The following is a 144,179-nucleotide window of genomic DNA, read 5'->3' on the forward strand; positions in this document are numbered from 1 at the left end:
TGTCCCGTTACATATAATTTAGTGTAACATGCCAGTTATACAATTTGTGTTTTTGAATATTTTGTATGATAACATTGAGATTGAGATTATTATATCTTGTATTGGTTTTATCTAGATATTCTCAATATCTACTTCGATCCTTCCCAGTCTATCAAAGTACTTTGGAATATTTTCTTTGAAACAATTATATCTTGATTATTTTATTATTATTGTTTATGATTGTTTATTGCTTCTTATTTAATCTGATTGCTATTCTCTGCATAACGCTGACGATATGTTTCATATACCATTAGAGCTAACTCTAATTAAAAATTTAATGACTATAATAAAACGATTACTTATTATATATTGTCAATATATGAGTGGAAAATGAGTTCCATTTGTACAGTTAACATAGTATATATTCACGCATATGCAAATGCATATAATACTTAAATATAGTAATATTGATACAATAGTCAAATAAAAGTAGACAATTTCGAAGATTTATTAAACGGAAATTGTTGAGTCTTGCTATTATGCACATTAGGGAATCTGAAATAAAAATTAAAACGCAGTTGTGTTTTCTGTACAGTCGCAAAATTTGATTAGATGTAAGAAAAATTGTTAGATATACTCGCCAGGAGATTCTCTAATTTGTGATTTTACAATCTGTATTAACTTCATTCGTAATTGACGGCATATTAAAACTCTTCTTTATGATGCTATGTAAAAAATAAAATTGCTGAGTGTTCAAAACGTGAGTGTGATATATGAAATTATAACATTTAGCTGTCAAAACCATCAGAAAGACATATCTGAAAAAGTCACTGTAATCGATAACAAAGGCGTTTATTTGCATTTTAGTTGAAATAGTTTGCAAAAGTTGCAAAACTCGTGTCAAAAATTACCGTTTTTTGGTATTTACGTGAATATCTCATAAAAATTACACGATAATAAGATAAACTATTTTACTAGGAAAGTGTATAGAGGAAAACCGTGGCTTTTAGTTTTGTAGTTATACACGTAAACCAGTATCATACATTATCATCTGTATTAGATTTTTGTAGAGACTTCTTATCATTGTTGGGTGTTGTCTTTTGTTAACATTACAGATACATAATATATATTGTGTGTGTATACACACTATGGTCCATATTCAGAACACGCTTACAGCAACAAAAGTGCCTCTAAAGATCACTGATTGATGTGGCTGAGAAGCCACATTGAAGGCGCTTTTATCGTTGCAAGCGCGTTCTGAACATGGGCCTACAAATTTTAAAAGTGATTTATTGATAGATCTCGATAGTTTAATGAATATGAAAATGTGTACGAGATTTTGATGCTGACAATGGCAGTTAATATATTTCCTTGGCAGAAATGTATCCTCCTTGGTTAAGAAATAAAGAGACGCAAGTTATCCATCTCAGCACATTCTACTATGCAATACACTTATCGTATTATACATTTAAGATGTTTATAAAATGTAATTACAATCACGTAGAATTTTGAACAAACTTAGATATTTTTAATGCATGTTCTGAAAGCATTTGCTATTTTCAAGCTGTTAATATAAATCAGATGCTAATGGTTATATCTTTTTTATTCTTCATTGATAAATATTTCAAATTATGTAGATGTGGTTAGGAAAATTATGTTTATTGCAGTATACGAATGATAGTTATTTCATATGAAGTTATTATTTTTGATTATTTGCAAACATATACACATCAGAAATATGTCGCGTTTACAGTTTATTTCATAATGATTAAGAGGAGAGAGGGAGACTGTTCCCCTTTAACGTATGACATAATGCAACAGTATATTAAAACTTATCGCTTATAATTTATAAAGATACATTAAAAATGCTTCACGATACTTGACTACTCAATGCCTTTGAAGAAAACAAATATACATCACATCAACAAGTCTTTCTTCTGCATCGCTGGATGGTTTTTATCTGTTTAATAGCGTAATCTCTTCGTAAAAGTACGTTTAAATTTTTCATAACAGCAATTTGTGCTCTACCCTGTAAATTTCCATCCGATAGTAATATATAGCATTGTACGAGAAATCACTAAATTTTATAACAAACGAATAATATACGTATATATGTATATGTATCCTAAAGTATTAATGGAATCAGAAGATAAAAAACTCCTTTAAATTTTCTGATTTGCTGTGCAATCGATTGCAAGGATTGTCTAATTAAAACTAGTATCCTTCGTAGCAAGTGTTCTTTTGAGTGTTCTGTTTTACTCTTTCTCTTCTTTCAAGAATGATCACAGGAAAATATCGTTATTTTATAAAAGTATTTATTCTGAATATGCATATAAAATTTTTGCAAGTATAATAGGGTATACCAACATATAAGAAAGTAGCCATTATTTGGATATATCGTGATACAGTTTGTAGCTGTTTTTATCAGTGTTACATATGTATTTTAAAGTTTGTATATCTATAAAATTGTGCGGATATGATCAGTTCTGACCAAATATAAAAATGGGGGAAAATTTATTATTTAATATATTCTCTACCTAGAATAAATTATAAATAAATAGCTTGTGTCTACCTAAATTCAATATAAAATTTCGAGATTCCTGTTCACATGAATTTCAAGAGATGTTTAATTTCGCGAGTATTATATATGTTAAAACTGTGTACTTGAAAATTCTGAATCTATGTGTTGTGGAATTAAATTAGATATTCTGTTTACTAATTTCACTAGTTCGTTACAAGGTATAGTAATAGGAAACTAGCGTCATTGTCTGTCGCTCATGCTAATGTATGTTGGCTGTAGTTATATAAAAAGTAGGACAATTCTAGCCGAGATTGACATTGATATGAAAATTATGTGTGTCAACGCGTTGAAGTATCTTTTGTTAATCTTGCGTGTTTCTCAAATAGACGTAGCAAGCACTCCGCTTGAATCAAACCGACGACACCCGATGTCCGTGTGCGAAATATCGTATAATATTGTGCGTACATTATAGAAATCGGTTCGCATTCCACTCGAAGGTGTCCTCGTAAAACATAAGTACGCGAAGATTCCTCGGACGAATCGTACTCAAACCGCACGATCCCGCGAGGCCCCATCAGGAAGTCACCGACAGGATTGTAGCGATCAAGCCAAGAGTGACCCCCGTCATTAGTAGATTCCTCCAAACTGCACTGCTAATTTCTTCGACCACGGGATACTCCACGCACAAGTATTCCTGGAAAAAGACAACACGAGGTATGTATTATTGTGCACTCTACTTTCTGTATCTCAGTCTTTCAAGTGATGACGCGCGTACTCACCCATCCACCGTAGCCTTTGACAAAGTGTGTTATGTTTTCACCGACGTATCTGGAAACGTACAACGGCAATTTGTTCTTAAGGTTGTGCATTCTTCTGTCCCTGGCCCACAAGGCCAACCTGCCCATGAAAGCATACAAGCAAATGATCCTAGCCCATGTGATAACGTCGTGCAAGAACAGCTCGTTGGCGACTCCCATGAATGTTTCGTACGCGGTGTCCGGAACGACATTTAAACGGTTCACCATACTCGTAAACAGAATGCTGTGCTTGTTGAGCATTTGATACACATTGTGCCTCATGGTACGGGACACCGGATCTTGGGATACAAGGTAGATATCCTCTTTTAACAAGTACCGCATTACGTCATAGGCCAGGCTCTCCGCGGTCGATTCGATGGAATCGTCTTGGATGTTGTAACGCGGTGGCGGGCCCAATTGCGGAAAGAGATGCTGGAGTCGAATCTAAAAGACAAGACACCTCGTGACACCAAAACCGACGATCGGACGATTCAGAGAAAGCAGTCGCAAAGCTACTCTGTAAATGCCGCTATTAAATCGCAGGCGGTTAATGCCCGGACGAACACATCGATGTAAAAATAGGACTGTAACGGAAATCGAACGAGCAACCGACGAGTGTGATCGTCGACGTATGTAATACCTGGCACATCTCGAAGAAAGACATAGCACGGTTAGCAGCGCCGACCGCATATCGGCAGACACCGTCCTCGTCGTCGTCGGCGGCGGTAGCGGTGTTGGTGGTGGTGGTGGTGGTGGTGATGGTGGTGGTGGCGGCAGCGGCGGCTCGCTCGTTCGACGAATTCCTGTTACCGGGGGGATCGCATTCCAGAATGCCGCCCACTCTGGAATGTAGTTCCCCTCGCGCTGACGTATCCTGCCCCTCCTCTCCCACCCCCGCGTCGAGAATCTCATTGTTCGTCGTTGTTCCGTCGTCGCCGGCCATCCCTCTCTCTTGCGGAGCGGACCGTGCGAGGAAGATTCCGCTCCGCCCGAATCTGTTCCGTGTCTCTCTTACGTTTCGGATCGTCCCGATCCCGCTCTCATCTCGCGCCGATCTCCCCGAGTCGTCTCGCGCGCGCGCGCCGCCGCCCGCCCGCTCGGCCGATACTCCGGATGAACGAACGCGCGCGAGCTCGAAGAGCTTCGACCACCGAACCGCTCCAAGCCGGCGGACCGAGCGCCTGCTGCCGCGACGGAACGCGTTCTCCGCTCCCTACTTTTCCGCGGCCATTTCCGAAGCCGAAACCGCGCCGCGCCGTTTCGTTTCCTCCGCTCTCGCTCCGCGTCGCGCCCAACTCACCAGAGAACACCGCTCCCTCGGCCTGCCGATGCCGCCAACCAGCCGACTCACAAATGTCTCACATCACTACCACTACCGCTTATCTTCTCGGCTCTACCCCACCGCGCGGCGTAGTGCCGCGTACCGCGTGACGTGGTTCAGTGTTTTTCAGCCTCGGTGGTCCTGACCGAGCTGACCCGTCTCGTCGAGCGAAGGACGCTTTACTCCGTTTAACACGCTCGTTACCTTCGGCGGATGAAAAAGTGTCGCTCGCGGTAACGCGACAGCCTTAGCGCACATACGCGTCGCGCGGGACGCGTTACACCGATCCGCCGTTATTGCACATCAAGTGCGGACGATTGAGAGTCCCTGACGTAAGCGCGGAGCAGCGCCGAGCGGTCGCCGCCGACGGCACTCTCACCAGCGCGGGCCGCGTCACACCTTCGCACACCACCGCACAGACTCTCTATGGATCATTCACGTTTCCGCCCCACCACCGCGCCGCCCCGACACGTGCACCGTGTGCACGTACACGCGGCCCGCGCAGCGTCGCGCGGCCGCTCGCCTCCTTCGCGAGGCGCCGCCGATAACCTCAACCCTTTCTAGCTCGGGCGCTCTCGCGCACGTGCGCGCGTGAGCACGCGCGGGAGCGGGGTTGCTTCATACAGGTACATGGTATACCTGTACGAGAACGCCGGGGAGCAGCGGAATTTTCGATGGAACGCAGAGTTCCTTCGCGGAGAGAGCAGGCACGTCGCTTCTCGATGCGTGCGTCCGCGCCCGTTCCGCTCTGCCGCGCGTTTCGACCAGGCTTCCCGAAAAGATCTCCACGAAATTCCCCGAGTTCGAACTCGAACTCGAGGCAATCCTCTGTCGCAGAGATCGCGCTTGCGGTGTCGAAACATAAGCTGGCGCGACGCGTTAGCGGTTATTATTTACTGCTAATGCAAAATTAAGCCTCGAGCGATCATATTCTCCTCGGACACTCCTCTTACCGTCGCTGCCTTGCCACTGCCGGGAGATTTGCATTCATTCAGCTTTTCCAGCGCTTGGCATGCCGAGAGAATTGCACCGCGCGCGTGGATACTCGCGAGAGATGCATTATCGCCGTGGCAACGCGAGAAACGGTGAAAGTCTCGAACGTAACTACTAACCCGCAAGTGATCGAAGACAAAATCGCTTACGAGGCTGATATTCGTGGCTCGAGACATTTCGATCCAGCTCCAACAAAAGACTAGACGGTATCGGAATGTTTAAACTAGGGCTCGCTATTATACGTTTAAACGGAAACACGTTTACGCGTATAATTAGCATATCCGTTCATCGGGAACGTTTTCCCGAATATACGCGTTTTAAGGTATTATACGTATAAACGGAAAACGTTTATCTGTTTATAATCGCGCCTTGCGTATAAACATTTTTCTACAAGTAAACATTTTTCTCCACCTCTTACTTTTAATTTCATTGGCTCGTCATTGGCTTGTTATTGACGTTACACCAAGTCGACGACAACGTTACACCACGAGGATAACACAAGCTGAAATTGGTTGCATGTAGTCGATTCCCGCATAATTTCAAGTTATTGACCTTCGAAGCTACTTCACATCTTCGAAGCTTCGATCCTTAATTCGTATAATAAACGTATAATAATCGTATAATAAACGTTTAAACGTTTAAACGTTTTTCTGGAAATAAGTGTAAACGGATAAACGTTTAACGTTTACACGTATATTCGATAAACAAAATAAAATCAGAGCCCTAGTTTAAACGTTCATGATAAAGCATTGACGATAAAAAGCGGTCTTTCCGTTGAGTGTAACGAATGCGACGGGAACATCTGCACTCTCTTCTTCACTCTTATAATGTACGTGTAGATAAATATATCCGCATGTACGCGAATGCAATTTTACTTCGGAATTTACAAGATATCTATGGGTTGAGATAAATTGGTGGACAATGGGACAACATGGGGCACATTCGGTGAATACTGACGGCGGGTCAGCGGGGTGTTATTTCCACGAAAGGATTATGCTGAAACTGGTCCGCATGTTAGCCGGTCGGGCCGAACGTCGGCTCCGTGCCGATAGTGACGTAACCACTGAACGTGCACCCGTGCCGCTTGATATCAATGATCGCAACGACACATACCCAGATAGCCAAGTCTGCCGAAAGCAGATGATGCCAACTATCTGCTATCAACTATTGCCAGCCAAAAGACAACAAATTTGATACAGAAGTTGTTATTAACGATTAATTCGACAAATTGGTGCCAGAAATGTAACAGAGCTTGCTCGCAAAATCTAAGAACAGATTGGCGGCAGAAACCGAGCGGAATCTGCAAACATGGCTTGAAGTCGGATTGTCGACGGAAACCGAGCAAGATTTGCGCACGCGGAATCTAACGGCAGATTGGCAGCAGAAACCGAGCAGGATCTGCGCGCGCGGAATCTAACAGCAGATTGGCAGCAGAAACCGAACAGGATCTGCAGCTTTTGACAGTATTCAAATTTACACGGCTATGAATATGTGTTTTCGCTCCGCACCGCTATGCGCTGCACACGTCGAGTTCTTACTCGATGTTAAGATTTAGCCTAACAGTTATATAAGTTAATATACGCGCCTTGGCATGATAATATTAATTTTTCTGAAAATTTTTGCACTTGCGGCACGGAGGCTCCCATGGACAACGTCCATGTAGTTCACGCACGCCACGAGCAATCTGAAGTTCGAAAGCAAAATTCGGGCTTCAGATTAGAATAAATTAACAATAAGAGAGAGATTATGCAACGAACTGTCAGAAAGACACATCAAGCCAAATGTACTTTAATTTAACAAACAAACAAATGCGTTCTTTTAACAATTTATAGTGTGTTAAAAGTAAACACATGCTTTAATATATCGTAAATATGAATGGCCAAAAGCTGCAGATTCTGTTCGGTTTCTGCCGTCAATCTGCCGTCAGATGTTAACAGATCCTGCTCGGTTTCTACCGCCAATCTGCTGTCAGAGTCCGTTAGCAGGCTCTGCTGGCAGATCACTATCCTAATGCGGACATAACGGATGCCAATTTGCTATCAACTTCTGCAGTAATCTGTTGCCAATCTGCTGGCAGATTGCACACATTTTGCTTACTGGGTATATACATATATATATATTTACACATAGCCCGGGCGTTCATTCTCGAGTTGAAGCATCAGTCCTTTTACATTATCCTTCTCTCTCTTGTTGCAACTTTCGACGTAGCTGTGATGTAAAACAAGATAGTACCGGTCACGATTTTCTCTTGCAGACGAACGCTTTGGTTTACGCGTGCGTCGTCAGTAACACCTTTTTCGCGGAGCTCGGGCAAAATTGCCCGTCTAGTTACATCCCTGCTCGCGTCTCCGCGTCCCGCACCACGCGCGCGACCGTGTCCACCGCGGCTTTCTGCCGGCGGTGCAACCTTCAAAGGCCACTGAATGCGTCCATGAATGAAGTAGGAAAGTTGCTGGAGTACAGATCGACCGGATGTGTGCATACTAGGTGGGTAAGAAAACGAGAGCCGCCGACTACGTCAGAGCTGCGTGCTGTCGATCACGAAACCAGTTCTAGATCGCTGCCAGTGATACAGCCTAATGTACCGTGATCGTTTCACGCCCGTTTACGCGTACAGTTTAACTTTGAAACAGGAATAACGCATGTCTGCGTTCTATTTTATTTTTATGCTCGAGACTCGACTCCGGAACCAGCTCGGAAAAGGAAAGAGAGACAGATTGTCAAATGACGTTCGCGTCGCTTATCGCGCCAGCGATCTACAGATTTTGCAGGGTCCAAAAATTCTGCGCAGCCACTTCGACTTGAATATCCGATTGAAAGGAAGTTGCAGCTCGCCTATACCGCGCTTCATCGGCGATGCCAGACGCTGGATGTTAACGCGGTGCGAAGAGCATCTCGCGAAGCCATACCTTTCACATCGAGGTGGGGTAACGGTGCGACGAAGACGTTGAAAGCATCGCCACCGGACACGAATAAATTGACAATATGAGTCACGTGTAAATGAGATTTGATGGGGCGAAATTATTTCCGTGTCGCTTCTTAGAGCGACGAAAACCAGGGCGGGAAGGGAAGGCCGAGGGCTGGCGCATTACGGACGAGGATCTCCTAATCGCGTAACGAGAAGGAGAGCACGTGATGCTCTTGCGTCACGTGAAGATAATGGCTTTCGCGGATTGATGATGCATCGCCATTTCGTGCGTGCGCGGTTTTCGCTGCACGAAACGGACCGTGGGAACACGACGTGGCGCGCGGGTGAACGGCGCGCAATATTTCAGGGGAACTCGTGGCAGCCGCCCGCCTCTCCGTGGCGTTTTCTTACCGTCATTCATGATACTACAGTACGCGGCAATAGGATGATTGCTTGACGGTCCGGTGACTAAAGTGGATAAAGCCTTCTACAGTAATCTAACCGGAGCCAGGGCACAGGAGTGCAGAGCTTGGGCCCATTCTCGAGCTCCTTTTTTCCTATCGCGTGGCAAATCGTCACTCTCTGCGTTAATCGCCGCTCTAATCGGCCACGATGCCAGGCCGAAACGACGTCCGCGGGATCACCCGCGATCCCGGTGTCCGCTTCGATCCGAACGACGTTCTTGGGCTGACCCCGCACGTATCGATACGAAATACATTTATTCCGCGACGAGCTCTTCTTGCGGGAGATGCCTTTTAATTCGCGGGTACTACTTGTGGGCGCCAAGGGACGTTGAAAAATTTCAAGTCACGTCCGATGTCGGATTACGTGGTTCAGCTCGCCTGATTTCGACGTCCCTGGGACGACAGTAGTACTAACCCTGCTAACAGATTGACAGACTCACCGCGAACCGACCCCTCCGTAGTGATTTAGTTACGTCTCTATGGACGCGTCGCCAAGTCGCGCGTGTTTGATATCATCGTAGAAAGCTGAGGTGACACCGGCGGTAGAAGAAGTGCGGGCCCACTTACGCCGTTCTGCGCTCGTCCTCCTCGCTGAATGAGCTTCCGCTGGTCCGACTCGTCTCGAGATATTATGATTAGGTGAGTCTGCTATCGCACGTTCGTTTTCTGACGTACATTTCGCAGCGAGGGGGCATTCAGGTTGTCCCGGAACTATCGACGAGCACTTGGGAGATAGGTTCTTAGCTGGAGCATCGATACGCAGAGAATCGCTTTTTACTTCGAAAGAATAGGGCTGATATCGATAGTTCGACTTCCCCGGGGTATCCAACGAAGCCAGAATTAATTTCTTTAATCTTTACACACAATTTTCTAGACTGCGTATTCCTGGCAAACACCTCTAGCTATATCAGCTGCGCTTCTACACGAGCTGAACAGATACCGACGTTTACGTTGATTTTCATTACCGGCTATCTTAATAGGTATATTCCCGACCGCCTCGTCTTATTCTTTTAATCTTTAGCTCGCGTTTCAGTCTTGCGACAGAAGACGGACGTTTTCTTTTTCTAACAAGACAGAGAGAGCTAGTGAACAACTGGATTTTATTAACTGGGTAGAGTTCGAGGGTAAAAGACGACTCGTTCTACACGCGAGCATGCGAACGCGGTTTCTTCCGAGTCCCTTAAAATTTGCGAGACGACCGCAGCGGACAACGCCAGCGTCTACGTGACGTACGGTCGAGCGCTTCGCGGCGCTCGTTCAATCCGCAACACGTTTTTGCATTGCTTGCCGGTTGATTGCCCCTCGAGCACGCTGATGATGACGTCAGCATTCTGGATGAGTCACTGGGCTTAATTCGCGTAGCACGAGCGAACATACGTACGATCGTATGCGCGCATAATTCGGGCCGCGTTCTCGCGCGCGTAATGCATACGCACGCGGCGTCGTCGGAGGGAGAGCCGCGGAAACGGACGATAGGTACTTGGAGGATTTACGCGAGACCCGGCTCTCGTTTCTCTAGCGTCAGCTGGATTCGTCGGAGATATCCCGTCCTGTCGCCGGAGACGAACTTCGGCAGAAATACGACCGCTTTATCGGGCACGTGATTTTATCTACAGCATCGCGCGAAGAAAAAGAAACGACTCTCTTTGCGCCAAGATAGGCAGCCAGTCACATCAAACGACTACCTGCCAAGTTAAGAGGCACGTCATCTCCTCATCAACCACGATCAGTGATTACCCTTCGTAAGGACGAGCTATCGCGACGAACGTTTCACGACAGTGAGACCGTTCTGTTCACAAGCGCAGCAGATATCGCATCCGTTTATGCGTTCTCGCGAAATAAGAAGGCGGTATCAGCCCGTACGCATCGCTCTCGTGCGCCACACTCGCAAGCGTGTGCAACAACAAGGACGGACGCTGATTGCACGCGTGCATAATACGCTACCTATTATATAACGCGATTGTAAATAGCTTTACGTTGCAAATTTAAGCCTCCCCGAATGTTACGTCGATGTAAAATTTCTGAGATTTTTTAGAGCGGTCAAAATTCGCAGAAATCTAAAATTAAAAAAAAGATATACGAAAGATGCGTTTAAGAAGATAAATCTGATGGATCATTCGATGCATACGTTTATGATATCCTGTTGGTAAGGAGCCGCGCGATTACACGTGTACAATCGATTACGCGACCGCCATATATCAATCGACACGTGACGTCAATGGTAAACAGTGCTCGAGGTGATGATTTCAGCAGCACTTCGTATACACGCTTTACTTTTCGATAAATCACAGGTGCTTCATTTAATTTCGGTCTGAAGGCGTTCGATAAGAGTTCAACGTCTTTTTTATATCAAGCGAGCTTATCAAGCAGACGTAAATTTAGAATTGGTTGGTTAAAAGGTAATTTTAGCCGTACTATCATATGGCTCGAATCATTGAACGTGTAAGAAAATAATTGATTAATTTTGACAATTTAAAGTACAAAGTCGAGTTTCTGATTCCAATTACGAAACAACGATTCGCATTAATATAAAAAGTATTAACCGCTGACCATGGCCTCTCCACTTTGGCGCCTGTTAAACCTCTGTGGTAAAATTCATGACAAACATTCGCGCAATTATCACGTTTCCGTCGGTACAAATCTCTCGCATCAACATACATCTTTCTAAAGTCAGTAAACGTGGATGATTAATACTCCTACTGCGCAATTAACGACTATGTGTTCTCCTACCAGTTTTAACTTGCTCCCGTAATCTTTCTTCAATTAATTCTATAAATCAATCGTGAGTTTTGAACGCTTTATATAATTCCGAAAGACCAACGAGTAGGAATCTTTAAAGAAACAAGACCGAGAGAAGCAGAGAGAGAATATTAATATCATAGAAGAGGTTTGGAAAACGTCATGTCAAATTGTAATTGATTAATTCGCGTTTTACAAATTCATAATACGATATTGATTAATCGATTTAGTTATTATCACTTATTATTCTGATGTTTTCTTCAAGTTAATTGTCAGTAGTTTATTCAGCAATCGAAAGAAACGAAAGTACAACGTAGTATTATGATATATTCGTAATGTGTATTTAATGATAATGAATATAATCTTCGGCGTACTCGACACAGCCAAAGCATTACATCAGATGACTCCGTCAGAGATTGTGCATAAAATTTTTGTACGATATATTTTTCGTATATTCATTATCTACTACCAAATCCTACGAAAATTTTAACATTGATATATATTATATTTTGAACAATATCGAGAATATTTTATCAATTAATCCATTAAGAATTTTATCAGAAATATTTTAATTTAATTTAGAAGAAACGAGCGATTATTTATCACTTTAACTTTAGTCTACTGTAACGAAGAACGCAAGAATGAACAGGAAAGTAAACAACTGACTTAGCAGAAACTTGCAAAAACGCTAGTAGAAATTAATATATGAAAATTATTCATTCATACAATTATTCATACATGTATAATATATGCTGTAAGTTTTTCTCTTGGCACGGTAGGAGCGATTGTTTATGGTAGATAAAAAAATTTGGCGAGACAAATTAATTAATTAATTAATTTCTCATAATACATTAATTTCTCAAATTATTTAATCACTGCAGCGCGTTTATTATAATTAGGTACGCATACATTATGACGATATCATTGACACCTGCGTTACGCTGCGTGTGGCAAGATGTCGAACGGAGGCGCATGAACACGGGATGTCTTCGTGAGATATTGCGCAACAGGGCGAAACGAGTGGAAACGCGAAATTAGGGATTAATGCGGATCGTCACGCACGTACGTCTATGCACGTTTTGTTAATCGAAACGAAACTCATGGAATTCAAACGGAACATTGTTGTGCAAAACGGCCAAAAATTTACACTTTTTATTTAATAAAGTTGTTCGATAAATCTGATATTTATTTCTTCTTAACGAAAATTAACAACACTTTTCTACACTATCGTTATAATTAGCAAATGTCCTTTTTCTTAGAATCGGAACACTTGACTCGAGTTCACGTTCTCCCTCATTTCGGATACGATATGACACGCCGTGATAGAACACCACTTTGTTGTGTATTCTTCCACAGTGGGGATCAGAGTGGGGATTTCAATGACTTAGTAATACTGTATATAAGCTTTGTGATTTGTCGCTTCGCTTTGGTAGTTCCCCAATTCGGGTGAACGCTTCACAGAGCTTGGCAACCCGCAACACTGTAAGTTGTACTTCTTATTTCTTAAAAGAAATCGTTATTATGAATTTTGAAGAATATATAAGAATTTTACGTATTTTACATATGAAAAGATCGCTTCATTAAATGACACAATTATCCATTTTAGGATCTAGCATTTTTGAATAATAAAATCTTGAGTTTTTTCTTTTATATGTATTTGATATTTATTTTGCAATTTTAACATATATACATTGAAAATGAGATCTTCATTTAAAAATTATCATCAGGTCTGATTGTATTTCATTTCTTATCAATATATAAACTCCCATCATTGATTCTTATAATTATTTTTGCTCAAGAATAGAAAAGTTTGTCGAATTTTAAAAACCTTAAAAAGAATGTGCAGTTTACACTAGACTTCGAAGAATAAAGTGAGTCAAGACACAGTAGCCAATAATACACGCGACGAATATACTTTTCCATTGAAGTGGTTCTTTGCTGGCAAAGTCAACAAGTGCGATAAGGCGGAGCTTGTTGAATGTACCAAAAAATATTGACAATCTTATTTCATCTACCTGTAACTCCACTGGCTATTGTCGGCTGCGTTTGCATCGATTATTTTTTGTGCAATAAATCTAAAAACCTATTTAAAAATTGCTTGTTTAGCGTGAAAATCTAAAAACGTCCAGCAAACAAGACGGCAGCGCCGAAGAACGCGTCATGTGACTACCCCGCGGCAACGATGCAGACACTTTATTTCTTACAATTAGATTGTAACCGGTTGAAACCGCAGAGTCTCAATATATTCTTCAGCATTTATATAACTGCTTTCGAAGATGATATCGTCTCTTGTGCGCCACCGAAAATCGAATTGTCCGACTAGTCACGTGCAACGCACAACGACGTTACTTGTTCTTATACTTCTGACATTACTTATTTTTACATTTTCTCTCGTACCTTGGTAACATAAACACCGTGTGTCGCAGCATCCAGTATTTCAGTACTGACCTTCGATCTTACCGAGGAGTAATCCTTGCTCCAGTCTCGGCAAGGTCGGTACACGCTTACGGTCTTACGGCGGTCTCAAGCGGCGAGATTCGACTTACGAGCAACGTCTCTCGTGCATAATCTCCGGTCATGTATCCTTCATTTTTTAGGCACAGTTCATTGCTGATAATTGATTCCGTGAATAAACCCATAAATAATATTTGCTTGGAAAATTTCCAGGCTCCGGGAGCTTCTTCCCGAGATGTTAGTCTACCTAAGGATACGTTCGTCTTCGCACGTAAGCTACCCCACCTCGCCCATCCAATGCAACTCTGCACTCAAACGTACATGGAAACATACGTGGACGATAGCCACTACCGTCGACGAGTATATTGGTCCATATTAGTGGGAGGTGGCAGGTAGCTCTCCTTTAGCGTTTCAATGCTCCGACACTCATTTCGTCCGCAAGCATCACGGGTCAAGCGTCATTAAATACCGACTTCGTGCTTGACAGAGCTGAGCCAGGAACGTCGAGCGTTTAAAATTCAGAGAACGCGATCTCGATCTTGTGGTGATCCTCGCGAGTGATTCGCGAGTACAAGTGCGTTCACGTGTTCAGCATCGCCGCGAACACCATCGCGAATGATCACTCATCTTGATCGTTGTCCATGTTGTCCACGTCCGTGCGACGATCAACACGAATCGGAGTTGGCGTCTCGTATTTGCCGCCAAATCACGGCGCATGATAATTCTTGCAAAAACAACTCGCCGAAGGCAGACGTGCACTGCGAAGCGTTGCTGAAGACACCGAGATGTTTCGCGATCGACCGTGATACAATTCGAAAAATAATCGTCAAGAGAAACAAAGTCGATCAACCTTTATCACGGAACGGCGGATATTCGCAAGAATTGTATTTGATCGAATTATCTCTCAAGGAATAGTACAGGGAACGTACAGATATCACACGCAGTACTTAGAATCTCTCGAGGTAGGAAGCTCTTCTTCTTCACACTGAAGAACACCGGATGCATTCACAGGGAAGATACAAGTACAAGATTTGAGATTAGGAAAACGCCATTGCAAAGTGAGTGTCAGATGCATCTTGAGGAACAAATGTATACGTCTCGCATCTCTTCGTGACTTCTACCTCGTTGAAGTACGAATTCACTGACGTAATATCGATTTTAATCTCTGCTTTGCGTTATTGTTGAACGAACATGACGATATCGCGTTCCAGACGTTTTTCTTTATCTGCTATTGCAAATATGAAATTGAAACTGTGATTGCGACTAAAATGAAATAGATACAGGTTGCTTGATCTTTTACAACACTTTTTAACGAGCGTACCAATTCGAGCTCTCTATGGAACGGCACGACCTCGTTTCTTCTTCGCGCGTATCATTAGCATCATCTCGATCTTCAACATGATGCGACCTTCCAAATGAGTCGTCTTATCACTAGGCGGACGCCCAGAGCTTTTCTATTGGTGTTTTTATCAAAGCGAATATTTGCACGGTTGCCGAGTCTCATAGAAGTTATCTCCATCAACACTTTATTATAAAATTAGCGCATTTCTCACGTATCCGCCTAATCGCTCGTGAGCACGACGCGTTTCGAAACTGATGGCGTCTCCCGATATTTCATGTTCGCAATCTATAATTACAATCTATATGTACACTTTTGTAGTCCATTGTAAATTATCTCGGCGGTGCCGTCGCGCGGCTTCGTCATTCTCGGTAATAATTGTGTTTACGTTAATCTTTTCGACTCTTTACACTATATTATGGAGAACATTTCCTGGAATTTTTTATGTATTTTGCTAGATATTTTATTACTTCTAACGACGAACAGAATTGAACGAATTTATTGCAAAAGGAAACTTGACTGTTAGTGTCAATTATCGGTCAATTTTAACTGCAGAGTACACAACTCTACGTCGTGGCGAAATCGCATAAAGGGATGCGCGTGATGTTCGTTCATTAGTGAGTACTCGGTACAGGATGTCGTGCCGTTTTCTAGAGTAGCGTTAAACCGCGAGAAACGCCCTCCCCGCAATTATATCGTTGAGCTTCTGTCTCTTAGGATCGACGATTTGAACAACTGGTCAGGCTCTTGAAATATAATAAATTTTCAGATCGTTGTAAATGTAGTGCATATACACGAACATCTAGATGCAATCTTCTTTTTCATTTATTCGCTTTTTTATTTTTTTACAGTTTATTCACAAGATAAATTATATGAAAATAATAAATAAATAATAAATAACAATATTTCTCTATGCACAAGAGATTAAATTATGTTTTACATTCTACATGTTATTGAAAATTTATGTTTCGGTATATTACTTGAATTAATATTGAAGTATTTGTTAGCTTTAACCTCTGATTTACAATGATTCCAAAATTTAACTATGATCTTTTGTTAAATCTTCGAACAAAATTGATAGTACCAAAGAATAATACATTGGCTCCTATGTAAAGAATTACCTCTTGCGACAAACCACCCTTGTAGTAGACCGTGTGGCCTAACGGATAAGGCGTCGGACTTCGGATCCGAAGATTGCAGGTTCGAGTCCTGTCACGGTCGAGCACCTCTTTTTTTTTTAAATTTTTCTTTATATTTCATTATACCAAATGTCGTTTAGTACTTTAAAAATAATTTTTCTCTTAAAATATATTTAATTGCTTTTATAATTATTTTTTATTGATATAACGATTTTAATCTCATTGCCCCGAATTGTGCTTCGAGATTAGTTTTTTTTGGCCTCTACAACGATAATTTAACGGTTTTACAGCATTTAATCATAAATCCATTGCAATTATTTCGTCAATAGGTAATGACTAATAACGACGACTGATGCAAGAGATGTTACGTATAGCGTCTTGTAACGTAGCATGAATAATAGTTCATAATAGAATTGTGGGAACTAGTATTAATTAAAATGCTCGCAAAACCGTACATAACGAGATTACAATTCGTTCAATGTTTTTTCCGAGCGTTAGGTATCAAGGATATTCGAAACACAACTTCGAAGATAAATAATCGCGAATAATACTGCGAATAAGAACACGTATCGATAGACAACAAGTTTACATTATGCAAACTAATGCAACTTACGTATGGTCTTTTTTACTTCGATGTATATGTAAATGTAACATACAGCAAGAGAAATGCTATATACGCGGCTTATAAAATATATAAAATGATACATTCTACAATATCGTTACCAAAAACGAAGGGGAGAGAACAGAAACAAAAATGCAATCAATGGTCCCGGGACGTCAAAGATCTATGCTGGGCAGATTCGAATCGCAAGGCCCTATATTTCGTTATCAATTTAACCGCACGTTAATCTTGCTCGAATCCATTAAGCCCGTGACAACACGCGACGATATTTCGTCGTGAAATTACAGATTTAGACGCAGGAACGTCAACCCACTCTGCCGAATTAACAACCAGTGCTTTAGAGATATTGCATCACACACTCGACGTTGTTAGATAAATTCGTATAATTTCTCATCCGCGCTTCTCTCCAGGCTCCCTATTACGGACGAGTCGTCGAGTAACGCAGCAACATGAATTGTAAAATTTGGTGGATATTATTGTATACTAAAGAAAATAAAAGCCTGAATACTTCCTTAGCTCTTTCTTTGAGTGGACAATCTGAAATGTTTTAATCGCCGTTCGATGTTTTAGTTTACGGGCGAGCGCAGAGTCCAGCCCCGCCGACGAACAGCAGCAGATCAGCGCAGATCCAACAGGAAAATTTCGCCCGGACCCATCAAGCAATCAGAACGCCGGCCTGACACTCGACAAAATTTCCTATCGAACGCGAAGACTCGACATCTGACTCTTTTGACCAAGATAGCTTCACTCACACGCGTCGACATCGTAGAATGGTAGAGAGTGAACCCGACACAAAGCGCAATATCAGTGCGTACGACTCTGAATACCGTAGAAGCCTTCCGCTTCATTATATGTTAGCTTCAAACTCTAATTCTTCATTGCAGAGTGTGATGTAAAAGACGAGCGGCTAAACGGTTGCGGTTCCAAGGAACTCGAACTTGCCCGTAGGTATCAATTCCGAAGTCAGTGCACGTAACATTCATAAATTGTACATTACGATTGATCACCGATATTATGCATAGAGGAAAGTCCCCGATTATGAGATACCATATCGATTTTGCCGAATGTAAGGAAATCTATAGGCAGAATTTAAAAATGCAATACGTTCTCTTGAAGAGAATTTAATAAGCTTTAGGTTGGTCAAATGAAAAATCTAATTTAAATATTATTTTTTCTGAAAATTAAACAAATTTGAAAAAAGAGCTTTACGCAAGATCGCGAAAGTGTGCTCCTAATATAAGATACCTTGAGAAATCGGTGTTAAAAGTGCAAAATACATCAGTATTGCAAGTAAAAAACTTTATTAGATATTTTTATAAAAATACTGCTGCCACAGCCTTCGCCAAATCTTCACGATTCCACTGTCGACGCTTCCTCGTTTCTCTAACCTCCATAGTCAGATTCTATAAAAATTAAATACACAAAAATTCGTAATATAAATTCGTATTAACTTTTCTTTACCCTTAACGTAGTATTTTCTTTCTTTTTATTACACTATATACTCTTCACATTCGAGCAATAATTATCTCATGTTAAGAGTACCCTAATTATCTCATTATACGAGCCACACGCCCAGCGGTTCCGCGATCATGAAATCTCACCTCTACAATTAAGCAATTCAACAAATCGCGTATTGTCCTGTTACTACGATTCTACTCTGTCATTGCATACTGAATTTATTGCCAACCATTTCTTTATTATGTAATAAACAAGGTTTAAAGACTTACCTCAAGTTTCTTTGACATGTTCACAATTTCACAAACCTTTTCTTGCAAAAGCTAAACGCAATGACGAACAATGAATTTTTCACTAAATACATTTTACACCAAGAGTAATAAGTTTATGGTGGAATTAACAGATAGTGCTCACTAGTTTAGCAGAAACTCCATTATCTCATATTAGGAGCGTATCTCATAATAGGGGATTCCCCTCTCTATATATATATTTGCAATCAGGTATCGGATTAAAGGGCAAAACTCTCGATCCAGAGAAGGGATCCTATGTTCAAGCTGACTTCGAGAAGGCCATTGAATTAAGCCGTGAGTAGCCAAAACTCTACTATGTGAAGCTAGATACAATCATTGTCATCTGATTACCTTACAGAATATGGCAAGTTTCATTACTTCCTGCTGGCGGTGTGCGGCTTCGTCAGCACCAGCGAGGAGATGGACGTGATTTCCATGTCCTTCATCCTGCCGAGTGCGCAATGTGACCTGAAGCTCGACACCCAGGCGAAGGGATGGCTCAACTCGATCATCTTCATCGGGATGATGGCCGGGGCGTACGCCTGGGGCTCCGTGGCGGACGCTCTCGGTCGTCGGAAGGTCCTGATTGCCATCTCGTTCATGAACGCCTTGTGCATCGTTGCCTCCAGCTTCAGCCAAACGTATGAGCTCTTCATGCTCTTCCGTTTTCTCAACGGCGCGGCGTAAGTATCGAAATCCGCGATTAGCGCAACGATTACGATATTTCCGTGCTTTCTCAGCAACGACAGGATTTAATGATTCAGCAACGTTCCAGGCTAGGAGGCAGCGGACCGGTCATCTGGTCTTACTTCGCCGAATTTCAACCAAAGTCCAAGCGCGGCTCCATGCTGTCCTTCATGGCGGCGTTCTGGACATTGGGAAATCTGTTTGTAGCCGGTGAGTCTTGAATAGCAGAACATCGTAGAGTGAATACCTGAATAGCAGAACATTGTCTGGACTCGTCGACGTAACGTTTCGTACTCACAGGCCTGGCATGGTTGATCATCCCTCAAGAGATGGGTTTTACGAGCTCGTCGTTCACTTACAACTCGTGGCGAATCTTCCTGTTGATCTGCGCTGTTCCGTCGTTCGTCGTGACGGGGCTGCTCCTGGTCCTGCCTGAATCTCCCAAATATCTTCTCTCCTCTGGAAAGTATGAGGAGGCACTCGAGATCTTTCGCAAAATATATAACATTAACACCGGCAAACCGCGCGAAACTTACACGGTAATTGCACTTTAAGTGATCTAATATAATTATCGAGGCGATAAATCGCCTTTGAACGCGGGTCTAAAATATTTGTAATATAATTCGCCGTGCACAGGTAAAGGAACTGATTCTCGATGACTTTCAAGAATCGAATCCGATGAAAACTGATGTTGAAGAGAAGGGCAAATGCAAAACTATGCTGAGCGATATCGTGGAGAACAGTAGACAGCTATTCATAACGCCCATCCTTCGCTTCACGATAATATCGATCGTAATCAATTTTACCTTCCATATCGGCTACTACGGCTTGATGATGTGGTTTCCGGAACTGTTCAACCGTTTCGATGAATTCCATCGCGATCATCCTGGCATGGTGACCTCGATATGCCAGGTTACTGATTACGTCGTTAATAAGGGCTCGCACAGCGTCGAGAACGTTTGCTCTGATAAAATTGGAGCTTCCGTCTTTATGGAGTCGCTCATCACGGTGGCGTCCGCCATACCCGCCAACATCATCGCTGTCTTGGGGATGGACAGACTTGGACGCAAATTTTTTCTAGGTACTTATGTCAATAGCAATAAGATGATTGCGGTGAAATGCAACATTCTGTACGCAATATCTCCTTTTATTTATCTTTCCTCATATTATGTACTTTTTGCAGTGTTCAGCACGTTTTCATCAGGACTATGCTCGGTCGGTTTGTACTTCGTGTACAACAAGTATCAGAATTTGATCGTGTCGGCTATTTTCAGCGGCGCGATAAGTTGCGGTAACGCAGCGTTGGACTGTCTCATCACTGAAGTCTTTCCAACGCAATTACGTGCAACTGGAATCGCCATATCGATGGTTGCCGCCCGGCTCGGTGGGATAATTGGTAACATCGTCATAGCCCAGCTCCTGGATGTGTATTGCCCGGCGCCGACCTTCATAGTGGCCGCTCTCTTGATTGGTAAGCGTAATTTACACTTCATTAATATGTCTTTTGATTTTCATTCTCAATTTTCTTATCATGTGCGTTTATTTCGCAGGAGGGGGCTTGCTGTGCCTATTTTTACCTAACACGACGCGCGAACCACTTTCTTGACATCTGCAAAAATGTATCCCGAAGCGGAACAACAATCTGCAATCATTTATATATTTTTATTCGAGTACAAGTGCTGTTGAATCTTCTAGGAGTCTGAGCCATTAAGGTCAAAGTAGGAAACTAGAATCTCTGCTGTTTATAATAACCTTAGAAGAAAAAAAAAGAAAATGCATTTTATATAATAAAATAAAACGTAGCGCAGCTTTAGCGAAGCGAGTGACAAAATGAGACTACGAACGTAACGTAATATCTAGTTTGATAAGGGATGCAACAGTTACAGATACTTTAAGATATACTGAATTAGATATTGTATTTTGTATCTACATTGAGATTAAACGCAGAATTAATGAGAACGGTTCGCTAAATTGAACAATTCGGCGATATATGCCGAACAAATATATCTTTCCTCGAATTCTCGATCGCGAGTTCCGAATCGCATAAACTTATTATTACTTTATGTTACGACTGACATCGTCATATATATATATATATATATATCTATCTTGATGTATGTAAATATAAAAAAAGAATTGAAAGATAGTATGAAAATATGAAGTATCTTATATCTTTATATGCTACAACTCAACCTATGGTAGGTACGGTATAAAGTACAATCAAACACATGATCATGTTGGTTCTCAGGATAAGAAACAAATAAAATAAAGAGACATGAAACTAGAGTAATTTCTTTATTTTTCATGAAATACTTAACCAATATAAAGTACGAAATTACTCTCGCATCATTTTCTCCTTTTGCCTAGCAAGCTTTTTCTTGCTGAGCTTCTTTTTCGATGGCTCCTCCTCGGTAGCTTTCGCAACAACATCTTCCTTCTCCGTTAATATCACCTCAATATGACAAGGCGAGCTCATGTAAGCTGTAAGAATGGTAAATATAACAATCCGCTGTGCCTGCGCAAAAGAAATTCCCAAAGAATTGAACGTGACGTGATGCACTTACGATTTATACGACCGTGAGCTCTGTACGTTCTTCTGCGAAGGCAAGGCGCATGATTCACTTGAATATGTTCAATTACCAGACGATCTACATCAAGCCCCTTATAATCCGCGTTACTCTCCGCATTCTTCAAAAGTTGTAACAGAAATTCTGCTGACTTTTTCGGCCAGCGACCTATGACAACAATTACGTTGTTATTTAAGTGCAGAACTTAAGGGTTCACTAAATTGAAAATTAGGTGATATATATCTTTCTTACAATTCAAACAATATATCTTTGAAAAAACAAATATATCTTTCTTAGAATTCTCAGGATTCTGAATCACATAAACTTATTATCACTTTATGTTGCGACTAAACATTAAATTTTTTCATAATCTAATTAGTTGATTGTTAACACTCGCACACGTCAAATAATTATTTCGCGTATTAGCATACCTTGCGTAGTGCCAAACTGTTTAGCTTGAGCACACCTGCCGACACCACCGTTGAACCTACGGAAGGGGACACACTCCTTGTGGTCCGTAACATTCTTCAGGTACTTCTGTGCCCTGCGCAGGGTCATTTTCTTGATAGCACGTGCCGTTTCATGAGTGTTCTGTACATAGAAAGAAATTATCAATCGCATCTAGATATCGTCACTTGTAAACATCAATTCTGGAGACCAATTTTGAGGTTAGCTCTAGAAGCGACTATTTACCTTAAAATGCACGCGAAGATTGGAACCGCGTGCTTTGCACGACTTGGTCTGATTGACCGGTTCGTGGGAATAACGACCCATTGCGTCCTGAAAGCACAGACAGATTGATTGAGTTTTTTTTTAAATCAGCATCTCGCAATCATCAGCACGACGGTCAACAGCGGACTGACCTGTCCGCATACATTAGTTGAGATTTTGCATCGGTTATTACGTACAGATGCGACATTTTCCAAGTCTACGTTATAATTTTAGGTTTTTTGTTCAAAAAATTATCATTCGTAGGACAAATATTTTAATGCTGAACTAGATGCAGATAGATTCGGAAAACGTGGCAAGCAATTCATACATACCTCTCGGCACCACGATTTTATAAAGAAGCAGCTACTCCCCTACTAACGTTGATTTCCTGTATATGCAGAGCTACCAACTACAACTTTGACGAAATAATATCCCTATTTGGGCAAATAATAATCCCTAGTCAAATTTTCTAAAGGAAGTATTGCATCTGTGAATAAAAATAAATCATTTCTTATTCGCTCTAAAAATCTGATCGAGCTCTTATGAGTTCTACAAAATAATGCGACGTCAGCTAGTTTTCAGTTAAAACAGTGGCTGGAGGCTCGTTACGGATGTTTCCGGAACTAAAACGGAAAGTTCATAAGCCGGGCTGAAAAATACGAGCGCCTATGGAAGTAGTACGACTCGATGATAAGCCTGACGTCTCATTATTCTCTAATAATACGACTCAATAACATCTGAGTCAATATTTCAGTTTTAAATATCATGAATTAAGACTGGATAAAAAATTTGTAGTTTCAAATAGTATTATCCAACAGCAGATTAAAGGAATTTTATTTTTAGAAGAGTTTCATTTCCGAAGAAGTAAAGTTTTGTATACGTATCCTTAATTTTAAAAATTATATAATTTTTATTTTGATGAAGATCCACATTTGAATTAGCTAAGTCTAAACTTCAGAATAACATTCTCGGTGAGAACGGAACACTGAGAAACATAGAAGCAATTCTTTGTTCTTCGTTAGAAGCTACTGCGATTTTCCCGGAGAAGCCCAGCTGGCCCAGCTTCTCCGACATCGCCATGCTCCGAGATGCTTCTGGTTCCTCGAATCAGTGAATTCGGAGACGAAGTATTTGAGGTCCACGGACGATGTTGCTGACCTATCTGCGGACATCGAGTGATTCTTCAAAGCGGATTAAATCGACGTCATTAAACAACTGCAAGACGAGTACGAGATCGATTCTCCGAGCGTCACCAACGGACATTTGGAGGTTATAAAGCACCTAGTATCGGTAGTATCCAAACACTATGAGGAGTTTCTTCGATGAAGCACGGGTGAGCGCCGCGCTTGAATGTCAACGTATGCAGCCGTTCCGCTTCGACAACTCGATCACCAGTGAGACCGTAGCTCGCTCACGCACCACTCCGATTGTCTCGCGGGCTCGACTGACGTATCGCTTGACAGATAATTATCGAGAGATGGAGAACATACGGAGGTTTTAACAATTGTATTATACGTAGCGGGATACATGATACACGCACGCATCGTTCTCCTCGCTGTTCCGACTTTTAACTCAGCGTTGTTCACCTGCTGATATTGTATGCTCAGCTCTCCGAAATCAGGGTGTGTACGTATGGATTCTATGTTTTACCGTCGAACAGGGTACAAAGTGTGGAAATTGACGGTAGAATGATCTAAGTTGGTCACGAAGAATTTCCTAGGAAAGATTTATATGATTGATGTACATATATTACGTAATTGACACGATGTATATATAATGGTAAGTTATTTTGCGTACAAAAGTTTCATCACGTGTTTACGCTTGTAATAGCATGAATAATTTATATTTCAGATCATTAGGACCTTTACGCTCATTGTAACATGACGTAATTGTTAGTCAATTGCTATAATGCAGGTGTCACAAAAATCATGTTGTGTGACAATGACAAATGACACGAGCGCTAATACATATGCTGGTGAGATTAGTAGGATAAGTAAAAAAGGTAGAAAAATGTCGGTTCCCTCTTGCTCGACGAGTAACGAGGCGAATGGTGCAAACACTAAGGAGGAAGCGACACATGCAAAATGGGAACGTTTCAGTAATTGGGTACATTGTATATGTATTGTCACTTTTGATCTTGAATTGGGCCAAGCTATAGAGGTATGGAGCACAGGAAATCGTATCATATTTCCTGAAATATCATCTTTAGTTTGAATTGTTTGATCCGAGTAAACAAAGCATCTCTTTTTCTCTGTAATCTTTATAAATATTACAAATATCCCTTTACGTAACAGGCGATTTATCCAAATCATGTTAAATTATCGGAGCAAGAACGGTCCAATGTATGTTACTTGGCCTTTCCTGATTCCAATTCCGGGTGTATGGGAGACACTCAGTATCACGTAAGGATAAGGCAAAATAGTAAAATAGTGCAAGAGACTAATGCTCTGAAGGAGTATGACAGGAAGACACCTTCTTTTCTACAAACTGATAGAGATTATTACTGGGGATACGTATATTTTCGGCAAGTGAAGGATAAGTCGTTGCCGAGAGGATATTTCCAGAAGGTGTGTATTGCCAAAAAATCGCAAATTAGGATTACTGTTCGTCTAATTTATAATCATACTTTTAGAGTGTCGTTATTATCACAAAACTGCCATTTGTCAATCTGTTCGGTGAACTGTGTGCTTTGATCGCACCAGAATTCTTCGAGGCGGGAACAGCGCTGATGGAAGCTGTAGTGCGTGAGATAGATCAGTGGCCCGCTCCGGTTCCGGGCCAGATAGTTCATTTACCGCTCATCGGTGTCTTATTTCAGGTAAAACCCAAATTGTAATAGAAGGGAAATATTTTCGCTTCTATGCTAAATGTTTGAAATGCATTTCAGACGTATATCCCAAACCAGAATTACAAGGCTACTATTCCATCGATCGCTGCCATGGAACATGCATCGAACGTACACTCAATGCGAAGACTGATGTTGACGTCAGCCTACGAGGGCGACATGTTTCGAAGCTTAGCCAGCGTTGTTAGCTACGTGCATTTGTTATGGGAATTGGTGCTTCTTAGTGAACCAATCGTCGTTATGGCAGGCTCGCCCACTACGTGTTCCGAGATGGTCCAAGCACTCATAGCGTAAATATCAAGATATTTGAGAAGCATTACATACGTAACGGTCATAAGATCGGGCAAAATCGAAATAATCGTCTTCTAGGATGATCGCGCCGTTGAAGTATTGCGCCGATCATCGTCCGTACTTCACCATTCATGATTCCGAGTTCAAGGAGTACACTACGGATTCTCCGGCACCGCCTGCGGTGATACTGGGTGTAACCAATCCGTTCTTCGCCAAGACTCTGCAACATTGGCCGCATATCATCAGAATAAGCAACGGCAGCAACAGCGGTAAGTTCCGTGATACCTTTCCGCTAATGGTGTGTTGAGGATTCGGCCTGTTTCAGAAGATCAGAGATACAAGATCAAGAAATCTGAGAATCTGAAGGTGCTGGACTCCAAGCCTGGCGTTTACACTCAGTACAAGCCTTTTCTGCAGAAGGACAAGACTATTCTGAAGAAACTGTTCAGAGGCATTCAGACAAAACGGCCGGGCGAGGTGCAGACCGCGCTCTTGAAACGTCATCTGATCGAGTTAACGGAGAGCTTCATGATTCCGCTCGAAAGGTACATCGCGACTCTCATGCCACTGCAAAAGAACATATCACCTTTTAAGGTAACTCGCAATCTACAATTATCTAATTGGAATTTGCAAGTAATAGCGCAAAACCGACTAATATTAATGTATAACGTTATCCTTTCAGGCAACTCCTACACCACAAATGTTCAATCCAGATGACTTCCTAGCTAGTTTAAGTAGCTCCGGTCCCCAACTAACCACAGGCATAAAGGGAGATTGGGTAGGATTATACAAACGATTCTTTCGATCGCCCAATTTTTCTGGATGGTTCCATGCCAGATACATGGAGCTGAGCCAACAACTGCAAGTTAAACAGTTGGAAAAATTATCGCAGGCAGTATGCGTTTGATTCCTCGTTACAATTCAAACGTTTAAACGCTTCAATTAACGATGTCCTAATCAAGATGTATCGATCTTTGCGACAGGACTTGAAAACATGGGTGCAGGGAAAGCAGGAGGTGGAGGTAGTTGATATGATTCTTCGAATTCGACAGAAATTGGAGAAAAGCTGCATCGATGACGTGCCGATCGATAATTCGGTAAGAGAGAAGCTCCGAGAGAGAATAAACGACATCACGCACGTATTGCCGGACGATCTAAAAGTTATTTTAAGGCACGAATCTTGACAGTACGACTATATTATTAATATAAAAACTCGTTAACATTATATTTAGTTTTTACGTAGGCTGGGATTGTATTCAAGTCAATTCAGTGACGTAATATTTAGAATAATTAAAATCCTCCCACTCTCTCCTTTCCCACTTATCGTGACGTAAATGAACGGGGGAAACGTAACTGACATAGTTTGAGAACTGACACGATCAATTTACGACGAGTGTGCTAAGAAAGAGTTCATATACGTGCTGATCCGTAACTTAAATACTCGCCGCAGAGGGACTGACAAGATAAATCCATTGTATACGTAACAGATATTACGTAAAATATTCTAGATGCTTGAGCGTACTGCTTGGGTATTTTAACGCTTTTATATTTGGAGAAACGTTTAATGTTTCGTAAATCTTACATATCTCGTCTTGGACTGATCATGCGCTATTCGATTTCCTTTACAATGCCAACTCCATCGATAGTAGCTTCCCTCCTGTATCCGATCATTCCGGTTAATGATTTTATACTGTAATTTCTTTATTATTACGTGATACGTATTGACAAATACTCTAATGGGGGCAGTGAGCAATAACAATAACAGTAATCTCATGAATTTCGACTCAATAAAATGTGAGCGATTGGAATGTTAAGTGATGTACATACATTTTTGAGATCTGTAAATATTGGTATAAATGAGATGTCTAATAAACATTTATTTTAATAATAAAACTGGATTAATATATTTACCTACATACCTGATAAACAGAATATCAAGTAGAATATACGAGAAAATTAATACCTTTGAATTTAATGTTGAATGTTGTCTACCAGAGCGATGTTATACTCCACTCGATGTTTGTATATTTTAATTAAAAAGGGAGGTAAAGGAGAAAAAATGTTACTGTATAAGAGGTAATATTTTATTTTATTTTATTTCTTACGTTTTTTTTTATTGTTACATTTTCCCAATTACATTAATAATTTCTTCAATAGTTTTGTCTTAATGCGCTTGTCATTATATTCTCATTATAATATCCATAATATATTATCATACTTTCAATGAAGTCAACAACATATATATATATATTTATCCATATGTATACGTGTATACATATATATGTATATATAGATATCGGGTGTATGTTCATTTTCTCTTTTTTTTTACGAGTGAATGCACAGTACCGTAGGATAGCTTTATTACACAATTAATTCACAGAGTTCACTTTGTATTCTGCCGAAGTACACCTCGTTTTCTGGCCATCGCGTTTATCTTCTGCCATTTTCGCGGAAAGTAGGATGACGTTTTCGCGCGCGGAAATTTATCGTGTTCTTTTTTTTCTTATCTTCAGCCAAAGAGAGAAAGAGAGAGAGAGGCGGAGAAAGAGCGAGGGAGAAATTTGTCTCGCGATTGAATTTGTACAGTCGAAGGTTTCGGGGAATGACGTGAGGTCTCGGCCCGAGGCCGCGCGCGTATAATGATTGGGTGCGGATAAATGCGATTATCGCCTTTGCATTACTTCGACAGACTTAGGCCTGGGTGAATTGCGCCTTCTTAAGTAAATCTTACAAGACTTTGCCTATCGACTAACGCGAATGGAAACTTTACAACGAGCTTGATTTTTTGGGAAAAGATGAACGCGGATGAAGCAGCGTTTCTCGAGGCTCGCGCGCGCTCGCGGTGTATGAGAGGAGTATCATCAGTGATATCGTATGATCGCTCTGGTTTTTGAGGAAACGATTTCGCCACCGCGCAGCTGCAGTGCTCATCTTTTATTTCTGGAGTTGCTACTCGAAAAAAGGGATAGAAAAAGACGGGGTGTATAAATTGACCGAAAAACCGGACTCAGCATAGCGGCGCACGCAAAACGAACGTCTCGACGAGAAACGCAGCGGTTTACTGTTTTGCTCGACAGCTTTGTTACCCGAACAGGATTTATGGTGGGACGTCGGAGCACCGCTTCATTGCGAGATGCGCAAAAAGATAATTAGATAATTAGATTTTAGTGTAATAGAACCATATAAGAATATACTAATTAAACGCGTCATCCAACGTACCCCGCATTCCCAGGCCCCATCATAAATCCAGTCCCCCTTGTTCCGATCGCTCGCTTCGGATGTCTCGGGCGGGATATCGACTTCCCGCGCTTAATAATCGGACCCGTTCGCTTCGATCCGACGTTTGTTCACCTTTCCGCTTGTCTCGCGTTCTTCGTCCTATCACATTCGTGTCACTGGCATCTCGATAATGATCGCGAATTCAGTGTACCCTAGAAGAGCTTCATCATTCTTGCGTTATTCGATCGATGCTGAATCGTTATCCGCACGCACGAAAGATTCTTTCCACGATTAAAGATTTGATCCGTTTGTCTGCACGGAAAAGATATCCCGGTAAGCGCCGTATCTGTCATATTCCAGTGATCATCATTGACATGAAAAAAAATTATATAAACAATTGTAAGCTCACGTAGCGCGGCGTTTCACTGTCGCGAGAGATTCTCGCCATCTGCAGATCATCGGCTGTTTCTTCCGGTTTCTCCCATGGCAGAGGACGATTGGACGGTATATGTCACACGGAGAATAAATCGCAACCGAGAAAATGTTGCGCCGCGCGATTCTGGGATGCGAGTGATCGATCGGAGGATTTTTATTCCAGACTACTCAGTTCACGGTAATATAATAATGTATGTATACAGCACAATATGCACGCGACTGAAATTTTTGTCAACAGCAATGATTTATTACGATATTTCATCCGTACAGACAACGCGAACATGTCATCCTTACAGCGTAAATTCACTCTGACACAATACAAACGCATAACGGAACACTCCCACGATCGACAAACTTAAAAACGACACATTCTCCTCTCAACAGTATCATAATCATCGCCTCTTCACGTCTTATCTACAGGTTTCATCGTACACGCTAAACATATCATTAAACCTAGGTCCTTCTCGCTTTTCCGCACAGAGTCACGACGAGTGCGTCGAATCGAAAGTATTATCCGTCGAGCCGAACCGGTCCTCGCGTTATTTTTGGCATGCCCCCCGTAGATCGCACGTGCCACTTCGCGATCAACGATAATTGCTGATAATCAATAACGAAAAGCGTCGTTGCGGTAAAGCGCCGACCGCAGCGTGAAAATAGCACGACGATCAGCGGCACATTTACGTTCTCGGCGCATTCACACGTTCCATTCGCGAAGCTGGATCTCCCTGTTTTGAACGTGTTTAAAAATTATATGCCTTATAATTATTTCGAAATTATCATTAATTTTGTAGCGGACTAGACTCACAGGAAATGCGCCATTGACCGTCACAATCATCGATCCGCGCTCGAAACGGTGTCCTTCGGCACACGGCAGTGTAATTTGTCTTGACGAACCGTCGTTGATCCTTCGATCACGATGAAGAGCGGTCGATCATACCTAGCATTCTCACAATATCTCTAATCGACAGCGTTCGACACCCAAATTAATTAATTTAATATCACGCAATTTTGGAGAGATTTATCGTGTTCTCGGACAGGACCGTCTAATAATTGACATAAGTGTACATGGTGTTAATAAATTCACGTGTTTATTAGCGTCCAGCTACAAGAACAACCAACGTCATTCTATGATCCAAAAATCACGAGCAATCTCGCAATCGTGCTTTTGTGAATACACGTTTCTTCTCTTGCCATTTCAAGCTACGAAACGGTAATCTCCGGCATGTTCATCGTGCTCGAGGATCGTAAAGAACGTGCTGTTTCGAAAAAATACGGAGAAACAAGAGAAACAACGGAGAAGACCGTTCACCATCTCTCTCACTCCCTTGTACAAGCTTTGCCTTTATGCAATCGCGATCCCCACTCTTGCTACAAACGCGATGAGAATATCTTGTGCGGTATTCCGGTCTGTATCCATACGTCTCTTTCGTTTGCGTTCCAATACGTTTCCCGAGGACGAGCCGATCCTCAAAGAGTTCTCGTGTCGCCTTCATTCATGTTTCCTTCCCTGCCTAGGAGATCGACGATGGATCAAAATAGGAAGAGGAATCTCTTCGAACCAGTTCCCTACAACTGTAATCTGCCAACGACGGAAGGGCGGGACCTTGTATTCAATTTTATCAAAGCTCGTGGGGATGTTCGCAAATACAAGCGAAGATAACGAAGCCTAACTTTACAGCTACTTGATGTAAGGGAGAAACTGGTTCGGATGTGGGAGGATTCCCGTCGATCTCCGACAAGGGATTTTGTACATATTCGTGTCGATATAGCAGCGATCAAGACTATCGTCTTTGAATAACATGGACTCTCTACGGTACAACAAGTAGAAAAATGGTAGCAAAGTAGAAATCGAGCAACGGAAAGAATTTACAATTCTTGCCAGACCTGTGCGAGCTTAGATCGATCCATCGTTTCCGTGTCTGGCGCGTTAAATCACGAACTTGCCACTAACTTAAATAATCGACTGTAAAAAAGACAAATGTACGCTAAAATAAACTCTCCTGAAAAAAAACAACATTATGATATTTTCAGATTAATTCGCACGTTGCCGAATTAATTTTCTGTAGAAAAGGTAACTGGTTGACATTTCGACTCTTATCGAGCATCGCTTCATCCTTCGCTTATCTCGTTGTGCACAATCGACGAGATCGACGAGAAAGCAACAACATATACAACATATATAAAATAACTCTGCGTTCTTCCCTCAGCCGATAAAAGAAAGAGAAAGGGAGAGAGAGAGAGAGAGAGAGAGAGAGTTTCTATACGAAAAACCGAGGCTCGTCGATCTCGCCCGTTCGCGCGGAATCTCAACGTGAAGCGACGAGATCCCTTTATCCAGTCACGAAGAGGATCTCCTCGGCTCACTTGAGGTCCTCGTCATCCTCGTTGGCGAGCAGCTCGTCGATCTGCTTCTCCCAATCGTTATCGCTGGCCGTGACGTCTTTCGTGGTCGCGTTCGACGCAATGCTCCTCTCCTGACTGGCGCCGTTGCCGCCACCCGTTACAACCTCGTAATCCTTTAGCTCGGCCTCCAATTCACGTTCCCAATCTTCTTCTGCGGAGAGGCACAAGCAGCGTTGTAGCTATTTTGCAGAGAGGGCCACGCTCTGATCTTGTTTGTCTGTCTGTTCGTCTGTTCGTGTCGCGAATTGTGTTTGTGTTTCCACCCTGGATATGAATTTCCTCGTGCAACTGGCACGTGTGTACGCGTGTCAAAGTGCGCGAGATCGTGTGAGTGTAAGAGTGTTTCCAGGATTGTGGGGACGAAACTCAAATTGCGGGAATGGACAAATCAAAGAGAGAAAGGGAGGGAGAGAGAGAGAGAGAGATAAAAGAGAGGCAGGGAGAAATAGAGAACACAAAACGGAAGCGGGAGGAAAAAGCTTCGACGTCTTCCTTTCGCCACGGTAGCTTTTAGCCTTCGGTTCGTTAAACGCATTCCAGGATATGTTAGTGGTCTGAGAGAAAGAGAGAAAGATATCATGCGATTATCGAGAACGATGATAATCGCAATCATGCGCTTTTCCCTATCCTTTTCATGCTTGTTTCTCATAAACGACAATGACGTCAACTATCATATGATCGTTGACTGTATAGCTTTCTAGAAATTACAGCGGATTGCCGGAAGAGAAACCAGTAATTACTTTTCACTTAACGTACTCGTTAAAAAATGTGACTGATTCACAATTACAAAAGTAATTAATCGGGACATCGCAATTTTAACGCTCCGAAATGTAATTATTAGACCGGCGCTGCCATGAGAATAATCTTTGTCGTGCTAAATCAGTGGTGTCCAAAGTATGATCTACTGATAAGTAAGTTATACACGATAAGAAAAATTAACATCTCGTACATGTACAACAGCCATCAAAAATCATTCTAATATTCTGAAATATATATTCCTACAAAAAGATATATCTATAAAATATAAATTTAATCTGTTATGAGACACGGCTGGCTTCGACAAAACATCACGTAACACTTTAGTGATACATAAAATTTATTGCAGCTGTGTCCCGCAAGTTCAGACAGCTTTGGACAGCACTGTGCCAAATGATTAATCGTTAAAGCACGGAATTGCCTAACGTTATCGTGCAAACGTTTAAACATGTGAGACTAAGATAGATAACGATAGACGTTAATAAACGCGGTATCTACGAGCGCTAAATCCTTAAATAATATTCTATTGTGGTACGTTCCTAGTTGGACCCTCCCGTCCCGATTATGGCTTCAACAACTAAAACGAGCTTGCGGATTATCCTAAGCATAGCTTAAACGTATTCAGGCGCAATCGTTTCTAAGAAAAGAGCGACGGTCGTCTCGTGAGACATCGCCTCACTTTATGGAATGACACGAGGGGCAAAATGCCGAAAATATTTCGCGAAATAGGGTTACACACGCTCTCCGTCCATCGATTCGTTCTTACGTGTGCCCTCCGTCGAATCGAGAGAGCGATATTCGATATCCCCGACGCGGAGAACCGAAGTCCGTCCACCGAGAAAAATTGTGCACCGGGAACCGAAAGCTATAATTCCAGTTGTCACCGTTTTATCGGACTGCACAGAACGAAAAGCCAGATGATCCGGTATTTTCATGCATACCCAATGAAACTGTTACGTTAAATTAAAAGCAGAAGGAATAAATTATGACTGCCATAAGGTGAGGAAAACAATTTCTCGCGCATTATTCATCTCACGGTAATCTATGCCGCATTTCTACGAATCTTTTATTTTTATTTTCTATTCAATTTCAATATAAATATAAAGATGAAAAAGTCGTGGAGAGGCGGCATAGAAAATCGTGAATTAAATAATATGTATAATCACGATCATAACATGCGATAGTAACGTAAATTTAACATAGTCATTTCTCTTATCCTAAACGTAAAAGATCAATTTATTTTATAAATAAATGCTATGATACAAATGTAACAAAACTGCTACTAGATAAAATTCAAATACAAAATATCGTCAAGTTAGTGATCTACATGAACAATCCAATCAATATTAAATACGTCGATCTTCTCTTGATACTTCCCCCAACGAAACGCTGTTTCGATAATTTACTGAACCCGCGCGTTTTCGCATCATCGCGAGTTGCAGTTTTTCCAGTCATCCATTTCGTTTTTTTCTTCTTCCCCAATGGGCTATAAATGCATCCCTCGCGTGTAAATCCCCCGAATCAATGCATACAAATCGCGCGCCCGTTTACGTTCCTCAACCGTCCGGTCGTCCGTGTAGAAAAAAGTAACTGTAATTAATTTATCCGCCTTTCTCAGCGGACGAACGGAATAAAACAGGTCGCACGCTGGCCAGTCGTTCCGTATCAGGACAGAAAAATCGCTATAACTACTCCGTTCCGCCGAGAGAACCGGGCACGAGCGGAATTACAGCTCGTTCCCCAGTGAAACACGTATTGTCATTCAACGAATTTATAGTGACGTACAGAAATCCGGCTGTCTTTTCTCCGAAATCATCCTGTACAAGATCAGATTTTCCATTGGAATTTTCTTGATATTCTTCGCGGAAACTTCCTCACAACGAAATAACTTCGCGAGAAAATTCACCGGAGAAAGATACCGGATTAGTGGCGCGTCACCGTACTTACATTTTATTTAGTATAATAGTGTGTATATATTTATACATATATTTCTCTTTTTTTTCTTAGGTCTCCATTTAATTAATTCCTTACACCTATGATTAAGTTTGAGGTTCGCGCAATGTAATTCCTCGCGTTTCATCAATACCTTTGTGTTATCTTCCGACTCGTTTCTTCAATAAAGAATGTGTTTGGTTGCTCCTGCGTTAATTACACGTTTATAGAGAGACACGGAGAGAATCGAGAACAGGCTAGATTAATTGGAATTAATACATAGAAAGAGAGAGAGAAAGAGAGAGGGAGACAACAGCAAAATGGTCAGACATACAGATATGTAGTCGAATATCTTTTTGCTCCGCTCCGGTGGTTTATGTGTGTAGGCTCGTTATTTCCTCTTTCTCCTTCCTCGTTCTCTCGTACAACCTCCTTTTTATCATTATTGCATCTACTTTACATTTTATATTCGCGTGCGCGCGTATAACGTTTCGACGTAATGACTTCTCGTTTTTCCAGCGTTTTCCCTTTTTCCTGTCGAGTTTTCGATTTTCGTGACTCGACAAGCTCGACGCATGTCTAACGAGGATCAGACGAAATTTCAAACGCATCGGCTCGTGACGTGATATCCAAAATAAAAAATACGCTACTTCGTTCTTAATATCCGAAAGTAAATTTTTAGTGTACTTTTTTGTACCTGAAGTATTTTTTTCCCTACCTTAGCGGTGTTCTCCGTTTAACCTACCATGTCGATTCTAAATTCCTCGTTATAACTAGAGTTGTGTCGTGCACCGATTTATCGCTGATTCAGGTAACGGCGATTAACGCCGATCAAGTGCTATCGATGACATCGATGACGGTAATAATGATGTCGCGTATTCGCGACACAATCACGTCATTCCTCGCTTGTATGGACACCTTCCCGGCTTGTTAACTCTGCTGTTCAGACGCCACATCGGCACGCGTTCAGCGACCGTACGCTGATTGCAGGCTTGTCTTGCCGCACATCGAACTGCTATAACCATCCTCGATACGACATCGATGCGATCGTGACACGTGAATATAAACTGATAGGATCGTAACGGAAATGTCACATGCTCTTTTCGATGAGTCAATAATAACGTTGTCACGTACATGCTCGTCAGAAAATATGCTCTTTATTGGAATGCAGAGATGCCTTCCAAGATGCCTCTCCTACATAAAAATGAAATTCGAGGCCTTTCTATAAAAAAAATAAAAGAAACATTGCCTCGCGTAAAAAAATGTATTGCGTATTACAATCTGCGTTATACTAATTAAATGCATTCGTTTAATGTCGGTTCTATCGTCTAATCGTCAATCATTCTTGATTATGTGCGCGTTCATTCAATGTTCCGGAGCGCGAAGAGCCGTTTCACGTTTCAGCATGCTGACTTCCTCGTCGATTCGGGCCTGATGTTGCGCTTAATCATGCTGATCCTTGCGACTGACACGGAATCGCCTCGGCTGCCGACGATCGGAAACGGAACAAACATCCGCGAAGGGGGGTCACCCTGTTCGTCTCGTGGGAACGTTCGTGCCGGGGGTGGTTTCGCGATCGAACGTGAAAAGAAACGGAGAAGAAAAGAAAAAAAAGAAAAAACCGGGAGGAGGAGGAGAGAGAAAGAGAGAGAGAGAGAGGAGACGAGAGAAGGTTTCGGTATCGCAAAAACTGAAATTGTTAGTTTTTGAGAGCGGGAAGCATGTATATCTCTGAGAGGGTGTGCTTTGGATAATGGCATTTGAGGGGCACTCTCCTCTTCTTTTAGGCTGTTGACAAAATAGAATGAAAAGCGGTCGTTTAGTCAGAGAGCCCATATAAAAGAGAAAAAAAAAAGAGACGCAACACGCTCAACATCGACAACGACATGACAGACATCAGGATAGAGGGTAACGTCGTTGTGCACACTAAAAATTCGAGAACGAGCAAATCCCTAAAGAAAGCGGACACAGGAGGAATGTGAGGATGCACAGAGAGAAAGAAAGACAGAAAGAAAAGAGAGAGCTACAGAACGGCACTAGCGTGACCAGGGTGTAACACTGCGAGATTAAGGTCAGGCTTTTCACGATGGTATTAATTTCATACTCACGAGGAGAGTACTCTTGGACCGTGTCGTGGCACAGATCGAGCTTTCGCATCGATCAGCTTGGTGACCCGTTTCCGTTTTACTGGCGAGATCAATGAATAGTACACGTTCTCCAGACAAGAAAGTTTTCAAGAACTGCCATTTCTCAGCCGATAACAAATTTCGCTATTAAACGTGTAACGAGTCGTAATGGCTCGAAATGACTCTGCATTACTTCGGAACTACATTTGTATGTAAGTTATGTTTCACATTGTTTCAGATATCGTCCAGTTTCTACTTAATTAAATTTCTTTAAAATCCTACAAATTAATATCAAATTCATTGAAAATTTAGTAGCAAAAGAAATGTACAACGTTTTTATCATAGACAACCGTATTATTGTAGCTTCTAGAATTTTGCATTTTGTACGGTGACTAAAATCGTTTGATGCTATTCGTTAATCGCCAGCAAATAAGAAACGACGTCCTCATTACGTATAATCAAGCAAAATCTCATTGGTGGTCGTAACTAGCGAACTCAGGAATAGGATCTTTATAACGTCGTTCTCGCGTTATCATAATAGCATATACGCGATCTGATGAGCGTCATATGATTTCAGAGCTTTTCATTTAGAAGGAAAATTTCGTGAGCGTCATAAACCGCTTCGGCGAAATCCTCCTAGAATTGCCCTCGCTCTACGTAATTGCCGCGATATCTTCCCCTCGTCAGCGAAGATTATCGTGCTAGAACTACGAGAATTGGCAATCGGACAGCAATTTTGGCGAATTTTGTCTGAGATCTCGCGAACGTGCGAGGGACAGTTAACGACGACCAACGATTAACGACTGACCTTTCGGTGGTTGCATTCCCAGCTTTTTCATCCCCTCTCGGACTTCCTCGAGGTCTGTGTCCGAAACCCTCATGGTATCGGACACGAACTCGTGGCCTGGCGAATCGGCCAGCGCACTGTTACTGCTCGTCGTCGTGGCGCCGGTGCTGGTGGCCTGGCCAGTGGTCATTTGAACTGTTTGCAAGACAACACTGACGGCTAAACTAGATGGGTAGGGGTGTGTGTAAGTGTATATGGAGCGGTGTGTATGTCATGTGTATTAGCGTGTTTATCTATTTAATGGTAGCGCTAAGTCTACCGAAGCCCGATTTCGCACGCAAACGATCAATAATCGTTAATAGGGTGCTTCCTTCATCAAAGCCGACCGCGCCAGTTCCAAGAATGCGAGGACAGAAATTACTTTAATTAATTTAAACACACGGAAGCGGAAGAATGTGTAATTAATTCAGGCGCGAAGTATTTTATTGTCTTCGATTTGTAATCAAATTACGTATCAACAAGGCAAATATATTTATATATGATATTGATTTAAAAACATACTATCTTCCACATCTAAATATGGAAAAAAAGATTCCAGGATATTTTAACATATCCAAGAGTATCACGTATGTGTCATGAGGGACGTCAAGATATAGCTTCCTATCAGCAGCGAATATTCAGGATATTCGTATTCTTCGGTCTGGTATTATCGAGTTTCCCAGCATTTTCCTCCCGATAGATTCAATTTCTCGCGATACACTGGAACTGGAGCGAAATCGGATCTCTCTCTCGACCAAAGGAGAGACGACGGAAATCGTCGGTTCAACGATCGGAGACAGTGCTGTGAGATAAGGAATGCGAGAGACATACATATAGAGTCAGAGAGTCAGAATCAGAGAGAGAGAGAGAGACAGACAGAGAGAAAGGGAGGGCGAGAACAAGTAGCATCACCTCTGAAGATTCCTATTCACAGAATAATCTCCGGGTTCAACGATATTTCGACGCGTTCGCACCCGTTTCTCCGTGATTCTACCCCGTGATCGATTTCTCGACCATGGAGTATTTCCCTTTATCCGTTAATTCATCCGCGCCAATCGCAATTTCATTGTTTGCACGGTCGAGGGGCTGCGAGGCGAATAACTCCTTTCTCTCTTTCTATCTATTTATCTATTTTTCTCTCTCTCGTTCACTCTCCCCGATACCGTAATTCTGCGAACGTGACTCCACGTCTCCACGTGCAAAAGCCCACGTACATGATGAAACGTATTGGTATATCTGCCCTCTCTCTTTCTTCTTGATGAGCTCGTATTTTCAACCCATAAACTAAACCGTCTCGCCAGGAAATTTAACTCGAATCGGAGTCTTCTCCGCATCACTTCGCTTACGAATACACTTGTTGCAAAAATTAATTACATTTCGTGATGTATAACATTTAACGAGAAACAAAGCACTATTTATTACTAGCGATATTATATAATTATACAATAAACATAATGTTACGTAATACAACAAAAAATAAATGTAAATTAATGTACAAATAGTGATCGTAATATCATGATGTATATCGCCTAGTATCACTTTCATAATTTATATGTCAAAATATCAATGTACATCAATGTAATATCATGTAATATTATTTGCATGATATTATATCTTTTATTTCGATTTTATCATGTGTGAGATACGCGCGACTTTACACAATACTGCAATCGCTCACTTTTAATTCGTTAAACTTTACGAAACACTACGAATATTGAGCAACCCTTTCAACCTGAGCTTTAAATTAAGATCTCGGGCTCTTTCGACCAATACGTTTCCAGCATCCGGCATGACATTTGCACAGAAAGAACGCACGCCACTACAGACACGCCATCTCAAAACTCCCATGCAAAAAGTCTGCCGTCAGATAGCTTGCTAATCGGAATTGCAAATCAGGTGTAAACGCAGTGCGACGCCGCCGATTTCTACCCCCGCTGCTGAGGCTGCATCTTGCAATATGCATCACCCAGTGGAGGTTTATCTCGGCGAGACGTCGCACCACGACGTCAAAGGAGAAAGCCTCGACCGCGCACAGACGATCGGAATTTTCCGACCTTCCGATATTCCGGAATCAGAACATCTGATTGATGTAACGTTATAATTCATCAAAAAAAAAGGAAGAAAGACGTAATAGCTACAAAAAAACGTAGAATGTTATCACAATTAAGCATCTATAAAACATTCTCGATGTTTTGATATTAAAACCGATAATTTTTCTCTTAATTCTGTGTTTAGTGACAAACAAAAGGCACGCAAATTCAATACACATCACGTTCAATCAAGTATGACAGATTGGCCAGGCCTTGGCTCGTTATCATGGTTCCATTCTGGCAGCACACGGGACGTCCCCTTCAGTTCTATAGGAAACTACGTGCGTCGAAATCACAGTACTAACAGAACAGGAAACGCGCGACAGTGCTTTCGAGCAAAACATTGGAGAACCTAATCGTGTCGCAATGCCAACGTGGGCCAAAATGACGCACTACGAAAGCTGCTCTACGTAACAGAATGAAAAGAAGAAGAAATGGTAATGACGATTTACGTACCTTGAGTGTGATCGATACTATCGGTGGTGCTGGCGAGGGTTTGATTGGGGTTGCTTTCTTCCTGTTGGCTCGCCATCGCGTTTAGCTCATAACCCTGGCGCAGCAGGGACACCCGGTAGAAGTAGTTACGCCAGAAGTTTTCTTCAGATATGCTGTTGCAAGTAAATCGGGTGAATTTCCAAAGCCGACAACAATGACGATGATGAAGGGATTATGTTCGAAAATTTGAAGGCGCGCCGAATGAGCATTAATTAATGTCGCGCTTTGCGGTGACATTTAATTAATATCGTGAACAAATTAATCGCGGACGCGGACTTGCACAATGTATTGATATCTCTACAATTTCGCGAACAATTTCGTTCTCATGCTCTTTAACATTTAATATAATATAATTTAACATTTAATATATATAAATCACATTTCCATAACTTGAAATTTCATTGTAGTTCCAACAATTTAGCAACTGACGTAAGTATTGTTAGTCTTTCATTACATGTAATATATTGGATTGTAACTTAAAGTCCGTAGTATTATTTAATTTTTTTAATGAAAAAAAGATGACAAGGAAAGATCATGAAACTATCACAAAGATAGTAAATGTTAGTAGAACAAGACGACGCATATGTAGTTGAATAAATATCTATACATAACGCTACGAACTTCTGTTATATAACCCAACATATGTTCTGTGCATGTAGTATATCGCGTGAATGCAATTTTATGAGATTGATTGATTGTTGAATGACTGTTGTAATATGCAATTCAAAATTATTAATTTATACTGCATATACTACAATAACTCGCTTTGCTGTTATTACTTTTTTTTATATATCATTTAATAAATAATAAAATTAAATTTCCATGGCATAAAATTTAATTTGTAAAATACGAACGATTAATTAAGAGCATATGCATAAATTCATAATATTATATTTACGGAATTTTCATAATGTTGCGTAAATGGAAGGAAAATGCGATGATCATTGTATGTGACAGCGTAGGTTTTAATCTACTTACACTTTCGGGACGAGCTCGAACCTCATGGATTCAAGATTTGGATCCAGGGCAAGAGTGGCCTGTGCCATTGGCTGAATGGCCTCAAAATCCCAAGCGAATTCTACGCCTGGTGGTGGTGCTCTCACGAAATTACGTCGATCCTGAAATCCATGAGAGGGTAAGATCCCTGCTTAATCTGACCGGCTCATCTAAAGCCATACACCAAATTCATGACACTAATCTTTTGCAATAATGCATAAATAAACAGCTAAATGCCACTTACACCATGAGCAAAATCTTTCTCATACTGGAAGATTTTTTCTCTGAGTAATTGAATACTTTTAAAAAAGATTACTAATTAAAGTTATTAAGGAAACAATTTTCCCCATTAAAAGAAGAGATATATACACTTTTAACATTTATCTTTTAAAGAACTTGAGACACTTTTATAAGACTACGCAGAAAATTTGTTGAAAGCCTCTAGCTTCCTCTCAGGCCTCTGACATATAGGAGTGGAAAAGGATAACAAAAATTACTTACGGTTGACAAGGACAGGCATTCCTCGCGTAGCGCATCCTCGTTCGGCGCGCCGACCCATGGTGCAACAGCCTCGACCTTTTCGCCCGCCTGCTTGCTGGCAATGAAAGCCTCCTGCTCTTTGTTAAGCTCGGCGATCAGCCTCTGAAATAGAGAAATTAATTCCGTCTCAGCAGCAGTTGCGTATCGCGGTGTGAAATCGGCTTGGACAAAAGCGTGCACGCGAGTGCGAATAAAGCGCGTTTCGAAACCGGTGGTCGTTATTAATGTGAGCGATGCACCGCTAACGCACTGGCGGCGTCGGAAATAGCGTATACGCGATAGATTTCACTTCGCGTTTTACAGGAGCTTATTACTGCACGGATGACATCCCACGATTTGCCGGCGCCGTGTCAATTCGTTCTCATTTGCAAGGTATTAACGCTGGAAGTGCACTTTATACATACTATAATGAGCTGCAAGAGGATTATGAGCTTTATGGCTGACGCCGTAACATATAATTCATTTTCCCGATTTTAAATAGAAAAATGTTATCTTCTACCTTCAGATATGAGTGATTGTTTTCAGAAGAGGATTTTATTTCTGTAATCAACCGATGATACCTCGCAAAGTAATTATCCGAGATAAATGAATATGAGCTCATTAGTCTCAGCTTTCGAATAAATTTTGTTTTACCTCGCTTACAATATGCACGACCTTTCTATAGAAAAATATTAAGGATTATATCGATCCGTGATCACGATCTAACTTGCAGCCAACTAATGGCAGGGTTACGATCGACGTCTGACCAATGCAGTTGCAAGCACATGCTTACGAGCACGTGTGCAAGATGACTCCACTCTTTCCTCTAATCAGCTGATCAGCTGAGCGTCGCGTAATTATTACGTAATATTGTAGATTACATGTGCGCGTCACGTGCTCATCGTGCTCATTAAAAACGACCCGCGCGTTGGATATTCGAAACATTATAACTTGATGAAAAATTGATGTAACGATATGCGGTAAATGTAGATCATTTGTTATCTATATTCTACATATACTTATGCTTATTACGTATCATATGCTCTTATCATGACAAGTATATGTATTTATTAAGAATTATGTATTAAGTACTAAGTATTAAGAACTATGACATCATTGAAATAAATTATAAAAGAGCTGTTAACAAAACTCAAAATTTTGAAACTCATACAGGGTGTCCCATGGGAAGTTGCTGAAAGTAAACGATTGGTTCTCTCCTCCATGACTTCAGAAAGTGTCTTACGGTTAACGGTCGTTCATCTGAGTGTCTGCAGTTTTATTCTGGTTGTGGTAGATGCAAGTCCGTGCGCGTCAAAATGAGTAATCTGACGACGGAAGAAAAGATTTATCTTGTCGAGTGCTTCTTTTCCAGAGGAACAGTTTATAGCAATGCTTACAGGGGGTTTCGTACTAAATACGGAACACATAAAGTTAAGAGCGAAAACACGCTGAAAAGGTTAGAATTTATTATTTCTTTAAACGTATGCGTTACGTCACTCCATTTTTTGGCAATAAATCTGCATTAAAATAATGTTTTGTGTTATTTTTATCAGAATTATCGATAATTTTATGCAGTATGGAACTATTCAAGACCGTAGACATGATCTGCCAGGTCCTTCTGTGTCTGTAGCTGCAGAAGAAAACATTGAAGATATTAAGAAGTATTTTGAAGAGAATCCAAATTCTTCCATTCGGAAAGCTGCCCAAGCTCTTGAAATATCCAAAACAACGTTACACAGGATTTTAAAACATTTCCTGAAAATGCATCCCTATAAAATAACATCGCCTCAATTGCTAACCAAACGCGCTATGACGAAACGTGTGGAATTCTGCAAGACAATAAATGAAATGTTTGAAGATGGAGAACTTGATGCAAAATTGATAATTTACACGGACGAAGCACATTTCTGGCTAAATGGTTATGTTAATGAACAAAATTATAGATTTTGGGGGTCGGAAAATCCCAACGTTTCCCTGGCTAAACCTTTACATCGACAAAAAATAACAGCATGGGCTGCGATCTCGGTAAAAGGAATTTATCTGCAATTCTTCAAATCAACAGTCACTGGTGAAAGTTACAAGCAGCTTCTTGAAACACAATTCTTCCCTCATGCAAAAAAAAGAGGCCTGGTCAGAGGATTTCATTTCATGCAGGATGGAGCGACACCACATCGAACCCAGGAGGTCTTCGAAACAATCCATAAAGTTTATGGCAATCGAGTCATCGGTCTGGGATACCCATTTGCCCAGGGGGGGCTAGAATGGCCACCGTACTCGCCGGATTTAAATCCATGTGACTTCTTTCTTTGGGGATACATTAAGGACCATTGTTATGTCGGAAATCCAGAAATAGTGTCAGATTTAGTAGTGGCTATTAAAAAGGTCGTCAGCAACATTAAAGACGACATGGTAGAAAAAGTTTTCACAAGTTTTCGTAAAAGAATTGATTTTTGTACAAATTCAGATGGTGCACACTTGAAAATATTTATCATTAGCTTACTTGATTATTAGTATATTTTTCATTAATAAAATAAACTGATATACAAACATTTTGCTAAATTTTATTTATACCCATTAAAAACTGCAGACTTCCTGTTTCCAACGCAATTTTTGTTTTTTCAATAACTGCATACGTTTAAAAATGACAGCTGATTAGTTTCAGTAACTTCCCATGGGATACCCTGTATAAAATAAACTATAATTTTATCAAAAAGATGATAATTGATAAATAATAAATTTATAATATCGCTACTCATGGCGTAGCTGTACAGTTCTAGTTTCTCAAAGAAATAACCATGACGTAATCTCGCTGGACAAAACTTAAATATTGACTTCATTATCGATAAATCGACTTGTGCAATCGTGTGACAGCGAGGAAAAATCAGCGCAATCTTGGAGTCAGGACAAGAAACGCTGTTATGAGCAAGGATATGAATAAAACGAAGGGAAAACGTCATATTTTCAGGATATGAAGTATCTCCATCATATGTTTCGTAGCCGCAGACTCTAGTTTCAATGTGATATCGATATATTGATAAGAACACACGTGTCTTACACAGAACAAATGTCTCACAATCTTCGCAAATATAATTTGTGTTGCATTAACAACTCAATTAAAGAGAGTAAATTTTTTATAATAGATTGAATTTATTTACATAAATGAAGCACATGAAGTTAACCAGGAAAAGGTGGAAGAATATAACATGCCGAATCGATTTCTTCACCGTTACAGACGAGATCGACGATTAATGGCTTCCTAGCTGATTTTATCTCGAATCGATTGTACCATCTAGTGCCGCATTTTCACGCTTTAATATAACAGCGAATTTGAGTTATAGAGCTGTATTCCGACATGTTCGGGAAAGCGTTGACAGTTTTTCAGTCTTTTTATTGAGTTGATACCGAGAAAAGAGGTATTCGTCCTTGGTCAATCGGATTCTATAAGTCGATTTCAGAAGAAGCCTGTGAGAAAAATGTACAATATGCACGAATTCAATACACTGTTTTCTATTGAAACGGCGTCGGAAGCAAATAGAGATGAATGTTAAAATTTCGTTTCTTGAGAATGGAACTTTTTTCTCCTTCAGAATTATGCAACTTTCAAAGTAACTTTTAAAAAATAATTAGCACGCGATATCGCCATATGGATGACAAGGTCATGAAATATAAAGTTATTAAATGCCATTTATCGAAAAATTTGCAATTTTATTACGGAAATGTTCTTTTCATTGTGATGTAACTATATGAGATATAATTTTAGCTTTTTTAATAACTCGTTTCCTCTGCGCTTCCGATCGCGAAAAAGCTGAAGGCGTAATTAAAATCTAGTCTCTTTCTGCTCCTTCTCTCTTGCCTGGCGTCTCTTGCGCTTTTAAAATATTCCGGTTATTTTCGCTTTCTTAGGAAAGAAGAAACGTCTATACACATAATAAAACTTTATTTCAATAAAATAATAATTTCACGATTTCTTATGTATAATAATTACTCTATAAAGTAGCGTATTTCATTTTGATCTCAAATATTTTCGTTCGAGATAAATTCTTACTCAATTTTTATTTGAAAGTAGAATTAATTCATCACTTTCTGCTCTACGCTGAAAAATGTGTATTTGTGATACTCGAATTTTATCTTCAACGATCTGAAAATCATGAAAATCCATTACCGGATCTGCTAAGTGAAGCTGATGCTAAAATAATTTTAATCGCGATATGTCCCCAACGAGCGATCCGGAAAAAGTACAAAAGAGAAGATTCATATTGCAGTCACGTATTACGAACGCGGATCGAATATGATCGTAGGTACTGACGAATACGTGTGCCAAGAATTCTGTAGAGAAAAACCTGTGTTGAAAAATTAAGCTCTTGAGGATGCCAAAAAACAAGAACAGTAAGCTCCAATATAGAATACAACATACAAGCCATAAGATACACGTATATCCAATATATTATTCAATTTTGATCAATGTCTCGTTGCATCACATGCATCACAATACATCTAGTTTTAAATTGCTTAATCTTATATGTATATTGTATATGTATATATAAACATTTACAACATTACAATTTTCAATTAACATTTTACTTCTATTTGAAAATTTACAACTTAGGACAACAATAAAGAACATAAATGTTATTTTTAAAATATAACTATTGTATCAAGAGAGACAAGCATTGTCCGGAATTGCATCAAAAATACATCAGTAATTGATTATGCATGAATTGAGTCTTATTTGTCAAATGAGAAAGATGAAAAAGAGAGAACATATTTCAATCACCAAGAATTTTCGCCATAATTCTTTTCCCGTTGATCGCGTATTCACCGTCGATTAGGTCGTCGCAATATCGACGGAACGGTGCACTCGATTTAGCATGTGACATGTGCAACGGGATGTCTTGAAGAAGTCTTTCTATTGCTTCTTAGGATCATCGACGCCTTTCAAGCTTGGATGTCTCAGCGTACTCAACGAGATACGTCTCCAAGTATTGATCGAGATGTCGAGTCCGATGGCTGATAAACGCACACGATTACTGGAGATATCACGGAAAAGCTGCTCGTGAAGGATACGATTCGATTCGGCCGAAGAATTTCTTTTAGGGAGACAGCTGAAATGCGTGATTGTTTTCTCTGTTTCAAAGATCAAGAACAGATCCAGAACGAAAGCGATACGGCCGTGTAAAATTTTAGTACTCGTAAAAGAAAATCAAAGTGGAATGGAACCGGAGAGTGTTTACCGACTCTCCTTTGGCTTTACGGATAGACAATATATCCGCATCGGGGAAGAATGTAAACTGCAACATGACTCAGCACCGGCCAGTTGATGAGGTCGACAAAGAAAATTGAGGCGATGTCCGTAGTTAATCCTAGTGTAAAATATAGCGTAAAGATTGAATGTGGAAATTGGATTTCGTTAATTTATTACAAACTTACAAGAACTACAGTAGCAATGCGGTGTTATAGAGCTTAATATTGCTCTAATATTATTTGCACTGCAGAAAATACATGTCTTTGTGATCCAAACGTAATTAAAATCGAAAGGTTTTTTGATATAATAAATCAGTAGTAATTTTTTTCAAAATTGACGAGTTCTTCTGAAATCCATGAAAATCTGGGTTAAGATCGCACGTTATAAAATGCTGTCATTTATCTCCGTTGCTTATTTTCTATTTTAGTTCTGCGAATCCTGGTCGATGCTCGAGGGAAGAAGTTATTGGCACGATGCAAGTTGTTGAAAGCACTTAGGGAAATCGAGATTCAATAGCCCGAGGCAAGATACCATGGCAACTCTCGCATCATAAACTGTTCGTCATGATGGGGATTATTAGAAGCCCCAGGTATAGAGTCAGAAAGAGCTGGATAAAGATCGTTATCTATTATAATCGCTATCAATCTATATGGAATAGCATGAAAGTATCATTTACGTATTTTTATAAAAAATTACGGAATTTCAATTTTCCTTCTTCTAGACAACTCTTTGTTAAAGTTTTTGAAGGGGCGCTTGTCAAGAGCCGCATAAGCTATAAAAGATATAGCAGTTTGCCAATTTACAGCCTATTGTGAAAAATCTTTTTAAATCATCGACATCGATTTTCCCTGAAAGGAACATTTTCACCCGAAGAAGAAATCGTGTCCGCTAAGAATATTTCTCGGATATGAAAGAGGAGTAAAGCGTTGCAAAGTCCATCCCAGAGAGAAACCAACCAGGAAGCAGGTCTACCGACCTGTGAATCCTTGTTGCTTCAAGAGACATTTATCGAAGGCCACCCACTGCCATGAGGATTTGACTTTGTAATGTCGATAGTTTTCAGCTCTTGACTTCAAGCTTCATGAATATGACTCACTGATATAATCGGGCTTGCCGGCAAGAAAGCCAGGCAACTTTTCTCAGCGAATCCGTTTCTGCAGTTTACTTCAAAATCAAAATGGAAACTTTAACAAATGACGGAACGCTGTTATAAAACCCGCTATTCAGCACGCGCGAAAATGTTGAACGCAATGCACAGCCGAATGAAGAAGAATGATGAGGGTGACTTTTTTTACTTACTTCTTCGGTTGAGAAAATAAAATCGACTTGATTATATTGATTTACGCTATTTATATCAAAGTTCCAGATAGTTTATTATTTATTAATATTTTCGATACTAGATTACTCCAGTTCTGACGCAAATCCAATTCGATTTACGGTCTAGAGAACGGAATCGATCGCTTTAACGTAGAACTGCGATAAATCGATTTTAAAGAAAGCAACGACATTATCGCTAATTTAAAGAGTCAAAATGTCCTGAAAGGAAGAAAATAACTAACAAATTATTAAAGATTATTTTTTATACTGTGCAATATTATAAAAATTTTATAAGGAATGTGTGATCCAAAAGTTAAATGACAAGTTTAGATCGCGTGTTTTATTTAGACAATTGCGCTAAGGAAGAAAGAGGAAGACGTGCAGAAACTCCTGGGTTATTTCAGTGACGAAAAGTTAAATAACCACACGAGGGTGAACGATCGAACAGAACGGAATGGAACAGAATTCAGCACGCGCGAAGAGAAGAAGAGGCCTATCGATCGCGCACCGAGTACCGAAGAAACGACGGTGTCTCGTCCCTGACGTAATATCCTGCTAGAATGGTCCCATTTGTGGTTTTCTGTCAGAGCCGGTCCCCGACCTCTCGCGAGTGCCATTTCTTCCTTCCAACCTGCACGCGTTTCTTTTATTCCTTACTCTTCCGTTTCCCTTTTTCTTTTATCAGTCACGCGTGACTCGTACGATTTTCAAAGAATCTTTGTTCTATGTTCGTGTGAAAAATTCATGCAATATATCTACTATACAGGGTGTCCCGGGTTTTAACCGACAAACTGCGGGAGCATATTCTACTAGTGGAAATAAGAAAAAATTCTTATATCGAGTTTGCTTAGAAATGCTTTATTACACAGTTATAAACCAATATTGAAAAGAAATATGAGATAAGTAACAACGGAACATAGTGTAGAATTTGCAAGGTCGAAGATGTTTATGTTACGTGTATTCACATGTATTCATGTTCACTATGTTGAAACGATTCAGTATGATTGTTACTTTCGCAACAGTAGCTGTTAGATTTCAATCGTCGTGTGAACTAGCAATTACTATCAGAATGCCAAAAGTGTTTTCAAATGAGGAATACACCGATATTCATTTCGTGTACGGATTCTGTGACGGAAATGCACGAGCTGCCGTACGAGAGTATCAACGTAGATTTCCTAACAGGAGAGTACCAGATAAATTTAAAGCAACGAATTACTAATTCAGTTACTGAGATGCAACAAATTCTGTACTACGTCGATGTCTAGCTTGTATCGATGTGCAAGGACAACATTTTGAAATGCGTCACTAAATCATTGCGTAGATAATTTTTATTTTTGTGAAAAAATCCGTTGTTACTTATCTGATATTTCTTTTCAATATTGGTTTATAACTTTGTAACAAAGCATTTCTAAGCAAACTCGATATAAGAATTTTTTCTTATTTCCACTAGTAGAATATGCTCCCGCAGTTTGTCGGTTAAAACCCGGGACACCCTGTATATATTGTATCGTATATACCAAAATATGACATATCTCTTATTTGTGTGCAGCTTGCTCATTCCGTATTAATTTAACAGAGATGACGATTCATCAACGGAGCACGATGCTGATACCAAGACGCGGACAATGCTAAGCTCAGCTTCGAAATTTGCTTGAGCGATATCCATAACGTTGATCAAAGTGAGATTGTGGCCACTCGGCATTAATGTAGAAGCTTCATCGATTTTCGAAGGATATAATACCACGTACATTTCTAGCACCATCGACGAAGTTTGCGCGGTATGTTTAGCTTTCGTCAAAATAACTCGCGCGCAAGTTAAAACTATAAACACGTGTTACAACGCGATACGACGGTTGTTTAATGATGTAACATTGCACGAATGTCCATTCTTTGCAAATGTAAAGCATGAAAGGTATCTTCAGGCCGTAGACTCCACGCGCGTGCGAAACTTCGTAGTCTCGTTCGTTCGTTACCTAGTATCAAAGGGGTAGCGTGGTATGACTGAGAAACGCCCACCAGAAAATTTCACTTTGTAGAGAAGTTGGCGATTATTAATTCAGTCGAGTCCATAGTCGACGTTTAACTACCATTCCGTGACTAAAAATAGCCGGTCAGGATGCGATAATGTTGCCGATCACAGGTGCGCGCGTGACTTGTAACGCGAATGAGTAATATTATTATGCTAAAAATGCAACGAGACGACCACATGGGGAAATATGACACAGAGTTATAATACAAAAGGGTGTAAAGTGTTCGATAAGTTGTCCACTTGTCCAGCTGACAGGGATATAATAAGACGTCGTAATAGCTCACCTCTTGCTAAGCAAAAATATCATATGATATCTTTATGATGCTTATTCACGTGGATACTGTTTCTCATGCTTTGCATAATCCAAAATGATTTAAAAAAAAGAGATATCTCCTGCTTCCGTGTTGCAAACATTGCAAGCGAACGCTGCAACTGCGCATCTTTTGCGAGAAAGAGACGCAATATTCTTCTCGCGAATCATTAATTTACTTGAGAAACGATGCCGGGATCTTATTCGGAACGCGTCACGGCGCGCGGAATCATTTGTACGCGAGATATATGATCTCTGGATGATAGTAACTTCGCGATAAATGTAATCCTCGAACAATGGAACCTGATAGTGCAACAGTAGGTGAATTCTCCGTCTTAGTGTGTACCTCACAGCTTCACCGTAATATCTGGAAGATCATCATGAAGTTAAGACGAATGTTTGCTGGCCAACAGTAGCGGTCTGGGCAAAATTGTTCCGCCCAGAAGTAAACGTTAAACGACTGCGGTCTGACAAGTAGTATAAGTATAAAGTAGGTCATACTAGACAAAGACACTCAGCGACGGATTAAAATGTTATCTCTGCAACACAAAAGTAACGTGACGCAATTTATGAAACGAATACGCGTGGAGAAGATGCGACACAGGAGAAGGTAGCATACAAGAGAAAGAAGAGGGAAAGAGCAAAATGTAATCTTTAACATTAAAGTTGCGTGTGAAAGCTTGTAATGTTATACATTAAAATATTTTCCTCTTATCGCGTTGCAAGATGCGTTTACGCAAATGCGTTCACGCGATTCAAACGTATCTTCAAATAACGTTAATAGAAACCTTTCTGGGCTCGAAGTACATCAGCAAACTTTTCGAATAAAGTCGTCGAGAAAACCATTAACGGATTGTGACGTAATTTTCACAAACGGCATGATCTGCAAACTTATAAAATGTATAAAATTGTGTGCACGCTGTGTAAAGTTGTATAAAATTTTCTTTCGAACTAATTTCGCGGATTTTCCAATTACTCCCATTTCGATGAAGTTGATGGAAGTCCATTCGTGACATAAATTTGTCATTAATACACATCTTTACGTGATTTGCTCAGTCGCACTTCTGGATCGTATAAAATCTTAGTGAGTTATTCAGAGTTTAACCCAATTTTGCAATTTTCTTGGCGAAGACGGAAAGAACTGAGGGATTGAGTGGATGACGAAGACAAAATGAAGAAACTGCGCGGGAGGTGAACAAAGGAGGCCAAACCGTCGTAAATAATCGACTGGCACAATTCGCGCTTGATGATCGTTCTGGGTTACTATATAACGCTTGGCACAATCGCGAAAGAAAGTATGGTACATGTCTTCACGGAAGTTCTTTTCAACGTTAATGTTGCGATATCCATCAAAGTAATCGCGTTGACATGGTAACAAGAATGCCTCTTTAAAATGCGTCTGATCGAAAATTTATGATATACCTAGCATGGCTTAGATCGTGATGAAATGACTACTATGTTGCTTAAAAGCTTTCTTTTGACAAAATATGCAAACATAATTTAATATTATCTTCTTCTGTAGATTTTCAAAAGTATTAAATAGTTTTATTATCCTTTTGTACTTCTGAAGTTTAATTCGTGGAAACTGCCTAATCTAGAGCGGCCTTGACATGATACATTAATTTCATCATAAAACAGCGACTAATAAATCAAATATTAAACGAGAATTAATTATTATTTAATTATGTCGCTAATGAGAGTAACAGTTCTCAGTCTTGTCGACATAGCGGGAAGCTACAAGCGAGTATCCTTTGCCCGGCTACATCACAAATTGCCCGATTGCATCGCAAATTGGTACAAGAAAATTCATTAAGATACCGAGTACCTCGACGTGTTCTTCTCTTTCTTGCGAGTTTCGTACGAAATAAAGGAGAAGACACGATGGGATATAAAGCGGAGGACCGGGTGGAAGGAAGCAACTACGGCGAACAAAAGGGAGATACAGCGCGCATCGGAATTGCACCGTGACGCGATAAAACGCATTTGCAACTTTGGACCGCGAAACTTTCCGTCACCAGAAGCCGTACGTTTCCGCGAAAGTGCCTTTGAGTTTCGGCAAGGTTCGATCAACGTCCATGGCGAAACAGATGCATAAATAAGGAAGAGATATCTTCGAAGACACTGCAGAGTCACACTGGATATGTTTGCCGGTTAAGCTGATTCGTGTCGCACGTACTGAAATTTATTATCCGAATAGCTGAATCAATACACGCGACTACAACTTATCAGTTAATTAATCAGTTAATTTGTTATCAGCAATGTGGCTCTTGGCACACCAATATACGGTTACTCTGACGATTAATTAAACTTTTCGACAGAAATTATCGGTGATCGTAAGAGGATACGTTCGCGCATACGTTGCGACAGTATCGTGGCATTTATGTGGCAATTTACGTATGTCGCATACATCCTTCCTTCTTTTCGATATAGCACATTTTGTAAAGAATATAACGACAGAACACAATTAAACAATCGATTAAAGCGAAGGCGACCATAATATCTATTTTGGACATGTCATTAAATGCTTTGGCGTCATTTTTGGATGTTGATGACGAAAGTGCGCAAGCATCTTACCGTGCGAGAATGAGCTGTATGTGCGAATTTACTTAATGTCTATGCCAGTTAAGTTGTAACAAGAGTATAAAATTCCGACAAAATTCCTCTTCTTTGTTATCGAAAATACAATCACCTTTAACAAAATTTATTATCGTTGAGGAATTTCTAATGTCCTCCTAATGGAACCATTCTAATTTTCTTTATAATGAAATAAAAGCAAATTTTATGTAAAGATGGAAAAAGCTTTTGGAATTTATCATAAAAACAGATCAGCGAGCAACTCAAATTATTAATTAGCACGTGTGGGAATTTGGTGCGATGCTTCAGGTATGCCATAATCAAAATAATCAAAAGCTTTGCAAGTGGCAATAAATTATTACCCCATTAAACGTCATCGCCATGAAATTCTCGCTACATCACCCTCTCAACACGACAGTAGGTATATTGCGGCTAGTAAATATGTCCCCTCGAGCTAGTTTCGCCCACCTCGTCCCGGCGGACTCATTGTTCGCGCGCGCGATTGAATAGACCTCTTGAAGGAGAAATTGCAACACTAATTAATGGTATCGGCGATCCATTAAGCGCAACCAAAATTCGATTATCTTCACATACTACACGAGACTTCCATGCACACGCGCAACCCTGCGAATCGCGCGACGCCGCCAGCTTCCTGTTTCCCGTGTGTTGCATTATGCAATTACACCGAAGCGAGTTGCAACACGCGCCCCTTATCTCTTTTACGATGTTTCCCTATGTCATTGTTAAAAGCATAATGATACAGAATAATAAAAAAAAACCAAATGTAAAATTCAAATAATCAGCGCTGCCATCGTAGAATCGTACGTTGAGCAATACACGCGTACTGTACGCGTTTTTATTTCAATAAAAATATCAACGTGAGTGTTACCGTTTATTGAATCGATAGACTCGTACGATATATTTCAGGAATAATATTTGCAGACTCGGTAGATAGTTTCGGGACAGAAACAGCGACACTGTAGATTGTAGCTGTTCAAGGCTATTGGCGATCCATTAACCGCGCGGAGCGAAACTTGATTACTGGTTCGATCCAATGAAACTTTCGACTCCGCAAACCACGCGATGCTCGTTCAACTTCCCCGAAACGAGTCACATACGTGTGTATCGCGGACGGTGTGTGTCAAAGCATCTTCGGGTTACCGTATCCTACCGTGCTTGTCATAGTTTCGTGGCGGACCATAACTACACGGGAGACCGTATTACCGACATTGGTCATTCTACACGTGGCACGACCTACGGGAAATAACGTTTGTCCTTCGTCGTGCGTCGACAGGACAATTTGTTTCGTTTCACGATAGGGGATCAAAAACACGATCCTGCCGGGTTGCTCGGCAAGAAAAGCACGAAACCGCAGAAAAGGGGTTCGAACTCTTTTTTTCTTTCGTGTCGCACGAGTAACTTGCGAACAACAAATTAGCCAGAGGGGAAAAACGCGAGAACGAAACCTCGGTATACGTCAGAGTTTTCCCTCGTTAACATGCAAGTAGTCGACGTGAAATGTTAATTTTGTTGAAATGCGAAATTCAAGCGCTTTAGCATTTAAAAATAAAATTAAGAGTCTGATAAAATAATCCGACTTTTTGAGGAGATCTGTGTTTCTTATTCAACAAAAAATTGTATAATTTATATTTTATTGTTTCATTATATTTCGTAATTTTTTAATAATTTGTTCAGGAAAAAGGATTATCACAGCAGTAGACTTAATAAAATACAGATCTATATATCGAATCATAATGTAAGTCAAGCGCAATTGCGATTTCATGGTGTTGTTTATTGAGAATATAGACGATGGGTAAATTTTGCTCATTAGAATCTGTTGCTTATACCTCTGTGCAATTAGAGACGCAAGTACTACATAGTTTCTTGTATAATTATTAAGATACTTCACGCGATCATCTTCTGGCGAGACATAAGTACCCAACTACTGATATGTTCATATTCGTACTTGCGTGCCTACATAACTCGTGCGGAAACGCGCAGTTTGTTAGGTTAATTTTGATAAAATATACCGCAAGTGAGAAATGACTTTATAAATTCCTCGTAATTCCTGGATATGCAAAATGGTTAATGAATACATATTATTAACCAGAAATGACAAGTTCAAAATAAATTTCTCCTTAATATATAAATTTTTGTTTAAGCTTAATTATTTAACACTGAGAACTCGAAAACCACGGCGAATTAAATTAACATAATATGTGAGGAAATATCATCTTCTAGTTAATTTTAAAGAGATTTATGTTTCATGTAACGTAACGCGCGTGCAAGATTAATTGTCAAGTTATTTAATATTACAGAGTTAAAATAATGATCTCTAATTAAGGTACAGATATAATAACAGAAATTTCAATAAAATTTGATACCGCTCGTTTCACACTGGAATTTTCGTAGATTTGTTCTGTGCTACCTAATCGTGCATTTAAGTATGATTAAATATCACGAGTACTGCGCTTATCTCTATAAGTGATTTCAAATTCCCTCAGGAAGCATACATTAGCGCACTCAAATATTCTGCAGGCTTTAAAAGCATACTGTAATGGGCGGTTAACGAGAAAAACTGTCTCTTGTTACGGCTATTTTGCAACGAAAGTTTCGTTTAGACTCTCATGTAACTACTAGAATATTTGAGCTAGCCTCGTGTACGCTTCTACGTGATCCAGCTACGAACCCGACTACGTCGAGTCGCGCCCGTAGTTTTCCTGTCAAGTCTGTTTCATACATGCTTTTTCCAGACCAAAGCAAAACATCTGCATGAAATTTATTCATGCGTTTACTACGATGAAATAATCACAGAATAATCAGCTGCCGGGAGTTTCTCGCATATTACATTTGTTGCCCACGGAAGCGTAAATTGCCGGTCCATTGTAAATTAAACGACTTTATTCGAGGACTAATATTGTTAAAGGTTAATTCCCCCCAGATTTATGAAAACGTGACTAAATATGCATACAGCGCGCAAAAGAATCAAATGCTTTTGAGAATAGAATTACGATTGTAAAGAATAATATAAAAATACAATTTTCAATTAATGTCAGATCTGACATTTTCGATTCTGTGAAATTAGTAGTATTTTTTTGAACACATAGTCGCAATACAGCAAATTTTTATTTTTACTAATTTTTTAATATGTCGTGCTCTTTTCGAATATTTATGGAATAAAATCTGCAAATGAGAGTTTATGTGGCAACTTGTGTTTCGTAAAAATAATTATTTTTTAGTCAGCAGATTTAATTTGCCTCTGGCGGAAAATCGTCAGAACATTACAAGCCATCTCTGACGGCTATATTACGAGACTATGGATCGCTTATAATACTAAATGCTTCCATTTAATTACAATTACTAGTTCTCCGCCACATAGCCAGTAATTACTAAAGTACAAGGTCGAAGCTTAAATGTAATAATGAAGATGCGTCGTTGTCTGTGTTAGTGTTTGGAATGAGAGAATCTAATTCGTATCAAACGCCTCGATTCGTGAAATCGATGCCAACAAAGACTCGGTTGTTACTTTACGATTGTCAATAGCGTTTCTAGATCTACTTGGGTACAACATCCATCCTTAACGTACAGTGTTTAATCTTCTACGGATAAATAACTTAACATAGAACTGGATAGTGTGTGTGTCATTCACGAAGCTGCGTTTATCGCAATAACTTTGAAACTACAATCGATTATTCAATGTTATAGAGATACGAAACGATATATAAACATTCACATTTAACGAAAAGTATATGTAAAACTCGCTATTTTGTAGATTAAAATTTCCCACAAAGAATTATTATTAATTATGAATTCATTTGATGCAAACAGAATGTCGTAGAAGGCAATTTATTTGTTTCATTCTAATTTTGCACGCGTTCATTTGCATTTTGCAGATCATAACAATACGACACGTTATACTACGAACGCATCGATGAACAATCAGCAGGGGATTGTCATCCTTCTGCAGCCACAACCCACGTACATGCGTACACTGTTACGTCCCATTACTATATTCGCATCAAACAGTATTGACATTGCGCAACTGTCTCTTCTCGGTCAAGACCGAAGGATTCAATGGTACCAGATAAAACCGTCAAAGACGTTTCGAGAATGCAAGAATATCATTTGCGGAGTCGCGTAAATGCAATACGGCAACGATAAAATCCGCTGTGCTTCTAATTAGCCAGATGCTAATGGCGTCGTTAAATCCTTAATGAAACAATCAGTAATAAAGATACTAAAACCCATAGTCGCATCCTCGAACCGTCGCCGTTAAATCTCGCAACCTTCGGTAAAACGATTCGCTGTCTTCAAGGTATTCTCCCCCGAGTCGTTGGAAGATCATGCGAGAAACTTCTCGCATGGAAGGTCAGATTATTCCATGCGTAAGTAAAATGCGAAAGTGAAGTGACACTGATTTATCGCGCGGAAGAGATTAAGGAGGGACGATTTGCCGCGGCAATAAACACTTCGAATACTGATAACACTCGAGTTGGCAAGTTCCGTGTCCGTAAATGTTACTGAGGTTCTTCATTCCCTTCTCACATAGAAGGTAGAAGAATAACTTTAACATTTTCTCCCTATTAGCGGTTCGGGCTTTTAATTGCAGCTTAATGGGTATAATAGAAAAGGTCAGAAAAGAAGAGAGAGATGTGCGCGCTGTAATCTTCATTATTTTGATATAATATATTAACGAGATGTATAGGAGCAAAATTTAATTAAATACTTTGCGACCGACAGTTTCAAATATTTTTTATGATATACAAAGCATGCATTAATTTTTTAAATATATTGGACGTATAAATTTTCATATTTTATTACGAAAGTTTCTACAATGCGTTACGACATGAGTAATTGTCTATAAGAAATAAAATTCAGTATTGAAAATTATATAGCAATCATTGCTGTTTATTAAGGTCTTTGAAATGTTGTATGTTAAACATCGTATTGGGACGGAACACAGATTTTTTTTTAACAAATGGTTAAACGTTGAGAGGCACGAGAACGAGGGAATGACAATGACAAAGAGAAAAGAGAAAGAAGGGAGAAAAAGAGCGTCGTACCATGGAAAAATAATTCGTGCTGTTTCTCGTGGGATAATATCAAAGTGGCAGCATGCGGGACAAATCGATGCTTGCGCTATTATAAAACTCGGTTGAATTGCAGCAGGCGGCGCCGCAGTGATGAGATTACGTCGACGTATTAGCATGAAATCGATGAATCAATGACGGTCGCACAGTCGCTTTCGTTTACCTACCCTCGGCCACGATCAACATCCTCGTGAAGAAAGTCAATGGAAACTTCGCCAAAGTATAAAAACCGCTTAGAATTTCGTCACTTTTCGTCGGAAATTCTTGGCACGTCTACGGAATACTTGAATTATCATCGATTTTTCATGGAGCGCAACGGATTACAAAGTTTTGTTTGCGGATTACAAAGTTGAAAAGACTTTGCTGGCTAAAAAAAGCGTATCGATAGACCGAAATGACATGAAAAGTTACATGGGCGGCATAAAAGCTGCGTACGTATGCACGTGGGATTCGCGGAGGTGGCGCATACAAGTAGGTCAGACTCTGTCCTGACCCAGATGATTGCAGTTGAGTGACGTCATGAGTAACCTCCCTTAATCTTCCCCTTGCCCTCCCACAGTAACGTGAGCACCCTAGTCAAAGTGCGGGCCACGCTAAGCACCTTAGTTAAGATAGAGCCGCCACTCTTTTTCGCGTCTGCCTTCCCTTCGAATCGCCTTGAAGAGAAACAGCTTCACGACAGGCGAGTCTTGAAATTCGCAAGCGCAGAAATTCGCGCTTTCCACGTGCATGACGCACGTGGCACTACACGCGAAAGATATGTGACACGATAATCACACATATAATGCACTCGCGCAAATGAGCCGTAAATCAGGCAGTATTATTTTCGGCGCACGCATCTGCAATTTACCCCGAAACACTGGTGAACTTGCCACGTAAATGCAACTGTAAAATTCACGTTGGTCGATTGCTATCGCGAGTCGTTTCATTATCAGGACACTGGTGTACAACAGGACTGAGTTACAGACCTTCGTTTGCGCGCTGCAGAGTTTGCAGCGATATTATCGTCGTTTAAACGGACGGCGAACTGAACAGGAGAGCAGCGTTACTATTTTCTGCATATCATGGATATCTTTTAGTTGTTACTGGTTTAATAATAATATATTGATTTCTTAATGATCCAATGATCTCTTTACTAATTCTTTCTCATTTTCTTATCAGCTTTAATTTAAGATCAAGATTTACGTATTCCTATACACGCGATGCAATAACATGTTTAATTTGCTCATGATTTAATATATTGCAAATTTAACTAAATAGCATTAATTTAAATAAATAGCATTAACGTTTGATAGAGATGCAACGCTCAGAATACAGCGTATACAGGGTGTCCCGGGTTTTAACCGACAAACTGCGGGAGCATATTCTACTAGTGGAAATAAGAAAAAATTCTTATATCGAGTTTGCTTAGAAATGCTTTATTACAAAGTTATAAACCAATATTGAAAAGAAATATCAGATAAGTAACAACGGAACATAGTGTAGAATTTGCAAGGTCGAAGATGTTTATGTTACGTGTATTCACATGTATTCATGTTCACTATGTTGAAACGATTCAGTATGATTGTTACTTTCACAACAGTAGCTGTTAGATTTCAATCGTCGTGTCAACTAGCAATTACTATCAGAATGCCAAAAGTGTTTTCAAATGAGGAATACACTGATATTCATTTCGTGTACGGATTCTGTGACGGAAATGCACGAGCTGCCGTACGAGAGTATCAACGTAGATTTCCTAACAGGAGAGTACCAGATAGATTTAAAGCAACGAATTACTAATTCAGTTACTGAGATACAACAAATTCTGTACTACGTCGATGTCTAGCTTGTATCGATGTGCAAGGACAACATTTTGAAATGCGTCACTAAATCATTGCGTAGATAATTTTTATTTTTGTGAAAAAATCCGTTGTTACTTATCTCATATTTCTTTTCAATATTGGTTTATAACTTTGTAACAAAGCATTTCTAAGCAAACTCGATATAAGAATTTTTTCTTATTTCCACTAGTAGAATATGCTCCCGCAGTTTGTCGGTTAAAACCCGGGACACCCTGTATATTCTAGTACAGCGAAACATATAATGTTTCTGCAGAATCCAGATTACACTCACGCGAACTAAACTCATAACTTAAACAAAGCGAACGGTACTCTGATTTGCAACATCGCGCAAACTGCAAACGATTTTCGTCACCGAACTTTGTTGGGATCGTATAATCAATTCGCGTGTTCATATCAAAAGCGTACAAGATTACCGGGCGCAGACGAACTGTAAATTACACTTCCGTAGAATTTAAGATACTCTTGCCGTTACATATGTATCCTCAAACCCTTGACGCCGGATGTTTATTACATATCCATTACGGAGCACGCGGAAGGTAGACACCTCCATCTTTCACGAAATGGAATAATGTTGTCAACACGACATTAATAGCTAATTTATATTCCCTTCTGATTTAGTAAGAGATTATCTCATTAAGAAAGATGTAATGCTATTAATATGAGACACGAACGCAATTTTTCTCGCTCTATTTTACGCAAGAAAATTCCGCATTGAACAAAATAATAGTAAGAACAATGAAAAAGGAAAAAAGAGAAACATGCGACTTTTCATAACAGAAATGCGCAGCTGCATCTGGTAATTGCGCTGGTGCATAGGAATAGCCAATAATCGTTGGAAGTTAGCATGACGACAGAGATTCCATTCTCTTCTTTTTATGTCTCCTCGTGTATCCTCATTTAACGTAAGATAAAGCATCCTTCGCTTACACAAATCATTTCGGAAAGTCTGCCTTGTTACGCGGAACATCCTATTTTTCAACGTCATCACGTTGAACCATTTTCTTTCTTTGGTGACAACTACGGTTTTATTAATCAAAGATATAAGAAGATTGATGCGAAGAGAGCAGATGGAGAATTATTTAAATCTCGCGTTTTCAAAGGTTCTCAATCTTCATCAGTGATTCAGAATCTGTCGCAGCTGCATATCGATCTCGTTGACTGTATCGCTCGATCGCGAGACAGATGACCCGCATAAAATGGGATACGGTAAATGATCCCGTTACTGATTCTCGCATATTACTGGACGTATAGACGGTGTCCAGTATAATCCTCGCATATTTGCATAATACATCAGTCGAGCATCACCGACGAGAAGCATGCATGTGACATTTTACACGTGATGCAGCTGCATGCTGCATACGAAAACGCGTGTCTGTATGTGAGAAATGAGACTGGCCAGCATTTTCCGAATATTCTGAATATTTCGAATATTAATAATACCTACTCAATATTCGCGTTCAAATATATATTAATATGATAATGACAGGTAGTTTTTCTACAAAATATTGATGATAATCAATATACTCTGTAAAAGTATTTGACAACAATTAATATTTTCCGATTAACGAGATAATAGATGGTACTCCGTGGGCATCCAATCCTAAAGACTTACTCTGTCGACGTCTCGCGTAGGTCGAAGAGGTATCCTACGCGGCGGTCGATACTCGCTATGTTTGCGCGGCCTCATTTCTGATTTCCCTTTGTTCCTACAAGCTTTAGGTTTGCCATTTTTCCATAGACATAACTTTTAACCCTTTCCACTCGCTGATAGAACAGTACAATGTTATGGCGTTATACTTGCATGCACAGCTACGCACTGTGAAATTGTCCTGAATTTCATACATCCACAATAGCTATACAGACTGAGAAGTCAGTATTACCATTATTATCGATGTATATTAGAGAAGTTAGTATTACACTCATGATAGAGATAGAAATTATCATTCGACCCTAGAGGATCCCTCGGAGGATACGATAATGATTCTGCGATTGATATGGTTTAACAAATATGGAATTGACTTCTCTTCGAGAATTTAAGGCATGCTTCTTGCGTAGTTTTTAATTTTTAACGAAATCTATCGAGCGATGTGACCAGATGTCGTAAATTTACCGCGCATTATTTCATGCGTGAGGCAAATGTAATCTCACTGTAATGTCATTAAAACTGCACGCCCAGTCCTTGTGTCAAGCAAATTCCCAACGTGCAGCAACTACGGTTCTAACGACCGTTACTGTTTGCGGCCAAAGTTAAATTTGGAATGTTCTTGATAACAAGGAGTGTTAGGCTGTTGCTGATTACTCGTCGGTTGGTCTATCCAAACTCACAACTCGAACATGATTTGTCTTCGCATTGTCCTAATACAATTTTCGCAAGCTTATTTCATTCTTGTTTCATTATTGTTCTTTTCACTTGCGTATTCATTCTTCTTTCTTTTCATGATTAAATATGGATGAATAAATATAAAATGATTTCTTGCAATGAAAAATATATGCAATGTACAAAATAACACGTCTTAATTGATAAATATGTTACACTTAAGGAAGGTACACAATTATAAAAATCAATATATATGATCACGATATTGTCATGTATTATTTTTCATCGAGATTATTTGTCTAGGATAATGGCTATCAGAATAAGCATAGATAATCAATTATCTAAAGCATCGTCACTGTAAACCAATACAAATGATGTTCATATATTCTGTGTCAGCGTATCTTGTTATCTTTCAGTAGATCGATAGAGAACTACATATTGATGAATAATACATGCTGGGTTATATCAACTAGAAGTGTAAACCAAAGAAAATATACATCATGAAAATTAAAATCAGAAGTTAACAAGTTGCGTCCATGCATAAATGTTAATTGAGTTGCAAATTGAATTGCTTAATATAATAACTATTAGGAATAATATATCTGCAACACATCGCGCGATAAATTATGCCTGAAGTTACTTATCTTGTTCCGACATCGCGTGCTGCATCGACAAGAAAGTTTTCATGGTAAGTTTTTCTTTTCCATAGGATATTTGAAAATATCCTCACAATTTGGATATCGCATTCTCTTCGGCATCCAAATTGCGCGCTTTCTCGTCGCGGGGATTTAATTAATGTCAAATGCGACGCAATAAAAGTGAGTCGAAGGCGCTGGAAAAGTATCCTGTGAGCGCAAGCTACCAAGTTCAAGGGTGCGCCTGGAAAGCCAGCGACGTTGTAGAATGCACAACCGAGGCTCCATTTTCCCTTACGAGACACCTGTCACAGCACACCGCGTCGATGGTCGCACAGAGAGGAACTCACACAGGCAACGGGAAAACCTTTGCAGTCCGTAAAACCCGTATTATACAGGCGATGGTAAATTGGGACGCGGTTACATTTGCTTCGGACGACGTGCTCGCTAATGGAAAAAGGACGGCGTGTTTGTTGCGACACGCCGATGCAACGAACAGCAACACTTGACTGTGTACCACGAATGATACGATCGGCGAAAAAGGTTCCGTCGATCACAATTTGTGTCGAATATGTGAAAAAATATCGGCAGTTCTATGTTTTAAAACGAGCGAGTAGAAAGTTTAGATGCGATAATTGTTGGAAGAGCAAGCATAGCTCTCTTGTAACTCTATTACGTATTTAATCCACAGGAAAATCCGCTTATCATCTGATAATACGATTGACGGTAATTCGTAGAACGGTAATACAGTCATTTAGATAATTATCTAAATGAGAAATACAATAAATGCGCCAGAAAATTGTATCGAATTGACGTGATTACACTCTTAATGCGAAACATTTTTTAATCAGCGATGCGCAAATACTTATGAAAAAGATATTTCGCGTCACATTTTGAGCCGCGCGTTATATCTTTCCCAATTGCAAGTTGCTCGAATGCGAACTTCATAAATTATTCATTAAATATTCGTAGACGCAATCAAACTCCCTAGCGTCGTCTCTCGCGCGGCTCCGCGTTTAAAATGACATTATTCTGCACGTGTGGAGCAGAAGAAGAAAGAAAAGACAGAGCGGCGAAAAGTAAAACGAATTTGCGAATGCAAATTGTCGGTGGGTTGACCTTTCGAAATAATTCTATCAGCCGGATTGGCTGCTTTAAGCTTGCAGCTTATGGAATTTATTTGATACGAGATGCTTGATTGTCAGGCATTCGATAATTAGTTATGCCTACAGCATTTCTCTCGTACCTATCTGCCATTTCTGTCGGTATTTATGTATTTTTTTACCTTGAGTAATGTGCGCATGATGCTGGTGAAATAAAATTAAATCGGTAAGTATTTTGTACTATCTTACGTTATAGTTGATATACGTATAAGTTGCATAAGTGTTACAAAAATAAGTTAGAAGTCTAGAAAATTCCTTATACGAATTTCACAAAACTTTTTCGAATAAGAGGTAAAAGTAATAATTCCGTCCTAATTTTAGAATCGATTGTACACGAAATCGTACACGTATCTGTGAAAACACAATACAAGCGCGGACGAAATTACCGCGTTAATACAATGCGGAAAAGCTACGTGAGTGGTTAAAGTGGCACTAACCTTTCCAGTAAACGGTAGATTGCTCACGAACATTACATTTAAGCGAAAAAATTCAGCGAGCTGAGAAACGAGCTGGGAGATGAGAAACGATAATAGAGAACGGAAAGTAGCCGCTCTGACGCTCTGACCCTCCATTTAAAGGGTTGACAAGAAATTTGCGCCACGGCATAATCTTGTAAGATTATGGCAGCAAGGTAGTCTACTCGCTATTTCTGTCTTCTCTGCCTCTCTCTCTCTCTTCTTAACTCTCTAGTTTTAGCTGAAAAATCACTAAGAAATATTATGAAGCACTCGATTTCTGGCAAACGAAATCTTTTCCAGCAATCTCGAGATTTTCTCGTAAATTTCATTTATTCTCATGGTTGGTTTGTTTCTCAGAAATCTTTTTAAAGCATATTTTTTGAATAACTGAATTTTTATGAAAAATTAATAATTCTTATAATATGAAGAAAAATTTTTCTCTCTCGCTTTGATATACAATTTTATAAATTTGGAAGAAAAAACTCTTTATAAACTAGCTTGTATCAATAATTTTACTAATTCTCCGATTTGTCTGACACGAATAAATCTACGAGATAATATATCTCTCTAACGCGTGGCAGGTGCAGGAAGGAGATAATTGGACTCGGTTCAAGGAAAAATGGGAGTGATCCCTGTTCGGTTACCGTTTTTCAGGGAAACGAGAAAACTTTCGATCTCGATTAACGCGAATCGACTAATACAATTTCAGTTTTAAAGCGCATGATCGAACTTGCGTATTGCTATGAGTATCCTTTTTTTACGGAACAGGCATTTCGACTTTCATCTTAATAGTTCAATACCGCAATGCAGAACGCAGAACAACGAATTCCTCGACAAGAAGTATCGTCCTACACGTTCTTGATGCCCATTCAAAATTGCGACACGTCGATAGAAATTCTTCGATGCACCGTGAAAGTTCGATATTTGAACACAGCGCATCTTCCATCGAGTTCAATGTGGCTCCATACAACATGAATAATACCTCAACGTGGGCCACACCTACCGCGTTTATACTGAATTAAATAAAATCCTCTTGCATTATTTACTTCGTTTCTCCCATCCGCGTTGCTATTGAATATGTTAGCTCAAATTTTTGTGAACTAACATCCTCAAAGTCCCCGAGTATCGTGGGATATTTTTGGAATATTCGCGTCTCGTTAATATATCGACAATGCATATCTAGGCGTAATATAGTGCGGCGAGAACATTTTAATCCCCCAGTTTAATCCCAAGTTTGAGAAATTGCGACATGAAAGATGCATCGGGAAACTTTATACACGAAATATCGAGTTTCCAAGTAGATTACGCACTTTATTGTGCTCGGGATCGTGATAGTCAATTATATGACAATTAATTTGGTAAATTGCGTACAATGCATGTAATAATATACTTCGTAATCAGTTATGCGAAACTTCCAAATTCCCAAATTGCTGTCTAATCTAGTGATAATTGCCGAAGAATCAGGTCAAGTTCAATCGAACTGAATGAGAGCAAAATTCGTGATTTGCGTCTTCTTTGTTTCGAGTTAAATTAATTACACGTAGTACAGTTTATCTCTTTTTCGTTCCGGACTAATTAGTCTTTAAGCTCGCTTTCGTATTCAACGTAGCTGTCGTGTCTGTCGTTTGTTATGACAATGAAACATTTAATTACCACTATGTCCAACAATAATACGGTGCGTAATGAATGATGCCTTAATGAATGCTAAAGGTGTTACTTGTTTGACAATACAATTTAAAGTTATTAATTAAACAACACATCCATGTCAAAATTAGTATATATCATAATAAAAAAACAGCTTAGTTTTTTTTATTAATCGGTTATTTCAAAGTAATAAAAAAAGAAACGTTATAATCTTTCATGCATTATTTTATACCGTCTATGACAAGTTACGTGCGAAATCTGTTCGTTACCTAGCAGATTATGCTTAAAGCTCGAAAATTTCGCATACATGAACGTTCTCTCAAATTTAGAAACGAGTACAGTCGAGCGCGTTCAAGCTGACGGTTAGTCGATGTATGGCGAATGTGTCTCGCCAGTTAAATTCGGCTCTGGCAACGGCGTTTTATTATTTAACTCGTCGTCAGAGTTGACAGAGATATACCGCAAAGTGCTTATTCTCATCTTTAAAAAACTGCATAAAAGCAGGATCGAACTGATTCGGCGGTTGCTGACTTTATCTCCGCGATACGGTCTCATCGAGAGATACGGCTGTCAAAATTTTTCGCTCGGAACGAGAAAACAGATGCAAGGGATCCACTCGGGAAAGAGAAACTGTTTTTTCCCGACCGCTGTTTTTGGGATGTGATTTATGTCATAAAAGTTGGGCCGACCAGCGCAAGAGTGATCGCGCACGAATATTCACGTCAAGAACCGATAGACGCGCATCAACATGAGCAATACATCCAACTCTTGTTAAGGTCAAAGCTCGATATCGATCAATCGTGAAGTATTTTACTGAAGACTCTCTAGCTCATAGCAACGATGTAATATTGACGACGCGATGCGTGAACGACCATGAGTGTTGCGAGATCGGTTATCAGGCTGATTGCCTCAGAAAAGCGCGGCAAAGTAGTCTAGTAATAAAACATCAGACTTATAACCACGAGGAAACCGCGGCTTCAAGTTGATCACTTGATCACAGGAATTTTATTTCAATCTGCGCCCTCTATAAATCAAATAACTGGGAAAACTCAAGTATACTCAAGAACTGGGCTCCGTCTTTCGAAAGAGAGTTAAGTCATCGTTACTCCCTTTCCATTATGTGGTACTTCTTATTCTCAGGGTTGGACTAACCACCTGTCCATTATCTTTTAGCTGGAATCAGGTGGAAGAATATATCAAAAATTTTCTTTAGAAAAGAATTACCTCGCGACGGCGAAATGGCCTAGCTTCCGCTACTAAGAAGTCTCTATCTATTTTTCAGGCAGCCTACTATCATTTGATGTTGCAAATGCGAATTTCTGAGATATACCTCTATTTCCAACATGGATTCCTGATTCAGATCTCGGAAGATTTCGAAAGAGACAATCATCAGCTTATCAATAATTCATTTTATAAAAAATATCTGATGCATGTTATCAAGATGTCTTTGCAACATGTTGCACCGAAATAACGGATCATTTGCGCGAGTCATCGTTTAATGAAATGAACTAGCTATCAGTCTGTTGTAACCTTGAGCTGTCAGCGAAATCCGTCAGCATCTGGAATCGACGTTCGATACACATGGATGTATAGGCAGGTACACGGGAGAACAGGGAATACCATATGCGTGGAGCGGTGAGCGACAGAGCGGAGAAAGTTCAAGGCTCACGGGCCATCGATTCTCATCAGCCGCACAGCGGTGGTGCACCGGCCAGAGATGGAGCAAATAAGAAAAAAAGACGAGAAAGAGCGGATGTCGCCGAGGGTAAAAAGATACGTTTAATCCTGTTGATTTTGCCGACGGCAAACCCATGGAGAAGTAACTACCACGTCCCGTGTTTAAATTTGATGATCCAGTGAAAGACTACAAGAAGATCCGTAAATAAATAGACCGTAATCACGGTAAGTAGAAGAAACGATTTAACAAGAAACAGCTGTTTTGGTGTCGAGAATTACATGTATTTACGAGAAAAGGATAAACGAAGAGTTATCCTGAAACTATTGAGTTAGAGATTATTTAAATAAAATTTATATCGAAGAAAACTGCTCCTTAACGCTTTGCAGTTAAATATGAAATAGAAATGTCATGAAAGAGAGAATATGATAAAATAAGGCTTACTTTATTGCGAGAACAGTCGGAACAAGAAGAGGAATTGCCTTTGCGAACGACAAATAAAAACTACCAGTTACAAACGATCGAACAACACGAAAGAAAAACCTCCCTTGCAGACCTGTTTAAGTGATTATTTGCAGGGGTTGGCGAGGGATTAAGAGTTTCGATGGCGACGGCTGGCTTTGCCGTTATCGCCAGTTTTTTGCGGAAGTCCGTGCACAAACCGGGAGATGTTCGCGACGGTGATGCCAACGATGTGAGTCAGCCCTTGTTAGTGTAGTCGGGTCTCAAACCAAGGGGGTGGTATTGCGGATCAATACCAACTGCCCCTATTCTTCAGCTGTATATGCACGCCGTGTAGTATCGCGCGCGCGGCGAGACAGACTTGATACGCGCGCGCGCGCTCGAGCCGCTTCCGTCGCGCGTAATGTGCGTGCTCGCCTACGTGCAATGTGCATCTTGGTTTGTTTGAAGTACTCTTCCTCCTCCTCTCTCTCCAAAAAATCAAGTTTTAATGTAATTTCTCCCTTTTCCGCCGATTTCTCCCACTAACGTGTACTAAATAATAATATTGTGCTACTAAATAATACAATTTAAAATGAATGAAACATTACTAAATGATACATATTACATAGTAAAAGATCACAATAATTCGCCATCGATGACTAGATGATGAACTAGACTTACTAGACTATTACAGTCTTGTGCTGTTTCGGCTGACTTTACTCGGCCTATCCACTTGTTGGTCAGTTTTAGTGATGAAAGTCATGCTTTGATCAAACGCGCCAGAATATGTTATAATATCGCGATGCTCGTTTCTTCATTTTTTTCTCAATTTCAATTTGATTACTCGAAGGGCCAGTAATACATATGTGGGATGAACAGTCTCTCTCAGCTTTGGAAATTATCGTTGATACATTGTGGTTTATTTATCTCACAGGATTATTGCGTCATTTTTAAGAGGATTTCCGACTGTGACGTTTCGCACTACAGTAATACACTATCCCGCTAGTCACACGTTTATAATTAAAAATACAAATACATCTTCATGTAATATGAAAGCTATTATGCACTGATGCATGAGAATAAGCCGTTACGCCTGTCCGAGTCTAATTGCACGAACAGGAAACTTTTAATTTAATTCTCAAGTCTTAGCTCTGGAGATAGAAGTTATATAAGAGTTTTCCTCGTAATTATTCTGAGTGATTTATAAAGACAATTTATTCTTGTAAATGTGATAAAAATAAAAATGTTTCACGACTTTTTACATTATTGTATCTATTTACGATTTCAAAAAACTACTTCAACATTTTTCTAGATAAGTTCTTAATTTCATAAAACTTTGGCGTAAGAATGTATACATGTTTTATTTGTTTTCTTGAAAAGACTGAAGAAGCTTGAGAAACCAGGAAATGAAGGTACTAATTACAAACGAAGTCTCGTGCTACTTTTACGAAGTTTCAAAAGATTCTTATCCAAAATGCATTATGTAAACTGAAGTGAGACGTATTCACTTTCCCGTAAATATCTAAGTTATCAGACAAAAAAGGGTTATTATATAGATGCATTTTACATCGGATGTATAGAGAAAGTGTAGAGGACAAAGCGAGTTCAAATGATATCATAAAACTTCTCTCGTTACGAGAATCGAACTTCCGAACTAACCACGACTGAGCCATCGACTTTCAAACGCGTGTGCACGAGCACATTTTGATGTAGAGAATAATGCGGCTACATTATTCCACATTCACCCGAATAAATAAGCCCGTGAGCGCTTTACTGTTGTACATCATATGGTTTAATAATAATGTGCATTATAAAATTTATATAATGCCAACAATCCCATTAGGTATATAAAGCAAACATGAAAACGTTTCTATTTATAAAAATATTTATAAATTAAAAACTGTAATATTATATTGTAATACGATTCCGTTTAAAACTATATAAAGAATATTCAGCGATTTTATTGAAATAATTCGTTAAATATTTTGCAAATAATTCACAAATAAATCCGACAGCTCTGTTTACATTAACATATATAATCATAAAAATATATATCAATTCATTACTTCAGAACAATCTACTTTATTAAATATCTATGGTACACAATAAAATCCTATGACCTGAAAGAGACGCATCAAGCTATTTTATAAGGAAACACCGCTGACGATATTGATCATGATATAAAGCAGAAGCAGCTATACGTATCATGAAGAAATAACGGCATCGTGATCGACAATGTACGTGATGTGCATAAATTTTGTTTCGGAGATCCTAACTAATAAAAATAAAGACGCAAACAGACGGTGTCTGCGAACGACAAAATGGATAATTAAATCTTTTATGTACAAGATAACACCTGCGGCGATGCAGAATAAAAGGGTAGATATCATTACATAAATATCTGCAACGTATCGATATTTATAATTTCACATTTTTATAATTGCTTATTGAACCGAAAAATAAAAGCGAATTTGTCTGAATATACTTGATAAGAAAACATTGAACAAAATGAGGATACACGTGTAGGGAATTAAATTAAAAAATAATAAATAATAAAATAATAAAATAATAAAAAGTTAAAAAATAAAATGAACAACGAAACGTTGTGATTCGCATCGCAAGACAAGCAAGGCCAGCAATCGTAGATAAATCTAATTTAACATTAAACTAATAATATACGTTGCAACATAAATAAATTGAATACAAGGTATTTGATTGGAGAATAAAGTTGCAAATACGTTGTTTTTTCAACAATAATAACAATCTGCGAAGATTGTCACTTGCTTCGTGCCTAGATAATTCAATAATGAAACACGCGATAACCGACGAGTCCATAGAATCTTGTCATATGTCGACGCGATTGTATCTGCGACAACACATGTTTCGAAAAGTTCTCTATATCATTGTCTGCTACGTAATATCAACGAGATATCTAAAGGTACATCAGAATCAAATGCACGCGATTTCATAAAACGTAATGGAAGATCCGCGCAAACAAGGGAGAGCAGTGGAGTCATCCTGCTTTAATGTCCAATAAACAAAATTGGGTCGAGAACGTCACCTTTTTCAGAAGACGTAACAATAATCGACTTGAGAATATATATTTGCAAGAACGAGATATAAGTTGCTCGTTTTAAAGCCAGTGTTTTTATACATGTATATAAGACACATTTAGAAACTTTATTCAAATAAAATACCATAAAATACGAATTGATGCAACTCAACTAGAAAAACTCTAACATTAATTTCAGATGAACAAACACATCACCTTTAAATAAATGGTGGTTCAACGAAATTCGGCCTAACAATATCGCTGTGAATAAAACGATTGAACGATACCAATATCGTTAATAAAACGAATGTTCCCATCAATACCGCTGGTTGTAATTGATCATGGCGTATCGCGAACGATATGAAAAGCGCGTATAATTTCTATGCTCGAGAGAGTACAATAATGTTTCTACAATTCCATATTTCTGAATGCTCGTTATACGTTCGACGAGATCACGTGACGTTTTGCCGACATTTGTCACATTATAATGTCTATTCCGTTCAGCAGTCGACGATAATACATGCTCGATGGTATTTAATAATAACATAAAGTGAGTTATACGTGCGAATTTACGCTTTCTATAAATATCCTGTATGCCTGTGTGCTATATAAATTTATGACTAAAATAAAAATTAGAGTAAGCATCGAAATTATCAATCAATGTATTATTAAAGTCGTTTACGATAATAGTGATTAAATTACTATTAGATTAATGCACATAATTGTTAGATAACTGCACATAACACTTAAAAGCGACGTAATAAATACGATCTTTAAAAATAAGTAATTTGAATAAAATGTAATTATTTTTTATTATATTTCCATCCACATTTTTCAAAACAGTTTTTATTTAAATTTTTTATAATTCAATAATTTTTATAATTTTATAATGCATTATAGTACTTTTGTCTTTTGTTAATTGTATCAATGGTGACAAGAGCGTCAACGTAATCAGATGACGTGCGATGTCTCTGTGACACGCATATGTGCAACTGTAATCGAAGATCACCTCGGGACAAGCGGATGCTGCAACGAGTTACGCGTGGCGCATACATCATGGTGCACATCGCAGCCTCTTGAGAAATTATATCACGTGTCCGTCCTCATATCAGACATGATGGTCGTGGCGAAAACTGTAAATCACTGCTGTAACGTTTCGCGTGGAGACACATAAAAAGTCAGAAAAAAAAACAGATTCATCCATTTGTCTCATGTCGATTTACTACTTATCGAAATCTGGTTACTCTATATGGACAGATCTCAACTTGCCGACGAAAGTCGCTAACGCCCTCGCGAGATTTTTCACACAAATTAACGATATAAAATATATGATACGTTATTAGAGCGGAAATTCCAAATGAAGCAAATGCCCGTGTATACCAATCAAACCGTGCATTATTATTTCATACCTAATTATGATGAATTTGTAATAGATCGCTAATTAACTGATTCATTACTTTGCGTCAGAGTCATTACAATAAATTACTATGTGCGAATTAATACGCTACAAAGAGTTAAACAGCTTGGTCAAAGCTAATGGCGCGACTAATAGCCTGGCAAGAGAAACTGATGCTTAACGAAACGATCATGTACTGCAATAAATCCGACTAGCGTGACTCTTTATTCGCGACACGCCAAGGAAAAATCATTGTTGCGCGGAAAACACGGGAGGAAAGAGAGAGAGGGGATAAATCAGCGGTGCATTTCGATGACCCAAATCTCGGATGACGAGTTTCGTGCTTTGACTCGCGAATCTGCATCGCCCGTCCGTCGATACGTCCATCCGAAAATCGAGAGGCGGTTGTGAAAAATCTCAATATCCAAAACAGTAGCCAAAACGCTAAAGTGGCTTCCGCGGTTGGATGTAGCGACCACGCTCAATGCAAACGACCAATGCAAACTGAGAAAAAGATGCATACGAAATCTGGTGTGTTCGCTCAATGATCACACGTCATATACTGCAAGCGTTTGCTGATACCAAAGAACCTTTCGTATGCTCGTCTATTTCGGTCCACATGCACAAAATGCATGCATCAACGCGAACGACAGTAGACTTTCTGATCGATGCGAGTTCCATAGTCGGCGACAACGAGGTGAACGCAGAAGACACGATCCTGCGCGAACAGACGCGCCAATTCATCAATGGTTGAGAAACAGCAACCTTAGACTGCTGCTATCGCCAAATATTAACGCATATTTTATTAAACGATAAGTTTAAGACTTCTCCACAAAAAATGTAACGAGTTTGCAAAGTTACCTTATTAATTTGAATTATTGCGTTTATCGTGCTTGGAATATTGTATTCTCGATTACGAGTGAAAGTTTTACGAGTAAAGTCACACTGTGTGACAACACGAAAGGCTAAGGGTTTCATTTCCGTAACGCATATGCGATGCGCGATTATGCACTGCGCTTACAGAAGTGCGACTGTGGTTTATGTGCTTACCGAATTCTCGTGGGAACGTCGTTTTCTATTATACATTGGATATGCACGCGCCGTACATACATCAGCCCGTGCTATTACGAAGGCATAAATCCTACGAGCCGATATCGACACCAACAAAGAGCGCAGTACTGGTAAAAAGAAACTACCATGGAGCTTTCGAATCTCTCAAGGGCAAAAACGAAGAGGAAAACGGAAAATCGCACAAATAAGTTACCCTGTACCTACAAAAGAATGCTGGTACGTACGTTTCGATCTTGGTCTAGCTCTTTTGCTCAATATCCTTTCATGTATCTCAAATTTATCCATGAACGTACACGTGACCAATACATCTAATGCAAAATTTGAGAATACTTTGATACGCGAAACGCGAAAATATTGCCTAGACAAGATTATTATTAAAGCTGCTATTGACCCACTTGCGTACGTAACACAAGTAAATAGCTATGCAGTTACATATTTATGTATGTGTAAAAAAGATAGTGCAAAATTCAAAAGTTTTCGAAATAAAATTGTGATAAAACGATCCATGATTTCTAGAAAGTGTTACTGAAAATAATCGCGTTGCGCGTTATCTCTCAACAAGATATTCGTCGAAATTGTGCACAATTCATGTAAATCCCGTTAAATAGCACGTCACACTGAAACAAATCTCAGAGGGATATCACTCCGGCCAATTTAAATCGTCGGGATGACGGTGGCGACGCGAGTCATTGGAGGCGGATTAATTGGCGCACTTATAGGATTAAAATGACAATGAAAAAACTCACGTTCTCTTCGACGGTCTTCTTGATCTTCGCACTGGCCTCCACCACGGTCTTCCCGGCCTTGTTAACGGCACTGTACAAGAATCCACCGAGGCTCTTTGCGCCTGCCAGTGCCTTCGTGGAAACTGATGGCAGAACAGGAAAAGCAAAATGAGAACAAATGCGGCGTTCATGAGAGAGAAGTTGTTACTCTTGCCGTTAATTCGCACGCACCGAAGGAGCTTGAAGATCTGTTTGTGTTCTCGAAAAAACTTCCAATTATTAAATATTTAATTCTTTTTAAAAGATTGTTAAAAGTAGAAAAAAGCTAATCCGAAAAGATAAATTTTCAACCGAATAACTGCGAAATCGCATGATGCTTCCGAATTAAGGCGCAAAGTCACTAGTTCATTCCAACCTAGATACGTCAAGTAGATTTCTCACGAGACTCTTTTGCCGGAAATTCTGGTTTTGTCATTTATTACAGTTCAATCGCGCGAAATAAAATATATTTTAAAAAATGTAAAGGCTGTCGCTATGTGCTGTTGTAATACGCCGTACTATCTATTTAATATATCACAATTTTTATTCTTTCTTTGATCTCTTTTTGTTAATATTTTTCTTTGTTTCGTAATTTGTGGTTAAAACTACGTAGGATGTGCCTGGTTAAAAAATACCAAAGGGAAAACTCCCATTCCTGTGCGTTATCTCATTTTACGCTTCATATGCCTAATATGCGAACAATGCTGGAATATCAACTAAATGGATCGCAGTACATTTCACCATTAGAGAAAATAAAAAGTAGAATAATGTCTATCTGCAAAATATTGCCGTATCATACACGCTATATACAGCAGATATGTGATGCAATATTGTCTTTTAAACTGCATATAAATGTAATAGCATTTGCCCTTATATTGTAAGAGCCGTAAGTTACACTGACATTTACTCTTTCTATAAAGTGGAAAACAGTTCACCTTATAGCTTTAACAATTTGTGGGAAAGGTCGTTCGGTCGTGATCTTCGGCTTCTGCGTTTGAAACTGCCATGTCGCCGAGCGTCGTACGCGCCAGCATGTCGACGTAATTTGCTCGTAATCTAAAGCATTCCAGAAGCGGTTTCGCAGCAACAGCATAATTGGTCTCCCGCGAAATGCCGCGAACGCATTGCCGCGGAGATTTCCACTCGGGATGATCGTCGGTCGTAGTCAACTTCGATCTCGAACTTAATCCCGTTTATACAATCTGAATTATAAGTTACGGAATTCTAACAAGGGAGATACTTGAATAACATTGTCGCGGCCGCAAATAATCACATTTTCGCAATCCAGCGCGTTGTAGGTAAGAGGCGTTAATGCGATATACAAGCATAATGCTTGCCCAGTTAAGCGAACGTGGAGAGGCGACGGGTAGTAAAAGCTCAAATGACTGACGAGGAAACTCGCGGAAAATTCATGAATGAGGCCGCGACGCTCGTGCGACGGGTCGTTTTATACGAGCCATAGAAACGAAACTAGAATACCTAAGTTAAGTCGCGCTTTCACATGAGGGACACATATTCTTTTTACATGCCTCACGACAGCTACGTTACACCATAATCGCGTCATAGCCGTGCGATAAAATGACGCCGCGCCTTTTATCTGGGAGATATTTGAATTATCCGCGCGAAACCCCTTGGAAATTTACATAGCGTCATTAACACAGACGAGAATACAGACGGCGCGTAGCTCGTACACTCGATAGCTCAGCAATTTAATCAACCGGATTGAGGCGCTTCGATTCGCGCTGCTACCTCTCCTATCTATTTCTATCTGGCTGCTGTGAGCGGACGATCGTTGAACAGAACGAATCGGATCGTAAAGCACGCGTACATCGGATTGCGGCGCTTTGGGTACACCGCAACGTTTCATAATTGCTCCTAACGTGTTGGCAGGATGCGAACGCATCGAATAATTAGCGCCAGGATTATATTCTGGAATCAGGATTATATTCAGCGAGAGTTTGGGCTCTCCCGCTTAGGCAACCGGAAACCGCTAAACAAGTGCCAAGTATCACAGTCGTGCTTGTCACACCGAGATAATTTGTCGCTCCGTCGAAATTGCGGAATTTGCCGCAGAGGATGCATCATTGTATGCAACATTTCTGTGAGGTCGAGTGATTTTGGCACGAAATCGAGAACTGCGGCGAAAGAGTCAAGCCAAAATTTTCTGTTTCTGAACGATATTGTAACGCGGACACAATTTTTTTCTTTCGTGAATAGACATGTAATAGTTGCAAGCAACTCCGGAGAAAAATCTGCCAAAAATTGATGTCTTACTGACAAAATTTATTGATCGTGATTACAGCGTAATATCGCACCCCCATTAAGTTAGGCCCCCCACCAGAGCCAAATTTGACCTGACCAACATTAAAATTAAGTGCTAATTAGGTGCTAAGGTCCGAAATTAGGTGCTCAAATCATTTAGCAGAAAATTAAATTTGAATGGGGGGGGGGCTGCCTTAACATTAAGTTAGCCCCCCCACATATAACAAAATATAATTAAAAAAATCTATTGTGCAATAATTAGGTGCTAATTAGGTGCTCTAAGAATCCATTAAGATATATCCAAAAAAAATTTTTTAATAGGACTTTACTCTTGTACGGCAAGTCCGCCCGACGTTTAAGGTCGAAATTCTTCCATACGAAACGAGCACCTAATTCCGCAGTTAGATATCTTAAAATAACGTTAAAAAAGGAATATTTCGGCACCATTAATTGTCGAGCACCTAATTTTGTAATGCGACTTTACTCTTGTACGGCGTCAGGTTCGCGCGACGTTAAAGTCCGAAATTCGGCAAATCGAAACGAGCACCTAATTCCGCAGTTAGATGTCTTAAAATAACGTTAAAAAAGGAATATTTCGGCACCATTAATTGTCGAGCACCTAATTTTGTAATGCGACTTTACTCTTGTACGGTGTCAAGTTCGCTCGACGTTTAGGTCCGAAATTCGGCAAACCGAAACGAGCACCTAATTCCGCAGTTAGATATCTTAAAATAACGTTAAAAAAGGAATATTTCGGCACCATTAATTGTCGAGCACCTAATTATATAATGCGACTTTACTCTTGTACGGTGTCAAGTTCGCTCGACGTTTAGGTCCGAAATTCGGCAAACCGAAACGAGCACCTAATTCCGCAGTTAGATATCTTAAAATAACGTTAAAAAAGGAATATTTTGGCACCATTAATTGTCGAGCACCTAATTTTGTAATGGGACTTTACTCTTGTACGGCGTCAGGTTCGTTCGACGGTTAAGTCCGAAATTCTGCCAAAGAAAACGAGTTTCACACATATTCACCGCTTATATGTATTAATGTAATATTAATAAGAGTATTTCAATACTAAAACATTTCAGCATTTAATTTTTCAATTTTACTTTATGTTTGTGCAGGTCATGCAATCAAAGTACACAAAACAAATAATCAAAAATAACGTGCTCGACAATTAATGGTGCCGAAATATTTCTTTTTTAACGTTATTTTAAGATATCTAACTGCGGAATTAGGTGCTCGTCTCGTATGAAAGAATTTCGGACTTAAACGTCGCGCGAACCTGACGCCGTACAAGAGTAAAGTCCCATTACAAAATTAGGTGCTCGACAATTAATGGTGCCGAAATATTCCTTTTTTAACGTTATTTTAAGATATCTAACTGCGGAATTAGGTGCTCGTCTCGTATGAAAGAATTTCGGACTTAACGTCGCGCGAACCTGACGCCGTACAAGAGTAAAGTCCCATTACAAAATTAGGTGCTCGACAATTAATGGTGCCGAAATATTCCTTTTTTAACGTTATTTTAAGATATCTAACTGCGGAATTAGGTGCTCGTCTCGTATGAAAGAATTTCGGACTTAACGTCGCGCGAACCTGACGCCGTACAAGAGTAAAGTCCCATTATAAAATTAAGTGCTCGATAATTAATGGTGCCGAAATATTCCTTTTTTAACGTTATTTTAAGATATCTAACTGCGGAATTAGGTGCTCATTTCGTATGGAAGAATTTCGACCTTAAACGTCGGGCGGACTTGCCGTACAAGAGTAAAGTCCTATTAAAAAATGTTTTTTGGATATATCTTAATGAATTCTTAGAGCACCTAATTAGCACCTAATTATTGCACAATAGATTTTTTAATTATATTTTGTTATATGTGGGGGGGGGGCTAACTTAATGTTAAGGCAGCCCTCCCCAATTCAAATTTAATTTTCTGCTAAACGATTTGAGCACCTAATTTCGGACCTTAGCACCTAATTAGCACCTAATTAGCACTTAATTTTAATGTTGGTCAGGTCAAATTTGGCGCTGGTGGGGGGGCTAACTTAATGGAGGTTAATATCGCGATATCTGTACGTTAACTATCTGGTCTGTTTTATTTCGACGAGCTAGAGCGAATTTCAGAGCAACGAGGGAAAATTCGTCGACGTCGTCGCTTGACGGAAAGTTTCGAAAAGTTCGTCTGACCGACGGCGATGCCAGTGAATAAACTTCTGCGCGAACTTCGGTATAGACGTGATGAGAAATCCCGTGTTATATGTCACTGGTATGAACACAGTTCACACAGTCACTTAGGCGGTGTCAGGAGAGAAGAAGACACGTGCGAAAGCCGGCGTACTGCTATTTGCTGATAACTTGTGCAACTGAAGTAAAATGCGTTGATAAAATATCAATGTATCTTTTATATATTGCTATGTAATCCATTAGTGACATTACACTCATACTGGAAAAAAGAGTTTCAAATTTAAGACTAAAATATTTCTCAGGCTAGAAGTTTGATTTTTAGAACACTTTTTCATGCAATCTGTTGCTAATATTAGATTAGCTTAACATTAGACATATATAATAAGGAAAATATTTTATTCTTCTGTATTTTTCACACATGTTTTCAATGTAATATCTACTTCGACAACGGAGTGAATTCGATTATGTTAAACTACACACAGAACTATGACAGTTGAAGAGTAAGAACAATGAACTATACCGTATAATATAATACGTAGAACAAAACTTGTTCTATTATTCAGACGCAAGAGAAATTATCTTAATTTTGTTTCATTATGTTATCCTCGGGTATGTTTTAATCAGAAAAGTCACATATATTCATGGAACCTTTTTACGATAATAACATAATTCTTATGTCATAAGCTCTCATCCGGCACATTCCCGGCTTATGACATCGATAATTGTGCAATATATCGGAAGGATAGCAGCGTTTAAGAACAACCATAAAGAAAAGCGCGCTATGACCAAAATAGTGCTTCTTCGACCCATTAATAACAGCTCGGGTCTACCACGCAATATATAATGCTATGACATTAACAGCTGTTAAACTGTCGATGTCTCTTACTATCTGATAACGATGTACTTGTCCAACAGCGCCATGCATGCAAAAATGATTTGATAAAGTATACACACGCGATGACGTTTATCAAGTACGTATATGAAGCGGCACACGCGTTGCATTTTTGATAACACTTGTAACGATATACCTGCAAAATTAAACTATCGAGAATAATTGCATTCATCTTCCGATAAAACGATAAAGAGCAACCCGCGGAATTAAAATTATGAGAGCTCCGAAATTATATGACGTGCCGGCTGGTGCTTAATCAAAGTTTGACCTTGAATTACCACCTATCGCGCTTGGGTCGGTCTCACCTTCTCTGAGAGAAAATTCACCTGACCGAAAATTCACTCTTTGCTTTCGTACTCTTTCTCAGAATCAAACAGTAGTCTCGCCGGCAATCTTTTCGGAGCAAAGAATCCGACGATATATATTTCGTGTTAAATCACGCGACACCGCGAAGGAACTGTCGAGGAGATGGTACGACAGAACAGATAAGAGATACGAAGGACTCTTCGCTTCCACTCGAAAACCATTTAATAAACGTATAAAACCATATTCATCCTATAAATAGACCTCATGGTTCTCTATAGAGAAGCGTCTGCAGCGCTTTATCGCCGTACACTCGATTTATCGTCGGACAGTCGGTTAAAGCAGATGGAAAATGATCTGCGGTATCGCTATGAGAAATGAGAAGAGCGCAATAGGATTATGTTCCGATCTTCGTGTTGTTCCCTAACAATAGCTTCATGATCGAGAAGAACTTGACGCGTTATTCTGCAGTCAAGGAATCGGTGGTGAACCGCGTTTCAATTGCGAGCATTCCTTCGTTTAAAAGTCTCTACGAGATCGCAAGTTAAAGAAAGAAGTGCGTTTGCATATTTCCGAGCTGATGACCCGCTCATTTTTTTTCGATTTTTTCCGAAGCAAACTGTGAAACTTTAATAATCTGAGTGTGAGATAATTAAATTCGGATCATTAAGTATTGTTAAAAAGAGTGATATTACATTAATTATTTCAAACTATTTCAAAGTATTTCAATTATTAAAAAGAGTATTATCGTTAATTAATTTTTTATTAGAGTAATTATGAATTTTCCGTTAATATAAAGCTTTATTGTGTGTGTGTGTGTGTGTGTGTATGTTAATGTTTCTATAAATTTCATGTATGGTTTAAATTAATTAACAAACTGCAAAGTTTGTTACTTTATAAAGGTAATTAACATATAGCGCAATCCATTTATATAAGTTTTTCTGTGACAAACTTTGCAGTTTGTTAATTAATTGGACTAGATTTAAATGCTTCATTTGTGACGATTTTCATTACCGACCAAATTTTTATTACGAACCTAACTCATTAAATTTATGGTAATCTCAATAAGCGAAATGCAAAGAAGACACTTCGGGACTGCTTAAAGCCCTCTCTGCGCAAACAAAAAAGTAGATTTTCAGGAGCCGATATTAAAAAGCGGGATCGATAGTCTATCGGAATGCGTCGCATCGCTTAATCGATGCATCGGAACCCGGCAAAACTGATTATTGAGAGTTCCCCGGGGCAGATCTTAAACATCCAGGACAGAAATAGTATTTCTGATATCGCACTCGAGAGTGTTTCTCTACCATCGCGGTGCTTAATTACATGTTAAATTTGATTGGTATGGTAACGATTCTACGGCGACTCGGTATAATCTTCTCGTAGTCGTTTAATGTTTTCCCTAGGACCTCGTGAGTGCAAGAGTGCGAGCCCTCTTATGGGAAAGGATCGATGTGAACTCTAGCCTGGCCTAGTTAAAAAGTCATGAACATTCTTTTACAGGAGAAAGAAAGCTTTCTCGCAACGCATCTCGCACCATTTAGCAAAATGAAACTTTGCAATGCTAATTGACTTTATCCGTAAATCATCACAACCAGATAATTATGAGAGGAAAAGAAATAAGCATTTAGAACTTAAATTACAAAGAAAATTATTATTGAAATATTTTCTAAAATACTGATATTGAATAATATATTAGTTATACTATCTTTAGTTACGTACATTCCCTTTAAACTAATACGCGTATTATTTTAAAAGGACTTGTAAACCTGTGGATCTTCTAATATTAAAAATTTTTCATATATTTTATTTATAATAGCTGAAATTTTTGTAGAGAGGAAAAAGAATATACTCGTTGCAAATTGAATAATGTATGAGGAATATATTTTATATTATTCTAAATAAAAACAGTGAAAAAGAATCTCGCCTCTGGGTCTACGAGAAGAAATCAGGGTACCTTTGAAATCTCGCAAACGAATCAAAAATATTTCCAACAATCGAACAAAAGAGCGCGGAGAGTCAAGAAAGAAAGTCGATGGTGCTCGAAATATCCTTTAAATATTTCACAAAAATTGTACATGAACGCTAGTACATGCAGTACCTATATCTTCATCTTTAATAAAATGTAAAACGTAAAAATGCGGAGAGGGTGAGCTGTTTTTCTCCTCGTCTCGAACCGTACGTCAAAATCAAAATCTCATCCAAAACGGAAATAAACCGTATCGACACAGTTGACAAATACACACAAGTGTCGTCCATCGAAATCGAGCTGGCCAAGCTACGTCCCGAAATCTGGCGGACGAGCAAAAGACAAATCAACGAAGAGGAAATGGAGCGACCGGGAAGCTGCGGTTATATCGTAGTCGTTGATTTTCCGAAGGAAGGAAGGAAGAGTCAGTCGCGAAGGGAGGCTGCGGGGGAGTGCCCGTATTGATCGACGAAGATGGGGGTCCAACCCCTCGACGACGCGGAGGACGGCTACTTGCTGACTGGATCTGGTTATACTCGTACCGCGGAACGTTTCGGCGGCCGGGAATCCACCCACTCGCGTTCTGCTGCCACACATCATCAACGGTTCCGGACCGATGAAACGGACGGGACGATGGATGGAAACGCTTTTAACGACCTTGATACTCCTTTTGCGCGGCGGTGGTTCGTCCAGGATCAGGTGGAGTTCAAACACAGCCGGATCAAGGTGTCTGGTCCGCCCCGGGCCAAGGACACACGCAACGGTTGCTCTCTTTCACCCCTTTGTACCATGTACCGACCATCCTCGGCTACTAGCGTACTCATCCTATGCCTTTCTCTCTCCGTTTCTCGCTCGCGATCACCACTTCCCTTTAATCTTCGCCGGATTAATCTGCATACTGCGATTACTGTTCTCTAGATTGGAACGTTCGCGGTGCGCACTTTCTCTTTGAGATTTATGCGTAATCAACGAAGCGAGCTGAAATTAGCGAGAGAATCGGTTGTTAGATATTAGGAGAAGTATGGCAGCTTTTCAATTCATCTTCAGCGAATGAGAACAATCGAGACCGTTCGTGCATCAAATCGATCCTGAATTGTAAAAGGATGCTATAACCGATCGAAATCTATTGCTTTTTTAATAGACGCTTAATCTTGGACACGCGTATAGTACTTTTCGCGATAGTTCATTTGACACCGATTATACTCGACTAACAAGTAACACTACCCAAGTGTCACACGCCGATTTTAATAAGCTTTGAATATGTTGTTGTCTAGGTCAAAATATGAGATACATATTTTTTTATATCGGCCCGTTTTGCCATTAAGGGGGTGAAACACCCTCTTGAAAAAAATCGGGTTTTATATTTCTTAGCGAATACCGTCGAAACAATAAAACATATAAGAAAAAGTTTTATGGATTCTAATGTACTTTATAACAGTGCAATCAGATTTATAAGAAATGTTAGTATATATGCAATTATAGAGAAAACAAACAAATTTAGAAATATTGAAAAAAATAAAAAAAGTAAAATTTTCTTGTCAGCTCTACGTTGACTATTTCTGGGTCCGGCAGAGGGCGAGAACCTGACTTATTTTGTTAATTAAAAGTAATCCCCCGACTTCATTGTTATCTCTGTGCGAAAAAACTGTTGCCAGGAGTAACTAGCGTATTAAATACGAGAATACGGACGGGGCGCGTATGTAGCGATATAGAGGTACTTTTAGCTTATTTTTGAAAAATGCGTTTTCAGAATATGACCTTATCATGTATGGTTGAATTGTCGTTAAATATGCTTGAAGTTTTGCTGAAAGATAAATTTTAAAATTTTCAAAAATTGTGGAGGGGGAAAGGAATTTAGAAAAATATGACATTTTCGAAAAATCTGATCGCACTGTTATAAAGTACATTAGAATCCATAAAACTTTTACTTGAAACTTTTTCTTATATGTTTTATTGTTTCGACGGTATTCGCTAAGAAATATAAAACCCGATTTTTTTCAAGAGGGTGTTTCACCCCCTTAATGGCAAAACGGGCCGATATAAAAAAATATGTATCTCATATTTTGACCTAGACAACAACATATTCAAAGCTTATCAAAATCGGCGTGTGACACTTGGGTAGTGTTACTTGTAAGTACCCAGGTATATGTGAACATGCCAGGCCAAGGACGAATCTGTCCAGTCCGCTTCTTTCCTCTCTCATTCAGCGTTTGTCACTCTCTATCTTGTTAATCTCTGCTCAATTCATGCTGCAATGATGAACGAGAGAATATCGCAAAATCGTGAGATTGAAAGAGAGAAGCCGACAATATCGAAAGTCGAGAATATCGGGATTCGTTTATATCTCATGCACGCCGTGGAACTTGCATTTTCTCGATTTGTATTTCCTATGATGCCTCCTGAGTAGATGCTACGGAAATTGCACTTTTGTGCAGTAATTGCTCATTCACAGCGGGTACTTTTCGCAACGAGAACGATGATCTGTACGATAAACGCTTTTGTTTTCTAATAAAGTGTTGATGCGTTTGTAAATCGTTAAAACAACTGAAAACTAAATATCCTGTAACTTAATATATTTTATTAGAAATTACAAGCAAATAAAGTATGGTAAAGTATGGTAGATAAATCCTATTGTAAATATTTAAGTACTTGCAGCATCAATATTAAATAAATTTCTAATTTTTGATAAATGTTCAAGAGCATGCTCTCTTGATTCATAATAAATATTCCAGCAGATACATTAATATTTTATTGTTTGTATGATATAAGTACCGTATAAAGAGCTTTTACAATCAATTGTATTTGCGTTATAGTTACTATTCCAGCGGACGCCAGAATTCCACGCTAAAGTGCAAATTTCACGGGCCGATGCTTCGATTGGATCGATGGGAACCATACAATGCTGTGTTGTACCTTGTTTGCGTAAAGCCTCTCGCGAAATCCATGCGGCGAATCCATTTGTTTCGGTGAATAAAGACAGAGGTATTTGCTCCGATTACAGCTTGCACTTGCGTACCGTAAATCTTTAAACGCGATGCATTTACGCGGTCACTATGGATATCATTTACATATTTATATAAAACGCATCTCGGAGCGCAGAAATATCCGGACTCTTCGCGTAGTCTCGCAGCTTTAAACCTCATCAAATATTCCAACTCGACCGACCTTCGTGCAAATTTTCAAAGTGATCAAATACACCAAGCTATCCTACTAATGTTTGAGGATTCCGACTCTCTGCGTACATTTTTGCACCGGGCAATTTATGAAAAGAGAAGCTATCCAAGGGAAAATTTCTATCAGCACGCTTTTCCACTTTGAGCGTTTGCCTTTGTGACTTATTCTTTGTCTGTAAGACCGGTCGACAAAGTATTGATGAAAGCGCGATTCTCGATAATACCATTGTAAACGCCTCAACGAGTTGCACGCAAAGCGCAAAAACGCTAGAATCAAACGTTTTCCGTTTTTCGCTTCGTTTTCCGAATCACTCGCGAAACGAACGCGCGGGAAACATTATTGTCACAGACAACAGATCAAAAGAGACATTCGATTGTGCATAAAATATAGAAATTATGTAATAACAAAACAGCAATGTACAACCACTAAGGCACTGTTAATATTTGAGAGATATGAAGATAACTCCCACAGGAAGGATTGAAATAACGTTTTCTCTCGTACTTGCGGAAACAATTCGCAGATGAGACAAGAGAAGAATATTTAAAATGAATGGAGACTGTGGACACACTTTATTCCACAAACAGATACGATGCATTTTGTAATGAGAAGTAAAAAGACGACTTAAAGAAGAGCAGCTATGTTTCAACATTATATACACAGCGGGGTTTATCTTATGTGAGTAGATTTTAATGCAAGCACCTGGATATCTGTCCTTCCATTATTTACAAACGACAGTGAGTTATATACGACTAGGGTCATTTTCGAATCAGGAGAAAGAGAAAACGCTCTTCCCAAAGAGACCTCCCTAAAGGGTACATATAATTTCAGAGTATGATATCTATGATGGCGCTCTCGGACTCACGTACAAAAAAGTTCACGAGATAAAGGGTGCATGAATGATACAAAGGCAACCCCTCGGGAGAACAGAAAGAAGATACGACCGCCGATACGTTGTATCATGTGCGCATAAACGTATAGATAACCATTCCCGGCAGAAATCGAATTTTCTGTGAGAGTATATGGTGATTTAATTGTATGTGTACTCAAAGGAGCGGTGTTCAAGAGAAATTGACCAGCGCTTGTTACTAATAAACCGGTCAGGTAATTTAAAGGACTTTTCATTTACTAAAATGTCCATACGTGCATAGAATTTGCATATGAAATTTCAATATTTCTTAAAAAGACTCTTCCTTTAAATATCATTATCAAAATTATATGCTTTGATCACTGCACTAAAATCCCAACTGTTCCTTATAAATTGATACAGATTAATATTATACCAAAAAAACAAGCGAGTAATATTATTATACAATGCGAATACTACAGCAGCTTATCATGCGTAATTTTACCTCAGACTCGACTGATAGTAAAACGAATCTAAATAAGTAAACGTACATTGATACAAATTTTTCTCTGAGTTTACTTTATCCACGTGTACTCATAAAAACTTTCTTTAAGCACCGTTGTTTCTGCAGTTTCACTCTCGGAAATTCCGAGAATGCACCTTGCCGAAAGTTTACTTATGTATATAAAAATGTGTATGTTTCTCTAATTCGGATGAATATGTACATTTCACTCATGACGTAAAGTCATGACTGACTGCATCGACGTGCTGAGGTTTCAGAATATTTCCGCGGACTTATTGTGTTTTCCTCACCGATTCTTTTTCTTACTCGATACGATATAACGTATGCTAGCATTTTCTCTCACGCCACTGAACGCGCCGTTATAAGTGTCCCCTGAAGAATTCCGCGTGCTCTTACGAAATAAAATACGATCATTATGCGAAATATATCAGCTTGGCCCATGGGAGAAAAAAAACAATGAAAAAATAATTGAAAGCATAAACACAAGAATAGCGACACATAACGACAAGTTTCGGAATGTCGAAAGGGAAAAATAGTAAAAAATAACATTGAATAAGTACAAACGAAAGCACGAATTTTTGAGATGCAAGCGGATCAATTCTCTATGTGAAACACGGAGTATAACAAAGCACGACCTACTTCCAAAGAAATCATTATTTGTCGACGCAAATGCCTAAGCTGCTTTGAGTAACAATAAAATGCTAAAGCTATGCCACGGATATTACGAAAAATATTGTTTCTACAGTAATCCTTTAAGCTTTTAAAACTTAATATTAAATGCATCAATGTTAAATAAAGATTAACTTCAAATGTTAAAGACTTTGCAGTACTTTAACAACAAGACAATAATTAACAATGCTCTTCAAATATTAAAACTTACGCTTGCGAAACTTGAAGCAAAAGATTTGCAGAAATTTTTAAAAGCTCTTTCGACATTCATTGATTAATTCAATCAAACTCCAGACAGATTATCGGAATTATTCGTAGCACGTGATAATGCATCTGATTATAAATCAGTAATGTCCCATCCTTTAATCGTATTATTTCGATGAATCCATACTAAATCTTTTGCTTGTAAAGCATGAAGTACCGTTAGGTATTTTAGCTATGAATATGCACGTTGCTTCGTAGCCATTTCAGGAAATCAAATCTCTATTGTGGAGATGTACGCGGACTGGAAACGAACGATCATACATGAATGGACATCGAAACGAATGCATGCGAGACACATGTTTCATCTGTGCCACGATCAATATCGCGCACTCTTTCAACTCCTATAAATTAAATCTTGTAGTGTTAAACTAACAACGTCATGTGTGTCTATGCATTCCGTTACTCTTCTATCTGCACCATGAAGAAAACCAATCTGCGCGATAGATATCAGTGCGCTGATGTAAGCCGCGATTACAGAGGCTTTTCAACATCTTCTCCTGTACTTACAGACGTAGATTTAATTAAAACTTCTCCTCATCATTTTTAGAGAAAGTCACAGAGTTAAAGGATCAATTAATTTTTCCCTGCCATCACGGCAAGTACGTGCAAATGCCCGAAAATTACGATCACAACTTTCACGATTGGATCACAACTTTCAGGGTTGTTCCTTTGCTTTTTCTTTTTAATATCAAGGTGCTTGACAATCAGTGAATGGACGCAATATCAATAAGCTGCGGAATAGAGCGAACTTTTGAGATGAGTAGTTATATATTCGACATACGCTATATATCAATTTTGTCTACCTAGAGGTAACTTAAACACGGCGTACTTTACGTAACATTGCAACGATAACATACGTTGACGCATATCAACGGCACATCAACGCGTTTAAAGTGATGTATGTCGGAAATTTACCAAGGCGAGTCTCGTGAAAAATACTATGTAAGACACTTCAATCCCGAGAACAATGTAAATGATAGCAAGAGTGATTTCCGAGACAGCTATCAATCTTCACCAAATTTATTCACACCATACTAGGTCTATATTAATGTAACAGGACTTACCGGCACCAAATGCCTGTTGTCCATTTTTGTCATCGGTCGGGGTGCCTTCTAAACTCGCAGGGCCGCTGTCCGCACCACCGGTCGCACTATAAAAAAAACATTTTCCACGTTCACTCCATCATTTAACCAACGTAACCGAGTACAACGTGTTGTTCGCAAACGCACGTAATAGTATTGGATCGTTGCATATGAAATATTGGATTTCAAAAATTACAGTTTCATAAAATGCGCTTTTACGAAAAGCGAAAACATCTACTGATAATCAAGTATTATTCAAATAATTCTTTTATAAAAAGCGCTTTTTTGTTCAAGTAAATTTATGGGAATGGTTGAAAGAAGAATTGAAAAACTCGTAATAACATTACTTTACAACTATAAAGCTGGATAGAATATTATGAAAACAAGCTATAAAGGTAACTCTTCATTCTGAGAAATGTTGCTAAACTTTTTCAATTACTTAATGTAACTTGTTCCATCAGAAATGATCTAAGGATAATATAAAGTTACACTATATGTATGCAACGACGTAACAAAGTATGAAACATGGATATCATATATACCGATGCTCACCTGCTTGCATCGTCATCCTTTACTTGCTCGCCGACGGAGGTCTGGCTCTCTTGAGGTGGCTGGCTCTCTTCTGTCTCGGTTGGTGGTGGAGCCTCACCCTCACCAGCCCCGGTACCGCGGCTTAACCCAGGTATACCACCACTCAACCAACCGGACATTTGACTCTTTACTCCGGCAAACATTTCCAATTTATTGCCTTTTGGGCTGCGAGACAAAAGAGCATATTTTTTAACTTTGGAAAGTCTATGAAACATATGTCACAGAAAAAGTCTGTGAAATATTTTAACAAACAATGACATCATAATGTTACTAAAAAAATTCAAACTTTCCAGAATATTTAAACTTCAAAGATGACAGATTGAAAAACATGAGAGAAATATGACAGATTCTAAATTGATAGCAAATAATTTGTCGAGTGCAAACGAGTGATGTTATCACGAATGAAGCGGCCACGCGGCAAGTTTCCATTTCGCAAATTCCATGTAAGCGTGTGCGCGCCAAGTGGATATCGATCGAACATAGAACATCACAGGATCATACGGAATTGATTTTGCATAGAAGCGCATGGACCGTTCTGTGTGCAATGATATTTGACGCGTGCACGCATGATTTTGCAGTAAATACAGTGTTGAAATGCGTAGTCAAATGCTCATGACGTAGTAGCGTCGAAATCGCGAAAGTGTTCACTAGTGGTTTACACAAGCTTTCTATTAGTACGTATTGTGACGACGTGATGTTATCACGTGTTATACGATCGTCCATTATGCGCGTATTAATCCGAAAATGTTATAACGATCGTATTAAAGTAGACGCGAGAAAAGGCAGACGAGGGAGAGCTCTACTGCGTATTCCTTCATACTAACACGACGAAAATGATGCAAATATTTACCGAAAAGTAAATATGCAACATAAATTAATACCAATGTCAATTTTATATGTTAAAAATTAACTGGGCAATTATCGCGATAAAATACCACGAAAAATAAAATAATAACGATTTATTATAAAAATTTTTCGAGGTAAATCACTTTGTTATGTTAATGATTCCAAGCGTTTGAAGGCTTTGAATAAATATTGGATAAATTTATACGTGAGAAAGAAAGAGAAATTTACGAGGACATGTAAATTGCAATCGATTACATTTCCGAATGGGGCATATTGATAACGACCTATCAATACGCATTAATATTACCGCGAGCGCTTTTTGTGTCAATCTGAACATGAATCTGTGGACATTAACTATACACGCGTGTCAATCATACAACTCATCGTACATGACAATACCATACGTTATTAAACGCTATAGGCCACATTGTGATTCCTCTGCATAGTAAAAGCATAAGTTGCTACTATAATGCGTCATAATAAACTGACATATATTATAAATGAAACATCGCAGCTTTGCATGTTATGCACCAAACTGTTACGCTCCAAGATTACCGCACGTATGAAATTGCGTTCGCTGCAATTCGCTCATTAAATACATCGCTATTTCTACGTCGCGATTGCGATTACATCTAACTGACCTATTAAACGTGACACGCGACATGGTGCATCCGATCACCCACGTTAAAGAAGACCGCAATTTTGCAATTTTCACGCAAAGAGAATTGGATCTATAATTGCGATTACGAGTTGGAGACACTATTTGATCGCGTCTGCTTCTTTGAGTTCAATTTTCTTTTGCCTTTGAGGTGAAGTAAACATTTATTCAAGCTGTAGATTGGAAGAGGAGAATGAAAAGAGTAAAGAATGCGAAAGACACTGAACTGCAAAAGAATAGATCAATCGCCAGTGCGAATCAACGCGAACGGACGCGCGTTGATCGGCGCGAAACATCAGGCTTCGCGCTACTTTACGTAAGTCGGGCGTTATTGATCTAATCTCGAAAATGCATGCGGCAAGGAGGTTGTGCCGCTACTTTTAAACGGCGACGTTTCGCGGCGCGACGCGATGCGCAAGGGAAGACGTAGGAAACATTACGCAGTGGGAGCGTGCGCGAGTGAGAAAAAGGGATTTCCGGAATGAAACGGCAGGCGTGACGATGCCCGCGAGTTGGCGCAGCACGGGAAATTTTCGGAGACCGTCATGAGTCTTGAACAATTAAATTCCATTAACCGGAAAATGAAGTCGTTATAATTTTATCGAGTGCTTGCTCACGTGCTTGCGGAAATGAAGTGCACGTTTATTTATTGCACACGCATACACACACACACTACACATTCACTCACACCGCGAGTTGCGTCGTGCGGCTTAAAATCGTTTTTCGCGTGACATCGGAAATCGTACTCGCACCGGAATCATACCGCTTTCAGCCATCACCGTTAACGAGGGAGAATCTCGCGGGAGAAGCGTCGTTCATCGAGCGGGGTTACCCGGCGAGGGGATCGATTTCGCGCGAGGCTCGCGCGGTGACATTCGTGACGTGCGTCGATCACGAGCGCGCACGCACGCACGATCTCCGTGGTGAATCGCGTAGAGTTACGACGGACGCGCGAGCGCGTTATCGCGACGAGTAAGGTGCAGAAACACGCGCGGGTCAACGGACCGATCAGCGATAATTATTGCCGAGTGAGGCGCCGAGGAGGAGCGATACAGGTTATGGCAGAACAGTTACGGAACGGCGTACCTGGTGTTGTTCTTTTTCTCGAGATCCGCGGCGGTCTCGGCCTCCGGGGAGGCGGCTTTCTGCTCGGGTGGCAACTCGCTGCCGTTCTCGGGCTTCTTGCCCATCCAGGTGGACACCTGATTCGTCAGACCGGAGAACATTCTGCGACGTGCGTCGACGGGCTGGCGAGCGAAGTCTGCTCGTCCCTCTCACTCCCCCTTTCGATCAAACGACCTCTCTCCTCGCTTGCGTACTCGTCGGAATCGAGCGCGAGCGTCACCGAAGCCCTCGCGGGATCGGAGCGACGACGGATACGACGTTGCCTCGTCCGTCCCCGCGACAGCGCGACTACGAACTGCGTAAGCCGCACGTGCACGCGCGCAACTCGCACGGCGCATCCGCCACGAAGTCGGCGCCGGATGGCCTTGCGCGGTCGACCGGCGAACTACCGGCGATCATCGATCGCGCGCGTCGCGACGCTACGCGGTGCGACGCGCGCCGCTGTTTTTCGGGGTATAAGTTACGTTACGCGAGTGAGAGAGAGAACTGCTAACGGGATAATGGTCAAAGGAACGTAATGCGATAACAATTCCTTGCATAATTCGTGTTGACTGTTCGAATGATTGCTTGAAAATTTTTCTTTGGTTTAAAGTGTAACGTAACTAATTGTACGTGTTGAGACTCGATCTCGATCGCGGTGTTTGTTATAAATTTTAATATATAAAAGATGATTGATGGGATAATTGACAACCTCTGTTGTATTAATTCTTTACTTACAAGCATCGTACGCACACAAGGATATTTTCTCTCGATAAATGTTTGATTTATGGGAGAAAATAAATCTGCTTACACCTCCATAAGGCGCCATGTTGAATGACAAACTTCAGAGGGGTTTAAAAATCGATCCTTTTCAAATCCAATTTGAATTTAAACTTTAAACTTCGCAGAAATTGGAAAACCGAATGTAATACATGTAATTCCCGAATTAATGCATGTATATTCGCGCTTGGCAAATCGAAATCTATCGTATCGTTTTAACTTAACATCCGTGACGCTTCCGAGAATCGTAATGCACTTCGCGGAAGCGTGATACAATTCCATTAGTCAAACGCGAGAGATATCTATCTCGTTTTCCTGATCGATATGAAAAGTCATGCTGGGTACTTGGGGGAACATAAGCAGACTTTGATGAGCATTGTTCCCGTTATTAAAGCGCGGTATCGAGCGCGCGCTGTTTTACATGTGCCTGCAGTGACAATGAGAGCCGCGCGCGTGTAATAGCATCATGAAGATAAACGTCACTTTAGTGCCTAATGACTTACCATTATCCATAACGCGTATATTCGCGGATACTACGCGTCGTGCTGAATTTATAGCTTCGCAGCGCGCTCGATCGTTAAGCGGTCGTTGTTCGGCGGGTATTGAAAGCGAATCGACATTAAAAATATCTGTCATTTATTTCATCCGATTAAGGAAGCGAGGCAGTTACAGCATTAGTGGAATACAAGGATAGCGCTTTGTACATTTGTCAGGGGTACCGCGTGATTTTATATACATATAATTTCGCGCTAACACCTATGGTGGAAGCACCGTGAGCGTTAACGAGGTAGAACTCGAACGCAACTCGAGGTAGAACGCACGTGGCGCATGACGACCGTATTAGCGATCCGATAGCGCGCAACGCTGTGTCACTGTACAGCAAATGGTCGAATTTACGGTGTCAGTTACTTGTGGCTGCCGCCGGCGATCACCTGGTAACCTTTTCACAAAAAGGTACAAAAAAGACGCCAAGTGCACGCGCTGGTTGGTTTTATGAAAAAGATATATGACAGCGTTTTAATAAAAAAAAATGTTTAAACACTTGGCGCCGTGCTGGATTAACGGTTCACGTTTGAAAACCAGCAACGTCAAGTTTTTTTACATTTACAAATTTTTTGCACTCGGTGTCTTTTTTGTACCTGCTTTTGAAAAGGTTTGTCAGGTGACTGGAGTGCGCCGATGGCAGCGCGAGTAAATTCGGCACCGCAAATTCGAGCATACTATACAGTAACAAAGCGTTGCGCACTATCGGACCGTGTGATGTTCTCTATGTGATACATTCTAATACATGATAATATAATCACCCAAGAGATATCGCGAAGACGTTCGAGGGGTGTTCCAGATTAAACGCCGATCAGACGCTCTTCAAATGTTTAGAATTATCACTTTGTAACATTGTGGGATGACGTTGATTTTCGTTTGAAATTACGTTCAAAAGTTACATCATGTTCGCACTACAGGCGACGCTCGGTCGTCAACGGATCGAACGCGATTATGTTAGGTCTTCCTATAACACAGTTTGAATCAGTTAGCATATAATTTAAGGATGTATCGTTCGTCCATCTTCTTTAGTTTCTCATTTGCATTAAGGTACGTATTGGTCGTACACATTAGACATATCACTGAATTATTCGTCAACGTAAACTGGTAACATAAATATTCATGTTCATTTCCTGGAACACGAAATAACGAGGCAATTAAATATATCCTTATTTTTGTCGTCTAGGAATGTGTATCTATACAGTTGTCGTCAGTGAGCCGCGTCTGATGGAGCCGCCATCTGATTTGCCGCTTCTAAAGCCGCTTGTTGACGCTGATACCTGAAGCAAATATTAAATCGGCATAGTTAAAACACTCGGAGAGCAGTGGGAAGCAATCGCGCTTGAGAGACGTCTCTCTGATACCCTGCGACATTAAGCGATATAAATAATGCAAGGAGTCGATGAAGTCGACAGACTGCTAATTCTCTGGCATTGTTGAGATTTTATGGAAACTGCGTATAAAAATAACCAGAAGTTTTATTTTAGACAGACTTGTCGCGGAGAACGAGAATTAGAAGTACGATAAACAATGTGCTTGTGACTTTTAATCTTTAAAACGGAAATGTCGGAAATTTGATGCGATAACGCGACTCGGAAGATGCATTGAAATAGTTACCTGAAAGCCCTTAAAATTTGGTATATAGCCGTACACGCTACGAAGAGATTCACGCTAAAGAGGTTCCAGTTTTTTGGCGTGATGGCTAAGGAATATCTGGTCCAGATCAATCCTGTGATCCCCAAGGCACCAGATTGACTGATGGAGATTTTGCTCGCTGGCCTCTGCAAATCACCGACGCCGGCCATTACCAGACCCTACAAATATCAAATGAATTTATTTATATAATTTATCTCTCATTAGATTTATTAGGCTTCGAGCGCGCATTTTATCTTGTTTTTTACGATGCAGTATGTAAAATATTTTAACTATTTTTGGAACATTCTGTCCATTTGCCAGCGTTGATTACGCAATAACTGCCTTGGAACAAAATTGGTTTGCACATTGGCCATATATACGCACGCCAGCATAATATTATTCGATCATGTGACGCATGATATGAATATAAAACGATGCAACTGCGATATTTTTTAAAGTGATACATTAATTAAATGTGATTTAGAATGAATTTTATTTTTCAATGAAAAGAAATATTTTAAATTGTAAAAATATTTATTACAAATAATCTGTATTCGTGTAAACGTTTAGAATGCATACAAATATCATGGATATTTTTAATCTTTGTTCACTATTTGATTAAATTTATCGGAATTATGACAGATCGATATCGAAAAAGATATTACTGACCCATTTAAAAGCCGGTGCCCAGAAGAAAATAGTCTGCGGACCTAAAAGAAACACAATACGTTGCAGTCGACGTAAAATACGGTGGAACGCAATGACACAATACGTAATTTAAAGTACAGTAATTATGACTTGTTTTTTGTTAAACTTGCCTTGCACACTAGACGTTTTGACAATTATTTTAGAGTATGAGAAGGAGTATAGGAGAATCATTTGTGCATAATTAAACAATAATTCAACTCCTCGCTGCATATTCATTCAAAAACAAATATTTACAAGATATTTCTAGCCATTATATCATTATCGAGGCAATTGATTTTTTGGAATGCATTGACACAATCATGGCCATTTTATGTTTGTTTTATATTCATTATCAAACATTTGCGTATTGTGCACGAAGAAATATAGTCGATATTTTAGCGCAAACAATATAATCAATGCGTCACTGTTATTGATGCATGCATACTGCATCATGCGCGAACACCCTCGCGTTCTTGACCGACTCTATTCGTTCACTCTGTCTTTATTCAAGTTTCCGCTCTCGCAGCCCAAGTAAATTCGTTGGAACAACTTTAGCGTGAACACGAAACTGTCGTGGCCTTGCTTCCATTCACTATGTAATTCGGTGAAGGCATACTCGCCTCGGCACATTAGCGAGCTAGATGAAATCACGCATTGCAGAAAATAGGACAAGCTAACGTGATGTCCGTACGTTTACGTGTATTTCTGTGCATGTGTCTTGAAATAATAAATAAAACGTCATTTATACGGTTTGTTTGATGCGTTTTCTTGTCGACAGTCTCGTTATCTTATCGGAGTTTATTTGTGCCATATCAGGAATTGATTGCGAAATGCATAGACTTGTGTAATAGACATGATTTTATGAACTAGCCTGGTATATAAATCGCGAACGTAAAGCGTCTGCGAGCAACTCGTAAGGTTGATAAGATCATAAGATCAACAAGATCACGCGTCTCGATTAGCGACTATATACGTACGACTACGAGTAGTAATGAAGGAGGATAAATCGCGTGTTATGTAGATTAGAGCGAGCAACGCGACCTATATTAATCCGGTATACGAGATTTAATTAATTAAAGAACTGCGTCGACCTTGGAAAAAAATGCATCATAAAGAGTTAGGTTGTTTGCTATTCGCCTGGCATCGTCGTCGGGTCGCGATTAACGCTAACGAGATGCGGAAAAATGCATACGTCATACTAGTCGATAAGGGAACGGCAAGATAAAACCGCGATTGTGGAACATTCCCTCGCTACTGTGCTATTTGTCATTGCGGAAGATATAAAAACGTCAATCCGGGCACAATTGTTCCAAAATTAGCTGCAACGTCAAAAGCACAATCGCGTAGCATGACAGGAAAATTGATACGTGTAGCATGCAAATCATGAACCAGAACGTGATCGCGGAACGAAGTATTATTTATACGCGGAGAACACGCTATCCAAATGCATTTTTCCCATTTTCCAGCACACCACAGAAGCGCGTCACGCGTGTACACCCACGTACACGCGCACACACGCGCATGTCGTACACGTGCCACCTGCTTGGCGTGGCCTGAAGGAACGGATCGACCGCTCTTACTGACCAGCTGGATGTTTCCACAGCGGCTGTAGTTTCTCGGGCACGAACTTGCCGATGGCGTTCATCGAGTTCCTGTAGATGACCGACATGGCTGGTACAGCATTCGCAGGGTCGTCGACTCGATGTACGTGGATCGATGGCTCTGCGGGCGATCGGAAGTTATCAAGCGGAAAACGGCGAATCAGCAAGACGGCACACAAGCGAGCGGGACGACGGTCCGCGCACTGCGACCGAGAAACACCAAGTGCGTGGCGATTGGCCGCGTTGCTCGGCGCGCTCGCCGCTCACCCGCGCCTTGCCACATCCCAGCAGGTTGCAGGAACGAGACGCTGCTCCCCAGCTCGAGGATGAATCTGCGCCTGTACGCGCCAGGCTTCGAACGTTTCGCTAGCTGGTCCGTGAAGAGGCAAATAGAATCCGTGATGCGACGATGTAACGACGCGATGGCTGCAATACGCTCGTGCTCAGGAGGTAAGGAGAGAATGTAGGACCGGGAGTGGATGCAAAGCTGAAACACGGATAAACATGAATGATGGATCGATGAAAAGTTTGGTAGACTATTAACGATATAGGAAATTTTTTCATTTTTTCATAGATAGGATGATCTACTTCAAATTTCGGAAGACAAAGGGTATGTTAAAATCTAAAAACAATTTTAATTGTATTATAGATACAACTAAAATTGTTATATAATTGTTACATATAATATAATGTTTTTTTAAATTGTTTTTTAATTATATATATAAGAACTAATGCAGGAGAGATACATTCAAACAGCGACCTTGCGGAAGTGTACTTGTTGACATTGGCCAAGAGTTCCAAATCGGATAGCCAGATGCTCGCCAAGTTTCTTACGACGATTAAATTCTCTCTATAAATAAAACAAGCGTTAGTTCCGTATTGATAAGATCGACCTGTGTTTTTCGGATATTATCTCGAAAAGTGATCTAAGATATCTTTGTAGGAAAATTATAATATATATAAACTAAGAAATATAATTATAAAAATATATAGGTATATGATAAGGAAAGAGTAATAATTTGGATAATTTATGATAAAGATCGCATACGAGTGTACAAAGTCGTGTATGTGTATATACACGACACAATTTTTATTGATATATCTGTATCAATATATTTTTATAACAATAATGATATAAAATATAAAAATGTGTAAATAATATATGTACAATAAAACGAGATAAAAAATTGAGCTCAGCGGAATATTTAATTATGCCGATTGATTGCTCATTTTTGAACAACCTGAGCAACCTTTGCTCGCGCTCGCAATACATCTCATCAAATCAAGGATAAACTTACATCTATTTATCATTCATTTATCTATTCATTTCCACTGGTATCAAAAAATTCTATCGCGTTATATCATATCGAGCAAAACCTGCGCTTTGCATTGCATTTTATTTATCCGTGTAAGAATTACATAAAGAAACAAATGAAGTTTTTCTTAAAGCATTAAGCTTTTTAATCAAGTAATTCATATTAATTATATGTAGAATCATTCCGCATCAGAGATGCAAGCTAATCCACATCACAAAAAGAATATTATCTTATGTATAAAGGTATAGAGAGATTAACAATTTCAATTATATATATTCAATTTCTTTTATATATATAAAAATCTATATATATTCAAATTGTTAATCTCTATATACGTGCTGATTATGAAAATAGTCTAAGTCAAAATTCTAAAAAAATTGAATTTATCACTTATTTTATATTATCGATTTACATTACAATTGTAGTATTGATTTATATTACAATAACATAGAAGCATTTTGATTTACTTAGACCACTTTCATAATTACCGGCACATTAAGATTCCTCTAAACTTATATATTGTATAGCAATGAGATCAATTCAAGCCCTCAGTAATACGATAATCCGAGATTTAAAATCGAGCACGTTAAAACATTGATAGAGTTAAAAATGCACAAAAATTAAAACATGTAAAAAAACTTATAAGATATAAAAAGTATATGTTATTCATAACATAGGATACGTTTTTCAACTCTAAACTGCAACTGAGAGTTCGATAAAACTTTTCTCGTAGAATTCGTTTTCCATGTTCGTCCCATGTTTTGAGCATTAACATAAATATATCTAGTAAAACATATGTAACCACAATCTTGATCACAATGAAGCTTTGATGGTAAGCTTTAAAAATAATGATATAACGATGTCACAGATATATCCACACTTTTAAACTAAGTATGTATAATTTGGTAAAGCTTGCGCTCATATAAGCTTCTAAGTTCAAGTTCACATAATAACGTAACTCTGAATGTCTTACATATGTATAAGGCACATGAATTACGCGTAATCAAATTTTACAACGTTTTACAACCGCAATTTGCGAGGGCTATTACATATATTGATATTATATGTACATACATACATGTATGAAACATGGCAACTATTTGACTGGATGGATCTATCAAAATTTGTGAACTGTCATGTTCATCAGTCTTACTTTTTCTAAATTCTTGATACAACACTGGGAAGAATAATACGAAAAGCACTTTCGTATCATTATTTTCTGTATCGAAAATACTTAACATTTTCGATACAAAAAACTACTACCGTTGTATCTATGAATATTATCTGTTTCCAACAATATTCCTGGCCATATTACATATATTCTATGTTTGATAACACGATTGATTTTAAACAATGTTATATTTATTCATTGCGAATTTTATAGTCAATATAAATGTCGGATTTATTTCTTTTGAAATTCTAATTATAAGATCCACTAAAATATTATCAATTATAATTATAAGAAATGTATTTAATAAGTGCGTTAATAAAATCATGATAGTCTTAATTAAGAAAGAACATACATGTATATCAATATTGTGAAAACAACTGTGCTTATTGTTTTGCCATTTCTTATTTTATTACATTTGGACATTTGGATATTTTTTATCACATATCATTGCACACTATTATGCACTTTGAAACTATTCCAGTGTTTTGTTCAATATTGCAAAAAATATAAAATTTCTCTAAAAATTCTCCTTGATAATTATTACGAAGTATTTGAATAATTTTCTTGTGGATGCGATTAAAAACACTATTTAATACATGTACAAAATTATCCTAATTCTCATAGAAAGGTATTAACAACTTTCTATCTGAAAATATCAAACAATATCTGAAAATGTCCAGATGACAGTCTGTTGAAATTGTTTTCCTATTTCTATTAAAAATGAGATTAACTGAAAGTTAACTATCTTGCGAGAGCATAGAAATGTATTTACATAGAATATGTACATTTGGCAGCTTGGATATTTGTAAAGGATTTACAAATGGCACAAATACATACATGTATTAGGAGTGTGATTTAGTTTTGGGGTTTTTTTTTAGTCTTCTTTCCCATGTCATGTAAATGTTTGGCAACGATCAACAATTTAATGCTCTGACAAGTTCTGAAGTGGATTGTGTTGGATTTTTGCGCAATAATGCTTACAAATCTACATTCTCAAACTTTTTTGGACAAAAATCCACTTCAGAACTGGCAAGAGCATTAAATTACCATAAGTTTCCATAAGAAGTCTATAACCCTCAGCCGCAGATTTTTTCCGATTAAAAAACAGGAGCAATGAATGTCGAAAATGCTTTTTTGGAAGCTTCATTTTTACGACAGTGCAAACATGACTTTCATTGCGTCTATTATTAGTAAATGACTAAATGTCATGGATTAATGTCAAAAGAATGAAGAAGCTGTCATTGGAATGTCTTCGAGAACGCTGACACTAGAACTATCTTTTGGAAAACCCTCAAAACTAAATGACATTCCTAATATATAACCGAATTGTTCTATCGTAATTTATCGTAACAGTGTCTGTTCTATAGATATATAGCAAAAGAGAAAATTGATATCAAAACTTGAATTACTAAATATTAAAAGAAATGCATATTGAACCTTAGATAAATAGTAAATTGGGCCAGACGTTTGATAAATGCAAGTGGCAGTGTTGAGTTAACACTGATGTATACTTCATTAACATAAACTTGAGCATATGTTAATATATGGTAACACATGTTATGATATTGGTTTCATTAAGATAACGTACTAATTCGTGTATCTTAATGCGATCCTTGATCGTACCATACCGATGCAGGTACACAGCATTTTTTTGTTTTTTTTCTTCCAATTTTCTATAACAATATAATCATTGGATCATATCGCAGAATATAGCGCCATCGTATCCGTGCGTTTACATCTTCCTATATTATTATAGGAATCCTTTTATCACACGTAACTGCACGTTTACAATATCGTATTTTGCACTAACTTTGTGATCAATCTATTTCAAAGAGAAACAGACTGCATTTTTCTATTATATCAAAACAATTACTAATCAATCAGCTTAAATGTATAAATAGACCCATAAGTATCAACCGTGACGTATTTATCAAAATCTGGCGAAATGCACACCTTCACGTTTCGACTCGGCGGCAATTCGACAACGGTCAATAACTCCGGTATCTCGGGATTCTTGCCTATCTTGCCCCTCCAATATCTACTTACGTCACTAACAACATTTGTAACGTCCGCAGTTGATTTCTCACCGTCTTGTAAATTGGCCACACCCGTGTCCACGCTTTGGCTGTTGGGTATGTGTATTCGGAAATTCGATGGCATACTCGTGCTGAGTGAAGGAGTGCTTGTACTGTGACTGATGCCCATTCGGCTCCTCCTCTTCGCGTTGTTCTTCACTAAAGCAATGTTCCACCAAACCATTTCGTCGTTCGTCAGGGAGAACAAGATCGGAACATCTATGGTAACAGGCGCCCAGGACAATTGGGCGATGGAATTATTATGGAAAGACAGTTTAGTAATTTCTGTCTTACTTTTGATATCGATAATCTAGAAACAAAGAAAAATTGTATAAATTTATACAAATATAATATACGTATTGGTAATAATCGCGAAATAAATTATTAGCAATAATCACTTACACAAATTAATCCTGTCTGAAGACCGACGGCGATGTATTGCTCATTTTGCGAGATATCGCAACAAGTAACTCTATGTGAGAAACCGTGGTTGTAATAATGTCGTAGTTTCATACTCGGCATCACCTCTGCATCCTCGTAGAGAGTGTACACGATTAAGTGATTCGGTTCTTTTATAATTGCTAAATATTTGTTATGGTGACTTAAACAGGTAAACGAAATATGCGTGTTTGGTAAGCTAGCGCCGGTTTCTTGGCTCATTAATCGCCAGGGCATGATAGTACGCCAAAGCGTCATTATACCATTCTGCGTTATTGTCATTACATGATAGTTGCTCAATGCATGAATATGAGCGATACATCCTTTACTTTCGATTTTGCACATCGGGTTAGAATGTTGCCACACCTGTGGACACAATTAACAATTAAAACATGTTCTTTTAGTACTCGATAAACAATTCATGTGTCTCATACGTACGTTGAAGTAATCGTCCAGCCATCCAAACACTACTAAATTTGTATTGTCGATATTTATAATCTTCACAAATTTAACTGGCTTATCCACTTGCGAGACAAGCTTGGTTTCATCGGTTTCTATGTTAAGCAACATTATGGCATGATTTTCCGTAACGTACACTATTTCCCTTCCATCAGGAGAAAGATGTAAGCTTAAAATGTTGTTTTCTCGATATTCAAATTCTTTTACTTTCTCCCCATACAGAGCTACAATATTTCTTGGATGGCTCTCTTTGACCACAATGTCCACTTCGTCAAGAGGTTTAGCAATAGCATCAAACAAGTAATTCCTAATTTGATAATAGATATTAGAAGATTTATTTAAAAATTAAGAGATATAAAGTGTGTAATGCATAAGCATTTAAGAAAAATGTACATACCTTGGCGATTTATCCGATTCTACTATTGGGAGTTTCCACCTGTACAGTAATTTATTGTCGTTTCCACATATCTGGCAGGAAAAAGAGAAATTTTATTACATTACGTACGTAATTTTAGAAATAATAAATTAAATATATCGGAAAGCGCAATACGTACGATGTGATAGCCTTCTTCCTTTAACCAGTAAGTATCCAAGGACGTGACGTGACTTCTGTAAGTCGCGACCGGTATCAATCCATTGAAAATGTTCCACACGTTTATGAAACCGGCGGAATCAGCCACGATTAGGTACGCACTATCGTGAGTCCTGGTCGCGCAGACGTAAGTTACCGAATCATCCTCAACGGAAGTCCTTACTACTTTGTTGAACTTGTACACTTGATTCTCGTCAGACATGTTTCGCGTCCATGTCAATAACATAGCTTCTTTCTCGGTGACAATTACCAACGAGTCATCATACTCGGGTACGTTATGAAGGAAGATTACCTTTTCGTTCTTTAATTGCAGATTGTAGCAGGAGATATATCGGTAAGTAGTATTATAGTCGTTTTCGCTGTACGCGTACCAGAAAACAACACCCGATTCCTCCATTACGTTCAGCAGCAAGCCTTGTACCGTAAATGTTATTCTCGTTAAGGATTTCCTGTAACAGAACGCATAATGTATTTAATTACATACGCACGCATCCCTCTCTCACTCTCTCAGAATGCAATTATACTTACTTTTCGATATCGCTCAGGGTAAAGATACTTTCTCCATATCGGTCCCATATCTTAAAACAATTACACATTATAATTTCATGATAACAGAGGATTTCAATGTATATAAAAAAGATCCTACAGTAAAAAGCTAATTTATGTGCGCTGATATATTAAATACCTGAATCGTTCCTTTGTCGGTACAAGCGGCGATACATTTATCCCTGTGTCCGAAGACCATATCCAATATAATTTCATTCCTCACCGAAAACTCCATCAAGCTGTCATCTTGTTCGTTAAAGTTTGCAAAAAAGCCAGACCAGCAGCTCTGTTTCTGCCGTGGACTTTCCACTTGCATGTGTTTTTGATCAAACATTTCATTATCGGACAGAGGGAACAGCTTTATTACACCGTTGCTGCTCAGTGACAAGAAACAATCACCATTCGCGGACACGATAATCTTTTTGATAAAGCAATCGTCGCTGTGGCCATTGAAGACCTTCTGCTGCTTACTTTCGCAATTCCACAGGATTATTTTGCCCGATGTATTTCCGCTCAAAATTAAATCAGGATTGTCCGTAAAAGACGACGTGTAGATACCAGTCGATATTTCCTCGGTTAATGGCATATTGACGTGCTCGACGTTGTCATGGTACAAGTACACATATTGTTGTCTCTTCATAGCCAGGTGCTTGGCAGTCTGCGCGACGTAATCGTCATACGGATGTTTCATAGCTATTTGTATTATGTCTAAGCATTTTTTACGTCTGTGTTGTCCGATCACGCTTGCTTGCTCTTGAAGGAACCTTTCCAGATCGAACACTTTTGCTTCGTATTCTTTGTTGCACAACGTAATGTGTTGTCTGTATTTTCTTAGATCCAGCAATAAATCATTTAAACCAGCATACATTATTTTAGCTTGAATGAAGTCAAAGTTTAAGTAAAGTGACCGAAATTTGGAGAATAATTCGGCTTGCTCCAAGTGATGACCAATGTATGAATAAATGTAATTATCATCCGGTAACTTTGAGAAATCGTTGGCGCAGTGCGCGCGATATTTTTCAATGACAGACTTGTGCAACTGCGTCAGTTCATCGTTCGTTAGCTTTTTCCGCAAATGGCATAGCAATAAATCATGTACACCGTAAACATAAGTCTTTAAGTCTTTGTTCCATTTCTTTGCTGCGAGTGATTTATGGCACAAATCCAGCATCAACTCTTCGACATGAAATATATTTTGTCCCCAGAGGATTTCCAGAGTCTACGAAAAATTTAATTATGTAATCAAGATTGCGTTGCAAGAAATTATACGTAGTTATTTGTTAAACATATTATATTTTATAACGCATACCTTTGGAGTTATGTTAACATCTTCACTAAAAACAGCTATAGTTGTGTAATGTTCTCTCAAATCTGGTTTTAGTTGTTCAATAGACATATCAAAAATAGTTTCTTGTTTTTGGAAGAACTCTCTCATTACTCTGCAATGATGGCATAATAGTATTTAGATTTTTATAATCGACATACGTAATTTAAAAGTTATATAATAATGTTCGTATATGTGTTTACTTGTTTGTCGCATCCTTTTTCCTCAAGCAATCCAGATAATACTTCCATCTATTGGGTTGTATTTTCATGTCGTGTTTAAATTCTTCAAATTGAGCAGCAAACATCGCTATAAGTAATGGCATGCCCTTACATTCTTCGTGAATTCTCTTTGCTTCTATAGGTAACTTGTTCACGTCCATTTCCAACACTTTGGCAAATAAACCTAGTGTCTCTGATTCTGTAAATCCATCGTTCATCTGAAAATAATATATATATATATATATATATATTTTGTTAAAAAATTCATACATACGTAATAAGCACTTTCATTTAACATACAGGCGTAACGAAAGCTAATAATAATACCTGTATTGTTATCTTAGGTCTCTTTCGACGTAAAATATCGATATCAGCAGTAAGAACTAGAGTCTTGCAATCAAAATCAAAAGTCTCAATAATCTTTTTGTCAGAAACATCATCTAAAATCAATAGAGCATTGCGATTTTCTTCCTTATTGAAGTAATGTTTGAAAAACCGGATCAAAGCATCCTTTTCCAGTATTTTAAATGACTCTGGTTGGATCTCCAAGTTCCTCACATTATGATAAAGTGTGTTTAACTGAATCAATATCTCCTCGTCAATTAGACGATTGCAAGTAAATTTAATCCAATAGACTTTGTTCTAAAACGAGAACAAAAGGAAATTAATTGTGTGCAAAAATATAAAACACTATTATAACATAAATGTAAAAGTAGAAAATCATCATACGCAGAATAGATTTTTCACTAATTTGATGTCCTTGAGGGTGCTCGCAGCTAAGCATGATTTTCCAAATCCTTTCATCCCATGCAAGACGATGTATTCCGTAGGATTTAATTCTCGTAAAGCCATTTTCAGCTGTTCCACCTACAAATATGATGTGCTACGTAATAGACAGCTATCTTACATATATTTTAGACTCATATCATGATACGCAGAAGCTGTTAAAGCGATAAACTCTATATAAACTTACAGTTACATTCATGTTTCCATATGTATGCATAAAAGGAAACAATTGAACTAGATAAGAATTAAAAATTGTCTATTGTAATAGATTAAATCTAATAATAGATGTTATTGAAAATTGTAAAGCCGAACAATAGCCAATATTCTATTGTTTGGTTGTTAAAATCATCAAAAGTGATATGATAAATATATATTTAGTAACAATGAAATATATTTTTATACGTATTATAATGTGAGATATTAGATTATACAGAGAATACAAATGAAATGCATCTAACATTTCTAATTGATACTTCACAGTTTATGGTCTTGTCTTATCTTATCATATTATCGATATATTCACAATCATAATGGTAAGACTGACTCATGTATCTTAATATATCAAATAATGCTTAGTATAGAATTTTCGTAATTATACCTTCTCTTTCCTGGTAACCGTTAATGGAGAAAGGGGTGGTACATTGGGAGGTCCAGCATAATAATCTATTTCTCCATTTGTCTCTATCTCATAATTGCCCAATAATTTATCTATTTCATCACTAAGCCAGTCATAGTGATGTTTTAACGATTCATGAAAGACATCAAAAGCGCATGCACCGCATCTTAAAAAAAGTGTTAATACAGACACTTAATAATGAGTTGCATTAAAGTCTGATTTATTGTAAGCATATATGTGACGTTAAGTCGGAATGTAATCTATAAAAATGTGACATGTAAGTACTGTTACTATTATAATAATAAAGTGACGATAAAAAAGATCTAAAAAAGCAGGATACACAAATATAAACAAAGCATACATACTTTGGCAATAAATCTAATAATCTTTCCGCTCTCTCTTCTTTAGTAGCTCCAATATAAATGTATTTAATATCATCATCTTTTAAGATGTATTCGGACTGCAATTGCTGTAGGATACCATTTTCTATATTCAAATCCTGAACTATGTTCATTCTCAAGCGACTGAGAATGTCTTGATGTGACACATCCATCTTTACGATATACAATTCACGGATTTAATCTATGGCACTATAATTTGTATCACATATTCTTCCACAGTCCTAATTTATATCTAAAAAATAAATATCCGTGCAGTCATTAACAGAACTCAAACAGAAAGAGAGAATAATTTTACTATTTATTTAAATTATAATACATTGTTATTCAATACTGCGTAGCAATAAATGCTCCGAACACGAAACATCACGTGTATAAAAACGTATATTAAAAAATTAATATTCGTGCCGTCATTAACAGCACTCACAGGAAGAGAGAATAATTTTTTAAAATTATTAAATCTATTTATTTAAATTATACTACATTGTTATTCACTATCGCGTAGTAATAGAGCGTAAATGCTTTTCACGAAACACCACGTATACGAAAATACGTTCTTCGATCTCACTTCAGCCGTAAATTCGCCTTTTTCTTTCCTCTTTGCCGATTGCGTCAGATTTTGGGAATTTGGCAATCTATTTTAATACGCGCACATTAATGCGAATACTACCTACACAATCCACTCAAATCGCCCGATGATATTGCGATTGTCAATAATATCGAATAAAAAGAACATCGACGGTCGACGACTCTGAAAATCAACTAACTCCGGTAAACTAGCCACGGCAGAGGAACCTGCAAGGGATCCTTGATGCTGACAACGAACAATAAACAGGAGCAGGTATCAGGTACTACTTTTTCCTACAACTACCTGTTATGCGCGCCGTATTTTTCTGACGAAACGCACTCTTTTTGTTTCCTTTATTCGAACGAGCGTAGCGTGAATTGGAACGCAGTTTTTTTGTCACGATTATTACTTTTTTTTCTTTTTATACGACGTTTTACGGAATTGCCACCTTAATATTCCTGAAAGAATCTTCGTGTTTAATTAGAATATATACCTGTTCGTTCCTGTTTTTTTTCTTTTTTTTCCTAATTTTTCACCTCTTCTTTTCGAGTAGACGTCCTCTCTCGCTGACTCGCTGATCGCTCCGCACCTTCCTATCCCAGGATCTCAGTTGTGCGACCGTAGAGTTACGTTTTGAAGACGTTGAACGCGAATCTATTCTTTGTTCGAAAATCTGAGTAATCTCTTCTAGTCGCTGCAGCACTGCAACACTCTCGCACGGTACACAAGCAACTGAAGGCGTGTTCCCGTCTATCTGCGCTCCGAGGCGATGTTGTCTACGCTTGCGCTGTTGTCAGATCGTGCGAGCCCACATGCTCGGCCATTGGCTCGAACGGCTCGCACGACAAACGTGACCAATGTCTTTCCATCATCAATTGTTTTCCAAATAACAACATGATGTATACCTGCATGATAGCGAGATTGTTGTTAAAAAGTCGATCAGAGCGAATGTACAAATAACATTCGAAAACTTGTTTATTTTAATTTGGAAAACTGTGGATGCATCTCATAATTACTGACACAATGTTCCCAACGCCGTCAGCCACAGTCTACCAATCATTAGATGCAACGTTGCAATCGCTTCACAAGAGATCGAGAACGCACGGAGATAAGGTCGACTAGTGCTGCGCTCTGCCGTTGTAGCGAAGAACTAAGAAAATCGATCGAACCTGTTAAACTATCTTGTTTAAGGATTATAAGTAATTATTTATTTTAAACAGAAACGATATTTGTAAAAACAAAGTTTAATATTAAATTGAAAATTTTTTATTAAGTGTCAAGAGTATGTTAAGCACTAAAGTTAAGTGTAACTGTTCTTGATACCTGTTGATCATTACATTGGTGTATTTGAGGAAATCTATTTTAGAACTTATATTTTAGCAGTCTCATCAAAGAGAAAAGAATTTTCTTCTCTTTATCTTCCAGTTAATAGTTTATTATCGTTTAGTGATGAGAATTTTCAGTTCCTTTCCCTCACTTAAATGTCAGTACGATGATTAACTGATTAAATCAGGAATATCATGCATTAAAAAATTTATGAATATTATTACTAAACATAAATATTTAAAAATTTTTAAAAAGTAAAAAATATTCCAAAAATAAACACCTGCGATGGCCGGGAATCGAACCCGGATCAACTGCTTGGAAGGCAACTATGCTCACCATTACACCACCATCGCAGATGTCAAGTCAATCTCTTTTAGAGTAATATAAGCTGTCTTACTATAGCAAAAGTAAAATTTTGAACAAAGAAATTCTGTGACAAGCAAGAATCAAAATCAAATATATTATTTGAAAGAAACAAGAAAATCACGAAATAACTATTATATTACCATCGTAAACAGAAATTTTACATATATTGAAAAAAATATAAAATAAAATTTATCACTTATATAGATATTTATTACTTAATTATTATCTTCAAAGAACAAAAAAGTAAAAACCTGCGATGGCCGGGAATCGAACCCGGATCAACTGCTTGGAAGGCAACTATGCTCACCATTACACCACCATCGCAGATAGAAATGCAAGACATAAAATTGCAGTCGCACGTTACAAACTATAAATTTTCTTATAAAAATAAACATTTCACTAAAAAACAAAATTCCTGCGATGGCCGGGAATCGAACCCGGATCAACTGCTTGGAAGGCAACTATGCTCACCATTACACCACCATCGCAGATAGAAATGCAAGGCATAAAATTGCAGTTGCACGTTACAAACTATATTTTCTTACAAGAATAAACATTTCACTAAAAAACAAAATTCCTGCGATGGCCGGGAATCGAACCCGGATCAACTGCTTGGAAGGCAACTATGCTCACCATTACACCACCATCGCAGATAGAAATGCAAGACATAAAATTGCAGTCGCACGTTACAAACTATATTTTCTTACAAAATAAACATTTCACTAAAAAACAAAATTCCTGCGATGGCCGGGAATCGAACCCGGATCAACTGCTTGGAAGGCAACTATGCTCACCATTACACCACCATCGCAGATAGAAATGCAAGACATAAAATTGCAGTCGCACGTTACAAACTATATTTTCTTATAAAAATAAACATTTCACTAAAAAACAAAATTCCTGCGATGGCCGGGAATCGAACCCGGATCAACTGCTTGGAAGGCAACTATGCTCACCATTACACCACCATCGCAGATAGAAATGCAAGACATAAAATTGCAGTCGCACGTTACAAACTATATTTTCTTATAAAAATAAACATTTCACTAAAAAACAAAATTCCTGCGATGGCCGGGAATCGAACCCGGATCAACTGCTTGGAAGGCAACTATGCTCACCATTACACCACCATCGCAGATAGAAATGCAAGACATAAAATTGCAGTCGCACGTTACAAACTATATTTTCTTATAAAAATAAACATTTCACTAAAAAACAAAATTCCTGCGATGGCCGGGAATCGAACCCGGATCAACTGCTTGGAAGGCAACTATGCTCACCATTACACCACCATCGCAGTTGAAAATCCAAGGCGTAAAATCGCGGGCGCACGATACAGACCATATATTTTCATGCAAGAATAAACGTTTGATTAAAAAGTAAAAATTCTGCGATGGCCGGGAATCGAACCCGGATCAACTGCTTGGAAGGCAACTATGCTCACCATTACACCACCATCGCAGTTGCAAACTGCTTGCATGTTCATGGAAACGTTCCTGAAAGAGTTATTGATTTCTACCTTTCTCTTGGATGATTTCAGATAATAGATAACAATTCATCGCCGCAAATCGCCGCCAATCAACGCGCTACTCAGTCTGCGGCGATTTAATCGGCGTCCAATTCGTTTGCGCGGAAACGCCATTCGCGAGCGATTTTTCATGCGCGATATAATCGCCGAATACCGCACGGATAATGAACGCATCCAGCGCATTGTTTTCCGCTCGTCAATTAAGCAGCATTACCTGCCCGGAATGATCCGCTCGCCAATTACACAGTATTATCTGGTCCGAGGCAATGCGCTACAAAAGCCGTTGGTCAAACTGGCCATACCTTTATCTGGAAAAATTAAAAAAGTTTTTTCGATGCAACCAATAACCTCGCTGATGCATTGTGTGCGCCGGAGCATGTATGACCGCTTCAAAAATCTCTAGTTGGAACGATATAAATTATATATATATCTATATGTACATGAAACGATATTGCGTGACAAACAACGATACAATGCGTTCGAAACACAAGCAAATTTGGACAAATGAAAAGCTTTTAATGCAAGAAAAATACCTCTCGCAACTGTATGAAAAGTAATTTATTTGTGTATAAATATCCTGAATTGGATATAATTATAGAACTTCAAAATTGAGAGATATTCAATTTGAAATTATTTCAGATAGAATTCGTACTGTTTCAAATTCGTATCGTTTAGAGAATAAATACCCGGGAAAAAATGAAAAAGATCTCATTATGTATGCGTAGATTATATGTTATTTCATTCTATCTCATGAGATCTACTTTTATGTCTCATCAGATCTGCAAAGATCTAGCATTAGTCCTGAATTATCGCAATTATATCCACTAAAATCTGATTGGATAAACTAAGATCCACTTAAATGTTGTATCCAATTTGAGGAAATTAGATTTTAAATCTACGAAGATATATTAATCTCTAGGCATATCTACTTTTATATAATCGAAACTAAATATATTTCAGATGGGATCTATGGAGATATAATAATATCGAAGTAGATATAATTATAGGATATTAAAATTATTAACGTTAGATCTATAGAGATTTAGATCAATTTCATCAAGTCTGCAGGTTAAGTAAACCGATAGTTCAAACGTGAAAAATACGTTTTTAAAATTTAGGTCTAAAAACGGTTTCTATTTAAACAGTTTCTTAAATGGTACTTTATGTTTCTTAGACATTAGATACGTCTAAGAAACATATATTAGGCTAACATGTGCTGCCTGGGATCTGACATTGAAAATGATTAAATTCATTATTTTATGTCTACACCCAGATAACACAAACACTTTCTATGAACATTCAATGAATATGCGTCGAGAATATTAAGAATATTCTAAAAATGTACTAGAAGACATTCTATAAATCTACATAAAATGTTGAAATGAGACCAATTTAAATATTCTAGATAGATCCAAAGAATATTCTTTAGCATATTTCAAGAATATTCATAGAAGCTGTTTAGTACAATCTAAAGAATATTTACAGAATATTCTACAATTGAATTATATTCAGGCTGAGTTCTTCCAAAATTCACTGTCAGTACTGAAAATCTATAGTGTATGTCACATATACTTATATAGTATAATATATAGTATACGTGACATAACTATAGATTTCCAGTACTGACAGTGAATTTTGGGACGCAGCCTTAATGAAAACAACAAAATATGTTTTATCATATACATATAATAAAAATAGTTATGATATAGGATAGATTGCAATTGTTTATTTATAATATATGTATATATAAATTCACAACTAAATTAGTATATTACAACTTATGTATAGGATGACTTATATATAACATGATGAAACATATTTTGATGTTATTTTTTATCTTTTTTTATCAATATATGTATTTGCATCTAACTGATCAATGATGGAAAAATAAATATAATTTATATACATAGTATATATTTCAAACATGAACACTTGAACACTTGCAAAATGAACACTATATATGAACACGTAAAATAATTTGTCGCCAATTTGCGTATGGTAATTCGTCAGTGCTCCACGTGAAAGTGAAACGAAAAAGAGATTAGGTTATGAGTTGGTATTTCCTGTGCTTTCTGAACGCCATCTACATTTTCAATACATTTGAATATTCTGTGAACATTTATAGAATATGTAAAGGATATATTCGTATTGCTGATATTTTAAATGTTGCATCTAACATTTATAGAATATGTAAAGGATATATTCGTATTGCTGATATTTTAAATGTTGTGGGCAGATTTATAGACTATTCTTTATAAATAAGGATATTCTACAAATGTGTATGGATGATTTCTTTGAGAATATTCTCAAAGAAGTATATTCGAAGCTATATAGAATATTCATAGAATATTGTGTGTTATCTGGGCAGATCCATATTATAATGATATTAAGATAGTCAATTTCACCAAGTCTGGTTAGATCAGATTTTAGTGGATATATGTTCCATAATTCAGGACTAATGCTAGATCTTTGCAGATCTGATGAGACATAAAAGCAGATCTCATGAGATAGAATGAAATAACAGAAATGAAAAATGTGTTGTATTAAATTGATTCGAAATTATATAATTAATATAAAAAAATAGGGTAATTATGTACTTTAACGGACCCAGCCCCCGATGACCTTGACCTTGACATGTGTTGTCAAGGTCACCCTCCTGAGTGACCTTGAAGAAGTTTTAGCCGTCGCTCGTTGTTTGTTAAAAAGTTATAAACAAAGAAAGTTTAATGATTTCGCATGAATTTTTAGCTGTCCACGTGAAGCAAGAACATGATACTGACATATATTACAAAGGTTACCTTCCCGAATAACCCGCACTAGGTTTTAGTTGTCAATCGTTGTTTATGAAAAAGTTACTAACAAAAAAAATTTCGAAAATATAGTAGTTATTTTGAAAAAATATTGAATATTGAAAGATATAAACGACGAATATGTATATGAACGAAGAAAGGAAAGTCATTTAAAGCAGTGAATTGTTAATATATAGAATAGTTTCTTTTAATATAAGTATAAAGTATTCTTCACTTTAACCAAAAGCACAAACAGTTAAATACAAAGTATTCTCTGCTTTAACTTAACCTAACCTAACCTAAGCTACAATTCCATCAAATATACTCTTTCATAAACGTATATGGTATCGTAAAATTATACTTTATTCATTAAACATTTTTGTTAATAACTTTTTAACAAACAACGAGCGAAGGGTGAAACCTAGTGCGGGTTATTCAGGAAGGTGACCTTTGTAATATATGTCAAACTCAAGTCCTTGCTTCGCGTGGACAGCTGAAAATTCGTGCAAAATTATTAAACTTCTTTTGTTAATAACTTTTTAATAAACAACGAGCGACGGCTAAAACCTTTTCAAGATCACTCAGGAGGGTGACCTTGACAACATATGTCAAGGTCAAGGTCATCGGGGCTGGGTCCGTTAAAGTACATAATTACCAAAAATAGTAATTTCTACTTAATTTGCGAATATTAATTATTTTTACATCATACGTTTCAATGTACTCGATTATGGAACAAAAGACAAAAATCAACACAAGTGTGTGTGATTCCCACCTCTGCTTCACCAAGCGACCGATAGATGGCCAGGCCAGACGTGACGTTCTCGCAAGTAACATTTGTGTTATCACCTTATAAATAACCATCCGGAAAACCGATCCAATACTCTTTTCTTCTTCTTTTCTTTTGAAACTTTTGAGATCACTATTACTTGAAGTGATATTTCAAAAGAGTGAGATTCCACTACACGAAAGTTAGAGAGTAATTCATAAAATATAAAAATATTTTTCTGATGGTTTCTGAAACGAATGAGATAGAAATATATATATATATAAGTAGATCCATTTAGATCAGGTCAAAATAGCGATCTAATGAGATCTACGTATTAAGATCTAATTTGATCTATGCATATGTAATGAGATCTTTTTCATTTTTTCCCGGGTACGCTGTCGAGAGATTTATCTCTCTTTGATGTTGATTGTAGTCGAATGTTTTTGCTTATTTGTCTTGATATACGTATGTGAGGAATACCGCATAGATTATATCAGGATGCAAGACTCACATTAGAAATAGTATTTGCTACTCAACTACCCGTATTTTAGTTACTTGTCTAATTACTTTGTCATGAAGTTTTAATATCATGAACGACTGTACGCGAAACATCGACGCTATATCTTATCATTTGAGAGAGATAACGTAAAAGAGAGAGCGTAAGAGTGCTTTGCATGTATAAAATCCCGCAATATTACGATAAGATATCTGAACCACATACCGCTGAAATATATTTCAATTCAACTATGGAAAGTGTTATAATATATGAGTACGAAATATCAGTGTGTTGTTCTAAGCTACCGTTGTATGCGTAAAATGCCGAAATGCAAATTGTATCTGCCGGACATATCATCACACGGTTCGTTGCATATCTTTATAAAGAAAGAGTTAAGGAAAGAGTTCTTTTTCTTCTTCTGAAAGAGTTAAGGACCGTCTTAAGGGGATCCTGGAGTGGCCAGGGAACTCCGTCGCGGCGTCTGTATTACCGGCGGAATCGGTGATTTTTCTGCATTTTCTTTTTATTGAATTCACAGAATGAAAAATCCTTTTCCACGATGAAAGTACACACAATAATGTAGTGTGAAAAGCAGGACTTAACTTTCCAAACGGAAAAAAATCACAATTTTTTATTCAGCCACGATTTCACAGGCATACGTAGGCACGAAATGATCACGAATCTTTCTGCACTAATTACTTTTACACTAAGCTTCGAAACTCATTTCTAAAAGCTTCCCCATATTCTTTCATTTTGTTCCGTCCTTGCGATTATCGAATTTTGGCCATACAAACTGCAAAACATTTATATTAAGAACATTACTGTACGAGGTGACGTCACAATAAGCCGATAATAAAACTGTAAATTTTTTTGTCGTTTTTAACATAAAGTCGAGTTTCGCTCGATATATTTCTTTGTATACTTTAATCGTGGAGAAGGATTTTTCATTCTATACAATCATTAAAGAGTAATTAGTACAGTAAGATCGGCCAATTCCGCCGGTAATACAGACGACTCCAGGATCCCCTTAAGGAAGTAAGAATTTCTATTGGTCGGGTTTTGAAATAATCGATTACGATTGGTCACTTCTTACTGCCATTGTAGACGGTCCTTTATTGTTATGTAAATTCCAGCGAATCAGTGCCGTCCTTCAGCAACCTTTAGCACGTCTGTGAGTCGTGTAGTAGTGAGTCGTCTAGTAGTGTGCGTGAATATTCCACCCGCTGCGTTCATGCTGCTAAGGGCTGTTTTCAGCTACGGGCACCAGTGACTTGACCTGGTGCCTGGTGCGTTCCGATATTCACCGTCACATTGAAAATCCACAGCTTATGTCACGTGTCACTATAGACTTTCAGCACTGACGCGAAACCCACCTGTGTGTGTACCCTGTATGTATCCTATTATGACTGTGTCCGTAACTCGAAACAGCCCTACGTTTGGTTACACGTGATGTCGTATGCGTCGCGTGCCGAGGCGCAAATTTTATTTTATCCATCGAATTTTTGAACATCGTCGCACAGTTCATAATATATTACTGCAATTATTATTGCGCCGCATTCAGCGTATACGATTTGAGTTTACGATCGAAAGATTAATCGTGTTTAGTGCACTAAAATCATTCCAAAAAATAGAAGAAAATGCGGTTATTTTAAGGGATCATTTCGCTGTGGAAACGGAGGTTAAACGGAGTTTAAACGGAGCAATTTAAAAAAATAGAGCAATTTTCAGGAATTCGGCCAAATCTGAGGAGACACTGCTTGGTTTTCCCTTTGTAAGTTGCAGTAATTTGAGAGATGCTTCATTAATTTATTAGGTACTTATACTTTTGCAGAGTAATCGGTGTTGTACTTTTTTTTTACTTTTTGTCTCCTTTCCTTTCTTTTCTTCAGCTTGCTTTCTTGCTTTTTTAATTTTTTAATTTTTAAGCACAAAGGTGTTGCAAAGGAATACTACGAACAAGTGAAATTTATAGAAGCGAGTCAAGTAATACCGAGGACTCGAATAAATTACGAAATATAATTGATTTGCATAGCGTAGTGGTCGGAAGACCAATTAACCAATGAGCAAGAAATGGAATCGGCCAATGACGAACGTCGACGAAATTGAATTAGTATTTCGGTTACACTGTCGTCGATTGCGTTCAACTGCCGAAACGGGCATTATATTCGTCGAATTTCAGGTATAATCGCACAGATTCGCAATAGTTTGATAATAATTATCGCGTCGTGTTCGATTTACACGATTTCCGTCGCCGATCGGAATCATTCGACCTAATTTTTGTATTAAGGACATGCAAAAGTTCCGAGGCGGAGTCGCGGTTATGTTCAAGCGGAACGTTAAAATTCGAGAAGAAGTAATTCTTATACCGATCTTTACGTAAAATCATGTACATCGTTATAGATTACATCGATCTGATCAGTTTATTAAGCCATGTATCTCATAATTTCCTTTCAAATATTTCTATCTCAATTGCATTGTAACGTGAAAAAGTTAGCTTGAGTAGAAGACTAATCGGGTGGTAATCATTCGGCGTGGAAAAGTAGTTATGTATGTATTGAGTTCGAAATCGCAAGAGATGGCGTAAGCGGTCTGGAGTAACTAGGTAATTATAACCGAAGGATCAAGAGGACACTAGTGCTCTACTATATCGATTAGCCCTCTAAATCGTTGCTTTTATCCTTGAAACAGTTGAAACGCAAACCGCGCGGGAACGGAGATTCGGTTCGCGAGTTTCCACGAATTTTCGCGATCGCGAGAGATACCGCGTCGCGATTGACTGCCGCGTCGAGAGTGTTGTGTGCAGCAAAAAGTGTGTTGTGAAAGAAGAGCAATAATAATGAAAGAAAGTCATAGTGAAAAGTGAGATGCATAAAGTGAACAGTGAGCATAGTGTGAAGTGAAGTGCAATTGGAACACAGTGCAATTGGAATACAGTGCAATTGGAATATAGTGCTCAATATTGGATACACGGATACCAGAGGCGTTTGAAGAAATCTGAGGAGTTTGCGGGGTCCAAGAGGGTGCCACGGAGGATTACCATGTCACTTGATTCAAGGGTAAGTCGTTAAGTGTCTTGACGAATTAATACATAATTAAATAATCTTATCTTTTGTTAATTTGCGGATCGAGTGATATTATATTTCGCGACATTCAAACGCGGTTAGGTTGTTGTATTCGAGCGAAAATATAGCTAGACAAAAAGCAAAGAAGTCAGCCGGGCATAAATAAATCAAGACATCAGATAGATAACACGCTAATAGCACTCGCGACGCGGTTAGTCATCATGTTTACCTGGAAAAGAGAGAGACAAAGATCGAAGTATTGAGAAGCCACGTTAAAAGAGATTGGGAAAAGTTGGCGAGCGAGTCGAGCGTTAGATATCGTGATATTGTCATCGTTAATAATGGGCTAATGACAGGGAGTGAACTCATTTGTAGTCTTTCGTAACGTGCGCGCGTCAGGTTCCGCCGAATTACGCTGATAAAAATTGCGCTGATAAAAGAGCGTTAAGATACGCGTGCCACTCACACTCGAGCCTTATCCTTTAATTATAAAAAAATCTCATTAGAAAAATGCGCGGGTTGCGCGAATTACGAGCGGCCGCGATCAGCTCCGATGCGCATTATCTGCGGATTTGCATATCGCGTGTACATGCTCGTACGCAGCGGGGGATGCATGAATACAGGCGTCGCCAGCGTTGAGTGTTTGTACAAAGAATTACAGAGCACGACGATTTCTTTTGCACTCTTACTCTAATTGACGGCACCGAAAATTATACTTTCCGCGTGCGTTTTTAAAATTGCCTCGACGATGTTCCGTCGTGATTTCACGTTGTTGATACAGCCAGATACTGTGTGCATACTCGATAACGCGCGGAAAATGTTTTATATTTTATAATATACGTGTATTTCCATCATTCTCAAGAAATTATTTTAAGTATATAAAACGCTAAAAATGAACAGTCTCTTAGATGATATCTAATACACAAACTTAGTTCAAACGACCTGAGATATAAACAATCTAACAAATTCATGCTTGAAGTGTTAATTAAGAATTTATAAGCACGATTAAAAATTTACATCGCTTTTAAAGATTAATTTGTTAATTAATTAATACTGCACACAATTATAAACTAAATTATAAAATAACTTTAGCAAGAGTATCGCGTTGCTTTTATAGATCTAATAAAAGCTTAAGATTGGCTTTTTTACTTTTTCGCGTAAATCTGTTTCCCTCCGAGCGAGCGAGATTACTCGAACTTACAGTGCCATGCATTTCTCCATTGCTTGCAGGATTGCCTGATAGCTCCGCGTTCTACTTTCGGCAACTTCCATGGAAGTTGGCGAATATAGGGTTCGTTGCCCGTTTCGATCGTTATTTATTCAAGTTCTGTTTGCGCTCTGTCTGAGACGTATTTGTATCCTATATGAGTGTACCCGTAACAGCAAGGATTCGTGATAGCATGAATATCTTGAGGAATAAACCAGGAAGTTCAAGATTAATTCAAACAAAATGGTATTTCAGCATTAAGGTAGTCGGAATCTCTTTTTAATCGAATTTGCATAGTTGGGTAAAATACGGAAAAGTTTTGCGGCAATATAAATTTTCGATGCTGAACAACATTAAATTGCAAGAGATGTGCCTCGGTGAACTTGGCACTTCGCTTTTAATAGATTAAATTTTCAATACACGAAATGTTAGTATTTCGTTTGTTTCTGATAAAAATAATTTCGTTTGCACCGTTAACAAATTAATATAAAATAAAGTAAGAATTGCTTTGTTTGGATACTTGAATTTTTCAGCTAAACAGCTATAAATGATTTTGAATCAATATAGATCATCGAAATTGTTTTATCTTTTAGTGCCAACCATATCTCAAAATGCTATAATTTTTTTCGTGTGAAATTATAAACGAAATGAAATTTTAGTACAAATTTAATACAAACAACTTGAAACAAAACGCTGTCATTTCATGTATTTAAACTTTAATTTATTAATAGTGAAAGTTCACATAAGTAAGAATATCGCGTAAGATAAAGTTTCTTAGAAAGTGCAGAGACTACAAGTTAGACATTTACTATAGAACGCAATTCCATTAAGTCCTCCACTAATTGTCAATTGACAAATACAAAGCCATTTTCTAATCTTCTCCTTGGTCCCTCGTTCTCCCCTGAATGAACTACGTGAGGGCACACTCAGGTCCCTCTTAGCGCGACCGATCGATCCGCACTAGTCCAAGCACTTCAAATAGTGCGATCGTGGTATGCGTTCAGGAATGGCAATAACGTTGATAGGATAGTAATATGATTATCACCTGTGCAAGAGGACCGATAGTGGTGCTACACGTATAATTAGAGATAGGATTGAAGGGGCGGAACAGCGAGTGGTAGAAGTGACGCGAGAGGGGTGGGAGAAGGGTACGCAAGTATAATGCCATGCAAATACGGCTCATCACTTGGTCCGCCAGGAATGGAGTGCATTAATCCGCTAATGCACATGGGTCCCGTAAAATTAGATTCGGCCAGATTTAGTTGGAAACGCGATATTTCAGTGTCGACCGAGTTCCCAACGACTGCCAACGGAGGAAGCGCGCGGCAGCCGCGCTGCAGTGTAACGCGCCGCGGCGTGAACGCTATTACTCGTCAGCTAGATTAATCGCGATATATTACGTTTGCGATCGATGACGCGGCATTGCCTTAAATCCGCCCGTACCACGTGCACTGAATCAAAAGTGCACGCGGCCGGCGACGTTAACGGCGCGCGCGCTCGTGCGTCGGTCTCCGTCAGTGACCAGTGTCGGACATTAACATTCATTAATATTCATGCGCCGAGTTAGCAGTTATCATCGCGACTCCGCAATGCACGCTCATTGACGGTGGTACCTGGTATTTCCGTACCAGGCGGTGGAGAACCGTGAGTTCCTCGCTGTTCTAACAGATGGCTGGAAAATGGCGCGTTCTGTCGCGATCAAATTGCCGGATACTTGCTTGATATTGCAAAAGGGTTGAGAGTAAAATTTTGCTCTCGCGATACTTCTATTTCTCATTATTAATATTTATTCGAAGCTACGCGTCACTGGCTCTCCCCTTTTTCGTGCACTTCCTCGTTCGACCCCGTGGCACTACTCGCATCCAATTAAATTTAACGAATTTCCGCGTTCGGGTGTGAACGGCTTTATTGGTTTCATTAATTACGCATGCACCGCTCTGTACGGCGCGGCTTCTCCGAAATGCACGCACGTTCGGTCGGCGCGTATTCTGCAGCCTGCAATCCGCCTCTGTCGTTTCTATCACGTGCGAGTCGTATCGTTTCGCGCAGCTTTGCGTCGATTTGCTATTTGGCAATGCGTGGCAAACTGTCTGATACAACTGTATATAGAATAATTTATTACCTAATTTAACTATAATATTTCGATGTGGACCCTATATCAATCGATTAATACACATTAATTGGTGACAGCTTTTTTAATAAGATTATTAAGACGCTAATTATGAGAACAATTAAATTTTAATAATTTGTATCATGGTGTATCATAATTTTATATCAGTCTTATAACTGTTATTATTTTTTATTAATTATATACAAATGTTTCACAAACAAAAAGCTTCAATCAAAGAGAAGATTTCTATGTTAGCTCATTTCGTCTATACGGTGCATCATAATGAGAGGGATAACTCTCACATACATACGCATTCTCTCTCACGCACAATTGCAATCGATTTACCTTATTACGATATCTGCGTACGTTCTATAAATATTAAACCGAAATAGGGGACGCGCGGAGGGTGATTGAGGCTCGTTGCAGTGAATATGCCCCGCGGGATCTGCGAGCATGGGTGGAAACCGACGTGCCGCTATTCCGGATTTAGTAATTAAATATTTTCCGGCTCGATTCGATGGTACCGTCGATTTACTACTTTGACGGAATATCGACGCGCGGCGTTCGCTCGCCATTGGCCGGGAAGCGTTTGATTCGCAATCACAGCGACTCGATGGTTTGTTTAAAAAAACGGGAGATCGGAATAAGTACATGAAACAGCATGGACGAAGAAAAACAGAATCGAGAAAATGTATTTGAATGTATTTAAAACAACGTAACATTAGTTTAACTTTTTCGTTTGTTTTTACTTGCACACGCAAGAATATTATCGTTTATATATTATACATAAAAACGTTTTAGGATTTTAAATTTGATTCTCATTTACGTAAGAACATTTCAATCACTTACGTTATTCTTTTTCATGCTACTTTATTATTGGATTAAAATAAAATAAGATAAGATCTTTAACATAATGTCAAATAGTCATTTGAAAATAGTATGCATGCGGAAGAACGATGATTCGGGAAAAAGACGTTTTCTCGAGTAATAACTTCGAAGTACTGTCAGAGGAGTGCAGTACGAGCGGTAAACATGCGAGATCCAAGTGTACGCCTATCGACACGAATATGCTAATGATCCCGTGGCGGGTTAGTTATGCTAATTCCACTATGATTCATCAGGGCAAACATATGTTGTCTTGCATTTTATTCTGACCACCTGCGAAGGGCTAATTGTCGATGAATTATTAATTTACATATGACCCGCATATCGCAGAGTGTGCCTACGTTTTAACGGTACCGATGCGTTTTTCAAAGCTGCGAATTTTCACTTTTACATAATATTTTCACATTAAAAAACGTTTGTGCATATCTAACGTTCTTCAGTTATTAAATATTAAATTAATATTTAATAACTGAAGAATGTTAGATATGCACAAACGTTTTTTAATGTGAAAGTATTATGTATTATTATGTAATAATATTGCTACAATTAACATAGTTATATTTAAAAAAGTCTAAATTTATGTAATTGTGATATCTCATAATCGAGTTGCAACTGTAATTTCTGTCAGTCACGTATAATTAACGTTCTTCACTGCAATTGTTTCCTAACTTTCTAGCTATTCACGCGATAATTGACAGTCTCGACGCCTCCACACGTAACACATATACATACATAATACATGTAACATTAGCTCACGTATAATCCGAACGCAGGTAACAATAGACATTGGTACGCACGTGACACGCGTCGATAAATGCAGATCGCGTAAAGCGGATGTATGCGAAGCGAGCTCGTACCAGTTGTGCCGCGTAAATCTTCGGAAGAAGCGCACTTTCCGCCCCCTCGGGGGACGCAGCGGACGTAGCCTTTATCCCTCTCTTCCGCGAGAATGCTAATTAACAATTGCCTGATCCTCGCAGGCGACGCGCGACGAAATCGTAAAACGGTACGTTACCACGGCCCAACAAGGCGTGAAGGGTGAATTAGACGGTGACGTCACGGGTTGCCGAAAGCGCATTTTGTCGACGTCGCCTGCGAGAATCGGCGAACGCGATCGGCAGCAACGGCTACCGAAAATGATGCATCGAAAGGGCAGTAGAGAGAAAACGAGAGATCGAGAGACAGACAGAGGGAGAAAGGTAGCAAATCTCCCTGCAGGCTCGTAAACTGGCGCAATGGCCCTGAGAAGAGGGGCTTCGTCGGGGCCAAAAAGCGGACGGAGGTCGTCAATGTTGATGATGCGTGGATCACGATGTACTGACGGCTCCATCATAGCTCGCCGCGGGTCTCCGCGCCCTGTCCCCTCTTCTCTCCCCCATGCTCTTTTCCATTCTATGGGAAAATATACCACCTCCGTGTAGCCTATTCCATTTGCTTTATTGAAATAACGTCAAGGGCCCAACCGCTTCCGTCGTCGGCACGTCCTACCGCGGTGAGGACCGGATTTTATCGCAACAATCTTCAAAGATTCATTTTTGACGATCATCTAGGGAGGGATCTTGTGAAGATACACTTGTGTATTTGTGATATATCATGATTGATGTAATATTATATAATATTTTACTCGCAACGTGCTAGGAAATGAATTTATCTAACGAGATAGAACGCTCGTCATCTTAAATTCATCTTTTTCATTGAATTAATATTTTGCTTGAAATAATCTGTAAAGTCAAGGATCGTATTATATATTTGTAACAAAGTCAAGCGTTGATCTGATAAAACTCGCGCTGACTACAAAATAGATCGCGCAACTATTACCATATATTACCCTTTACTTAGCATGTTCTTACGATTAGCAAGACGACGACAAGGATGAGTTTCTCCGCATCTCGATTAAGTCCAACATAATTATAATGAACCTTGAGTGCAACGGTTATTGTGCATCATATAACAGAAAATATAGCGCACTGTCACTGGCACGTACGTGTCGCCATATTTTCAGAAGTGATGATACCAGAAACCGGTGTTATTTCTCCCTGCAAAATCATCGCGGTTGTGGCGAAAACTGGTTTCGTCTTAACAAATGTAGTAATATCAAACTGTAATATACACACATATACAAGCGTATACGTATAAAAAGTATATTATATAATTAATATGATTTTCAAATAAATTAGTAATCGTGTTTTCCTTTATCAAAAAGTAAAAGAATAACTTCTCTTTTCTTTATAAGATTAGTGAGTGTTTATAGATACTATTGATATCATCAAAATGTCAATAATATTTTCTTTTTCGGAAAAAAATGAAAGCTTTCACGAAGAATAGAAACGGAATATCGGCAATCGATTCGATCAGTACGCGATTATCTGTAGGGTGAAGCGGAGGGGTCGTCGACTACTCGTTTTTGTCGCCCTCGCCGTATCCGAGTGTCGTCACATATTGACGCCTCCACTTTATTCAATTGCTCATCCGACACAAGATCCTGACAACACTTTGGCCCCGGGCTCAAACATGTTTTTTCGCTTCTGCTCATTTCCGGGCTGAATGCCCGGCATCCTGCGCGGTTCCGGATTGGCAAGAGCACGGTGTCTCGTCTACACGACGGCGACAACGGGCTATTTAGTTCTCGATCACCCCCGGCTGCGAAAATGTTCGAAAAAACAGAGTAGATGAAGAAAGAGAGAAAGAGAGAGAAATGAAAGAGATCGATTGCCCCTGAAGGCAGAATCCGCGCCAGCGTGGAGCGGTAATTTTTTCCTCATCAGGTAATACTCCGGGAATTTCATTGGTAATTAAAAGTCACCGGCCTGTGTGATTGGAATTAATGGTCAAATGGTCAATCTGCCCGGAGGCGGAAAAAAAACTCAGCTGTAAAATCGCCTCTGCGCCCCGACTCGCTTCGTACTTGATGGCACGTAACCGGCGTGCAACTTTCACGACACTTCGAGCCACGACTGCTTTATCGTTTCGAGCTTTCGCGTTTTTATGTGCAGTTTGTAAAAAAATAAAATAACAGAAATCCACGTTGATGCTTCAAGCGACGGTAGCAATCATGATGACTCATTACACATGAAATTCAACAAAACATACTTCAGTGTTTGATAATTAGATCTGATAATGATACACGCGCACACAGTGCTCATTTTTTGATCGATACGAATCTTATCACACGTAACAAAACACGTACACTAAATGCGTATTGCTGTTATTTCAACAAATAAAAATCCTCAAGAATTGCTGGTACATTGATAACCATAAAGCCCCGTCGTTAGCTATGATGAAATGCTTTCGACGCGCCTATCCGTTTGCACGAAAAGCGCGGCGAGGAATTCTTTCGCAACGCTTCTCCAACCCCTTGACATTTTCTCGCGGTGGCTGGCATGGTGGTTGGACGAGAGCACGAGGGGTCGCTCCGACGTCTATCTGTCATTACGGAAGATTTGTGCTAGTCCGAACTGAAGCTCGACCTTCTGGGCCGCGTTACGGTTATGGAGCGAACTCTCGCTTTCTCTCTCTCTTTGTCTCTCTCTCGTCAACCCCTCGTATTGCGGGTCCGAGCCAAGCCCGAGCCGAGGGTGGCGTAATCGTCGACGGGCGCATATAACAATCCCGAAGGCATAATCCGATGGTAGGTACGGAGGCATAAACGCTGCGAGGCGAGGCCCGGAAATGGCGAAAGTAAAGTAGAGACGATATCGAGGAAACTAGGAAGACGCGCGATCGGCAGCGGTAGTCGTAAGTGCCGCTCGGCGAACGCTCGGGACCATATGGAATTGTTTATGAACCATGCAGCTTTATTCTCCTCCCCTCTGCAGCCCCGGTACTTTTGGCCGCTCTCCGTCTCCATCGCTTTTCCGGAATCCCGTTGATGCGTGACGAACGTGCTCGACTTGGAAGAGAGAAAACTCCAAAGGATTTTCCAATAGCACGAGCATTATATTAGGTTGGCAAATAAGTTCGTTCGGTTTTTGCTTCGGTGCAACTTCTTTCCAATTCACTCTTGTTTTTCTCGACACTATCGCGCAACTTCAGAGTGCATTTGAAAGTACATGTTTCACATAACCTTTCTGTAAATTTTGGTTTGACTAACATCAATATTGTGTGTGCTGCGTAGCTGTAAAAATGGAAGTAAATAACGTGCATTATCGTCATATTTTGCTCTATTATTTCAAGAAGAGCAAACGAGCTGTAAAGGCTCATAAAAAGATATGCCGTGTTTATGGGGATGATGCCTTAACAGAACGCGTATGTCAAAAGTGGTTCGCCAAATTCCGTTCTGGAGATTTTGACGTCAATGATGCGCCTCGCTCCGGTCGCCCGATCGAGATTGATTCAAGTAATGTCAAAGCTATCATCGATAAAAATCCATCCCAATCGGTGCGAGAGATTGCTACAGCACTTAATATATCTCATACAAGCGTAGAAAACAATTTGCGCCAACTGGAATACGTTTCTCGGCTCGATGTGTGGGTGCCGCATGAATTAACCGAGGCCAACTTGGCCACTCGCATATCCATCTGCGATTTGCTGCGGAAACGTCAAGAAAACGATCCATTTTTGAAGCGGTTAGTGACAGGAGATGAAAAATGGGTCGTCTATGAGAATGTAACGCGGAAAAGATCATGGGGACACAGCAGCGAGCCACCATAAACAACCTCGAAGGCAGGATTGCATCCGAAGAAGATCATGCTCTCCGTATGGTGGGACTTCGAAGGTGTCATTTACTACGAGCTGTTACCGTCAAGCAAAACGATTGATTCAACCACATACTGCTCGCAGTTAACAAAATTGGACCAAGCACTCCGCAAAAACCGTCCAGAATTGATAAATCGAAAAGGTGTTGTCTTCCACCACAATAACGCCAGACCTCACACATCATTGACAACTCGGAACAAATTACTCATTCTTGGCTGGGATGTTTTGCCTCATCCTGCGTATTCACCGGACCTGGCCCCTTCCGATTATCATTTATTCCGGTCGTTGCAGAACTCTTTGAACGGAAAAATCTTCAAGGATGAAGAGAACGTCAAAAGACACCTGGATTGGTTTTTCGCCGATAAGCCTCAGATGTTTTACGAACGCGGCATAATGAAGTTGGTGGAAAGATGGCAAGAAGTCATCAATAAAAATGGTCAATATATAATTGATTAAAATTTATTTTGTGTATCAAAAAAATTGTATTTTATTCCACCTTAAAAAACCGAACCAACTTATTTGCCAATCCAATATTTACGACGAGTGTCTCGCCCGGCTGTACGTGTAAGGCATCGCGATTAAAAGATTACGATAAGAGGGACAAGAGTTTCTTCGTGCGATAGATGTACCGTGTCCACGTAAAGACATAAAACTTGACATGAGTCACTTCGAGAATCTCGTTATTATAATTCCGAATACGAAATTGTCAGTCGCAGCGATTGGAAAACCCTCGACGGTAGTACGAGCTGACAGAGATCTCCGGTACGGTCTGGAACTTAGTTATAATTTATGAGGGTTTATAACGACTTTGAAGGATGGTAGGTGGTGCGGTAACGAGGTCACTCGACATAATTATATTTGGAAGGGATTTTCCTCCTCGGGATTGAACGGAACGCCCGAAGACGAGGAAAAGCGGGTAACTCACTTTTCTCGTTGGGATAAAGTGAGTTCGACTTCGAGAGGGGGTACGCGTAATATTGATGGACAGTGACTCCGCTGTTATCGGTTCGAACGGGTAGTTTATCATCCGGGAACGAGCGCATTACGCCTCGATTAATCTTCGATATTTATATTAGGTCTTCATTAAATAAAATATTCTATCGACTCGAAGGGGATCGAGAGTGCCACTCGGTGTTGCTCTTTTTTCGGCAAAGTTTGTTGTCGTGCGAAGGAGCAGGGAAAACTCTCCATTATCGAAACTGCCAGTTTTCCTAACTTAGATTTATGCTACGTCTCTTTACAGTCTCCCGTGATACGTCTTTAGCTGAAAGAATATTTTACAAGATCTTCCTTGTGTGCTCAACAAATTAATTTATCAATTGCACGGTTGTTTCAAAGAAAAGTTCATTATTTTCGATTTATAATATTATATTCAATATTATATATCTAAATAAATTAATCTCGTATACCGTTATGCTTCCTAACATATTTCTCATCTACACGTGATATTGATTCCTTTCCGCGACGGAGATTTCGAGTATGCCATTTCGGAGCACTATGCGCGATAAAATCTGCCGGAACGAAGAAAGCGGCAACCACCTTCTCGGAGCATTCGTACGGAACTTTATTCTGCCGGTCCGCCGGGGCGAGGAGAGGGACGCGATAAGCGCTATCAATAAAGTACACTCGTGAGTCGGGCTCTCGCGAGTCGCGAGCGCGTCCCAATTTCCGCGGCGGCGACGCCGGTCGTCGCGCTGCTTTCTCGAAAAATGCTTCCCGGATTCTGGAAGGCGAATGTATATCCCATTGATATGCAAACTAAGTTCTGGATCGTAAAGTTGCCGTAATATCGCGGGGTCTTTGCGAGATACCCGCCAGCCGTCCCCGTCCTTCCTCCTCCTCGCCACCCGCCCCCCGTTTTCCGGTCGACGTCTACGTAGCTACCGGGTGATCGTTCGGCGCGATTTTATCCCGCATTATCCTGAACGATGTGCCAGTTTAAACTTTAACTCGGCCATAATCACGGCGTAAAGGTGAAATACAAATGCGCTCTCCGGAGTCATGGTCGTGCCGGAAAACCAATATGTCGCCTTTAGAGGCAGGAAGGGAAGAGAGAGGGTGTATGTTTTATATGGCGCGCTTCTAGCGAATCGTTAACGAGAGGGTTACTTAACTTCCGTGCTCTCACTGAATAGGGTGCCAAGCTTCGCTCCGTGTTCTCGACATCCAATGTTAAACATGGTCGTTCGATTCCCACTTCGCGCTAAACTGTTGGCGATCGTTACTCTGATTATTACCTGAAATTAAAATAATTATACTTGATGATCATAAATATAAATGATGATGATTCTTTAAGACTCTATTATAAAAACAAACATCGCGAAACATTAGTAGCTTAAAAAAATAATGGGAATTTGTCAAAAAAGAGAAATAAAGAATTTATTTTTTATTTGATCAAAAATCTGCAAGCTTACACAAGTTAAATTAAACTGGACACCCGGTAGCAAGCTTCTTCGGTGATATGCCGTGTTTACCTCGTATTTCTCGTTCTTCCGTGCCTTTTTCTTGCTTTCTGGATCTTTCGAAATTGTTCCCGCTCTGTAGTCAACATTATACCAATCACGCTTTTACCGATCACATCCATAAACACGGATTTTCCCTTAAGAACATCGTATATGCGATTCCTCTCAAGTTTTCGATCGGTTGTAACAAAACTCATGATTACCTTTTCTACTTAGTAAGAATTTATTCGTTTTAATTCGGCCATCATGCAATTTGTATCATTCATATTTTTAAAACCTGTCGGATTTTCTGAATCTCCTATACAATTCCTATATTTTTTACGTTTTTTACGTGTCCCACATTTCCTATATTCACGTGCAATCACGTAATGCACACCGAGATCACAGAATCCTTTAAAACCGGCCTGGCAAGGAAATTCCTGTCGCTTGTGATTTCCGTGGTTGAATTAGTGAACGGGCGGTGATCGCGCGTAACAACAGTGAGCCTCGAGTGTGACGTGAAGATAATGTTAACGACGATCGTAATAAGGCGGTTTTACTGTCCAGCGACGGACAGAAGTGTTTTCCTTTTTTCCCCTCTTTTTGAAGCAACAGGACAAGCGCGATCTATGCGCGCGCGCGAGAACGTTCCATTCGCTTCCGCCTTATTTATTTATCCTCTCGAGTTAATGCACGCGCGATCTCGTGTTACGCTGTTACAACAATATTGAAGTGCATGATAAATACGGGCGTTGTAAACTGCACGATAAAATGGACGAGAATCATCAAGGTGTTTGTGTGTGCGTGCGCGCGCGCTGCGTGTTTCAAGATCTCCTTACGTAGTCGAGTTTATTTAAGGATACAACTATCTCTCCACCATTAGCCTGGCTTGTTATCAATGCAGCACATGCACTTCGCGGGTTACCGATGGGACAGCGCTATGGTGAGTGAAACGCATAATTTCACTCCGTCAGTATCACTCCGCGCAATTTATCGCATGTCAGCCTCTAATAATTCTTCGTGTACAAAGTAGTCTCAATTTCACTTGCCGTAAGTGTCGGTGCACCGAGTTTGCAGAACATGTTCAGTAACACGTGATAGTAGCTTCAAGTAGTAACGACGTTATGCAAACACGTGAACACAGAATCGGAAAAAGCGAAAGCAAGTATTTTTCTTTTATAATGCCCTGAAAGAAAGAAAACAAGATGAGAGAGAAATGGATTGGTATATTTAAATGAATTTGTATATTTAATGTAATAAAAAATAATGGATCTGTATTTAAATCGGTGCTGAAAGTGCCGAGATCCCATCAGCAGTAAATTGCGAGGAGCAACGTGTCCAACAAAAGGCACAAAAGGTGCTCCATATTCCCCGAACGAGATTTCTTTCCCTATAGCGGTTACCTTTGTGTGCCATTCTCACCATTCCCATGCAAATGAACGATCCTGCCGTTGCGGTGATATCTCGGTGTTACTACCTGCGGGAAAATGTCGGCGAAAACGTTGCGGAAACCGCGCGGACGGATCCACATACCGCAATTGCAATCCGTGACCCCTGACCCCGGAGAAGTCGAGCCGGCTTGCTGGTCCCGACTAGCCCCAAAAATTGGGGTACCAGCGCGGTCGTCCGTCCGTTCGCGAATTTATTCGCCCTCGAACGCCGCCCAAGGCGAACAGGAGAAAGAGAGAGAGAGAAAGAGAGAGAGATAGAGAGAGAGAAGAAAAGAAGTCGAATCATGCCCGGTTGCAGCGTCGTGGAAGAGGCGGCGGAGAGAAAGCGATGGAAGAGAGAAAAGCTGCTTTGCATATCGACGAATTTACGAGCCAACCGAACCCGTCGTGTCACTGTCGCCCGAGGGAAGTTCCAACCCCCGAACGGTGGTTTATGATATCGACGAAAAGTCGCGTCTCTCTCCCGTCTCTCTGTCTCTCTCGTCTTCTCACTCGCACGAACGATCTTCCTTTCTACCACACGGCCAATCGGCGCTCTCGTTGTGGTTGTTCCTCTCCCTTCTGTCTCATTCTCTCTCTCTTTCTCTCCCTCTTCCGCTCTCTCTCCGCTTCTCGTCTCGTCCCTTCCCGGTCTCATATCGACGAATTTATCGCTGGCACCGCTCGCGCCATTGTAACGAAGATTGTTTACGATATTGACTCTTCCTTTTATGTTAATCCCGCGTCCGAATGGTTCTGGTCGACGTGGCGCGAGAGCGAGCACGCATTCTGCATTCGGACGGACGCGCACATGCCAGAACGAGGAGAACGTAACAATGTCGTGCAAACGTGTGCGACTCGGGTTCGTGCGTGTCGGGGGTAGAGACGACGAGCTATCGACGAATTTACGAGGAAACGGACGGACCCCGAAACTCACGGGGCGCTCCGCAGCGTTATGTCATCGCTATGCTAATTGGGCGCAATTAGCATAGGAAGTGTCGGTGAACTAGCGCTGACGCACGACGGCAGGGGTGAGAGAGAAGCGATATTTGTCGTGACATCGACCACAATTAGGTCCTGCGCAGCGAAAAGGCCCCCTTTCTCCTCTTTCTGCCATTATCTCTTTCTCTTTGTCGCCCCGTGAGTAATGGCGAGTATCAAGCGATACGTTGCACGCGGAGAGAAAAAAAAGGAAGATAACGCGACCACGTTGGCGACATATTTTTCGCGATGTAACGTCGAGTCGTCTGTAATGTCGCCAGTAATGTACGAGGTGTGCAAAAAACGAATCTGACACCTGGTACAACGATTTAAAAAATCCTTCGATCATGCACATTGCGTCGAATTATCATTTTGTTCGAGAACACGACTGTGCATCGCGCGCGAGAAGGGTTCGGCGGTTGAAGAGTCGAGATAAAAAATTTAATCGTGCGATTATCATCTCGAGGACATGAACGACAAACTGTCTCGTAGTCCCTTCTAATCAAATATTTTTGGCTTGGGTATAAATTATGGCTGTTTTCCAATTATAATACATCTCACTATGATACGTTTCTTCTGGGATGTTTTATATTTTACATTTCACTGAATTACGCGATGGTTATAATCGCTCGACTTGAAATGCATTGTTGCTCGACATATTTCACGCGGGATTGTCGACGCTCTGAAATACTGCGGTAAATTGCTATCTTTGGGACGCGATGTCTTTGTGCTGCCGCAATCAGAGGCAAGATCGACGCTTGTCAGGAGGATTTGGGGTCGGTGCTATTAGGCCTGACTTTCGCTCTCTCTCGCTCTCGAAATTCGCGTAATTGGCAGAGATAATTAGCATGGCAAGTGGTGCGATAGCACGTCACATTCAGTCGTGCGGGCATTCGGCGCCTCCGTCTCTCACGTCGCGGGGGCGTACGCGCGCGAAATCAGGCATTCGTATGTAAACTTTCGACGTTCCGCCTCGTCCCTCGAGCTCTTTCTATTCCGTCGATGGTCCAGCGCGCATTTGAGCAGTGTTGACCAACTCGTGGACCATGCTCGATGTACCGGACCTAATAATCGCTAGTGATTACCTAACGCAAATAGTTCGTGTTCTGAAAAACTTTTAATTTTCTCTCTCTTTCTCTCTTTGAAATTAAGAGGCTCTATGCGCATTTGAAAGAATTACTTAAAAGATCTCCTACAAGCATCTTTTTGATTGTTGAATTTCGCCTTAGATGGAGTTAAGATGTTGCATATTTCCGTTCGTTTGCGATGTTTCCTGGTATAATCAGTTTTAAAATAACTTTTAAGTTGACTTTTCGATACACGTCGTTTCCACTTGGTCGCTTTCGAATTTTTCGAAAGAAAGTTGTACACCACTGGCGCGGTAGATCGTGGTGTCCCCGATGGCGACCGTCGAGGGACGTTTCGAGTGGTTTACGAGGTATATAGATGCGCGGACCGCACGACGGGACCAACATAGATTGCACCGCGGAATATAGATGGGAGAATAACTCCTCTCCGGGAAAAGCAACGGCGAGAGAGAAAGAGAGGATGACGATGGTCGGTCGCGAGAAAGAGGGGACCGTGATTCGACACGGCCCATTCCTGGTCTGCGGGTGCGTTTAGTTAAGTCATTCGCGGGGATTATGAATCCGCCACGGGTCGTGATCCCGACATTCGTCGTCGTTCTGCCGATGTAACGGCGCGGCGTCTTTTTGCCATGAACGAAAACAAAGGACTCTTGGTGCATCGCCGTCGTCGTCGTCGTTGTTGTCGCATGAAAGATGCGCCGAGTCGGAAGATAATCGTCAGAGTTGATGAGCGATTTAAATGGCATCTCATTACGAGTACCCGTCTTCGGGTACCTACGACTTTCCGTGAGTAATTAAAAGTCTAGAGAAGCAATCTCGGACCGAGGACTTTGCAAGCGTCGATGCAACGTGTTGGAAATGTATTCAGCGACGGTTGACGCGATCAACTGCGCAATTCTTAGGGTCTTGGGTTAAATGTAGTGAGAAGGTACTTTCACAAACGCTCATCGGTTTATCATCTTTATTGGAGAGATGAAAAAAATTATTCTTGTTAACTGGAAATTATTCTATACGTATATGTATATATTAATTATAAACGTGGAATATATATAACTATAATTGACAAGAAGTTAGATATGAAAATAATTATACTGGACACGAACGACGTTACCTGACAATGATTATTCGGTGCGTCATTTAGTGTCACGTAATTTACGCATTTTATCGCCGCGCGTAAGAAATGCAACGTAATTAACGTCGCCGGGCATGCGTTGCAGATAATAAACTTCTCCCTGGCAGTATTTGTTTTTATGACCGCGTATAATATTTTCGCGAATGTGTTTCCGACTTTTTTAGCGATGCCGCTCGTCACGTAATTTAATCCGGGTGCGAACGCAGCTCGCGGTATACATCTCCCGCTCTGACACCCTGCAAAATTAAAAATTAAAATTTCATCGTTTACAAGAGTTGCAGGTACTCTCGCCGTTTTTTGCAACGTGGAGCGTATGGTGTTGGTTACACGTCGCGAAGAATTAAGGGGAAACGAAAATGTTATATGAAATGTTGCCCAAGAATATTACTGCGAGAATTACGTCGCGGAGTACTCTAAATAAACACGCGGGCTCTCGGTTCTTCGGTTTAAAAAAAATGTGCTACAACGTACGTATGCGAGTGCGATGCGGTCGTAATATTTAGCTACATCGTTGCGTACAAATTGCAGGAAAACTTTCGCGCCAACGTATTTATTTCTACGCCAACGAAGCTCGCGTCGCTCAAAGTTTTTGAAGCGTTTGCGATTCCTTTTACAGAGTGACATCTATTCTTTTGCATCTATTACCGCGGTCGTTACTTGGGTCGCGGTGACAGCTGTAATTCCCGAAAAAATATCAAAATTGAAAAATCGCGGACGATAAAGTCATCTCCGCGTGTCGGAGATCAATGGTAGCGGGACACGATGCGATAGCCGCGCGCGGAATCGCGCCGGCCGGACAGTTTCGCGGAACGAGATCGGCGCCGTGTGGACTCGCGTCTATGAATAAGCGACAAAGTGTAACTGAAAAATGAAATCTGCGTATAAAAGCGGCTCACCGACGTGCCATATTCGCGCGCGCGCGCGCGCGCGCACCTTGATGGACAGCGCGACCGCTCCGGTTACACGCGGGACACTTAACGCGGGAAGCACCGGGCCGGGAATAGCGGGCGTTTCACCGGCGGAACGCACCGGTATGCGGCAGCATGCGCGTTACATTGACTGATTGAGTGGCATTGAATTGAATCGAGGGTGGATGGTAGTCGGGGGGAGGAACACGAGAAGGGGGACTGGCAAATGCCTGCCGGTTGCAGTATTGCATCGTGCCGCGCGCGACCGAATCGCGCGCGCGTCATTCGCTCGCTCGCTCCAGCGTGCGTCGCGCTCGCGCGTCCTTTTCTTTTTCGCCGACGCGTGTGCAAACGCTCTGGCGCGGGGGCCCAGAACGCAATTACACCTGAGTAATAGCGCGTACGAGCGAGGGAGATAGGGTGACCCGGACATGCGAAGAGAGCTCGTGGTTACAACAGTCCGTTGCTTCGTTGCTGCGCTTCCGATTCGCACGTAATTCGCGCGCCGCGTGCAGGGTCGCACTCTAACAGGATTTACACGTTTCGCGATGCCCTACGACGAGCCGTAAAAACTTTACGAGATATTAAAAGCACGAGATCGCTTCAGGTTTCCCGTACGTACGTGTGTAGGAAATTAGATCGAGACTCGCGACTGCTGACTCGATGTAATCTGACACTGTAATTGCTACGTGTTAAAAATTCGCTCAGGAACTGCAAGCTTAACTGCACGTAAATTGTACGTATGGAAAATATTCCAAAATTGTGAAAGAATAAGAAAGGTCAGCTTTCAAATATGCTAAAGTGTAACGCTTCTGTTCGATGTCGAAGTGTAACGATTCTGATCGTAATCTTCAGAGTGACTATAAATATAAAAGCGAAAGTGCTATTTTTAATGTATTTCATTTGATGTAATTTTCACGACACGTGAAATGTAACTAGAAATTCGATTGCGTGTACGTCGATTTAACTTACTACGATTGACGTGATACATCGCCCTTAAGGGTCCATCGCCGCGCTATGCAGATCGTCGGGAGCGAGAGGAAGAGAACGTGAGAGAGAGGGAGAGATAGGAGTGCGTCCCTGCATATGCACATACCATTCACGGGCGACGCGGGGGAGCCTCCAGCGGGAGCCTTCCAATCCATCTGTAAACTGTCCACTTTGATGGCACGACAATCACACCCCGTTGTAACGAAGCATCGCGGCCGGCATTGTCTCGTTTGCGAGGAAATTGTAGTACCTGACCGGTCGAATTTATCCCGGCCGGTCGGTCCGCTTTCGCCGGGCGCTCCCGAAAATAAAGATCACTCGGCGTTGATTGCACCATCGCCAAGTAATCGAGGCATCGTACCGAGAGGCAACGCACGCTCCCCTTGTTCCCTCTGTTCTGCGCGCGAGTACCGCCCCGTCCGTTTTTTTCCCTAGTTTTCCATTTACCCTGCCGTCTGCAGGTTGGTTCGATTTCGTCGATCGGTCGCGACAAGCCGCGGAAAAATACCGACGGTTTCGTGAATAACGCTTGCCGCGCACGATTCGCGAATAAATCCCGGCGCATTGTTATCGATATTTCCGGCAATTAGGATTCGAAAACACTGGGAACTGGGAGCCCGGTCGTTCGCAGATAGGCAGCCGACCGATGCGAGGATCGGTCGCGATTATTTCGTTGCGCGCGCGTTGCTAGGCACATATTCTCGGCGGGACTCATTTAATTAAAGAGCGAATTAGTGCGAGCGTTGGTTCGCTTTTAGATGAAAAGCGGAAATAAACGATACTGTGTCGTTGATACGTGTGAGTATCGTGCGATCCGATAATCGCGTCGAATTCCTAACGAACGGAAAAACAGCATTTACCGAACGGTCGTCCCCGCGGCTATCTCTCTATTTTAATGAAGTCTGGAATATAACTATATAATTTCGGCCATCAATTATGTCTCGGGGCACAAAGAGACGCGGGCGCGCAGGTGTGTCGCCATAATGTGACGGACAGCGACGGAAACGCGGCGAGATCGGTAAATCAGAATGATCGATACAGGCGATCGGACGCGTATAGGATTACCAGGGGACGCGATTTGTTCGGCAAATTATACCGGCAATCACCGACTGCCCCGCTTAATCGAGTCGTTATGCCTTCCTATATAACGCTGAAAGCCAATAAAATCGCGGCCATTCATCCCGTCGATTATATATATACATATATATCGAGGACCAATCGGGGGAGAGAAAAAACGCGATAAAATGATCGCCAGACACGCCAGCGAATAAAAATATTCTTTCGTTTTAATTGTTATGCTCTATTCGGACGGGAGGGATAAATGAGACGAGTTATTAATTTTCTCCTGAGCCACACGATGTGCTAAGAATTTGCGCAAAAGGATGATGAGCTATTTCTAATGGAGCAAGTCTTTTCTTTGTACCGAAGACGGATGCGTGAAAGCAAATTAATATATCAATGTGCATGTACGAGTTGATAATGATTAAAAGAAAGAAAGAGAGAGATTCAGAAAGAGGGAGGAAGAAAAAGAGCGTTTTTGTAACTGGAGCAACAAGTGTCGTATTCCTCTTATTTTCACGTCACGCATAAGAATACGCATATACATACAGCCCGGTCGCTACGGAGGCTAGTTGAAATTTAGTGGGCAGTAAAACTTTCGGTGTATATCTCGCAAAGTGGCGGCATCCATCTTGGAAATGGTCCGTACGGCACTCCACCATTGCCGCGGCGCGGGGAAATGCAAATTGTCGAATATTTATACGCAACGGTCCACGGGAATGATTTGCATGGCGGCATTGGCCGCCCCTCAGCCGCCGCCGTCGCCGCTTCTACTTCTTTCCGCTCTCGAATGTAAAGTGGAACCCAATCAGATCGGGATATATCCGTTGCTCCCGCGCGCGGCTATATCGCTCCGCTCGTGAAATTCGCGAAAGTGGAAATGCACGATGTACCATGAGATCTCGTTCGTATCATTCGAAAGAAGCTTCGGAAGCATCTGCACTTCTCGATCGCGATCTTATTTCTATCCCGGATTCCCAATTCTGCATGCGACACTCGATATATAATATAATGATTAATAAATTCTTCTTACTACTTGATAATCACAAGTATGATAAATAGATGGTTAATTAATAAGATACAAGATTTATAAGGTTACCCGCATACGTTATAAGCTCGTTGATTTTTTGCTTGTAATTTTACAATTTAGTTCAATCTCGAAACATTAATGAGTACTATAGTGTCATTTTAAATTTGAACATTTCCGCTATCCAGGATGCATCACGGTAAATATTTCGTAAACAATGCAGATACGGGTGTAGATCCGAACGTTTCGCCGGCATAAAAAGTAATGATACCGTCCTGATTTATTCTCACGAATCGTGTCTCTGACGCCGGCGTCTTATCGAGAGTCGCGGCGCAATTCCGCCACGATAGACAGTCTGGCGCGTCGACTTTGCAGCATCGCGTCGGTCGCGACGTTTCACGCGCGTTGCAGCGACAAAATGGGACCGACGCTCCTTGCAATATCTAATATAATAAAGCATCACACGCCCCGGCAGACGGACGAGGTAGCACGAGTGGTGCAACAGTTGCGCGATGGTACCCCACGCGGCACCCCCGGACTTTTGCATCGGCGGTAACGACGACACGACAACCGCACCGGCGTTATGTAACAAACACGCTGCCGCGGCTTTCCCATTTTCCGCGGCGCCTATTTCTGCCGCAATATCGCGCGTGCACACGCGTCTCTCATGCATTATGCGCGCGCGACAGATGTAACAGTCACGATATCGCGCATTATGCGAGCGACAGATGTACCAGTGTGTCGCTTGTGCTCGAGACTAGTTTGTTTTTTAACGGAATCGTTAGTGATCTTACGCCTCTTGTTTGTCATCAAAAAATCTAGGTCAACGAGAAAAAGGGGTCCTTATCGCGGAACAAAATGGTATGAGAAGCATGAAAATTTTGACAAGAGAGCAAACGTTGCATCTAATGTATCGGGTTGTATATTATATTCGTTATTAAAAACACTAAACAAACGAGACGAATATATATTGCAACCTAATAATAGAGATTTCTCGTATTATGTAATTGATACGTAACTTGAAGATTTCGATATTTTAACAGAATATATACACGAGTGAGATTCATGTGCTTCGCGAATCTCATTAGGTCTGACAAGTTTCGTGCTGCAAGACGTGATGCGGACATAGTCACGTCCGAATCCCGCAGCCCTTGGTACCATTAGATCTTGGCAAAGCGAGCCACGTTTACGTGGACCATGGAAATCGGTGGAGACCGCATTACCTCGTAGTAGAGTCCGCTTCAAAGCTTAAAGTGAGTTTCATGGATATTTGCATTGGCTCACGAGATGACGCGCATCGGCTGGCGCAAACATGTTTGCATTTGCAATCGTACCGTATGTCGCGCTATGCACCTAGGTACACACATACGCATACCGACGCACGTGCATACGTACATGTATGCGCGCGTACGCACACAGTGGAGTATATATAGTATTCCGAGCATTATAGAGATAGCACAATATACGTATATACTATATAGCTATATATACATATACACTTAACAGATACATGTACGTGTATATGTATAACTGCATACGTGTATGGAGGACTGCACGTACGTGTCCGTCACTGTATATGCATAACGATTATATGCCTATTAGAGGAGTACAGGGGCGTATACATATATACAATACAGACGTAGAGGAGGAGGTCGAGGAGGAGGAAGGAAGAGGGGCAAGATCGTGGGGGACGGCACCATTACTGGTATTGATGAGCAACCGGCCAGAGGAATTGGTTCAGCACGTGTGATCGATCTGGCTAATCTCCCTTTGCGGACAGCCAGATGCTAATCTTCGATCGATATCAGAGATAGGACGCGAAATTGCGTTAGCCGCCGCAAAAGCTTGCGACTGCGAGAAACTATTACTGCCGAAATGCATCCGGCGACGGGCGACTGAGCCTCGGATTCATAGTTGATGAGGTATCGATCCGCGTAAGGCTGCTTCTGCGTCGCGTTGCATCGCGAGACTCGACACCGCTTTGGGAATCGCGCGATGTATTGTTCGGGAAGCAATTCAAGTTCCCAGGAGATGAATCCAACATCGCGAAAACGGCTCCTGTTACGTGCCGATTGTTACGTGCTCCTCTTGTATTCGAATATCGGAGAGCATCGAGCGAGAGAAGGAAAAAGGAGAGAGAGAGCTCCTCGGAATTCACGATAGCGTAACGCGGACTTTGACAGACAAGTTCATGGCATCGGTAGGAATTCGCAAGGATTATTTACGTGGACTGATGTTCGTTTAGCATGCCAGTTGGTACCTGAGTGATACGTTTAACGATATTCCGCATTGGACGCGCGTTGGAACATGGCTTCGTTATAGATGTACACGGTGTAGCCAGACATGATTGCAATTTACGGAGACTTTACATTTTCCGCTTATCGCGCGCCGTCCCGCTCGGGTAACGCGGCCAGCATGGAAACCCTAACGATACATCTGGCGGAAGGTGCGCGCGCGATCGTTTTAATAAAGTGCGTGTATTCTCGGCGTGACCGTGTCATTACGAGTTACGATCTAGCACGATTGCGTAGCGCGTGACTCGCAGGAAGATTAAGAAGCTTACCCCTTGCTTGTGTCGCGGCACAGAGTGGAGGCCACGAGTGCGTGAAATGCCACAATTATCGTGCCGCGATAATGCTGGGCCGACAGAAGGTGCGTACTCCTTGGTATTCTCCCTCGTTACTTCCGCCATCGGGTTCGCAAGACGAGCGACGCGTGCACACCACTCATTAGTTTCTCGCGATGCGTCCACGTGCCGATTTTTGTGGCGCGTAAGTTCTCACCTGGTAGCTACGCGTTACGCAACTGATACGGATGAAGGATTGTGTTCACGCTGGCTGCACCGCGTTGCTCAAGAATGAATAGAAGCAGAATTCATTTTTCGCCGAAGTTCTGCTAATTTTGTTGTTTTTTCGAACATTTAGAGTCGAATAATAAATGGGTGATAAAACATGCTTGTTAGTTAGAAAAACAATTTTGATTGATGTCTCGAGATCAGTCGATAAAAGATAAGATTAACATGAATCAGTTCAACATCAATATAAATAAGTGAATGTAACGCTCGGATCGTGATATTTTATCTTACTTAAATAGCGACGTAAGGTTTCACGATTTTCTCGTTCGTACCTTCAGACTCCGGGGAATACTGATCCGTTCCTGATCGTGCACCTTCGGCATCTCTACACGGCGGAACGAACGAGGCACTTTGCTGAATTAAAGCGCGAACAGCACGCAATTCGCAGTCTCGTGCGAGCGCATGTAAGTACGCGACACAGACGCGCTTAGGTAGGTAGATGGATAAGTACGCGTGCATAGCGGCGAGCTCGCCCGCCGAGAGATTCGCCGCGGCTATCTGCTCCGCTCGTCACGCCGAATTAACGCCGACATTCTTTATCTCCTAATCGGAAACCGCCAGGGTCGCGATCGTGCGGTCGCTAAATAAGCATTACCCACTGCCGTTTAATGCGGTAGAATGATTCATAGCAACAAAAGAGTGAACACGATTCGATGTAAGATTTGATATACAAAGCCTATTGTTTTTGATAGCTTGCAGAGATAAATTCTGAAATTTGAGAGAATCAAAGTTACATCAATTTTCCCGGGTTTTTAAAACAGTGGATTAAGTTATTATTAGATCTAAATTCTTCAGTTGTAGGTAGTAAAAATTTGAATTGATTTTATTAAGTGATTATGCAAATAATTGTGTCAAACATATTTCGCGTGTCACGAACTCAGAGAGCAACTCGTATTTCAAGTTCTCGATGGATGAAAATATAAGTCTATACCATTTAACCGTTCAATGATCAATTTATGTAAATTTTATCGCGAGGGTCGATATTATTATAATAGGATTGTTTGCCGCTCAACGTATGAATGCATATTCGTTGATATTTGTGTATACTGCTCGAGGTAACTATGGTACAATTTGTCGATAACAAAGCGTGATCCGCTCATTAGAAATTCATATATACGACCGTATCTTTACTGTATCATCGATCGTCGCTTTTATTGTCGGCTAATGCGATGTGTAATTGAGAAGCCCCGCGCGCGCGTGAGGGCCGCGCGGGACAAAGCCATGAAATGTGAGATTTACTTTATTGCGCGCAGGTGACGTAATTCACGAGCTACCGTTGCGAATTAATGCCGATCGTTGCGCGGGGGTCGCGCCGACGAAAATAAATAATTGACGGTGCATACTTCCGAAGTCTACGCACCGATCATTATCATAATTTCCTCTTCAAGTACTCTTCGGATATATTCGGATGCATTTTTTCTCCCTTGAATCTTTCCACCTAATACGGTATCTCGTCATGCGATTTAAGAATGGTGATTTGTGCAATGGCTTTACCTATTATTATTATTATCCGCTTGAAAGCTATTGTGTTGAAATCATGTATTTTGTACTTTAGAACCGCTAACGATTCGTGTTGAATTGGTATCATTAAAATTATTATGATATACGATGATTATTTTCATTATCTACATGACGTAGACGTAAATAATGTAATTGAAATTTCGGCAGTCTATAGAGAGACACACTCTGTAACGACAGGGGAATATGCAATCATGCTTATACGCGAAGAGTGGAATCTAATTTTGACAATTGCGGGGCGTTTTAGTCAGATTTTCAGCGAATCGAGCGACTCCGGCAATCTCGTCACATCGTGATCGATTAAAATATTTTCGTTGAAGCGCTCGCGCACAGTTGGCCGGCGCGCATCCAGTGATTCGAATCAGGGTTGATTGTAAATTGAGCGCGAAACCGCCGTTGATTGGTTTAAAATCAGATCATCGCGACTCCGCTCGCAGTCGGTCGCTCGACTGCATCTATCGCCGCGTGCATACATCGTCACGAGGAGGAAGAACGGGAGACGGGGAGGTCAGGGGGGCAAAAGTGCACCCTCGGAGGGTCGGACGGTGCAGCAGAGGGTCGGAGACCTGTACGTACCAAACATGAATGCTCCTCGCGTGGCTCCCTAAAATGAATTACGCGAACGTGGATCAGTTGCCAGGCAACGTCTCTCTCCGTTGTAACCCGTAATGCACTCGCTGCAGGCCACGGTTTTTGTTTGTATTAGGAAATCACCCTGTCAAGCGCGCGTTTCCCTCCCCTTACACCCCTCTGAACGCGCGGTCGGAGAACTCGCGAATTTTGGGACGCGTTCGGAAAGCCACGTGATCGATGCGCGAATTTCGGAACGCGCGGCTCGCAGCTGCGTGCCTGATACGCAAAGTTTGGAACACGTTCAGGACCGCATGATCGATGCGCGCGGATCGGGCGATCGTGCGCGTCCCGCGGGAATAGGTTCCACTTGAGATAATGAAGTAATTAACGAGTCAGTAGTCGATTATTCGCGTAATATCTGTAATGGATGCAATAACGTGCATAGGTCCGCGGAATTTCGCGAATCAGTACACTGGTAATGCCTGCATTCGCATCACCAAATGCGTTAATAGCTTTATCAATAATAAATTAGGATAATAATTTAGTATTTATTACATCGGATCACTGCGTGAGCAATTATACCGCGTCGACATTTGCGGAATCCACGAGTACGAGATCGAGTATTCTTCCGTTTTCCGTTTTCCGAGTACGTTCCCACAATATGCATCGTCGTCACCGCCTCCCTACCAGTTTCACGGTTGTAACTGCGATTTGCTCTTACTCGCGCAAGAGGCGGCCTTTAAAGTTTCAACCCTAAAAGTGTTTTACGCTTGGCGTCACCCATTGATCGAATTTAAAACCGATGCGCGCTCGGGCACCCGTTCGGGTGACATCGCTTTGACACCCGGATGTACTGATTTTACAAGCAGGCACGCGGCGGAA

The 144,179-nt window shown here is 39.9% G+C and overlaps 9 protein-coding genes and 10 non-coding genes across 35 annotated transcripts in view; 5 read left to right on the forward strand and 14 right to left on the reverse strand.

Moving 5' to 3' along the window:
* LOC105282523 (potential E3 ubiquitin-protein ligase ariadne-1) overlaps positions 1–540 on the forward strand; it is a 7,066-nt gene extending 6,526 nt beyond the window's left edge. For all 8 annotated transcript variants that reach the window (XM_011344544.1, XM_011344539.3, XM_011344541.3 and 5 more), the window contains one exon: positions 1–540. This exon is cut by the window's left edge and continues 1,246 nt beyond it. The gene's annotated coding sequence lies outside the window, so the exon portion shown is untranslated.
* A 1,119-nt stretch (positions 541–1,659) lies between these two features.
* LOC105282525 lies at positions 1,660–4,367 on the reverse strand. Its single transcript, XM_011344545.3, has 3 exons — positions 3,938–4,367; positions 3,280–3,741; positions 1,660–3,194 (listed from the first exon to the last, which is right to left on the reverse strand). Exons 1-3 carry the CDS (start codon positions 4,238–4,240, stop codon positions 3,075–3,077), a joined length of 885 nt encoding a protein of 294 aa, XP_011342847.1. The 5' UTR covers positions 4,241–4,367; the 3' UTR covers positions 1,660–3,074.
* A 4,859-nt stretch (positions 4,368–9,226) lies between these two features.
* Positions 9,227–21,983, forward strand: LOC105282527 (synaptic vesicle glycoprotein 2B). 2 transcript variants are annotated; one of them, XM_011344548.3, is made up of 10 exons: positions 9,227–9,622; positions 17,847–18,083; positions 18,161–18,220; positions 19,232–19,315; positions 19,380–19,704; positions 19,797–19,918; positions 20,009–20,247; positions 20,345–20,789; positions 20,892–21,179; positions 21,259–21,983. In XM_011344548.3, exons 2-10 carry the CDS (start codon positions 18,047–18,049, stop codon positions 21,312–21,314), a joined length of 1,656 nt encoding a protein of 551 aa, XP_011342850.1. In that variant the 5' UTR covers positions 9,227–9,622; positions 17,847–18,046; the 3' UTR covers positions 21,315–21,983. The 2 variants fall into 2 exon arrangements, with proteins under 2 accessions (XP_011342850.1, XP_011342849.1); XM_011344547.3 differs by lacking the exon at positions 9,227–9,622 and adding an exon at positions 14,602–15,234.
* Positions 16,664–16,736, forward strand: Trnar-ucg. The gene has a single exon. It is a non-coding gene; the product is annotated as a tRNA-Arg (tRNA).
* A 4-nt stretch (positions 21,984–21,987) lies between the features above and the next one.
* Positions 21,988–23,454, reverse strand: LOC105282526 (60S ribosomal protein L17). The gene is made up of 5 exons (XM_011344546.3): positions 23,319–23,454; positions 22,969–23,055; positions 22,707–22,866; positions 22,273–22,443; positions 21,988–22,189 (listed from the first exon to the last, which is right to left on the reverse strand). The coding sequence occupies exons 2-5, from the start codon at positions 23,047–23,049 to the stop codon at positions 22,044–22,046; spliced, it is 558 nt and encodes a 185-aa protein (XP_011342848.1). The 5' UTR covers positions 23,050–23,055; positions 23,319–23,454; the 3' UTR covers positions 21,988–22,043.
* A 112-nt stretch (positions 23,455–23,566) lies between these two features.
* On the forward strand, positions 23,567–28,015 carry LOC105282528 (protein DENND6A). 2 transcript variants are annotated; one of them, XM_011344549.3, is made up of 9 exons: positions 23,567–24,765; positions 24,838–25,146; positions 25,281–25,553; positions 25,619–25,804; positions 25,874–26,121; positions 26,201–26,391; positions 26,448–26,716; positions 26,805–27,017; positions 27,106–28,015. In XM_011344549.3, the coding sequence occupies exons 2-9, from the start codon at positions 24,895–24,897 to the stop codon at positions 27,304–27,306; spliced, it is 1,833 nt and encodes a 610-aa protein (XP_011342851.1). In that variant the 5' UTR covers positions 23,567–24,765; positions 24,838–24,894; the 3' UTR covers positions 27,307–28,015. The 2 variants fall into 2 exon arrangements, with proteins under 2 accessions (XP_011342851.1, XP_011342852.1); XM_011344550.3 differs by having other exon boundaries at positions 26,451–26,716.
* Positions 28,016–28,219: 204 nt separating this feature from the next.
* LOC105282530 (synapse-associated protein of 47 kDa) lies at positions 28,220–92,650 on the reverse strand. Of its 2 annotated transcripts, XM_011344552.3 has the most exons (9): positions 92,296–92,650; positions 89,667–89,870; positions 89,097–89,182; positions 74,924–75,045; positions 41,902–42,042; positions 41,383–41,522; positions 40,366–40,517; positions 37,802–37,975; positions 28,220–32,330 (listed from the first exon to the last, which is right to left on the reverse strand). In XM_011344552.3, exons 1-9 carry the CDS (start codon positions 92,433–92,435, stop codon positions 32,137–32,139), a joined length of 1,353 nt encoding a protein of 450 aa, XP_011342854.1. In that variant the 5' UTR covers positions 92,436–92,650; the 3' UTR covers positions 28,220–32,136. The 2 variants fall into 2 exon arrangements, with proteins under 2 accessions (XP_011342854.1, XP_011342855.1); XM_011344553.3 differs by lacking the exon at positions 37,802–37,975 and having other exon boundaries at positions 92,296–92,649.
* A 1,061-nt stretch (positions 92,651–93,711) lies between these two features.
* Positions 93,712–97,776, reverse strand: LOC105282531 (mitochondrial pyruvate carrier 2). Of its 2 annotated transcripts, none has more exons than XM_011344554.2 (4): positions 96,087–97,533; positions 95,938–95,978; positions 95,251–95,447; positions 93,712–94,913 (listed from the first exon to the last, which is right to left on the reverse strand). In XM_011344554.2, the coding sequence occupies exons 1-4, from the start codon at positions 96,190–96,192 to the stop codon at positions 94,844–94,846; spliced, it is 414 nt and encodes a 137-aa protein (XP_011342856.1). In that variant the 5' UTR covers positions 96,193–97,533; the 3' UTR covers positions 93,712–94,843. The 2 variants fall into 2 exon arrangements, with proteins under 2 accessions (XP_011342856.1, XP_011342857.1); XM_011344555.3 differs by lacking the exon at positions 96,087–97,533 and adding an exon at positions 97,540–97,776 and having other exon boundaries at positions 93,713–94,913.
* LOC109611175 lies at positions 97,627–100,390 on the forward strand. 2 transcript variants are annotated; one of them, XM_026969373.1, is made up of 3 exons: positions 97,627–98,006; positions 98,131–98,166; positions 98,283–100,390. In XM_026969373.1, the coding sequence occupies exons 1-3, from the start codon at positions 97,658–97,660 to the stop codon at positions 98,336–98,338; spliced, it is 441 nt and encodes a 146-aa protein (XP_026825174.1). In that variant the 5' UTR covers positions 97,627–97,657; the 3' UTR covers positions 98,339–100,390. The 2 variants fall into 2 exon arrangements, with proteins under 2 accessions (XP_026825174.1, XP_019888261.2); XM_020032702.2 differs by having other exon boundaries at positions 98,294–100,390.
* A 1,307-nt stretch (positions 100,391–101,697) lies between these two features.
* Positions 101,698–109,593, reverse strand: LOC105282532 (apoptotic protease-activating factor 1). 5 transcript variants are annotated; one of them, XM_011344558.3, is made up of 14 exons: positions 108,560–109,593; positions 107,466–107,733; positions 107,083–107,266; positions 106,428–106,565; positions 106,026–106,340; positions 105,681–105,916; positions 105,463–105,592; positions 104,293–105,372; positions 104,136–104,185; positions 103,570–104,056; positions 103,413–103,483; positions 102,995–103,322; positions 102,521–102,922; positions 101,698–102,428 (listed from the first exon to the last, which is right to left on the reverse strand). In XM_011344558.3, the coding sequence occupies exons 2-14, from the start codon at positions 107,651–107,653 to the stop codon at positions 101,916–101,918; spliced, it is 4,122 nt and encodes a 1,373-aa protein (XP_011342860.1). In that variant the 5' UTR covers positions 107,654–107,733; positions 108,560–109,593; the 3' UTR covers positions 101,698–101,915. The 5 variants fall into 5 exon arrangements, with proteins under 5 accessions (XP_011342860.1, XP_011342858.1, XP_011342861.1 ...); XM_011344556.3 differs by having other exon boundaries at positions 108,173–109,593; XM_011344559.3 differs by having other exon boundaries at positions 106,428–106,556; positions 108,173–109,591.
* Positions 109,594–109,673: 80 nt separating this feature from the next.
* Positions 109,674–109,745, reverse strand: Trnag-ucc. The gene has a single exon. It is a non-coding gene; the product is annotated as a tRNA-Gly (tRNA).
* A 265-nt stretch (positions 109,746–110,010) lies between these two features.
* Trnag-ucc lies at positions 110,011–110,082 on the reverse strand. Its single transcript has one exon. It is a non-coding gene; the product is annotated as a tRNA-Gly (tRNA).
* Positions 110,083–110,174: 92 nt separating this feature from the next.
* Positions 110,175–110,246, reverse strand: Trnag-ucc. The gene has a single exon. It is a non-coding gene; the product is annotated as a tRNA-Gly (tRNA).
* A 90-nt stretch (positions 110,247–110,336) lies between these two features.
* On the reverse strand, positions 110,337–110,408 carry Trnag-ucc. Its single transcript has one exon. It is a non-coding gene; the product is annotated as a tRNA-Gly (tRNA).
* Positions 110,409–110,497: 89 nt separating this feature from the next.
* Positions 110,498–110,569, reverse strand: Trnag-ucc. Its single transcript has one exon. It is a non-coding gene; the product is annotated as a tRNA-Gly (tRNA).
* Positions 110,570–110,659: 90 nt separating this feature from the next.
* On the reverse strand, positions 110,660–110,731 carry Trnag-ucc. The gene has a single exon. It is a non-coding gene; the product is annotated as a tRNA-Gly (tRNA).
* A 90-nt stretch (positions 110,732–110,821) lies between these two features.
* On the reverse strand, positions 110,822–110,893 carry Trnag-ucc. Its single transcript has one exon. It is a non-coding gene; the product is annotated as a tRNA-Gly (tRNA).
* A 90-nt stretch (positions 110,894–110,983) lies between these two features.
* On the reverse strand, positions 110,984–111,055 carry Trnag-ucc. The gene has a single exon. It is a non-coding gene; the product is annotated as a tRNA-Gly (tRNA).
* A 92-nt stretch (positions 111,056–111,147) lies between these two features.
* Positions 111,148–111,219, reverse strand: Trnag-ucc. Its single transcript has one exon. It is a non-coding gene; the product is annotated as a tRNA-Gly (tRNA).
* Positions 111,220–144,179: the final 32,960 nt, after the last annotated feature.

Source organism: Ooceraea biroi, chromosome 4 (genome assembly GCF_003672135.1).
Source record: "Ooceraea biroi isolate clonal line C1 chromosome 4, Obir_v5.4, whole genome shotgun sequence".
Classification (NCBI taxonomy): domain Eukaryota; kingdom Metazoa; phylum Arthropoda; class Insecta; order Hymenoptera; family Formicidae; genus Ooceraea; species Ooceraea biroi.

Excerpts from the sequence above, each read along its gene's own strand:
- LOC105282525 (XM_011344545.3), bottom strand. The coding sequence starts at position 4,240 with ATGGCCGGCGACGACGGAACAACGACGAACAATGAGATTCTCGACGCG. Across the intron at positions 3,742-3,937 it reads CTTTCTTCGAGATGTGCCAG|ATTCGACTCCAGCATCTCTT; the intron begins GTATTACATACG and ends CTTGTCTTTTAG. Across the intron at positions 3,195-3,279 it reads TCAAAGGCTACGGTGGATGG|GAATACTTGTGCGTGGAGTA; the intron begins GTGAGTACGCGC and ends GTCTTTTTCCAG.
- LOC105282527 (XM_011344548.3), top strand. The coding sequence starts at position 18,047 with ATGGTAGAGAGTGAACCCGACACAAAGCGCAATATCA. Across the intron at positions 19,705-19,796 it reads CGTTTTCTCAACGGCGCGGC|GCTAGGAGGCAGCGGACCGG; the intron begins GTAAGTATCGAA and ends GCAACGTTCCAG. Across the intron at positions 21,180-21,258 it reads AGTGGCCGCTCTCTTGATTG|GAGGGGGCTTGCTGTGCCTA; the intron begins GTAAGCGTAATT and ends TTTATTTCGCAG.
- LOC105282532 (XM_011344558.3), bottom strand. The coding sequence starts at position 107,653 with ATGGATGTGTCACATCAAGACATTCTCAGTCGCTTGAGAATGAACATA. Across the intron at positions 106,341-106,427 it reads TAGTGAAAAATCTATTCTGC|AACAAAGTCTATTGGATTAA; the intron begins GTATGATGATTT and ends TTCTCGTTTTAG. Across the intron at positions 102,923-102,994 it reads GGCTGGACGATTACTTCAAC|GTGTGGCAACATTCTAACCC; the intron begins GTACGTATGAGA and ends TTGTGTCCACAG.
- LOC105282528 (XM_011344549.3), top strand. The coding sequence starts at position 24,895 with ATGCAGGTGTCACAAAAATCATGTTGTGTGACAATGACAAATGACACG. Across the intron at positions 26,122-26,200 it reads ATGGTCCAAGCACTCATAGC|GATGATCGCGCCGTTGAAGT; the intron begins GTAAATATCAAG and ends ATCGTCTTCTAG. Across the intron at positions 26,392-26,447 it reads AAGCAACGGCAGCAACAGCG|AAGATCAGAGATACAAGATC; the intron begins GTAAGTTCCGTG and ends GGCCTGTTTCAG.
- LOC109611175 (XM_020032702.2), top strand. The coding sequence starts at position 97,658 with ATGTACGTGGATCGATGGCTCTGCGGGCGATCGGAAGTTATCAAGCGG. Across the intron at positions 98,007-98,130 it reads AATACGCTCGTGCTCAGGAG|ATAGGATGATCTACTTCAAA; the intron begins GTAAGGAGAGAA and ends ATTTTTTCATAG. Across the intron at positions 98,167-98,293 it reads CAAATTTCGGAAGACAAAGG|GAGAGATACATTCAAACAGC; the intron begins GTATGTTAAAAT and ends GAACTAATGCAG.
- LOC105282531 (XM_011344554.2), bottom strand. The coding sequence starts at position 96,192 with ATGAATATGCAGCGAGGAGTTGAATTATTGTTTAATTATGCACAAATG. Across the intron at positions 95,979-96,086 it reads CAAAACGTCTAGTGTGCAAG|GTCCGCAGACTATTTTCTTC; the intron begins GCAAGTTTAACA and ends TGTTTCTTTTAG. Across the intron at positions 95,448-95,937 it reads GGGCACCGGCTTTTAAATGG|GGTCTGGTAATGGCCGGCGT; the intron begins GTCAGTAATATC and ends TGATATTTGTAG.
- LOC105282526 (XM_011344546.3), bottom strand. The coding sequence starts at position 23,049 with ATGGGTCGTTATTCCCACGAACCGGTCAATCAGACCAAGTCGTGCAAA. Across the intron at positions 22,867-22,968 it reads ATCTTCGCGTGCATTTTAAG|AACACTCATGAAACGGCACG; the intron begins GTAAATAGTCGC and ends TTCTATGTACAG. Across the intron at positions 22,190-22,272 it reads AGCTCACGGTCGTATAAATC|CTTACATGAGCTCGCCTTGT; the intron begins GTAAGTGCATCA and ends CCATTCTTACAG.
- LOC105282530 (XM_011344552.3), bottom strand. The coding sequence starts at position 92,435 with ATGTTCTCCGGTCTGACGAATCAGGTGTCCACCTGGATGGGCAAGAAG. Across the intron at positions 42,043-74,923 it reads AGAAGACCGTCGAAGAGAAC|AGGCTGATCGCCGAGCTTAA; the intron begins GTGAGTTTTTTC and ends TCTCTATTTCAG. Across the intron at positions 32,331-37,801 it reads GGGAATGCAACCACCGAAAG|AAGAAGATTGGGAACGTGAA; the intron begins GTCAGTCGTTAA and ends GCCTCTCCGCAG.